The sequence below is a fragment of the Engystomops pustulosus genome, chromosome 1 (assembly GCF_040894005.1).
Source record: "Engystomops pustulosus chromosome 1, aEngPut4.maternal, whole genome shotgun sequence".
NCBI lineage: Eukaryota > Metazoa > Chordata > Amphibia > Anura > Leptodactylidae > Engystomops > Engystomops pustulosus.
The window spans coordinates 82,018,092-82,162,270 of NC_092411.1; the positions used below are offsets into that span (position 1 = coordinate 82,018,092).

Sequence of the window (144,179 nt, forward strand, 5' to 3'; positions counted from 1 at the left end):
AACGGTTATTAGAATTGGATGTAAATTATATAAACTATATAGACCATGTTAGAAGGGACAGTTTTTAAATTCATGTTACAATTTCTTAATAATATAGCTAGTCTCTCTACAGGCCAATGCATCCACATTCAACAGTTAATACAAATTTAAAGGAAACCTACCATTTCAAATGGTAGGTGTAAGCTGTAAGTACCGAGCACCAGCTCAGGGTGAGCTGGTGCCGGTGCTTACTTTCGTTAGTGTTATAAACCGCTGCATCGTGGTTTTAACTTTTTTTAAAGTTTATAGCCGGAGCTGCTGAAGCTTTAAAAAGTGTTAAAACCACGATGCAGCGGTTTATAACACTAACGAAAGTAAGCACCGGCACCGGCTCACCCTAAGCTGGTGCTCGGTACTTACAGCTTACACCGAACATTTGAACTGGTAGGTTTCCGTTAACAGTAAATTGGCCAGCGTTCCTGGATCTATGAGTAAGTGCCCCTGGTTTATCATGCTTGATTTTGATGGTAGATATCTTTTATAGGTATACTGTCATTTCACTGCTGACATGCTGACTTATCATACTGCATTGCTAGGTTAATATTATCAGTTTGTTACTGTGCCAAATGGTCAAAATGTGTTACACATTTAGAAGTAACCACTAAATAATGATGTTTGACCTAATCTATAAAGGTTAAAGAGTTCACAATGTGCAAGTTGGCTAAACATAAATGTGACTTCGTAGAATGTCTCTGCTGTACTATGGACCAGTAATATTAAACCTTGCTTTATGTGTTCACTGGAAACATGTACTAATGTTTATTTCCTGGAAGGCTGTCCTATAAAGTCATAAACCATTAAAGTCAGTGAAAATCATGGTAAAAGCAGCATTATCATTCATTGGATGTCTGTGATTTTCAGAGACACAACACATAAGGTATACAGTACAAAATGAGAATAATATGGGGATTGCCAAGTTATCATAATAATAATACTGTATTCATCCCAAACAGAATATAGATATTACACATACAACTCCAGATTAATACAACAATAAATTAACAATTAGAGATGAGCGAACATACTCGTCCGAGCTTGATGCTCGTTCGAGCATTAGCGTACTCGAAACTGCTCGTTGCTCGGACGAATACTTCGCCCGCTCGAGAAAATGGCATCTCCCGCCGTTTTGCTTTTTGGCGGCCAGAAACAGAGCCAATCACAAGCCAGGAGACTCTGCACTCCACCCAGCATGACGTGGTACCGTTACACGTCGATAGCAGTGGTTGGCTGCCCAGATCAGGTGACCCTGGGATAGACTAGCCGCTGCCCGCGCTGCTCGGATCATTCTCTGTCTGGATGCCGCTAGGGAGAGAGCTGCTGCTGGTCAGGGAAAGCGTTAGGCTGTTCAATTAGAATAGTGTTAGGCAGGAGTGATTCTACAAGAACCCAACAGCCCTTCTTAGGGCTACAACAACGTTATACTTTTTTTTTTTTTATTTGCTTGTGGCTGGGCTTGCTGGCACTAGTAGTGCAGCTAGTACCATATTGTGAGGAATTTGCAGGGGGACTTGCTACCGTTGTGTTTAGCTCTTAGTGACACACATATCCACCTCAAACACCAAAGTGGGACAATTTATTAGGGGTTTGAGTAGAATTAGGCAGAGTCTGCTGATTTATTTTTTTTTTACCTTTATTTCATTTTATAGCTCAAACTCATCTTGCAAAGCAGTGTGCTCTCATTGTAGGCTACAAAATAGCCATAGGAGAACCCCAACGGCTTACTTAGGCCTACAATAGCGTTATATTTTCCTTTTTTTTGTTTGCTTGTGGCTGGGCTTGCTGGCACTAGTAGTGCAGCTAGTACCATACTGTGAGGAATTTGCTGGGAGACCTGCGACCGTTGTGTTTAGCTCTTAGTGACACGCATATCCACCTCAAACACCGAAGTGGGACAATTTATTAGGGGTTTGATTAGAATTAGGCAGAGTCTGCTGATTTTTTTTTTTTTTTACCTTTATTTCATTTTATAGCTCAAACTCATCTTTGCAAAATCCAGTTGTGTGCTGTCAGTGTAGGTTAGAAACTAGCCATAGCAATAGGATAGCATCGTTTTGTTAAAAAAAATAAAAAACAAAAAAAAAATAAACACAAAATTTTTTTTTTTTCAAGTTTACACTTTAATTTGGAAAATGTTTAACCCGAGGGCTAGGGGTAGAGGACGAGGGCGTGGACGTGGGCGTCCAACTACTGCAGGGGTCAAAGGCCGTGGTCCTGGGCGGGGTGAGACACCACCTGCTGATAGGGGAGCAGGGGAACGCCGCAGAGGTACACTCCCTAGGTTCATCATGTCTCAAGTTACTGGGACTCGTGGTAGAGCACTGTTGAGGCCAGAACAGTGCGAAGAGGTGATGTCGTGGATTGCGGACAATGCTTCTAGCCATTTGTCCACCAGTCAGTCTTCCACGCAGTCCACCCATGTCACCGAAATCGGCACTCCTCCAGCTCCTCCACCTCAGCCTCCTTCCCCCCAGTCTGCCCCCTCCCACCAAAATTTGGCATTTGAACCGGCATACTCTGAGGAACTGTTTTCTGGACCCTTCCCACAGTCACAAACCACTTGTCCTGCTGCTGCTGCTGCTGAGCTATTTTCCGATGCCCAGGTTTTACACCAGTCGCAGTCTGTGGGTGATGATGACATTATTCACGTAGTGGAAGAAGTGTGTAAAGAGGTGTTGGACGATGAGGAGACACAGTTGTCAGACAGTGGTGAAGTTGTTGTCAGGGCAGGAAGTCCGAGGGGGGAGCAGACTGAGGGATCGGAGAATGATGAGGTGACAGACCCAAGCTGGGTTGATAGGCCGGGTGAACACAGTGCTTCTGAGACGGAGGAGAGTCCTATAGCAGAACAGGTTGGAAGAGGCAGTGGTGGGGCCAGACGGAGAGGCAGGGCCAGAGCTGGTGCATCAGCGCCAAATGTTGCCCGTAGTCAAGCTCCCGTGGCGAGGGCTAGATTTTCAGAAGTCTGGAGGTTCTTTAAAGAAACACCGGATGACCGACGGACTGTGGTGTGCAACCTTTGCCAAACCAGGATCAGCAGGGGTTCCACCACTACTAGCTTAACTACCACCAGTATGCGCAGGCATCTGAATGCTAAACACCCCACTCAATGGCACCAAGCCCGTTCACCTCCGGCCGGGCACACCACTGCTCCTTCCCCTGTGTCATCTGCTAGTCAGCCCCCTGCCCAGGACCCCGGCCCAAACACCTCCCGTGTGAAAACCCCATCTTCGCCTCCACGATCCTCCACAGCATCCACCAGCGTTCAGCTCTCCATACCCCAGACGCTGGAGCGCAAAAGGAGGTATAGCGCAACCCACCCACACGCCCAAGCCCTCAACGTCCACATCTCCAAGTTGCTTAGCCTGGAGATGCTGCCCTATAGGCTGGTAGAGACCGAGGCCTTTCGAAACCTCATGGCGGCGGCCGCCCCTCGGTATTCGGTCCCCAGCCGCCACTACTATTCCCGATGTGCCGTCCCAGCCCTGCACAAGCACGTGTCAGAGAACATCCTCCGTGCCCTGACCAACGCCGTTTCTGACAAGGTCCACCTGACCACGGACACGTGGACGAGTGCTGCCGGGCAGGGCCACTATATATCGCTGACGGCACATTGGGTTAACTTGGTGGAGGCTGGGACCGAGTCTGACCCTGGGGCTGGTCATATACTGCCGACGCCGAGGATTGCGGGGCCTACCTCGGTCCAGGTCTCAAAGGCCTACTATGCCTCCTCCTCCTCTGAATTACCATCCGTGGGCATGGCGCCATCAGTCGGTAGCTCTAGGCACAGCAGCAGTGCCATCGCTAAGCGACAGCAGGCGGTGCTCAAACTGCTGAGCCTAGGCGATAAAAGGCACACCGCCCAAGAGTTATTACAGGGCATCACGGCGCAGACTGATCTGTGGCTGGCACCGCTGAACCTGAAGCCAGGCATGGTTGTGTGTGACAACGGCCGTAACCTGGTGGCAGCTCTGCAACTCGGCAGACTGACACATGTGCCATGCCTGGCCCATGTGTTAAATCTCATAGTTCAGCGTTTCCTCAAGACATACCCCAATCTGTCTGATTTGCTCACGAAGGTGCGCCGCATCTGTGCGCATTTCAGGAAGTCCAGCACAGATGCTGCCACTCTCAGGGCAGCGCAGCGCCGCGTCCAACTGCCCGCTCACCGACTGTTGTGCGATTTGCCCACGAGGTGGAATTCAACACTAACCATGTTATCCAGAGTTTACCAGCAGCGCAGAGCGATTGTAGACTGCCAGATGTCAACTTCCACCAGAACTGGTAGTCAGGTCAGTCAGCTTCCTCAAGTCTACAATGAGGAGTGGACGTGGATGTCTGATATCTGTCAGGTGCTGAGTAACTTTGAGGAGTCAACACAGATGGTCAGTGGTGATGCCGCCATCATCAGCCTCACCATCCCGCTGCTTGGCCTGTTGAAAAACTCTCTGGTCAGCATGAAGTCGGAAGCTTTGCGCTCGTCACAAGAGACGGGGGAAGAAGATTCCCTTGTTGATAGCCAAAGCACCCTTAGGTCTGTTTCTCAGCGCATATCGGAGGAGGTGGAGGAGGATGAGGAGGAAGAGGAGGAGAATGTTGGCGAGACAGAAGAGGGGACCATTGTTCAGTCCTGCACTGTTCAGCGTGTATGGGCAGAAGAAGAGGAGTTGGAGGAGGAGGAAATGGACAGTCAGGCCAGTGAGGGGAGTGAATTCTTGCGCGTTGGGACTCTGGCGCATATGGCAGATTTCATGCTAAGCTGCCTATCCCGTGACCCTCACGTTCAAAGAATTTATTCCAGCACCGATTACTGGGTATTCACTCTCCTGGACCCACGGTACAAGCAAAATCTTTCCACTCTCATCCCTGGAGAAGAAAAGAATGTGTGAAAATGCATGAATACCAGCAGGCCCTGGTGCACAAGCTGAAACAGTATTTCCCTTCTGACAGCGCTAGCGGCAGAGGGTGTACTTCTGCGGGACAAGTAGCGAGGGAGAGTAGGCGACCAGGCAGCTTGTCCAGCACTGGCAGGGGTACGCTTTACAAGGCCTTTGCCAGTTTTATGTCACCCCAGCAAGACACTGTCACCTGTCCCCAGTCTCGGCAGAGTAGGGCTGATCTTTACAGAAAGATGGTGAGGGAGTACGTAGCTGACCATACCATCGTCCTAAATGATCACACAGCTCCCTACAACTACTGGGTTTCAAAGCTGTACATGTGGCACGAACTGGCGCTGTACGCCTTGGAGGTTCTTGCCTGCCCTGCCGCTAGCGTCTTGTCCGAGCGGGTTTTCAGTGCAGCTGGTGGCATCATAACCGATAAGCGTACACGCCTGTCGACTGACAGCGCTGACAGGCTGACGCTTATCAAGATGAATAAAGCCTGGATTTCTCTGCATTTCCATTCTCCACCAGGTGAAAGAAGCTGAACCTGAATAATGTATGCACTCCTCCTCCTCATTGTCCTCCTTCTCCTCCTCTTTGTACACTAAAGCAGAGGAAACTGGCTATTTTTTTTGCCAGGGCCAACTGGCTCTGGCTATAGTACTCTATGTATTTAATTTTTCTGGAGGGCCAACTACCCTGTCCTCTGTTTTAAACAATTTTTGGGAGTGCCACATACAGGCACTAAATCTATTTAATTTTTCTGGAGGACCAGCTACCTGCTCCTCTGGTTTGAAAACTTTTTTGGACTGCCACATACAGGCACTCAATCTATGTAATTTTTCTGGAGGACCAGCTACCTGCTCCTCTGGTTTGAAAACTTTTTGGGACTGCCACATACAGGCACTCAATTTATTTAATCTTTTTGGAGGACCAGCTACCTGCTCCTCTGGTTTGAAAACTTTTTTGGACTGCCACTTACAGGCACTCAATCTATGTAATTTTTCTGGAGGACCAGCTACCTGCTCCTCTGGTTTGAAAACTTTTTTGGACTGCCACATACAGGCACTATCCAAATTAAATTGTCTCCATAGCAGCCTCCACACGTCGTCTTTTTAGCTGCCTTCACACGTTGTCTCCATTACTACCTCCACACGTCATCGCCATAGCTGCCTCCAAAAGTAGTCCATATAGCTGCCTCCATACATGGTACCCTTATCAAACGAGCTGTGTCAGGCAGAATTTTGGATTGTTTTCATGGCTTCCATGTTAACTTTGTCGCCACCCTGCTGTGTAATCCACAAAATATACTGGCAAACTTTTATCATTTACCGATATTATTTCAGCGCTTCTTGCGCATCTGTTTACATTCCCCTCACCCGCCAGAACCCAAACTTATAAGAACGCTACTACACTTGATCTTATACAAAATGTTCTTAGAAGTGCTGTTTGGGGAGTAGCCTAGAGACAGGGGCTTGGATTGGCGAAAGCTCGCCTGGCAGCGGAGCGCCAGCTCCATCCCAAGATCCAACTAACATAGTTTTAACTGCAGCACCTTTAATCTACTACTAGTTCACTGCCTCCATACATGGTCCCCTTATCAAACGAGCTGTGTCAGGCAGAATTTTGGGTTGTTTTCATGGCTTACACATCAAACTTGTTAACTTTGTCGCCACCCTGCTGTGTAATCCACAAAATATACTGGCAAACTTTTATCATTTACCAATATTATTTCAGCGCTTCTTGCGCATCTGTTTACATTCCCCTCACCCGCCATATCCTAAACTTATAAGAACGCTACTACACTTGATCTTATACAAAAGGTTCTTAGAAGTGCTGTTTGGGGAGTAGCCTAGAGACAGGGGCTTGGATTGGCGAAAGCTCGCCTGGCAGCGGAGCGCCAGCTCCATCCCAAGATCCAACTAACATAGTTTTAACTGCAGCACCTTTAATCTACTACTAGTTCACTGCCTCCATACATGGTCCCCTTATCAAACGAGCTGTGTCAGGCAGAATTTTGGGTTGTTTTCATGGCTTCCTCATCAAACTTGTTAACTTTGTCGCCACCCTGCTGTGTAATCCACAAAATATACTGGCAAACTTTTATCATTTACCGATATTATTTGAGCGCTTCTTGCTCACTTCCTTTGGTTCCTCTCTGCCACCCATTGGTTTTAAGCCTGAGTCCATTTGGGGTATGTTGCCAAGACACTCTCTAGCCTGCCGCTGCTGCCTCTGCATAGTCCCCTATAGTGTCAGGGTCAATTATTGGATGTTTTAGATGCTATCTAGCCTCATTTGGTCACTTTGTCATTGCCATGCTGTTGCCCATACTTTTGGCATAATGGTGCTTTTAAGCAGCCTCAGAGGCATCCATGCATGCTGCCCCTGCTGTTTCCTGTCCATTTCCGTGGTGTTTCCATCCTTTTCTGAGGTTCCCAGGTGCTTGGCCAAGCTTCCCTGTGCAGATCCTTGGTCCCCTTGAAAAATGCTCGAGTCTCCCATTGACTTCAATGGGGCTCGTTATTCAAGACGAGCACTCGAGCATCGGGAAAAGTTCATCTCGAATAACGAGTACCCGAGCATTTTAGAGCTCGCTCATGTCTATTAACAATAAATTATTAATTACAAACAAAACGGCATTTATATATCACTTAAAATTCAAAAAACATTTATCTTCTAAAAAGTATTGCACATATACCTAATTGTAATAATAATGTCTAAAGGGAATAATAGAGTTGCCAAGTGCTGGCTGTTTAACACTGTGATCAGCCCCTGCAGAGTCATGTGTCAAGGTCTGACCACACTGCCGGGGCTCCTTGCATCATATTGATCTAAACAGCAGCACCAATACTGTAATTGATTACACTACCATGCTACCATTCATAGAAGGGATTCCTTGCATCATAGATTGATATGATGCAATAAATCCCATTCCTGCAGATTGGTCAGCCTGTGACACATGACTCGTGACTGTGATAACGGGCTGATCATGCTATTTGTGAAACAGCCCTAAATATGATATTTATTTTTAAAGAGTTGCAGCTACTGGATATCTAATGCTTGCATGTTTAAAGGACATCTATCACCAGATCAAGGATTGTAAATCAAGCACACTGACATACTGCTGTGCGTCCCCTCTGGCAGGATCTGCTGTTCTTTTAGCTTCTTATGCCCTTGTTTTTAAGAAAAAAAGGCTTTAAAAATTATACAAAAGAGCCTAAAGGGGCTTAGGGCTCCATTAACTCCTATGGAGCCTGGAGCCCTCAGGCTCATTTGCATAATTTTAAAAACCTTTTTTGTAAAAACCTGGGCATACGAAGTTAAAAGAAGAGCAGATCCTGCCAGAGGGGACGCACAGCAGTATGTCAGTGTGCTTGGTTTACAATCCTTGATCTGGTGATAGATATCCTTTAAGGTTAGATATACAAATTGTTGGGATGCCTCAAGCTTTGTCCCTACTTGGTTTGATGACAATGAAGAACTCTTAATTCATGTATAATGTAAATCCCTATATTGAAGTACAAATAATTATTTGTGGTGTACGCTAAAGTCACCTTTTAGTCCTAACATAACAAGATGAATTCATCACTTGATTTATAGAAGAAAAACCTCAATTCCTCTTCAGTTTACTCTACATGTTTGGTGCAGATTGAAGAGTTAAACATGAAAAGCTCATTATACACCTACTGTGATTAGGAAAGAATTTTAACTTAATGAACAGACCGATTTGGCACTGCAAGTGTGATTTGGCAGGAAGTGTCCTCACCTTTGAGCCTATTAGCAGTGAGGCATGAAGAGAACTGGACTTTAATCATAGAAGATAATACACTAGTTGCTATGGTCACAGCTCTCCTGCAGTTAATCCTGATCATACACTTCTCACCTCTTACCCTCCTGAAAGACAGAAGTCACACAAACCCCACCAAGCAGGCTCTGGTGAAACAGCAGGATTAGGTACACAAGCTATGCCAATGTAAGGTTAAATTGAGACAAACATGTCCCCGCCATAACATAGCACGGCGGTGCCCCAGATAGGGCTCACCCCGCCCCTCTCCATAGCGATGTATGGTGCACGGCGACGTTTTCCGGGGAACGATAGGACATGTCGTATATTTCTCCCGGGTATGGTACTGTATGGTGCCGCACGTGTCCATACGGCGCCGTGCGCCCATTGCCGGCCTTTGGGGGACATATATCCAACGTATATACGTCCCCCAGCGGCTGTCTGAATGCAGCCTAACAATGTTAATGCTGTCTTTAGTAACTTCTTCTCTTTGTAGGTCCAGATCTTCCACCACGGTCGCTGAGATGGATGGAGTCATTCTTTGGAGATCTTCCTCTTTGGCTTCTATCTCCCTTGCAATCTGAATGCATCTATCTCAGTGGAGAAGGTGGATTTGGCTATTAACTCTCTGAGTAAGAGGCCAGGTCTTGATGGATAATGGGGCAAGTGATATAAAGATAACAGTACCCTCTTAATACCTCACCTACCTGATCTCTTCTCTATATACCACCCTATTTTAAATTCTGATGTCAAAATCCTTGCCACAAGGTTAAACAAGGTAATATTATCCCTGACACACCCGAACTACTTTAAACCCCTTCAGGTTATTTTCGTTCATTTTCCACTCACCACCTTCAAAAATTATATCGTTTTTTCATTTTTTCATGTCAGAGCTTATATTCTGCCTAACAAATTTTACTTCTCAGTGACATTGTGTATTATTCCAAGCCATGTACTAGGAAGCTGGAAAAAAATTCCAAATGTGGTGAAATAGGTGAAAAATGCATCGGCATCATTTTCTTGTGGGCTCAGGTTTTACTACTTTAACTGTGCGCTTCAAATAACACCTCTGCTTTATTCTTTGGTTCGGTATGATCACGGTGATACCAAATTTATATAGATTTTATTGTGTTTTAATTCACTTTCAAAAATGAAAGTAATTTGCCATTTGATTTGATGCATTATGAAGCAAACATACCTTGAGAATGCTGTAGCAACACAGTTGCAGAAAGATATTTTGTTCAATGCCTGAGCCAAGCTGAGAACTATTATAAAATTATGATAATGAGGCTCTGTCACGCCTGTGGCTGCCGTGGTGCTCTCCTCCTACCCTTATTATGCACCATTACAGCCTTGTCCTGCCCAGCATAAGCTGAGAAGTCATCGATGTGTTGTCACTGACAGTCAGAAGTAATCAATTGCTGCACCATCCCCCAACTGCTGTATATGAGTCATCCAGCTCAGGTTGATTAGTCCTGTCTGGACAGTTCAGGAAGCTCCTTGTATAATGAGTTTATCTAGGCTCTCAGCTTTCCTGAATTTTATAAAAAAAAATTTCAGCAAAACCACTCGGCTCAGGGATTAAACAAGATATGTTTCTGCATCAGTGTAGCTACAGCATTCACAAGGTATGTTTGCTTCATAATGCATAAAAACAAATTCTAGATTTCCTTTAAAACAATGTGTATGGCAAAAAAGAATTTGTTTTGCCAATCTTCTGATGCTAATAACTTTTTCATACTTCGGTGTACAGAGCTGTGTGTGGTGTCATTTTTTGCAAGATGAGCAAACGTTTTCAATGCTACCAATTAGAGGACTGCGACTTTTTGATCACTTTTTAGATTTTTTTATGTGATTTAAAATGGTGTAAAGTGGCGTTTTAGACATCTGGGCCCGTGAGCCCTTTGCATACACCCTTAGTAGCTCTGCGCCATACAAGAACAGCGCAGAGCGTGAAGAGGTTAACATACAGAAATTGTGTCTTAACAATCCAGCGGATGATGGCGTTTCTGACCCTGGCTTTGTCCTATTTCTGGATACTGACTCTGTTGAATCGTCTTACTTTTGAATCTGGGGTTTGCCCCAAGATTTATTGCTTAATATAAACTCCACTTTCACAAACGTAGAGCCAGGGTCAGAACTAACCTTGTCGTCTCTGATCCCCGCCTCTCACAAGGCTAAGGCTGCCCGCTATCACTCAATTTTGCTATTGCCATAGAGACCCTCTCCCAGCTATCTGCCATTTATCAGACATACATGGCCCCTTTGTCAAGAAAGTTTTCTTATTCATGGACAATACTCTAGTATATCTGCAGGATGCTGGTCACTCCCTTTTGTTCCTCTCTCTAAATTATCTCTCATTCTACCTATGCCCTTGTTTTTAAGAATAAAAAAGGCTTTAAACCCTTACCGACATTTGACGGGAGGTGCGTTCCTGCATCATACAGTACTATTACATCACGCTTCTGGCATCGGCTCCTGAACAAAGCCGGTAGCAGAAGCTGCAGGTGTAAGCTGTATGTTACAGCTGTTAGTTTCCTCCGATCACGGGCTTTAACCCCTTACATGTCGCGGGCATGTAAAGGTTCTTCGAAACTATATTGGATCCCATGCAGCGCTTACCGGGGGGTACCAGTGGCTCCGATGGCAGCCTCTGGTTCTGTCACTGGCCTGCCTCCTGTATTACACTGTTATATGTATAAGAGCTTGAACATGTTCAAGCCAACATGTAAAAGATTTTTTTTAAAGTTTAAAAAAAGTTTTAATAAAAAGAATTAAATAAAGTTAAAGTCCCCTAAACAAAAACATTCCCTATAATTGCATGATTTTAAAAATTTGGGGGGCATAAACAGCTAAAAGAGCATATCCTGTCAGAGATGGCACACACCAGTATGTGAGAGTACTTGGTTTACAACCCTTGATCCTGGTGGTAGATGTCCTTTAAGTGCATTGATAGGAGATCATTTTATAGGAAAGGCATTTTGCCTCAATTTAACCTCTCTCTCTACAAGTTCCCAAGGCTGGAGGGGGAATGGCGGCCGCAGTTATGTGCAAGTATGACTTGACTTCTTTATTGGTATAAACCCCATTCTTTGGCGAACATCCCTCTACACACTTTTGTGGTTCAAAGCGCCAGGCCCAGTACTCGGTCTAGGTAGCTACTCCTGATTCCCCTCTCTCCTAGGACTTCCCTATTGTTAAATCCCTCCAGGATGGACAGTATGGGGGCTAAATTTCTTGGCCAGCTTCCATCTCCAGACTCTGAGCTGACAAAGGTTTAGTTTACCTGCAATTGCTTCCTTCCACTACACAGTTACCCCATGCATTCTGGGCTCAGTTTGCCTCCTTCAGTCTGGCAGCAGAATTTACATCACTAAAAAAGCTACTTGTTACTCCATATCTCCCCAGACCTTTCACCCAGTCTTATACCATTGACAAGGCCTTCTAACGGTGAAAAGAGGACATTTTTAGACCTGTCAAATGAGGATTGAAAAGAAGTTGAATTATCCTTCTTTGACTGTGCAGTTTGCGCAAAGGATTTCCTAATTCAGACAATTTCTTCATCGGATTTACTGTATTTTTTAAAAACTGTACATGTTAAACCTGACCGAAGACCTAGAATTAAGGCCATCAGGCAATTAATCTTATTTTGGAGAAAAATCCAAAATGGTGATCATCTGAAGCAAAGTTTGTGAAAAAGTGTTTTAGGTATTAGAAATGGAGATTTATCAATTCGTCCATGCCAAAATACTGAAGTAATGTCCACCTGAAATGCTGTGGACTACATATATTAAGTGCTTTAAACCATTTTAAGGGTGCTGGCACACGTGGTGCTTTGAACGCGTTTTTGTACTGTTTTTAAGCAGTCGTCAAAAAACGTGCGCTTTTTTGACCAGTTTCAATTAAGATAATTGGTCAAACCTGTCAAAAACTGATGCATTTTTTTAAAAAACGCATGCGTTTGACAGACTGCTTAAAAACGGGTCAAAAACACATTTAAAACGCCACGTGTGCCATCACCCTTAGGCAGTCTTCTGAAAAGATGCATGCTCCCTCACCAGTCGTATATTGCACCAGATTAATCACCCAGCAATGGACACCCTTATTAATCTTAACCATTTTTAGTTATCAAAATTTGGGTTTTTGCAACAGCTATTTCAGTTTGATACATCTAATAACTGATGGACACAGTAATAGTTCAGGATTGAAATGAGGTTTATTGTACTTACAGAAAGTGTGCAATATGCATTAAAACAAAATTTGACAGGTGCAAAAGTTTGGGCACCCTTATTTGCTTGATATGAATACTGCTAACTACTTTTACTGATGCACTAAATTGGTTTGGTGACCTCATTGAGCTTTGAACTTCATAGCCAGGTGGAATCCAATCATGAGAAAAGGCATTTAAGGTGGCCACTTGCAAGTTGTTCTAGTTGAATGTCCTCTTAGGAGTGGCATCATGGGCTCCTCAAAACAACTCTCAAATGATCTGAAAACAAAGATTGTTCAACATACCGTATTTTTCGGACTATAAGGCGCACTAAAAATCCTTTGATTTTCTCAGAAATCAAAAGGTGCGCCGTATAGTCCAGTGCGCCTTACATATGAACCATACTTACAGACAACAGCTGCCTTAAATTGTGCACAGGTCTGCCACCTGCTGGTATTCACCCTTATAATCAGGTGTGCCTTATATATGAACCTAGACGTTTTAGCAGGCATTTATTGATGGTGCGCCTTATAGTCCGAAAAATACTGTAGTTGTTCAGGGGAAAGATACAAAAAGTTGTCTCAGATTTAATCTGTCAGTTTCCACTGTGAGAAAAATAGTAAGGAAATTGAAGAACACAGCAGTCCAAGAAAAACACTTGCTTCCCACTGTAAAATTAGGTGGAGGTTCCATCATACTTTGGGGCTGTGTAGCCAATGCCAGCACCAGGGAACTTGTTAAAGTTGAGGGTCGCATGGATTCCTCTCAGAATCCAGAGACTCTTGAGTATAATGTTAAGAATAAGTGATGAAGTTACGCCAGGGATGGATATTACAGCAAGACAATGATCCAAAACACTGCTCCAAATCTACCCAAGCATTCATGCAGAGAAACAATTACAATGTTCTGGAATGGCCATCCCAGTCCCCAGACGTGAATATCATTGAACATCTGTGGGATGATTTGAAGCAGGATGTCCATGTTCGGAGACCAAACTTAACTGGTATTGTTTTGTAAAGAGGAATGGTCAAAGATACCTTCATCCAGGAACTGGAGCTACAGGAAGCGACTAGAGGCAAAAGGAGGATCTACTAAATATTAATGTCACTTTTCTGTTGAGGTGCCCATACTTTTGCACCTGACAATTTTTTTTTTTAATGCACATTTTGTTAGTCAAATAAACCTCATTTCAATTCTGAAATATTACTGTGTCCATCAGTTATTACATACATGAAACTGAAATAGCTGTTGCAAAAACCCAAATTTTGATAACTAAAAATTAAGATTTAGAATCCTACCGGTAAATCAGTTTCCACTAGTCCACCATGACGGCCACCTGGAGGATGCCCTTTGACCTCTGTGGGAACAGGAAGGAGAGAGGTTAAAAGTCCCCTCCCAGCATCCTCCCACCAGTGTCTACCAAATAACCACACCTAGAATGGATGCCACTGTATTTATTAGTATGTTAAGTCACGCACCTGAATACAACAAAACAATAATATTAGGGAGGGAATAAATAGGCCGTCATGGTGGACTAGTGGAAACTGATTTACCGGTAGGATTCTAAATCTTAATTTCCACCACGTCCCCCATGACGGCCACCTGGAGACTTATCAAATGAGATGATAAGCTAGGGTGGGATAACTGATTGAAGCACCTTCCTTCCGAAGGCCAAATCTTTATTTTTAGGAATGTCCAATCTGTAATGTTTAATGAATGTATTTTGGGAAGCCCAAGTTGCTGCCCTGCAGATTTGGTCTAGCGTAGCGTAGAGTGGAGTGGGCCTTTATGTTCGATGGAACTGGCTTGTTCTGTAGGCTATAGCACTTTGAGATTGCCATCTTGAGCCATCTAGCAATCGTGACCTTAGATGCCTTTTTTCCCTTGTTGGGCCCCTGGAATTGAATGAAGAGGTTATTATCTACTCGCCATTCCTCGGTGGATTGAAGGTATTTTAGTACCATGCACCTTACATCAAGAGTATGCCATTCAGCCTCCCTGGAGGATGTCGGATTATTGCAAAAGGATGGTAGGATAATTTCCTGGTTTCTGTGGAAATCCGAGACCACCTTTGGAAGAAAAGCAGAGTCAAGAGTTATTATAATTCTGTCATCTAAAATCTTTAAGTAAGGCTCTTGTATAGAGATGGCTTGGAGCTCTCCTAGTCTTCGGGCTGAGGTTATAGCTATCAGAAAAACTGTTTTTAAAGTCAGGTTTCTGATATCAATATTTTCTATTGGTTCGAATGGACCTTTAGTTAAGGCATTGAGAACCAAAGTAAGACCTGAGGACGGATCCTAGAAGAGGCGGTTATAAATCTTTTTACCCACCTATTGTCCATAAGGCAGCAGTCATGAAAGGCACCAAGGGCAGACACCTGCACTTTTAAAGTGCTTGTGGAGAGACCCTTTTCTAATCCAGCTTGCAGGAACTCCAACACCTGAAAGATATTAGGGTTATCTTGTGATGGAGGTTTATCCCCACAAAAAGATACACATTTTTTCCATATTTTATGATATATGGCAAATGTCACTGGTTTTCTACTCGCCTGTAAAGTGTTCACCACCTTTGATGAAAGACCCTTCCTTAACAGGAGTTCCCTTTCAGGATCCATGCCGATAGGTCGAAGTAGCTCGGCCTTGGATGAAGAACTGGGCCTTGGAATAGGAGATCGTTCTCCGGAGGAAGTAGGATGGGTTCCTGAAGAGCCATGGATCTCAGAAGAGGGTACCAACTCTTCTTCCTCCAGTTCGGGCAGATTAGTATTACCCTGGCCTTGTCCAGGTAGATCTTGCGTAGTACCCTTGAAATCAGGGGAATTGGGGGAAAGGCATATGCTAGTGGCTGGTCCCAAGTATGGCTGAATGCGTCCAGAGTCGAGAATGGTTCTCTTGTGTCTAGAGAATAAAAAAGGTTGCACTTTGTATTCTCTCTTGAGGCAAACAGATCTATGAGTGGATGCCCCCATAAGGTGATCAGATGGTCGTAAATCTCCTGCTTTAGGCACCATTCGTTCGGTAAGAGTGTTTTTCTGCTCAGGAAGTCGGCTGTTAGATTCTCTCTTCCACGAAGATGGGTCGCAGAGAGAGATTGGCAATTGTCCTATGCCCATTTGAAGATTTTCTGTGATAGGGCCAGTAACTCCGGAGACCTGGTTCCCCCTTGTCTCCTCAGATATGATACAGTGGTGGTGTTGTCGGATAATATCAGGAGGTGTGAATTCTTTAGATGAGACCTGTGGGATCTCAGAGTTTCCCAAACCGCACGTAATTCTCTGAAGTTGGAGGATTTGGCACGGATTTCCTGAGTCCATTGACCCTGTACCAGTTGATCTTGAAAACAAGCGCCCCAACCTGACTTGCTTGCATCCGTCTGGATGGTAATCAAGGGTTGTTGGATCCATGGGACGCCCCTTCCTAAGTTCCTTGTATCTAGCCACCACAGAAGATCTCGTCTGACGCTCAGCGGGATCTGGTCCCTTTTTTCTAAGCCTCTTGGTGATCTGTCCCAGGATGAAAGGATCCAGCTTTGGAGAGATCTGGAATGGTTTTGGCACCATGATACTGCTGGGATACTGGCTGTCATTTGTCCTAAAAGCTTCATCGCTGTCCATATTGAAACGTATGTTTTTTTCCTGAATGATAATACGAGGTGTCTGATGTTGTCCTTCTTGTCCTGCGGAAGAGAAGAGATTTGACGACATGAGTCTAAGATTACTCCCAAGAATTTTATCTGGGTAAGGGGGGAAAGACTTGACTTCTGAAAGTTGCCGATCCACCCCAGACTTGTGAGTGTAGAAATCGTGAAATCCCGAGACCTGACTAGGTCTAAGCTGGTATTGGCTATAATCAGGAAGTCGTCTAGGTAGGGAACGACAGACACATCCTGATTTCTTAAGAAAGCCACCACCTCTATCATCAGTTTGGAAAATACCCTGGGAGCGGAAGATATTCCGAAGGGTAGTGCACAAAACTGAAAGTGGTGAGTTACCCCTTCCAAGGAAAGAACAGAGAATCTTAAATATTTCTGAGAGGAAGGGTGGATAGGAACGTGATAATAGGCGTCCTTTAAGTCTATGGTGCACATACAGGAGTTTTGGTGGATGAGGGGTATAGCAGATCTTACCGACTCCATCTTGAAGCGTCTGTATATTATGAAGCGATTTAATCCTCTCAAGTTTATTATGAGACGGTTCGATCCGTTGGGCTTTTTCACTGTGAACAGAGGGGAGTAGAAACCTTGTTCCTCTTGATTGAGCGGAACTCTCAGGATGGCCCCCAGTTGTAGCAGGTTCTGGACCTCCTGCCAGATGGTGACCTGTGTAGAAGGAGATGATGAAGATGGACAGAAGTATCTTTGTGGGGGAAGACAGGAGAATTCTATTCTGTAACCATTTTTTACAATGTCTCTTGCCCAGAGATTTGGTGTTATCTTCTCCCACTGAGAAGTATAAAACTTGAGTCTTCCCCCAACCCTGGCGTCACTGCTTCTTACTTTTGGATGGGTTACTATTTGAGGAGAACAAGAAACCACGACCTCTGCCTCCCTTGGGATAGCTCCAACGGCCTTGTTTGCCCTTCCCTCTGTAGCTCTCCCTTTGGTCCTTGGGGCCACGAAACAATTTTCTTTTGGTGTCGGGACGATTTTCCGGAAACCCCATCTTCTTGTCGGCAGCTTTCTCGAGAATGGCATCGAGGTCCGGGCCGAAGACGAACTCGCCTGAAAAGGGGATTCCACACAATTTTGTTTTAGAACGCATGTCTCCTCCCCATTGCTTTAGCCAAAGCACTCTCCTTGATGCGTTGGATAGGGCCCCTTCTTTAGCTGAAAATCGGATGGACTCCGCCGAGGCATCAGCTAGAAAGGCTGTTGCTAATTTAAGGAGAGGAATATTCTCTAGGATAACTTCTCTGGGAGTATGGTCTTTAACGTGGTTTTCCAGCTCCTTCAGCCAGAAGAGTAATGTTCTGGCTACCGAGGTAGCCGTCAGGTTAGTCTTCAGATTTAGCATAGATGTATCCCATGCTTTCCTGAGTAGTGCCTCGGATTTACGATCCATAGGGTCCTGTAGTTGCCCCGCATCTTCAAATGGTAAATCCATCTTCTTGGATACCTTGGAGACTTGTACGTCCACTTTAGGACATGCGTCCCAGATCTTCGAATCATTAGGTTCGAACAGAAGTCGTTTCTTGAAGTTTTTGGAGACCGTTATTTTCTTTTCAGGTTCTTGCCATTCTGCCGTAATCAGATCTTTCAATGTATCATTGACAGGAAAGACCCTTCGCTTCTTAGTCTTCCAAAGAGATCCTCTTCGACTGATCTAGGAGGGACTATATCTTCAATATTTAGAGTATCCCTTACTGCTTTGAGTAGTCTTCCCATTTCTTCAATAGGAAACAGATACCTGGCTTCCGATTCTTGTAAATCAGAATGCGTTACTTCTGAATCTCTATAAGAACATGACGGAGATTCAGAAACATCTGAATCCGATGCCGGAGTGGCTAAATCTGGATCCATACGGGCTCTTTTAGGGGAGGGACCCTGAGGAGCCTGAGAGGTTGAGGCGAGAGATACAAATTTTTCTTCAATAAACTCCTTAATCTCATCCATAAAGGAAGTTTTTTCGTTTCTCAATAATTTATCTATGCAAGATTTACATATCAGTTTCTTATGCGTATCTGGTAACTTGCTAATGCACATATTACATCTTCTGCTCTGAACATCAGACGATTTTGATCTCGCCACTTTGCCCCCTTTCTCCTGCTTCTCCTCCTTGCCTTTCCCCTTTCCAGCAGATTCCTCCTGGAAGGGAAGGAGGAGAATTTGTTGCAGGAGACCATAAAAGACACAAATATATACACATGTAACATGTGGAGGACACCTCCAGCGCACTTACAAGTACCAGCGGGTGGAGAGAGCCTGCATCTGCCTCTTCAGACATGGCTGTGACGACAGGGAGAAAAAACACACGGCTGCACGAGAGTCCAGAACAAACCTTGATCTTAGACCTCAGATCAACGTGTACCCGCAAAAACCTGACTTAAATACCTTCTAGGGGAGCCCATCCCCCTGTTGAAGGCTGCAGCCGGCGCTCATGCTCCGGGACCCGGCATCGGAGCGTCACTTCCGGTCGCGCCGGAAGTCGTCATTTGCCTCCGCGCGACACACCGGGATTTCTGATTTAAGGCGCACGGAGCGCCACTGCTCTCCTTTAGGCGCCGCTGCCAGCGGGACGAGCGGTGCTTACCAGGCCGGACGGGGATGACCAGGGAGGGCCGGAGCCGCCCGTGGACCCGACCTGCGTGGCTTGGTCGAGGACCGCACGACGGTTAGCGTTTGCGTCCCCCCTTACACCTGGATGATGCAAGGAGAGATCTTCTCTCCATCCTGACCCTGTGGGAACAGGAAGAACACTGGTGGGAGGATGCTGGGAGGGGACTTTTAACCTCTCTCCTTTCATGTTCCCGCAGAGGTCAAAGGGCATCCTCCAGGTGGCCGTCATGGGGGACGTGGTGGAAATTAAGATTAAAAGGGGTGCCCAAACTTTTTCATATGACTGTATCTCCCCACAACTTCCACATAGCTGTACAGGTACAAGATTCTCCCACTAGGTACAGAGTTTCAGAAGCCAGGTACTCTAGACCACCTTACAGTGGACACTGGTTTCCCTAGATGACCTGTAATCCTACAAATGAAGATATAATATGATACATGTGATGGGGGAAGAGGAACCCTTGGTTTGTATGTTATTTTGGTTATTGTACATTTTCTCTTTATTATGTGCAGCAACTATTCCGCCATGTTAGATAATGGGATAGTACAATATGTGCCTTTACTACCTGTAGACATGATTTGCATTTGAGACACTTTATCCATGCAATGCCATTTTTGTTCTTTATTTTAAAGTATGTTTTTGTAAGTGCAACTTCAATAAATCTTGAATTGTTTTGGTTATAAATTGGGTCACATTATAGTGTAGCCTAGATAAGCATTATAAAAGGCTGCTGTTGTGATAGGGAAATCAAAGGAAGAACTGTTGATGGTAACCAAGGTAGTAGACCAAGTTGTCCAGTATGACATCAATGAATATGTTCTACAGAGGCATGTTAACATTACAAAGTTTTATTAGTCAAAGTTCAAAAACAAGCACTTTAGCAGGTACATAAGAGGGGGAAAAAAAAAAATAGAAAAAAAATATAGTAAAAACATCTGGTTATCGTCGTTTTTGGAAAATGTTTCCTCGTCCCATTCCACGTCCTCTGCCTCTTGCTGCCACTGAAATATTCAAGATATGCAAATTAATATGAGAAGCATCAAAAATGCAGTACCATTTGTGCTGTAAGTACAATATAAGTAGAAGATGAAAATCCCATAAAAATTATTCAAAAGGTACAAATTAGTTAAAGTTTCATTCTTCTGCTTCACAACTGGTACAGGTGACCATTTTCCCAGACAACCTAAATGCATAACAGCAGTGGGAAGATTTTTGAAAAAAGATTTTACTTTTTTCTTTACTGTATGCATCCCAATTTGTGGGTAAAACATTAGCAAAAATGAAATTGTAGGTCTCAACATGGATCACCGTGTTCACATTATTCCAACAACCGTATAACTGACCTTGGGCTTTAAGAATGGCCGCTTTCCCTCGTCCAGCTCCCGAGCCTTGATTTTTATTCTTCATGCTCTTTAACATTGGAGCATTTTTTAACATGTCGGGAAGGATGAGAAAACGGATTTTGCTTCCTCTAATGTAGACTTGCTCAAGCTGTGCTACTCTGCCATCTCTGTAAGTCACAGTAATGTTTGACATCTGAAAAAAAGAACATGGATGACGTCAATTATAAATAACCACATTTACTCAAATTCACATTGTAAAAATGCAATTTGAACACACCATGCGGAGACCAGAGTAGAACAAGAGCAGCCTTCACAGATTTGAATGTAACCCGACAGAAACATGTGTATTTTAGAGTATACTGATAGAATGCACCAAAAGCCATCAGTGCCTAAAAATCTGTTACCTTTGGTCTCAAAGCTTTTAGGAAACAATATAATTTAGTTTACTGCTATTATGGATTCCAGCATTTACTTGATTACTTTGTGTTCCATGTACTTGATGAGCAAGAAAGGTTTGAGTTTAACATTAAGAAACGGTTAAGATTTTTTGCTCATAGAAGTCTATGGAGAATAAATAAAGATTCTTATTATGGAGAGCAAAAGCAGACATGGTACTGCAGCTTTTCCTAAAGAAGACAGACAAACATTCCAATTTGCTTTAGCCCTCTTGCACATGAATCTGAGTTTTGGAAGTGTGCCATCAGATGTTTCAATGGGCAACATATCGCCATTCACTTCTACAGGTTCATTTACAACGTCTTTAAATTCCATTGCCACATGAGCCGACTACTCAAGGTGCAAAACAGTAGAGCAGGTACCCGTGTCTTAGGCAGTCTTTAAGTTGTCACGTTGGACCATTGTTTGCGTCCTGTGAAACTGCGCTCATATGTGGATAGGGTTACATATAGTATACACAAACAACTAGAAATCATAAGATTTAGAATACAGACTAACAAAATAATGGTGCTTTTCACAGATTTAATTCCAACCACTCAGGCACCATGACCACATTATGTTAAGCAGGTATCACAGTCTACTTACATATTAGCATCGAAATATGTGGTGTGTGTATGGCCTTATAAATGAACCATTCGAATCCAAAAAAAAAAAAAACAACACATGGGTGTAACAGCACCCTATGGTTTGGTTCCTGAGGCTTGCAGAACAGCTGTGGAATTACTGCCAGGTAAATTCTGCAGCCAGTGCACGGTGAGTGCAGATAACTTTAGATAAGCACTTGCAAACAAAAACCAGAATGCAGCAAAAGTTTTTTTTTCCCCTTTAGCATGCAAATCATATGTACTTTACTCCATCTAGTGGTGAAGAGCAATACTAAAGCAGATATCTAAGCAGCCAAGATAAACCCCTTAAAGAGGTACAAGTTCAATGGTCTGCCTTAAAGGGGTATTACAGCAATCAACATAATTTATAAATGGGTCCTTAAAATATAAGCTAATATGTAATGAGTTGTTATTTAGAATTTTGTTCCTGTTAGCAGAAAAATGCTGATGACAGACTAATGAAGAATTAAAATGCTTCTGGCCCTTTAATTTCCTCCACGCGGTCCGTTGCTGAGCATACACAGGACAGAAGATGGCATTGTGTCCCAGTCTTCATGACCTTTGAACCAACTGGAATGACTAAACAGATACAAACCTCTTAATTCCGACGCAGAATATATGATCGGTCTGACGAGTATCCTGGCAGAAGTTAAAGAGAACCCGTCAGGCAAAATAACCCCCCTAAACTAAATATATTTTCATAAACTGCCATTAGAGAGCATTGCCTCTATCCTTTCATTGTCCCTCTACATGCCTGTAAACCTAAGCAATGAGGTCCTGTAAACCATTAGCATATTCAAGCTGTCCAGCTTATTCATGAGTGGGAGGCACAGCCACACCCCCAGTGCTTGACTGACAGCTGCTCCATGTGCTTGCTGATGGCTACACCCCCTGCAGCCTGTATGTGAAAGATACAACAGCTCCAGGCTGCAGCCATGTTATAACAGAACATGTCAGGTACATGTGTAGCTGATGTCTGTGTCTGTGTATTAGGAGGATGCAGCCTGTCAGCAGATGCAGCACACACACTAGCAATGCTTTACTATACATTACACACAGACATGAGCAGGGGGAGGAGTAACAGGGGTGACATCACTGCCTCTGACCATGTGACCAGCCTCATTTACATAATAAAGAATAGATGATTTTATAATGATTTATGTATGAATTGAATAGATAAAGGCTGGGATGGATCCTTGTGAGATGCTCCAACAGGTAGAGGTGACAGAAATAGTGACAGACCTGATGACAGGTGTCCTTTAAAGAAGGGGTGCATTAACATGGACAGGTGCACATGCATGGCATACAGCTAAGCCTCCCCCTCTGCATAGATCACACCGCACAGTCATTCTTACAGCAAAAGATGGAGAAAGCTCTTTGTGCAGGCACGAAGCGGCAAGCAGAACTCAAAGGGCCACATTTATAATGGCAAAATGCGACTTCCCTGCCTAACCGACAAATTGGGCAGAGAAGCGGCGGTGCTGTTCCATGCAGTGTGTAGGAGCATGGCGTTGCTGCCCTGCACCTGCCCATTCCTTGTAACTTGCGCCCATTCAAGCTCAGGCTATGGCGTAGAAGCCCCAGCAGCGCAGCACATCACTGTGCATGCAAGGTGCAAAAACATATACTGCCGCAGTTAGTGCCAGAGTATGATAAAAGTGCCCCAAAGTCTTACAATATGTGGTGTGCACAATGATTTGCTAATTTTTCATGCTTTGAATGCAAGTTTTCTAGCATGATATAATTGCCCCACTATATCTTTGTAAATTATGAGGTTGTTTCAATCACAGCACTTGTACTCAAATGATCCTCTGAACACAAATCGAAGATGCACCATAAAGTGACAAGATTCACAGGTATTAAAAAGAATCTGTCTCCAGATTTTCACTTATAAACCTAATAGCAGGTTCCCATACCACTGACCTGTGTTCACACTGTTTTCAGCTTAAAAAAAAATGGTTTTTATCCACAAAAAATAATGTATGCAAGCCTACATGCCTGAAGGAACAGAGTCTCAAGGGCGCTCTCTATTCACACCCGGTGGCGTTTCTCTCACCTCATGTCTGTTCTTCAACCCTTCCTCCTGCAGAGCTGAGGACGACTTGTCAGCCCAAGGGAGTAGGGAATAGCCAGCAGACGTGAGCTGAGAGACACTGCCTTACATGAATAATACACACCTTAGGGATTTGCTGCCCCTTATGGCAGTATGCCATGTAGGCTTACAAACTTCATTTTAGGGAAAGGAACTATACATTTTTTTTAGCTTTAAACTGTGTGGGCACATGTTAGTATAGTGCTGTGGGAAAGTGTTACTAGGCATATTAGTGAATCTCTTGACAGGTTCACTTTAATATGCCACTATTGGGAGTCTGGCTGCTAGGACTCCAGTTACAGTGAATTTGAGAGACATAGAAATCAATGAAGTGCATTGACCTCAACTATCACACTTATTCCTTCTCATGCGGAAAGGGAATGAATGTCTTAAGGATTATGTCCTTTCAATAGAAACACATGTAATAAATCACTACTATACATACAATAGCAGATTAACCCGTTCACGACACGCAGGTGCATGGAAAGGGGTCAAGCGCTGAGCCCTCTCCATAGCCGGTAAGTCTTTGCTGCATATTGCAGCAAAAGCTTACCGGTAACACCTGCAATCGGTGCCAGCACCGATCGTGGGCGTTTTCTCGCTGATCGCCGCTGGCAAAGCTGCCGCCGGCTTCAAAAAGCTGGCGGCGCATAGGCACCGCCATCTTTTCGAGTATCGCTGCTCCCCATGACTTCATCGGGGAGCGGCGATCCGTCACCATGGTAGCCTCGGGTCTTCGTGCGTTAACCCATGCATCAGCACATTGTAATATATGAGGAGTAAAATCCCCATATACTGCCATACTGTAGTATGGCAGTATATGATAGGATCGTACAGACAACCTAGGGTTAGAGTACCCTAGGGAGTCTGAAAAACAGTAAAAATAAAAAAAGTTTAAAAAAAATTATAATAAAAAAACCTAAAAACTGAAATCACCCCCTTTCCCTAGAACTGATATAAACATAAATAAACAGTAAAAATCCTAAACACATTAGGTATCGCCGCGTCCGAAAATGCACGATCAAAATATGATAACGTTTTATCCCGGAAAATTGCGCCCAAAGTAAAAAATGGCACTTTTTTGTCATTTAAAAAAAATAAATAAAAATTCGATGAAAAGCGATCACAAGGTCGAACAGTCCTAAAATTGATAACATTGTAAACGTCATCAAAATCCGCAAAAGTGTCACCACCCACAGCTCTGTATACCAAAGTATAAAAAAGTTATTAGTGCCAGAAGATGGCAAAATCCCCCCAAAAATTTTTGTACAGGAGGTTTCAATTTTTTTTAAATGTATGAAAACATTATAAAACCTATATAAATTTGGTATCCCCGTAATCGCACCGACCCAAAGAATAAAGTAGACATGTCATTTGGGGCGCACAGTGAAATCCGTAAGATCCAAGCCCACAAGAAACTGCGTTTTTTTAACCAATTTCACTGCATTTGGAATTTTTTTTCCCGCTTCCCAGTACACTGCATGGAATAATAAATACCATCTCTATGAAGTGTAATTTGTTACACAGAAAACAAGTTATCACACAGCTCTGGACATGGAAAAATAAAAAAAAGTTATGGGTTTTTGATCATGGGGAGTGAAAAACGAAAATACAAAAAAGGGCCAGGTCCTGAAAGGGTTAAAGGGGTGATCCAAGATGAGTAATATTAACACCATAGGCTAGTACCAGCACATATGTTTTAAATCAGATTGTACAAATCTTTCAAAGAACACACGTCGCGTTTACCACATGCATTTAAAAATGCATTGGAATAGCTAAAGAGTGATTTGCCTAATTGAACAGCTGTTAACACATGTGTTTACAAAACACAGCCATTAACGCATGTGTTAACATCATGGTTAATGCAAGTGTTAACATTTGCGTTTTCTAAACGCAAGTGTTAACAGCTGTTTAATTAGGCAAATCTCCCTTCAGCTGTTGCATGCGACGTTTGACTGCACCCACAAGCTAACCCAGCATGTTCATCTCCTACCAATAAGAACTATGATCTAGCTGACATTTTCAAACTGAACCCCATCTGTACGACAATGGTGAGAACAAAGGAGCAGAAGCACCATGTTTAGGATCTATTTATACCCATGGTCAGCAAAATTACATTAATCCTAAACCTATATTCACATGGTGCAGACATTTCACAGCAAAAGTTATCAGTCTAAGGTTTCTGGAAAGTGTATGGTACATTGTGCAGACATGACCACACTGTAAATATGCCTGAGTAAGCAAAGCTCCTTATGTGGAGCAAACGCCAGTCCCTGGAGACATGCATCATAACTACCAGCTGGGCAGCCTGCAATATCTACATAGAGGCTCTCTTTGCTGAAGAAAAAAAATAATAATCTACCCCCAAAAATCAATTACATTTAAATTAGACATTTTTTTCCTTCAGTTGTATTGATTTAGGCAGTACACACAAGAACCTTGTAAGATTTCACTGTGGATTTGAAGATGGTGCCAAGAGAAGCAGCGTGTACATAGCCACTGGGCATGGCCATTAATAACATTGCCTGCTCCATGATGGAGGGCACATGCCTCACCTGGCAGTTCATGTTGTCCTCCGCCTCGATCAGCTTCCCTCTGTACACCTCGCCGGTATTGGTCTCACAGGTGACGATATGGCCCTCGGCCTCGTGCAGGACTTTGATGGGTACACCGATAGACATGGTCGGTTATCAAGGGATCTGACCTGGAATAAAGCACATTCATTCATTCATACGCAGGACCATCTCCTCCCCTCCCCACCCTACCCTACCCTACACCTGCCACATTACATTACACAGGGAACAAGCCACAGGCCGCCCGCTGCTACTCACTGCTTCCAGCTCTGGGGTGCTGCACACAATACACGCTCCGCAACTCGTGCAGAATCTCTTCTACGATCTAATGGCGTCCCGCCTGCCCCACAATGCACAGCGAACAGGAAGAAGAGCAACGCCGGCACTGCTTACTTCCGCAGTAACAAAGAAAACGCCGCGAGAAACAAGAGCACGACTCAAAGGTTCCAGCTTATTAACCTGCCCGGCCGCCCGGCCCTTCTGCGCATGCTCGAGGTAGCCCCCATAACACTGCAATAATTTTGCTTTCAGTTTATTTGCCATCACAAAGCAGTAGATAAGAGACGTGTATGTATTTTTATACCATATCACATTTTTATATCTGATGAATATAAACTAGAATTTTTTTTAAAACTAACAATAAAAAATATTAGCACAATTATTATTGTCTATTTAGTGTTAAATTGGGGTGATTTTAGCTTTCAAGTGCAGTCATGTTATTATAATGTATGTATGATGTCGTGCATGCGCAATATCACAGTGTATGACTACAGCTAAGTACCTGGCATACAAGCCATGATTTAGTTGAACTATGACTGTTGCACCCTTTATGCCACTGTGGCGTACTATGCTCCTGGCAAGTGACAGGATAATAAAGAGACAGTACCTTTTGAACTTTCAATTGATACACGGGAGTAGAGGTAAATTCCTATTAGGAGTTCAGTTTCCTCGCGGTCAGTAGATGGTCTCGCGGTTTACAGATGGTTCCGGCATCGGGAGTCGCGGGGTGTTAGCGGTAATCTACAGCTGACATCCCGAAGTTACACCTGCGGTCAGAGTGTGCCTCGATCGCATGTGTTTAACCCGTTAAAAGCTGCAGCGCGACCCTGAGCATTTAACTTACCTGCAATCGGCCCCCCTTGCTGTCTTCGGGGGGCACCGATTGTTCCTATGGCATCCCTGGGGTCCGATCAGTACTCCAGGGCTGCCTGTAGGCAGTGCCAGAAAGATGGCGTCTATGACGTCATATTAAAGGCAGCGCTCACCTCTCAGTAGCAGCGCTCTCCTCTCCAGTGCACCGGACATGTGCCAGGTGGGTACATGTTTGTGTAAATGCAGCCTAATGTTTAACTAATTACATATCTAGATCATACTTCTACTGTAAGAAGTTATGTTTAGTAAAGTGCTGTCAGTGAGGAACCTAGAATTTGATTCAACAGATGGACAGATACTTCTCTATGGGCTCATTCACATGATCATGTCGCAAATTATAGTTCAGGTGTGCTTAAAAGAAACTGTATGGGATTATTAAAGGCGATATCTCAACAGGATCTAATCTTATACTAAATGCAGACATATTTGTATGTTTACAGGTAGTAAACATCTTGAGGGATTTGGAGAACCCTCTGCACTAAAATAAGGCATGGCCAGCATTAAAGAGTGGCTATGTAGCTGAGACACAAAAAGTAAACGGATTGTATTTGGCATTGGAGGACTGCACCAGCCACGGGGCAAATTTAGCCTCTTGCCTCAGGCAGCACCAACTGCTGCAAAATTGGGGGCAGCATCAAGGGCACAGTCACCTACAACAAAGCAGGACCTGACTCCTAAAAATAGTGCCTCTCTTAACATCTGATGCATGGATGTGAGACACTGCACGGAGAACCAACTTATTAAAAAATAACCTTATATATATACACTCACCGGCCACTTTATTAGGTACACCTGTCCAACTGCTCGTTAACACTTAATTTCTAATCAGCCAATCACATGGCGGCAACTCAGTGCATTTAGGCATGTAGACATGGTCAAGACAATCTCATGCAGTTCAAACCGAGCATCAGTATGGGGAAGAAAGGTGATTTGAGTGCCTTTGAACGTGGCATGGTTGTTGGTGCCAGAAGGGCTGGTCTGAGTATTTCAGAAACTGCTGATCTACTGGGATTTTCACACACAACCATGTCTAGGGTTTACAGAGAATGGTCCGAAAAAGAAAAAACATCCAGTGAGCGGCAGTTCTGTGGGTGGAAATGCCTTGTTGATGCCAGAGGTCAGATGAGAATGGGCAGACTGGTTCGAGCTGATAGAAAGGCAACAGTGACTCAAATCGCCACCCGTTACAACCAAGGTAGGCAGAAGAGCATCTCTGAACACACAGTACGTCAAAATTTGAGGCAGATGGGCTACAGCAGCAGAAGACCACACTGGGTGCTACTCCTTTCAGCTAAGAACAGGAAACTGAGGCTACAATTTGCACAAGCTCATCGAAATTGGACAGTAGAAGATTGGAAAAACGTTGCCTGGTCTGATGAGTCTCGATTTCTGCTGCGACATTCGGATGGTGGGGTCAGAATTTGGCGTCAACAACATGAAAGCATGGATCCATCCTGCCTTGTATCAACGGTTCAGGCTGGTGGTGGTGGTGTCATGGTGTGGGGAATATTTTCTTGGCACTCTTTGGGCCCCTTGGTACCAATTGAGCATCGTTGCAACGCCACAGCCTACCTGAGTATTGTTGCTGACCACAGGCCCGGCGTCAGCACCCGGCTGACCCGGGCAAGTGCCGGGGCCCCACAGCTCCAAAGGGGCCCACCACGACGATGTGGCACCGTATTACGGGGCCCAGGTTCGCCGCTGATTGCAGGCCGCATAGGAGGTGGGCGGAGAGGTAGTGGGATCGGCCCGGGAGCAAAGTATAATTCGGCATCCCACTCCCGTAGCAGCCCCGCCCTGCCCTACCCACCTCACATGTTGCTGTCCAGCCCTCCGCTCCCCGGCACACCCATCACTCCTGGCCCGCCCACTTCACCTGCGGATCGGCCCGCGCGCCTTCCGGCCGAGCGGCTCGCGCCAGGCCTGCGCGCCGGATGTCCAGCCTGGCCTGCGCGCCGGATGTCCAGCCTGGCCTGCGCGCCGGATGTCCAGCCCGGCCTGCGCGCCGGATGTCCAGCCCGGCCTGCGCGCCGGATGTCCAGCCCGGCCTGCGCGCCGGATGTCCAGCCCGGCCTGCGCGCCGAATGTCCAGCCCGGCCTCAGCGCCGGATGTCCAGCCAGGCCTCAGCGCCGAATGTCCAGCCAGGCCTCAGCGCCGAATGTCCAGCCCGGCCGCCCTCTCCTATGCGGTCCACCTGCCACCCTGTCCTGACCGAGTGACATCCAGCTGGGGTGAGTATGATTGAACATATGTAAATACATGTATATTTGTGTGTATGTATACTGTTGTATATACTGGATGTGTGTATGTATGCTGTGTATAGTGTATATATGCTGTATATCTGTGCGTATGTGTTGTATATATGTTGTATATCTGTGCGTACGTGTTGTATATACTGGATGCGTGTGTATATATGCTGTATATCTGTGCATACGTGTTGTATATACTGGATGCGTGTGTATATATGCTGTATATCTGTGTGTATGATGTATTTACTGGATGGGTGTGTATATATGCTGTATATCTGTGTGTATGATGTATATACTGGATGGGTGTGTATATATGCTGTATATCTGTGTGTATGTGTTGTATATACTGGATGCGTGTGTATATATGCTGTATATCTGTGCGTATGTGCTGTATATACTGGATGTGTGTGTATATATGCTGTATATCTGCGTACGTGTTGTATATACTGGATGTGTGTGTATATATGCTGTATATCTGTGCGTACGTGTTGTATATACTGGATGTGTGTGTATATATGCTGTATATCTGTGCATATGTGCTGTATATACTGGATGTGTGTGTATATATGCTGTATATCTGTGCGTATGTGTTGTATATACTGGATGCGTGTGTGTATATGCTGTATAACTGTGCGTATGTGCTGTATATACTGGATGTGTGTGTATATATGCTGTATATGTGTGTGTGTATGCTGTATATACTGGATGCGTGTGTGTATATGCTGTATATCTGTGCGTATGTGTTTTGGTATTTTAAATGTCTGTTTTTTAATGTCGCTACATAAGTTCACTGTTAAGGGGCCCACTGAGGCTCTATCGCCCAGGGGCCCACTGAAACCTGGAGCCGGCCCTGGCTGACCATGTCCATCCCTTTATGACCACAATGTACCCAACATCTGATGGCTACTTTCAGCAGGATAATGCGCCATGTCATAAAGCTGGAATCATCTCAGACTGGTTTCTTGAACATGACAATGAGGTCACTGTACTCAAATGGCCTCCACAGTCACCAGATCTCAATCCAATAGAGCATCTTTGGGATGTGGTGGAACGGGACATTCGCATCATGGATGTGGAGCCGACAAATCTGCGGCAACTGTGTGATGCCATCATGTCAATATGGACCAAAATCTCTGAGGAATGCTTCCAGCACCTTGTTGAATCTATGCCACGAAGAATTGAGGCAGTTCTGAAGGCAAAAGGGGGTCCAACCCGTTACTAGCATGGTGTACCTAATAAAGTGGCCAGTGGGTGTATATATATATATATATATATATTACTACTGGATGGGGCAGCAGGTGCGCCATTGTAAAGCTCGCCTCAGGCAGCAGATAGTTCAGTAGAAAAAAATCACTTTGTAAGGATCCTTCACAGTTGCATTATACATTGATTCTCGTCGGAGTTTGGAGTCATGGCTGACTGGACCGCTGCCAAAAAAACAGGCAAATTGAAAAAGGATCTGTCCCAACTCCATAAAATAGTAACTTATACATAAAAAAAATACAGCGGCAAACTTTCCATACTAAACAGCTGACGCGTTTCAGGCAAAATAATTTGGGCAAGTGACTTTTTTTTTTTCGTATCAGCTTTTTAGTATTGATAGTTTGTCGCTGTATTTTAACATGCCATTATAAAGGAAGTTACTATTTTATGGAGATGGGACCGACCCTTTTTCAATTTTACTGTCAAACAAATAGTTTAGATGCTTTCTAGCTCCCTGCACATGGATAAACCATCAATTTTATTTCATGAATGGACCAACCACATTCCCTTTGCCATTTTAATCAATAAATTCAAAACCTAATATTCTTCCTTACTGCTAAGACATTATAAATATATGAATCTAGTGGGACCCCAAGAGACAGACACAGTCCTCAAACTACCGCGACACCACTGCTGCGGCCATTTAATGCGCCAGGCCCCGCCCCACTCGGTGTCACAGTAGATCAGGCCCGGGGTTCCCCCTCCGTGGTCCCGCCCCGGATACGCGAGGACGGAGGCTGTGTACTCCGGTATGAGGGAACTTCTAGCTTCCGGGATTCATCGTCATGAAGAGCCCCGCAACCAATGATACTGAAGCCGACAAGGCCGCGCTTCACTCCCAGGACACCCGGCACACAGACAACCGTCAGTAATGAACCCTGCACAGGCTCTTATGTCTCTAGTAGCGGTAGTGAATGTGGTTATAAAGTAGGAGCCGCCCTCTACTGCTCCATGTCACCTATAGACCTGTCCCCTATAATACCTGTACATGAACCCCGTATCCTCCTCTACTGCTCCATGTCACCTATAGAACTGTCCCCTATAATACCTGTACATGAACCCCGTATCCTCCTCTACTGCTCCATGTCACCTATAGACCTGTCCCCTATAATACTTGTATATATCATGTACCCCCTATCCTCCTCTACTGCTCCATGTCACTTTTAGACCTGTCCCCTATAATACCTGTACATATATCCATGTACCACCTATCCTCCTCTACTGCTCCATGTCACCTATAGACCTGTCCCCTATAATACTTGTATATATCATGTACCCCCTATCCTCCTCCACTGCTCCATGTTACCTATAGACCTGTCCCCTATAATACCTGTACATATATCCATGAACCCCGTATCCTCCTCTACTGCTCCATGTCACCTATAGACCTGTCCCCTATAATACTTGTATATATCCATGTACCCGCTATCCTCCTCTACTGCTCCATCTCACTTATAGACCTGTCCCCTATAATACTTGTATATATCATGTAACCCCTGTCCTCCTCTACTGCTCCATCTCACTTATAGACCTGTCCCCTATAATACTTGTATATATCATGTAACCCCTATCCTCCTCTACTGCTCCATCTCACCTATAGACCTGTCCCCTATAATACTTGTATATATCATGTAACCCCTATCCTCCTCTACTGCTCCATCTCACCTATAGACCTGTCCCCTATAATACTTGTATATATCATGTAACCCCTATCCTCCTCTACTGCTCCATCTCACTTATAGACCTGTCCCCTATAATACTTGTATATATCATGTACCCCCTATCCTCCTCTACTACTCCATGTCACCTATAGACCTGTCCCCTATAATACTTGTATATATCATGTACCCCCTATCCTCCTCTACTGCTCCATCTCACCCATAGACCTGTCCCCTATAATACTTGTATATATCCATGTACCCCCTATCCTCCTCTACTGCACCAACCCGTCTAACCTCTTATACTGCAGCAGCACCCCCCTCCCCCTCCCCCTCCCCCTCCAACAACTACTTCTTCTGCAGCAGCATACCTCTCCCCCACCATCCTCTGCTGCACCTCTACCCGGGAAACTGTACTTTTGTTTTCTCTTTTAAATTGGTGCGAGTGTGTATAGAATATGGGAGCTGGCATGTATAGAGTTCTACGGGTCTGATGCAAATATGAATTTTTGTAAAATTGCTTTAAATAAGATCCCTTAATATCCCATTGTGTTTTAGGTGATCATGTCCAGTTGAAAGTACCACTTATCCAGCAGTCTTACCATTGGGATTGTGGATTGGCATGTGCTCGCATGGTTTTGCAGTAAGTAGATCCCTGAAGAAAGTTGATCGTGGCATGATGTTCTTTGTTCAGTCTTTGATTTTTTTTTAAATATTTTCATATACGTATTGGTAACTTAAGTTGGCCATATTCAAGGCTATTGTAGGCTTAAGGAGAGGTCCCATTTAAGCGTTATAGACACGGTTTTACTCTTCAAAATAAAAAGTGTCACTTGTATTTGTACACATTATACTTTTTGGTTCAGTAGGATGGCAGCGAGTGCTGGCACCAAACAGAAGAACTGATGAAATGCTGACACAGCCAGTAACAAAGCTCCTTAATAGTGTAGATGTGACATTTTTTATTGGTTGAGGTTACACTTGCTTCATTAGTTTGTGGCTGCTAGATGTACAAATCCTCAGACTCCGCTGTGGAAAGGGTCAGCTGAATCACTAAAAGGGCCTGGGCCCCTCTTCCTAGTGTCTCTCTAAAGCAGTGGTGGCGAACCTTTTAGAGACCAAGTGCCCAAACTGCAAACCAAAGTTCTTGTAATAATCCTAGAGTGCCAACATGGCTATTTAGCCTAAAATTACCGACAATAGCGCTCTATAAGGGACATACAATACTGCCACATGATGAACATTACCAGTACAACAAGATAAATATCACCATACTGATAATAAACAGACCACTAAAGAAAGACCAACATCACCAATTATATCACAAAGCAGGAAAAAATACAGTGAGGAATACTACCCCCATGCACTGAGGAACACTACCCCCATACAGTGAGGGACACTACAGCCATACAGTGAGGAACACTACCCGCCATACAGTGAGGGACACTACCGCCATACAGTGACGGACACTACCGCCATACAGTGACGGACACTACCGCCATACAGTGACGGACACTACCGCCATACAGTGACGGACACTACCGCCATACAGTGACGGACACTACCGCCATACAGTGACGGACACTACCGCCATACAGTGACGGACACTACCGCCATACAGTGACGGACACTACCGCCATACAGTGACGGACACTACCGCCATACAGTGACGGACACTACCGCCATACAGTGACGGACACTACCGCCATACAGTGACGGACACTACCGCCATACAGTGACGGACACTACCGCCATACAGTGACGGAACACTACCGCCATACAGTGAGGAACACTACCCCCATACAGTGAGGAACACTACCCCCATACAGTGACGGACACTACAGCCATACATTGACGGACACTACAGCCATACATTGACGGACACTACCGCCATACAGTGACGGACACTACCGCCATACAGTGACGGACACTACCGCCATACAGTGACGGACACTACCGCCATACAGTGACGGACACTACCGCCATACAGTGACGGACACTACAGCCATACAGTGACGGACACTACCCCCATAAAGGGGCAATATGAAAGATTGTTGAATCCAATTTGGGTTCGTAGGGCACAGTGTGTGTTGTGGGGTGGAGTGGGGGTTGAGGGAATAGCAAAGTTACAGGGAATCAGGCAGGTGAATTTGCCATCAAATCACCACATATGACAGGTCTGTGGCCACATATATATAAAGCTCTGGGCACCTGTGCCATGCTGTCAGTGAGGGTAGTGTGGTGCACCCCAGGGTCACTGGCAGCATGGCACAGCAACAAGAGATCTGGGCCAAGGGCAGTATATATATGGCCATGAATAGCTGTCATACAGGGCAGTTTGGGACACTAAACAGTAAGGACCTATAGTTGTTTAGTGTCCCAAATCTGCCTGCCTGCTGCCTGTGACATACACACAGAGCAGCCCCAGCCCTCCTCTCTCCTCCTGCTGCACTTATCTTTACTCGGAGCTGGCTGATGCAGTGTACTCCGGCAGTCCTGTCTCTCTCCTTGTGTTCCCGGGCTGAAGGGGGAGTGGAGGAGGGGGAGGGGCGGGCACTGACGCAGCCTTCAGTGAGAGAGAGAGCGATCAGCAGCTTTTCCTGCCTGCCGGGAGTTGTAAGGATTTATGTATAAACGGCAGGGGAGATGGTGCGCGTGCCCACAGAAAGGGCTCTGCGTGCCCTCTGTGGCACGCGTGCCATAGGTTCGCCACCACTGCTCTAAAGGAAGCAGAGTAGAAGCCCCCTGTGACGCAGAAACCTTTATCCTGGCAGCATCCGGAGGCAGTGCCATTCTCGGCTGGTAAGCCACTGTTTGTGCGATACTTTAAGCAGGAGAGCTGACACTGTCTGCTTTCTGCTCTGGCTTAACTACTGCACAGCATCAACAACCTGAGGCGGGGTAACTTTCCTGCTGAGAGAATGGTGTGAATCCCCCGTTAGTGAAGGCTGTGAGGCAATGAATCCAGAACTCCCACTTCCACTAAATCTATTCCCACACAGCCGTGTCCCACAGTTGCCCTGTCAGCGCCTGGCAGCTGAACCAAGGTCCATTCCGGCAACTACAGGGGCATAAGAGAGTCATTTAAAGCGTGTCTGCTTGTTACACCCCGCCCACTATTTCAAATCGGCTACCAAAATCTCATCCGTCTGCTAGCGTACCTTCCACAGTTGTTGCTCATCAATACTGGGGGAAGAGAAATCTTTTACTTTAGGATCTACAAATATCACAACCTTTTCTAACAGTGACATATCACCTGAGTTATGCTGTGTGTAGCCAACAGTAAATCCGTCTCTACTTGCCCATCCCTCCCAAATAGTGCGAGGGGTTTTCAGAGAAAATATGTCTCTCTGCTGTGTGCCTGTTAAAGAAGTCTCCAATATCCTGTGGAAGAGGATGGTGGGATATTTCTAATTACACTTTAAATGAACTTCCAAGATTTATAATAGAGGGAACATAAGATGCTGCTAAGAGCACGTCCCAAAAAATAACCATCCACCATATTATACTGGCATATCGGTTGACAATTAAATATGCCTAGTAAGTACTACTCAAAAATGCCCGGAGAAGTATTTTTACTCTCCTCTAAAGTGTAGTATGACCTCTGGGCTTGACCCCAATCTCAACAGGTATGGGGTTGGGGCCTGCTTACTTTCCCACAATAGCAGGATAGATAGGGATTCGGAAGTTGGATATCAAGTTTTGATTACTTTATTCAGGTGTGGATAAGATCATTCCAAAGAAGCAGCAGCTTCAATCTGTCTTATTTTAAACATATTTAAACTTTTGGAAAAGATGGCTCATTCCATAAGCAGCTTTGTTATGCAAGATTAGGTTACAATTCACAGAGAAGTGGATACAGAATAGAGGTGTATCTCCCTTTTTCTATGTACATTTTTTTCTTTAGATCGCTAAACATGCATGTGTATATGATACATGGCTCCACCCCCAGGCAATAGTCATTTAACAGCGTGGGCAGTCTCCTATGTGGTGCTGTCAACATACAACCTGGCACTCGTACATCTGCATCCATCACAGACAACTCCTTCCACAATATAAAGTGTTTGTGGATACAGTATCGTTGACATTTCTGACCACCAATTCCCATCTTGCAGGTACCTCAATCTCTTGAATGAAGATGAGTTCCAGAATGCAATGCAGGAGCTCCAACTCACAAAAAGTATTTGGACTATTGACCTGGCATACCTGATGCATCACTTTGCGGTACAGCACCAGTTCTGCACACAGACTTTAGGAGTAGACAAAGGATACAAGAACCAAGTAGGACATCTATGTTGTGCCTATTACTGTCATGAAATGATTAGTTACTATATAATGTCTTTTTTTTAAACACATTACTGACATTGTATTTACACACAACACTGCACATCACTATATGTGTCCAATTTTCCTTGCATAAATATGTATAACATATGGATCACATTCTACATAAATCTTCTCTGATAATAATAAATTCTTAGGCTAAACTCACCACTGTGTTCGCACTGTATTGATGGGTTTTTTTCCTCCATAGTCATTCTACAGGAAACATTTTGATGCAGAGGAAAACAGGGTGAACCAATTATTCGCTCAAGCCAAAGCCCACGGTGTCAATGTGGAAAAAAGGTACAAGATGTAGTTTCTTCTCAATGTCATGAACTCTGCATAAAGGAAACCTAGCATTAGGTATCAGGTATCAGAAGTAGATCTGATGATAGATTCTTCCTGCATGTCTCTGCGCTAATCTTATTATTTTAATCATCCCGAAACCTAACTTGTTAACAAACAAAAACCCTTTATTTTAGTAATATGCAAATTAACTGCAGATACTACTAGGGCGTGTACTAGCCTGGCCAGAACTAGGGCTAGTCCACACCCCAGTAGCCTCTGCAACCTACTGGGCAATCTATGGCTACCACAAACCTGGAAAATCCTTTAAGGCTAGCCATACGATGTTTGTTCTTTTACTTTGAGATCAATTATAAACCCACTAGGTTAAAAGAGGTTAATCTAAGAAGTGCAAATAGTTTAGTACCAGAGTCGACCTGTTGTCAAGTGAATTTTAACTTCCTAGCTAGTTGTGGCACGCAGGTCAATTTATATTTAATAACGAGAGATGATGGACTGGCCCGGCAATTGTACAGAGGGGGACATGACTAAGTTCTATCGGGTGAACCGTGTAGGTCTACATGCTGTTTTCATTTGCGTATCAAATTATATACCTGTTAGGGATTTTAAAGAAGATAATAAATGATTCACTTTAGAGTTTTTGAACAGGTGAGCCACTATTGAAACTGGTCCAAAAATTATAATTCCAACAGCAGCATGTTCGGTTTGGACCTTTCTGCAATAATCCCATTAATGAAAACAATGGGATTTTGTCATCTTATCTATTTGGTCAGAGTTTAAAAGTTATCCTTTTTCCACAATATGATTGACTTCTAAGCGTCCGACTGCTGAGATCCCTATCCCTCACAAGAACGAGGGCTAGATCTTTATATGGTGACGCTGGGCATTGCCAAAGAAAATGGATAATAATGTTTGGTTGTCTTTGCCAATACAGATGAGAAATCCCACTATAATTTTTTTGTCTTGTCACTATAACAGTAGAAGGGTTTATTTTTATGTTCAATGGCACTATTCAATGTAACATACAATGTCCTTGGCATTTTTTAATAAATTATTTGTGTGGTGCAATGGGTATATGGCCTGGGCAAAGTGTTCTCAAACCCTCCCACACCGACCTGTGACCTACATGTACGTCACCTGAGATCCATGTACATACTATGCAGTATAGTTCTGATAGTTATCTTTTGTTTGCAGAAGTGTAACAATACAAGAGTTGCAGGATCATCTTTCCAAGGGACATGTTGCCATCGTTCTAGTAAATGCTGTTCTGCTCCTGTGTGACCTGTGTCCTAGCCGTGTCAAATATTGTTGTTTCCTTCCCATTGGGCAAAAGTGCTTCTGCAAAAGTATTGAATATCAGGGCCATTTTATTGTGCTTTGTGGCTACAACAAATCCTCTGAAAGTCTTTTCTACAATAATCCGGGATATGCAGACAGTGAGTACATTTACTTTAATTAAAGGGAGTGTCCAGGATTAGAAAAACATTAATGATCCCACTAAAGACAATGTCGCACCGTTTCATGGTTCTTGTCTGGTATGGCAGATCAGCCCTAGTCACTTAAATGGAGCTGAATTGCAATACCAGACCAATGAACAGCCACAATTCTGTCATTGTGTTTTTGTTTTTTCTAATCTTTGACGACCCCTCCCCAAGTTGCACAAGTTCAGCCTTTTACCCTCTTTACATTATACAGCATTTAATACTATCTTCATACCTAGGGTTGTGCCGGACAAGCATCACCAACTTTGAAGAAGCTCGCAGTAGTTATGGTACAGATGAGGATATCCTCTTTATCTATGTGGACAGTTGACCTCCGAACGGAACTTGTCAAGAAGCAGATCCTTGTTTGCAGAACAATTTCTGCAGTCTGTGCACTACAGAGACATTTCTATGTATAGGGTTTGCAGGAAAAAGGAAAAACCAAGGGTGATGGGTGGATTCACTATCCATCTAAAGAGGATGCTACGTCTATCCACTACTAGAGGGAGTTATTTATTGTGAATGGCGTAATACAGGGAATATGGTAATTGAGATGCTGGCCATTTTACAGAGAAGGATATGTTGGACCTGGACACAGGAATGTAAACATCCAGACATTTTATTTTAACAACATGGGCTTTAATAGGTTGTGGGTATACTTCTCATGCTGCTATAACGACCTCCACTCTTCTGGGAATGCTTTTCACTAGATTTTGAAATGTATAAGGGCGGGTTGGGGGTTCAATTTGGCGTTCTGCTTCCCCTCAGTCACAAGAGCATTAGTAAAGTCAGAATCTGGTGTGGGGACATGCACATTTTGCAGATTTTTAACATCCCTGTAATGCATTAGTGGATTTCATGTACTTGCTAAGAGCAAGGAAGGGTGGCTTCACACCTTGCAGGTTCATGCTTCCCTGATCTGAAGTGGAGCCGATACATACAGATTTCAATGACTGCGCTGCTGCTAATCTGGGAAGCTGTGAACTCTGCCTCATATATCAATATTGAGATCGGAGTCCCATGCCCAGGTGTAGGTATGGTCAAGTGTGAAGTTGCCTGAAATCTGTGGAATAAATCTGCAGAATTGGTTGCCAAAAAGTAGCACTAAACAATCATAAGTGTGCATGTAGCCTAAGGGTATACTCACATACTGTATTTGGCTGCAATTTCTGCAACGGAAGTTTTTTTCATACTGCTTAGTGGATTATTTCTACTATTTTGTTTTATACAAGCACTATTTAGATGTAATGGACCAGTTGCAGAAAACTCAACAAGTGTGCCATGTGTGAGCATACACTTCTTGGGTATTCATCCCTGATATGTACAGCCAGGTTAAGCTCAGCTTCTCTTTAGTTTGACCAAGATCTTCCACACCAGGCTTTGAAAACTGGACTGATTTTGGGTGGTACTACTCTTCCACTAAATTTAAATTCATCTGAAAGTTTCTTGTCATTGCACATGGTGGTTTCAGATTTGTGCATTGCTTCATAACCTTGGAAACCCAATATAAGAAGCTTTTCACTACCCATTATTCACACTATAGTCCATGTGTATTCATGTATTTGCGTTTTTTAGACCAGTGTCAACTGGATTGTATAAATATGAATGGCTTACATGTCTGGACCTTACCGATCGGGTATTGTATGAAGTAATGGTATTTTACTTTCGGTCTTGATTTTGTTTTAAGTCACAACATGAAGGGCATCACAAGTGCTAGAGCTTTTATACACAGGAGCGTGGTTTCTGTTCTATACAGCAGGGTGCAAAAGTATTCCTATCTCTTGAACCTTGCCTCATTTTTAAATGTTACAGCCAAACTCAAATTTATTTTATTAACACTTTTTGCTGATCTACCACAAAGCATCAAGTATATGTGTATAGAAAATTACATAGTTATTGCAAATTTAAAAAAAACTGGAAAGTGTGATGCTATATTTATACAGTTTACCTAAGTCAATACTTGGTAAGACCACCTTTAGCTGCATTGGCAACTACAAGTCTGTTGGGTTATGTCAGACTGTACAGCAAGCACACAATGTGAGTTTTATGCTGGTTTCACACATCAGACACTCTCGTGGGCAATAGGCCCAACTCTAAATACATTAGAATATCCACCAAATATAGAAAAATTATTATCTAAATTTCACCGATTGTGGACAAATGTTGTAAAACTGTTTATTACCCTTTAAAATATGAATGAATTTGTAAAAAAATAGGAATGACTGTGTAAAAAAAAAATCACCAAATATATCAATGGTTACTTGTTTGATATTAATGGGCTGTCAGTTTGGGTATATAGCTATGTTTTGGTAGGTTAGCTGTTGTGCCTTACTCCATCCATTTACGGATTGACTGAATACCACGAAGTCAAATGTTCAGAGCATGTATCATTTTTCTGTTTTAAAACTTCACAAATACCTGATATTTTATGTGATTGAGCAACATTAACATTTAAGTGTGTCTAACATTTAAAAATGAGGACAAGATCAAGGGATATGAATAGTTTTGCAACAAGTTGTATTTTTCACCAACTGGTTTGGCATTTACTTATATAAGCATTAACCTTGATTTCTAGCTACTATTGGCCATGTACACCATTTACATTCTGTGACAAACATTTTCATACTTAATGAACATTGTCGCTTTTTTTGATTTTTACAAATGTAGTGCCTGCTGTCACTTATTTATTTGAATTATTCATACATTCATCTGCAAATAAATCTAATTTTAAAGATTTTAGGTATTCCACCTTATTTCTACACAGTCATCTGAGGATATTAAAGGGAACCTGTCACCACATTTTACAAAAACAGTTTCTCGTACATCCCCATATATTACCTGGAATCAGAGGGGGCTTGTCCTGCTCAGCCAGCCTTTCCATCTACATCTCCACGTCCCATGCCTCTTCTCATGTGACTAGGGTGATGTCATCTAAGGTATTTTGCCCAGTTTGCAACATCTACCCCATGCATGTATCTGATCACATGAAATAACAGCATACCTTCATGGACTTCTACTCCATCCCATCCTCCATGGAGGCTGCTGTGATTTCATGTGTTGTACTGAAAATATAGTAACATCTGACAGAACTTTTATTCTATCATTTGAATTCAAATTGCAGTTACCCACTGCAAATATATAAATATCCTGGTAAACAGGCAAAGCCTCTCAATCAGGCACACTGCTCATTCCAAATTTATGCCCACAGGACAAATGCAATTACAGGTTATCGGATACATAGGTAGACATTGCAAATGTATCAGGACCTCAGGTGACATCACCCTGGTCACATGATACAAAGTGCCCAATTTTGTAACAGAGCTTTCTTTTAATGTTCCACACAGCAGCATGTCCTAGCTGTGAGACCTGTCAACAAAGACTAGGGAGGCAAGGCAGTGCTGTAAGCACTGCATATACCAGACCCCATTCATTTCATTGGACTCTCATCAGGTGACTTGCATATAAGTTTACAAACTGATTTATTTATTTTTTTTAAGATGGTAGCCATGGAAATGAACCATTTATGGGTAAGGCCAACACTTTTTAATCATAGTTTTTAAGGAAGTATTTATTTTGGATGGGTTAACTTGCCTGGCAGGTTTTTCTTAGGCCTTAATGATTTCTTCACTGTGATGCTATGTGAATACCGTACTCTTGTGTCTACATTTCAGTGCAATTTTGGTTGGTTTCTCTGTACTAAGAACTAAAGTTCTTTTATTGGTGGTTTGTTTTTTACCTACGTCATGCAAAACTGAAGCGGCAAATGCAATGAGCACATTTTTGGTAAAGAGTAGTTGGCATTATTCAAGACAATTTTAGTACTTTTACCCAGTGGTAAAAATAAATGTATACTCTCCTACCAGACTCACTGTTGTCCTTCATTATAGAAGAGGGGTAAAGGACTGCATGGGTTTACGGCGGAGAGCAAGAAATAAGCTGCTCTCAGGCACTCCTGGCAGCTGTTTTTATACCCAGTGACTAAAGTATCTAAAACTTTTACCTTAAATTTTCCATTGAAGTGAAGTTGGGAAACTTTCTTGGTTAGGCCGTTAATACTCTAAATGGTTGATCAATCCTTAGTTTTTTGTCATTTGTCTTCTCTTCATATTTGCACGTGAGTAGTGAAGTGCACAGCTTCTCACGCTGTTAACTTACAGGATTGTTAATATCTAACCTTTATATGAAGTATTCTCTTGGGTGGCTTACTTATTTGTCCTTGCCATATCAAAATGAGACACTCTGGAGACTTTACAAGCCTTGTAAAGTAAGAGACTTGCTGTTTATACATTCTGTAGCCACCAATTGGAAGAAGCAACTGTGTAACAAAGAAGCTAGAGAAAAATGGCAAATTCAAAATGCTGTGGGGAATGCTATTTCATACATTGTCTTGTAACACTCAAGGAAAGCAGCAACTACTCTGCATTTATATTGCATTAAGAAGTCTCATCAAGCACAGAAAAAGAATGCAGTCAAAGGATGCATGAGTTGCATTCAGACTGTGAAATGGGACTATCATAATCCATAATTCATGGGTATCCTATTGTTTGTTCCTACACCAATTTGTAAATTCCACCCTAAAGGAAATAACCTTCATACCCAATACTGCTACTTTGAAAACTATTGAATTAATATCTGAAATATTCCACACAAGAATAACCTATTTGATCCAAAAATGTATGGATTCCAGTGATATTACAGTGACATCCTTTCGTGCTTGAATAAGGACCATTGTTTATTTACTCCCGCACAATATTAGGCTGGAAATCTGGTGCCACAGCTCTGTCTAATTCAGCAGCATACATTTCATAGCGTCCAGTCATCTGCATGAAAGAAGAAATAAAGTATTATTTTACATCAACGTGCAGTAAAATTCCTTTCAATCAGCAGCCAATGGGCCAGAAATACTACTAATCCCACATGCAGTGAAAAAAAATGGTAGTAAACAATATGAAGGAAAAGCTGACAGTCACATGCACCAATGGCAGGAGAATAGACTGCTTGCACCTGCAAACTTGGGCTGGACTAGGACTATAATTTACGGGCTGGGCCGTGGGCTACACACTAGTGTGCAAACCATAGCCGTGTGCTAGAGAATGTATATGGGTATGTGCGCTTGCTGCTGAATTAATGGGTAGCACATATGATATACTTGTGTGAAACCCTCCTGAGGCCTCTTGCACACAACTGTTCAATCTCATGGTCATATATGATGCAATTAATTTATATACTCTGAGTATAAGCTGAGATTTTTCAGCAAAAACAAAAAATGCTGAAAAAACCTTACTCTGCTTTTTAAGTCTGTTAAAAAAACCTCTGTTCTACCCAACCTACCACCCACACACCCTCCCAAGCAGGTTCTCTTCTGTCTTCAGTTCCAGATCCGCATCATAGTGAGTGCGCACCATCGGTGTGTGCGCTGTCATGAGTTGAAGACAGAAGAGGACCTGTGGGGGGGCCTTAGAAAGGTGAGTACAGAGTTTTTTTTTTTTTTGGGGTGGGGGGGGGATGTGCTTGCTGGCTATATACTGGTGAGGCTGTACCCTAGGCTTATACTCAAGTGTATATATACGGAATGTTTTCATCACAATTTTTGACATCTTCCACAGACAACTTTGATTGATAATTTCAAAAAATTCTCAAGATCCCTTTTTAATGTCTAGCCTTTCTTAATCATTCCCACTATCAATGCATAAGAAAATCCTAAGGTAAGGTTGGCATTGTTTCAAACACCTGCCACAAATGACATGTTTGAAGTAGCTCAGATCACTTCATTTTTCATTCTAATGCAGATTCACAGAAAATCTTCCTTGACTTTATGCCACATCCTGGGCCATTCCATTTATGTAATGAAGGAACAAGAGAGGAGTGTAACACATTTGTAGGAATGAAAGATATGTATTATTTGCTGCTTGGACCAACCTTAAAGTTCCACTTATCATTAGTCTGACGACAAAGATTAAGGTCCAGCTCAGAAATCAGAAGACCATCACACACTCTGCTCAGCCCAGGGGTACGACTGCCATCAGGAGCTGCAACGTAACTGGATCCATAAAAATGACCAAAGTCGTGATGGGCTGACGAGAGGAAAAATCTCCATTAACATGGGTATCATGGTAAATGGCATACAGATAAATACATACAGAGATTTATTTATGGTTTAGGACTGAGGCGATCCCTCCCCTTCAGGCTGCATTCACATGTTACGGCACCACATCTGTCCACAGGTTGTGTGGGGTATTGTAGTTCAGCTCGGCTCCTTACAAGTGAATAGAACAGAAGTACCACGCACAATCTTTGGAAAGGAGTGGCAATGTTTCCTGAGACAATCCTTTCGAGGTGGAAATACCCCTCCAAGTTTGAGAAAATAAATGCTTTTCAGGTCACATTAACTCATATGCAGAAAACAATCTTATTTTAAATCACCTTTCTTGCCATCCCCAGAAGTAAACTCATTATCAAAGTGTTCCTGAAAAAGAAAATGCAAAATAATTTTATCAGAAATTGTACGTTCTGGTTGTAATACAAACATTTTGTTTTGATGAAAGAATCTGCCCGGCAGGACAAGCTCTTACTCACTGTTCCCACACGGTTGATGGCACAGGTAAAACAGTGATTGGCAATGGCAGCGTTTCTTGCTTCTATGGGCCACAGAGACTCACTGCAAACAGATGGAGAGGAGGTTAATGCTACATCCGAAGTCTGAGGCCACGTTCACACGATGCGCTGTCACGTTTTTTCCTTTGTCTTTGAAGCATTACAAAGGCCTCAGCCTTGATCACATACTTAGGTTATATTGCGTTTGTAAATGATTAACTTAAAAGTTTAATTATTCCATACTGCAAACTATCAGTCTTAGAATGCGGCTTTCTTTTTTACACATTTGGGAAGGACTCTTTGCCCACCCATTGTACCCTGGACCAATTTCATGTTTTTTTTTGTAGTGATGCTTAAGGTGTGTTCACACATTGCGTTTACATTGTGTTTATTAATTTACATTCTGTCTTGTATGTTCTAGTCCTACTTACAAACTCCTGAAGAATCCTTCTTCTCTGAACATCTTTTATTATAACCTTGTATGCCGCAATTTCGGCAATATAGAATTCTAAAAATTGCTAATCACTCCCCCATTATTAATGCATAATGCCACCCATTCAGAGAGCAGGAGGGACTGGAAGAGTAGTTGGGGAGAGAATAAAATCTAAGCCAAGGTGCTCAGAGGCGCTCTGTGACTTAAAGGAAACCTACAACTTGAAGTGGTAGGTGTAAGATGGAAATACCGAGCACCAGCTCATGGTGAAGGAAGGGAAGGAGAGCCTGTGAGCAGCGGGTTTGTTCATCAAAATGTGTTTAAACCGCGATATAGTGGTTTAAAACACTAGCAAAGGTAAGCTCCGGCACCAGCTCACCCTACCATTACCAGTGGTAGGTTTCCTTTAAGAACGCCCAACTTACAGACAACCCTTGGTTACATATGGACCACTGTGACCTCTGATTAAGCTCTCTGGATGCTTATAATTTACTGTACTTTAGTTCAAGGCTGCAATGATCAACTGCAATGAAGCTTTGTTGTTAATCCTTGTTCCCTTGTCAACCCAAATTTAAAAAAAAAAAAAAAAAAAACAATTGTCACAGACACTACCTGGCTGTATTTACACTTTCTAAAATATACCTGTTCCGACTTGCATACAAATTCAACTTAAGAACATGCCTACAGAACGTATGTAACCCGTGGATTGCCTATAATGCTACAAAAAAGCTAATTATCTAAACATAAATTGAAGCAAATAATCTCTTTAGATGCAACTGCATCCTAAGCTTTACGTTAAATATGAAGTGCCGTTTCCCTTTCACTAAATACCATTTTTAAATCTAAATGTAATTTTACACCATATTTATTACCTGAGCTCTCCTACAGTGGCTGAAGGGTTAAATATAATTTCAGCTCCATTTAAGCTGTACATTAACCAGTTCAGAGGGTGGTGTCTTCCGTAGCAGATGTTCACAGCAATTCTGCCAAAAGCAGTCTGAAATACTGTGTGTCCCGTGTTCCCTTCCATATAATAAGTGGACTACAATACAAAGAACATAAAACTTGAAATATATGTAAAGAAATAAACTTTGGTATTAATGTAATTCAGAAGGAACCTTCTTCCAGTGGCTAAGAATCTATCCTGACCATGTCATGAAGACCTGGGTCAGTCATTTTTAGGAAAAACCATATACTTGAACACTGCATTTAAAATGAAAAAGTGTTCTACAAAGTTTACTATAATCATCTGCACTACTGTTTTAGGTAATTTGACTTCAAAGTTTAGTTAAGCTTGAAGTATCCACATGTTTTCCCAACTGAATATCAATTCTGCAGTTTATTTTCATGAACCTTTGTGTTGTGCTGTTCCTCTGCTATACTAGACAGCTGGGAGTTACCATTTGCCTTGTGGTATCTCTCGTGCATGATATTTTGTATATACTTAGTAGGAATAACACAAGACTTGAGTCTAAACAGGCTATGAATATCTTTATTTTGCAGGGCTATTCTTGTCTCCATACTCATAATACTTCTCATGCCATAATAAAAACAAAATTTAAAGATATAATATACAAATGGTCCATGTTGTACATAAGTCCATCAAAAAGCCATTTCTAAACATTTTATTAATGTTGGCAAATCTCCGCCCATCATCTACTGTGTATTGGGAAATATTTCCCAATATAAAATGGGAGTTTGCTGAAGAAGGTGTTTTCTCCATCCCTGGTTTGGTTTAGATGTAAGTAACCTATGACTGACACCTCATGGAAGTTACCTAGGATATATTTATTCACACCCTCCGGCTCTTAACCCATACAAAAGAAATGGGGCCATGAGCCCATACAAAAGAAATGGGGCCATGTGCTAGAAAAATTGGATAGCACATTGCTCTAAAACACATTTGTGACCATGAGACCTTATGGATTCAGATGATGGCATATAATTAATCAACCATTCCATAGTTTACTATGTACTGTGTTCTAATCCTACCTCATTAAAATCTCCTATTCTTGGGATGTGATTTTTACGGCTCTTGCCAAGAACAGCTCCTGTATTAGATATGACCACAGCTGTGTTCCATAGTGTTTCTCCATGCAACTCATCCCTCTCCAAGATTGGAGACACAATAACCATGTTATATTTCTTTGCAATCTGAAAGGATGAAAGGGGATTAATGGATACAAAAAGTTATAAAATAACATGGCACCACAGTATAATGTCCCTATTTTTATTATATAACTTCACTTCCTTAGCTTTTCATTTGAAGCATTTGCCTTATGGCATCTCCCTTGCATGACTTTTTATATATCCCCCCAGGTAGGAATACAGTAATACAAACATCGGAAATAACCTGGTTGATTTCTGTACCAAGATCCACCGTATTAAGTGATATGTTACTTCTTTGATGAGGATGATTTTTATTTACTGCAATGTGTGTATGGGATTGTCATAACACCAGTATTACAATGCAGATTTAACACACAGAAATTCTTGGCAACCAATTGCCATGTTAGACGTAATGTGTGCAGGTACCCTTAGGTACTAACGGATCACACTTCAGTCAATATGTCAGATTCCAACTGTGCCAGAGCCCTCTACTGCCATGGTGTGATCTGGGGAGCAATCCCCTCAGACATGGTCTGATCTGGGGGAGGGGGGGGGGGGCTCAGACATGGTGTCATCTGGGGGACCAGTCATGGTCTGACCGGGGGGGGGGGGGATGCACTCCTTGTTTGTTTATGCATGATTACTAGCATTAACTTAACTTGGCTATATAACTACAGAAAAGATTGGCTGTAATGATTTTCTTGCATAAATAGCCATGTATTAACACTATATATGCATATAAGTTAGCTTGTATTACTTAACTAATATGTTTACTTGTATTACTAAAAATGTCATACTTCATATTTCCTTGGCTAAGAATACTCCTCAAAAATGGCAATTGGAGTATTTTTACTCCTTTGGAAAAATGTTAGTGCAACCTCTCATAACCCTGATGTGCAGTATATGTATTGCTGCTATTTCTATGTGGTATATTGTCTACTGGTATATATGTATATATATTTATATGTGCAGTATAGTCATTGTTGGTGTTTAGTGATATCTGCAGTTTATTTACAGCAGTTACACATTTGCATGGGAGCTATATTTACTGCTGTTATATATTTATTGTACATAGGATTAAATGAAATCTACCATCACAATTAAAAATGATAAACCAGGGAGACTTGCGCATAGATCCAGGCACTGTGATTGTGGTTATCTTATATTTGTTATCTTTGGTCTCCTTCCTTCTAAAATCAACGTTTAAATCATGCTAATGAGCCTAAGGGGCTTTATAGACTGTTAAACAGTGTCCCCCTGCTCACTCATCACTTGTGCACTGAGCACATAAATAAACTATAAAAAAATAACTAACACCATGTAATATAACTATATAAAATGTTAAAATGACTGTTATTAATTTACCTCCTGGCAAAACTTAGTAGTGATTCCATTTTCAGCCGACTCTGCAAATTCTGTCCACGGCAGTCGCTCTCTTGTGCAGAAAGCAAAAGGCATTGCTGAGAAAAATATTATAGGAAATTTAGGACAAACCAAATTAGCAAGACTGAAAACAGTGGCTGCTTTCACACGTTGTGTTTTGTTTGCGTTAATGCATGCCTGCGATCAGGGACGAGCCGCTGGTGTTGGTGCGGTTTTGTCTGCGTTTGCAAACGCAGCCAAAACGTAACTTGGGACAGCGCCCTTAACGGATGCGTTAAAAAGCGCACAGCTGATAAAAGATTTACCTAATTAAACAGCTGTTAACAATTGTATTTACAAAAAGCAAATGTTAACAACTGACTTAACACATGCGTTAAAGCGATGTTAACAATGTTTGGAACCCGTTTTTGGTCAATTTTTAAGCAGTCCATCCAAAAACGCATGCGTTCTGCATGGCTCCTGCAGCTTAGACATAGCAAGTTTCAATGTTTTCTTGTACCAAGTCAGGGAAAAAAAAAAAAACTATAAGCAAAGCAAAAAAAAAGGGTTAGGGTTTTTTTTCATTTAACTTTATTAGATTTTAAATATGTGAGCTTATATGTGAATTCAGAGGCAAAGAAAAGGGCTACATACGATCTCATCAGATGTCATAGAAATAAATTATGGAATGTTTCAAATGCCTCTGTTTGTTCTTTTGTATAATGTAGCTTGAGTGTGCCGTCACAGGATAGCGTACAAATGCGGAATCAAAGCACACAGGTGCATGCTATGGCCAATCGCATGTGTTTGCATATAAACGCACTGGCAACCTGCCCCTGGTGACTTGTATTGTCTATAGAAAAGCTTATGCAATCGGCCAGGGCAGGCCTCGCCCCAATAGTGTTTAAATGAAAACGGTGATCTCTTTACTTCTTACCAAGCATACTCCTGTGGCTGTTCTAATGCAGCTAAATCCAGTTTATTTAAAAAGTCATAAGACCAATGGACTTGATGTTACTGGTAAGCGGAAGAAGCAATCTCTGGGGGGTTTGTTGTGGTGCTCAGACATCTACCAATCTTAAAATAATAAGCTATCTGAAGATTGTTTTCATGAGCTGCATTTGAATTGGATTTGAAACACAATTCAAAGGCTACACAGAGGGACCTGGACTGATCACACATGTGTCGCCATCTTGGCAGTGATTGTCGCTCTCCATGACATCATTGGGGAGACAGACGGTGAGTTTTAATGATAGTCTTGGGTCTTTATAAGCCTGGTGGGGCTGATCAGAGTTGTACTGGGTCTAATTAGACCCTGCAGCTCTGATGGACCCCTTTTGTATACTGAAGAATGAAAAAGTTATTAGCGCCAGAAGACACGGAAAAATAAAAAAATTATGGATTTTTGATGGTTGGGAGTGAAAAATGAACACGCAAAAATGAAAAAGGGCCTGGTCGTTAAGGAGCGCCAGGATTGTTTTATTCAGCAGTAGTCTCTCCTGACATAAAGAGGAAGGAGCTATCTAGAATATGTGGCTATCCTTGACCCCTTGCAGGGTAAACAGTAAGTTACAAAATAATGGCATGTTACACATTCACTTGACAGACACCTCTAACCTGCATAGCACAGATTGCTGACTAGAACAGTTATCTGTCACTGGGTGTATTCAGGACACAAAATGAAATGTTTCTTGGATATCTCAGTGAATGAGATTTTATTCATATGAACTTATGTCTATTGTATGATACTTACTCCATGCCTCCTGGAAACATACAATATTTACATCACACATAGCTGCTACTTCCACAATCTCTGCAATCCGCTTGTGTATGGCATTTACCTGGGGAAGGAAAAACAATCCACCTTATATAACAATGAAACTACATGTCAAGTTCTGGCAACAATGTAACGAAAAGAAAGCTTGCTTCATAAAGATTGCATTGCGATCGAAACGTTGCATCCGTTTAGAAATAAACCTCTCCTTGTGCGTTTAACTGCTCCAGTGCCGCAATATATTGGATACATGGTGAGCCCCGGACCAGGGCTGATGAATTGCGAGCACCCTCCACACTTTTCGGTCTCAAGGTTGTTGTCTTTATTTTCTATAGTAAGTTATGGCATCAGTTATCTAATATGTATGGGAAGTTGTCCATCATAAGACGTGCATGGCTTTTTTTTATTGATGTTCCACATCTCACAGTTAATGTATAAATATTTATGATATGCCAGGAAAGCTCCCTGTGTATACACTGAGCATATACTGTACATAGACATATACTGGCAAATAGAGGCATCCATTTTGCTTCCTTCTGCATATTATACCTCACATACTGTAGAAAATACAGAATGAAAAGACAGTTGATTCCTCCTTCGGAGCTATATATATGCATAGTGGAGGCTAAAATACTCTATGGGGGGCAGATACAATTTTATGGCATCCATCCTCAGCCTACACTGAGTGTACGTTCAGGGAGGTCCCCAATGAGTTCACTATCCATATAAGGACAGTTACATTATTGTGTAAACACCCTGATCATGATGAATGAGAATAAAGTGTCTCTAGTGGGACAACTCCAAGAGGTTGTTGTAGTAGATATTGCTCACTATGATCTCCCTTCTGCTGTCTGATGCCATTTACACAGCACAGGTTATATATGCACTCTCAACTCGTATATGAACTATATTTCTAAGTAAAAATAAATTTTACTGCTATAAGAGCAAAATAATAAACAAGATGATGCTATGGTTTCATTTACAGATTTACTAAGAATTATCAGTCTAAAAAATATTTGCTACAAAGATCAGAGGTGGCTTTATATGTAGTGATTTAGCATAGCTTTCTAGGACCTTCAGCAAATCATACAGAGGCATTGGTGAAGATCAGTGTAACACAATCCATAGTGTCCTCATGACCTGCACAAAGTGATAGAAGCCTCCTGCTCTATAAATATCTAACAGGACAGAGGTTCCTGCTAACACAGCTGTGCACTCTGAAGATGGCCGTATTTCTTGGATTGAACTTGGGCTCCCCTTTAACATGTATGGGACCTCATGACTCCACCCAAGTGGCACATATTCGGAGAGCTTGATTTTGGATAGGATTTTGACACACCAAATATTTTTGATCTCAAGGGAGATAAGCTTTCAGGGGAGCTGCCAATGACTTTCATCTCACGCCTTCAGGCAGAGAAAACTTCCCTAATATTCACAACAAACTGCAGTTTTTGCACACAGCTTTTAATTCCAAAATAGTGGTCACGGGATAAGCCTTTGACAAAGCATGAACACACATGACTAGGCCGCCGGCTGTACTTTTTATCTTCATCCTGTGACCACAATTTTGGAATAAAGAAGAAGTTGTGTGCAATTCTGGCAAGTAATGTCAAGTTTATCTGGGTTCTGGAAGTAAATGTTTGCAGATGTTTTTGTGCCCCCTTATGATGAGATCAAACTCTAGCACTGAAAATGGGATTCATCACTGAAGCCAGGAAGAGAAAACAAATCTGTATGTGTCCATAAGCCAAAATGGGTTCATTGGAAAATCAGTGATGTGGAAAAAAAAATGCAGGTGTGGAAGAGCCCTGAAAGTCACTTGCGTTTACATTGCTTTAAAAATTAGGGAGATGTAAAAAAAGTACAACAACAGAACCAAATCAACCCCTACACTCCTTCACAGATCATATATGCCTCTCCAACTGTATACTCAGGAATACCAAAAAGAACCAGAGCGTCAAAAAACACTAATTTGTTTAAAATAATGCTCTTTATTGAAAGTAAATACACAAATTTGACATATATATACCTCAAGTGGGAAGGTATAAATGCAGTATATTGGGGACACAAGTAGCCCCAGATAAAAAATAGGGCAGCACAGGAGACCAATGGCTACCCCGTTAGCCCAGGGTCCTAATAGTGTACCCTTTGGCTTTCCCTTGATCTGCTCAGTGTCAGTTTACCATGTTTGCGGGTAAGTGTGCAATAGCAATATGAATTTTTGAATACTGGATGGTTCCTCCAGTTTTGTGTATGGTTTACCTTTACTGCACTACTGCCACTTTATCCCCTTCTAACATTTGACTGCATTGCTAATACTGTTAACAATACTATTAGGACCCTGGGCTGCCCTATTTTTCATCTGGGGCTACTTGTGTCCCCCATATACTGCATTTATACCTTCCCATTTGAGGGATATACATGTCAAATTTATGTATTTACTTTCAATAAAGAGCATTATTTTAAACAAATTAGATGTATAAAAAATACAGTAAACGGGCCACCTTAGAGTCAGGTCTTAGGCCCTATGCACACAGCTGTATGCTCTCCTGGGCGTAGCATATGGCAAGGATGTGGGGGGTTAGTGATCATTCCTCACCCCTCTACACAGAAAGTCAGCTGGTTGTGCCACAAATACAGCAAAAAATAGGATATATCTTATGCCACCGGAGCGGTCGCATGTCTCTGGCATCATGCGGTGGGCAATATGGCCATTTGAATGGATGACAGTATAGGCGGTCCCCTACTTAAGAACACCCAACTTACAGACGACCCCTAGTTACAAACGGACCACTGGATATTAGTAATTTACTGTACTTTAGCCCTAGGCAACAATAAACAGCTATGACAGTTATCAGAGGTGTCTGCAGTAAAGCTTTATTGTTAATCCTGATTCTTATGACAACCCAACATTTTTAAAATCCAATTGTCACAGAGACCAAAAAAATTTTGGCTGCGGCTACAATTTTAAAATATACAGTTCCTACTTACATACAAATTCAACTTAAGAACACACCTACAGACCCTATCTTGTACGTAACCCGGGGACTGCCTGTATTGGCCATTGAAGTGATTGTGGCCTTCCCATATTAAAACAGTACAGTACAGGTAGCACACAGCCTAAAAAAAAACATTTGTGTGCAAGGGACCTTATTCTGCGCTAGATAAATCATGTTGGATGACTTATCTAGAGTAGTTTAGAACTGGGGGGGGGTACTTTAATTTGCACCTTAAATAGCTTGCGCCACATTTATTGAAGGTTTTAGACCATTTTTAGCAGTTTTCCAACTTGTCCGAAAAAGGGGTGTATCCTTTATCAAAAGAGGGTGTAGCCTCACATAAAAAAACAGTGCGCTAGAAAATACAATATAGACAAACTACAAACTAGACCTCACTAGGCCTAGACTAATAGCTAGTAACCCTTTTACGAGGCAACACCCCTTTTTCATACAAGTCAGAAAAGTGTCTAAAAATTGTCTAAAACCCTTAGTTTGCGTTCACAACTTTACAAATGCAGTGCAAATGCCCACAGACAGGGCTCCATGCAATCGCATCTGTGTTTCCAGAGAAACTCTTGCAATCAGTAATCTGAGTGTTTTGCACGTGCACAATGCAAAATCCTGGGTGCTTGTTGCCGATCGCGCATGTTTCACTGGACCCTCAGGGTGAAGACACACATGGCGTTTTTGGGCCGTTTTTACTAAGTGCGTTTTCAGATCTTTAAAAACGCAAAAATGCATGCGTTTTTAAAAACCGGATGCGTTTTTAACGATCTGAAAACGCACTTAGTAAAAACGGCCCAAAAACGCCATGTGTGTCTTCACCCTCAGGCCGTGTTCACATGGTGCATTTTTATTGCGTTTGAAGCTATCCCTCTAACTGTGATTACATGCTGAGGTAACACATTTGATTTGGTTTGAAAGTGGTTCCCTTTATTGCTGGAAGTGTAAGCAGATGGCTCCCAATGTTAACACAGCCTATTGCACTTCCAGCAACAACCAAGCCAACATGTAAAACACATGCATTTCAGATAAAAGCCATGCATGAATGCACCCTCAGCATGTGATCATAGGGAAAGCCTTTAGAACGTGACTCAAAACAGCTTCAGGGCTCCTTCCCACAGGCTGGTGCCACACGTAGCGCTTTGTCTGCGTTTGCAAACGCAAACAAAGCCGCGCCCACCGGGCCGGGCCTCGGCCCGATCGCATCAGCTTTTCTATGGAAACGCCTGCGATCGGGAACGAGCCCCCATAGATGGTGTTTTGCGTTAATTTAGCCTCATGCATATGCGTTTTTAAACGCATCCAAAAATGGAAGTCTGAGGTGGTTTGACCAAAACGCATATGCGTTTCAATGAAACGCATACATCTCATTGCGTTTCATTGGAAACGCATATGCGTTTTGGCCCAAACCCCTACCACTTGCGTTTTGGATGCGTTTAAAGACACCAAAAAACAGCACGTGGGATGGCGCCCTCGGACAGGTTTTGACACCAGAGATCTGGTGCAGACAGCTTGATGCATCTTTCCTGTTAAATTCCTGTTAGCTTGAGGGCGCTGTCCCACGTTGCGTTTTGGCTGCGTTTGCAAACACAAACAAAACCGCACCCAACGGGGCGGGCCATGGCCCGTTTCCATAGAGACGCCTGCGATCGGGAACGAGCCGCTGGTGTTTTGCAGGCGTTTCCATAGAAACGCCGATGCGATCGGGCCACGGCCCGCCCGGGGGTGCGATTTTGTCTGCGTTTGCCTGTGCACATGTGTAACTGTAGGCTGCAAACAACATACAGATGGTCCGTTGTTTGCAGTCCGTGTGTCATCGGAATGTGAAGCCCACTGACGCGCCAATAATAACAGAAAAGACTTTCTGCAAACATGTCCAGAAATAGGGCCTGCTATATAATTTGCGGTTAGATATTTTATACCGATAATGAGTATCAAACCTGCTCAGCCACTGGACTTGAAGTTGGGAGCTGGATTTTATTCTGTATTAATCCCACTCGGATTACCCGAGGCCTTCTGAGTTGTTCTGCAGCAGCATCAAACACATATCCCTTCAATTCAAATCCTTTTTGTGAAGCAGATTCCACGGCACAACCAGGGAGCTCTAAGCTTCTGGAAAAATCAGATATATACATATTTCACCAAATTGTCAGAATAGTGTGGTCTGGAACCTAAATGAGTATAGTGTTCCCTATCATGAGGAGAAATTCTCAGTCAAAAGTAGCGCTTGCGTTGCGTATAGAAGCACAATGAGGCCAGGCCTAGGCCCGACATAAATGCACTTCCATTGCATTACCAACTGGATGCGCTTCCATGTAAATGCATGTGAGATCGGCCCGAGGTTTGCCCCGCCGGGCACCTGCATTGTGTTTCTAAACACATGTCACATGTATGTGACTACACCCTGAGGGCGCGTTCACACGTTTCGTTTTGACCTGCGTTTTCATTGCGTTTTAAAAGCATATACAACAGCTGAGGAGAGGTGATTTGCCTAATTACATCACTGTAAACGTTTCCGTTTACAAACCGCATCGTAAACGCGATGTTAACACATGCGTTAACAAAGCGTTAACACGTGTTTTGTTAACGCATGTGTTAACATTGCGTTTACAAACGTAAACGGTAATGTAATTAGGCAAATTACATCACATGAGCTGTTGTATATGCGTTTCAAACGCAATGAAAATGCAACCAAAACGCAACGTGTGAACGCGCCCTGAGGGTGATGCCACACATGGCGTTTTGAACACGTTTTTGGTCTGTTTTTAAGTAGCATGCATGCGTTAAAAATTGGCCAGTTTTAATTAAGATAATTGGAAAAACCTGCCAAAAACTCATGACTGCTTAAAAACGGACCAGAAACAGGTTCAAAACACCATGTGTGGCATCACCCTGAGGGCGCGTTCACACGTTGCGCTTTGGTTGCGTTTTCATTGTGTTTTAAAAATGCATTACAACAGCTGAGATGAGGTGATTTGCCGAATTACATTACTGTTAACATTTGCGTTTACAAAACGCATTGTAAACGCAACATTAACGCATGTGTTTTGTTAACACATGCGTTAACAAATGTAAATAGTGATGTAATTAGGCAAATCACCTCTTCTCAGCTGTTGTAATGAGTTTGAAAACGCAATGAAAACGCAACCAAAGCGCAACGTGTGAACGCGCCCTCAGGGTACGGTCACATGTACTGCTAGTGCTGTGTTTACAAGTGCATCTTTAGCGCAATGGGCGTGTGCCGTGGCCCAAATGAATGTGTGTTTGCACTAAAATACATACGATCGGTAAGCACTCACATGCGTATCACTGGAAGCACAAATGATATTGGGCCCAGGCACAGCCCCTTGTTGTGCTTGTAAACGCAGCACTAATGGTATGTGAGAGCGTACCCTGAGACTGGTTAACTTCTAGATAGATAGGTGAATGCTTATTAGATAGCTAGAAACATACATAGATAATGTGACAGATATATAAATAGATACATATGTAGATATGACGAATAATAGTTATATAGATAGAACAAATAAATAAATAATAGCAGATAGATAATAGATATGTAGAAAGATACACAACAGATATGCATCTAATATATGACACATAGATAGATATGTATATGAAGATAGATATAGACTAGAAGTTTCAGGTTTGGAGTGTGTCCTCTGACCTCAGCTCCCTCCCATACAGCAGCCTCCATACTTCCCGTCTCTCCTCCTCGGGAATGTATTTCTCCAGGACTTGCTCCACAGACCGCAGCTCTCCTGACATGGTGCCTAGTGTAGTATCCAGAGCCGGCCCGGAGGAGTATGTGCTGAGGGCGGGACTGAGGGCACAGCCCACTCCCTGCATGTAGGGTCATTGCCCGGGAGTGTGGGGATGAGAGATCACATAACCCTCCACTACTCTATATAGAGATGTGTCCTCCTGCACAGCACAGAACCTATAACCTGGGGGCAGCCCTGACCCTTCCTCTGAGGCAGCAATCACTGCAATTTACCACAGACACACTGCATCTTCTGTGGGGGCACATTCCCACTTAGCGTTGTTGAGGCGTTTTAACCCCTTAAGGACGCAACCATTTTACAGCTTAAGGGTAATGGCACATGTGGCGTTTTAAAAAATGTGTCCAAAACAGAAGTGTTTCAAAACTCAATGCAACAGCTGGAGAGAGATTGGCCTAATGTTAACATTTGAGGTTTTTAAAACACCAGTTATCACAGACGTTTCTTAGCCCCCTCCCCAGGTGCTTGCATTGCATTTGTAAACACAATGGGGCACATTTATGCAGTTTGCCATGTAGGGGGCACCAGATTTCTGTTGCCCGTTCTTCATGAAACTGGCGCTCCTTGTGCTTCTCCGACAGAGTCGTGCTACAGCAACTAATTTCATCAGCAGGTTTTAAATCCACAACGCAATTCAAGTTTTTTGGGGAGTAGTTTCTCACAAACCCATATATGTTTACACTGAAACAGTTGCAATAGGGAATGAGCACCACAAGCAGGGGCATCGCTAGGTCAAATGATCCGGAGCCCGTGCTCCTGAATCTTTTGTCCTTAGCCCCAAATGTCTTGACAGAGAGACACTCGTCCTGCCGCTCGGCATCATTCTAATGATTACTGTAGTGCAGCATGGAGCCGAAAGCTCTATACTGCACTACAGAGCTCACACAGCTGTATACAGCATGGCCGTGCTAAATCCTGTAATTTCTACTTTTCTTATTTTCCTACGGTAAAATGTACTGTAATAGAAACAATGAACTCAAGATGGCGCCGAGACAGAAAAGTTTTGAAGCTAAGGAATGTCAATAAGACTTCAACGTGCGACAGCAGGGAAGTTCTCCAATCAAGAGACTATACGAGCTGGGCTTCTCCGCCCCCTTCTGCTACCTTCCTAATTTCTATAAAGTTTTGTGAAACCTAATAAAGTTTGTGCAGTGCAGATTTTTGCCCTGGGTAACAGCATACCTCCCAACATTTGTGAAAGGGAAAGAGGGACAAAATGGCAGCACGCTACGCATGCCGCGGTGATCCCCCTAAGCCACACCCCCAATCACTCCCTGGCCACGGCCCAAATTTTAGCCATATTATAATAATAAAAATCATCTAAATTAAAAAAAAAAAAATTATCCTCCTTGGGATTTGAACCTAGAACCTGCAGTGTCCATGAACAATAATGACACAGCACCCCAACCAACTGAGCTATGACCTCTGTGATTATCAAGGATTAGAATTTTGGTAACTAAGAACTGTGACTGCTACTGTTACACTGTGACACAGATTTAATGCCTTGATATATAGGGAGGGATCTTCTCAGAGATTATTGTAATTATTGTGACTATTATTATTATTATGGAGATTATTATTATTTTTACTATTTTTAATAATCGTCTCCATAATAATAAAAATAATGAAATTTATAATAATAATAATAATAGTCTCAATAATTACAATAATAATCTCTGAGAAGATCCCTCTCTATCAGTGCATTAAGTCTGTGTCACAGTGTAACAGTGGCAGATAACAGTTCTTAGTTGCCAAAAATTTTATTTAATTAAATAAAGAGCTTGTGTCTGGAGAAGCCCTGGAGACCATATATGGACAGATGCTGATCTGAGCCTGATGACGTGGTCCCTGCTCTCCGCTAACCCGACACTTCTCTCAAAAGGATTCCCTGCCTGATGTCTGTAGAAGCCATTCTGTACTATGAAATCTGGCTTTCAAAGTATTTACTATGGGGACACAGCGGCGGGACCTGGGGGGAAAATCCGTGACAATCTGACAGCTGCCCGTTACGCGGGGCAGAGGTAAGAAAAACGGGACTTTCCCGGCAAAATCGGGACGGTTGGGAGCTATGGGTAACAGCATTAGCAAATCAGAAATTTGTCATTCTTTGCATGCTTATTGATTAGAAGCATGCAGCCAATGCACACTAAAAGAGGATAATCTTAAATCCTACCCCAACAGCCGTGAGGTCTGCCGGAGACAATGACATTATAACATTGCTTCTCCTGCACTCTGGAGCAGGAGGCCCAATGTTGTGATGTCACTGCACCACGTCCTGCAGGCAGAAAGAAGAGGATGATCGGGAGTGAAGAAAGGTGAGTATTAGAAAGTTTGTGTATGGAGTCTGGGGCATTCCTAAGGCTGTTAATGAATAGGAGCTATACCTTAATGTGTGTGTGTGTGTGTGTGTGTGTGTGTGTGGGGGGGGGGGGGGTATTGGAAACTATGTGGGGCTACAACTATAAATTAGTGGGGGTTATTACTACAAATATGTGGGGCCTACTACCATAAGTGTGCCTGGGCTACTTCTATAAGTTTTTGGCGGCTACTACTATAAGTGCGTGGGGTTTATTACTGAAAGTATGTGGGGGGCAAAGTGTGTGGCGGCTATCATAAGTCTTTGGAGGGCTACTGCTAAAAGCGTGTGGGGGCTACTACTATCAGTGTGTGGGGGCTACTAATAAAATATATATGCGGGAGCTACTATGTGTTGGGGGGGCTTCTACTATAAGTGTGTGGGGACTACTACCGTAAGTGTTTGGGGGCTGCTACTACCCTGTTTCCCCTAAAATAGGACATCCCCAAAAATAAGACCTAGTATAATTTTGTTTAATTAGAAATATAAGGCCTCCCCTGAAAATAAGACCTGGTGTCTGTCATTGCTACATCTCCCCCCAAGGCATATATTAGTATTAGTAGACTTTTTAAGTTGGGATATGGGCGAAAAATTTGTGGAATAAAATCACTGACTGTTGTAGGACTAATGCACTACAAGCAGCAACATGGACATGAAGTGTTCATTTAAGGAAAGTGCTATTGCTAAACATGAGAGATTGGGGTCAAATATTCCAATTATTCAGTGTTTGGAGAGTTATAACAATATTTGAGAAGTTGATTTTTTGTTCACCAATAAATATAAATTCTTGTTCATGGAAAAATAAGACGTACCCTGAAAATAAGACTTAGTGCCTCTTTAGGAGCAAAAATTAATATAAAACGCTGTCTTATTTTCAGGGAAACAGGGTATTAGTGTGTGGGGGCTACTACTATAAATGTATGTGGGATACTACGATTAGTGTGTGGGGGCTGCTACTATAAGTGTGTGTGAGTATTTGGGGCTATTACAACTACAATCTCAGGACAGGTCACTTGCAGTGAATAGGTAGGCATTTACCTGTGTTTCCTGTTGCTTTGTATGATAAGTACTGTTTTATTGCAGCAAGTATATGAGGGTGTGGGGCGGGTACTGAAGTAGACAATACTGAGAAATCCGGACATACGTATATGGGCCCATGTCCTGGACATTTTATGACCCTAGCAACGCCCCCGACCACAAGTTCTGCATGTAAAAAACATGTGGTTCTTGTTTGGATCACATTTCCGTGGAAAAGCGTACGTGATTGGGATTTTTACATGAAATTCAAACAGAGCGTATGAAAGTGGCCCTATATTTCAGTTATTTCATCTGTTCATGTTATTACACTGTAATGTATTATTTTGCACTCCCTTCCTGTCACTTGTCTCATTAACAGTGGCGGACTGGCCATTGTATCCACCGGAAATTCTCCCGGTGGGCCAGTTGGTCTTAGGTCGGGGCCAGTCTCGGGCTGGTCTCCCCTTCCCCTCTACCCCCTCCCCGGACTTTCTACAACTGTCCTTAAGTAAGGAGGACAGGAGAGAGGAACAAAATGGAGACTGGAGCCACCGAGACACGGAGACTAGAGCCACAGAGATAGGAGCCGAAGAGACGGGAGCTGCAGGGTAAGGGTGATGCCATACATGGCGTTTTGAACTTGTTTTTGGTCCGTTTTTTAGCAGTCCGTTAAAAACCGCATGCATTTTTTGACAGGATTTACCAATTATCTTAATTAAAACTGGTCAAAAACTGATGCGTTTTTGAAAGGACTGCTTAAAAACGGGCTAAAAACGGGCTCAAAACGCATGCTGCAGCAGTGATCTGTCTCTGAGAAACTTTTGTTGTATGTGGGGGATGGGCACTGCTGGGGCAGGTGAGGGACTCACCATTTATAATTAAAACTACATTAGATTATAATTAGTAGGGCTGGGGGACTAATTATTCAAATACTAATTAAAGTATTGTTATTGTGGGATACTATCTTATTATTAGGTTTGCACTAGATATATTGTTATTAACACCTTAATGCCCAGGCCCTTTTTAGTTTTTGCATTTCCATCGTTCACTCCCCACCTTCAAAAATTCATAACTTTTTCATTTTTCTGTGTACAGAGCTGTGTGACAGCTTGTTTTCTGCGTAACAAATTGCACTTTATCATGACGGTATTTAATATTCCATGTTGTGTACTGGGAAGCAAGTAAAAAATTACATGACATGTTGAATTTATTCTTTGGGTCAGTACGATCACAGGGATATTACAGGGGGCAGTATTATAGTAGTTATATTCTTGTACATAGGGGGCAGTATTATAGTAGTTATATTCTTGTACATAGGGGGTAGTATTATAGTAGTTATATTCTTGTACATAGGGGGTAGTATTATAGTAGTTATATTCTTGTACATAGGTGGCAGTATTATAGTAGTTATATTCTTGTACATAGGGGGTAGTATTATAGTAGTTATATTCTTGTACATAGGGGGTAGTATTATAGTAGTTATATTCTTGTACATAGGGGGCAGTATTATAGTAGTTATATTCTTGTACATAGGGACAGTATTATAGTAGTCATATTCCTGTACATAGGGGACAGTATTATAGTAGTTATATTCCTGTACATAGGGGGCAGTATTATAGTAGTTATATTCCTGTACATAGGGGGCAGTATTATAGTAGCTATATTCCTCTACATAGGGGGCAGTATTGGAGATCATGGAGGAGATGTAATGGTGGCTGGTGAGTCAAGTGAAGTTTATGGGCGCGTTCACACGTTGCGTTTTGACTTGCGTTTTCATTGCGTTTGAAACGCATATACAACAGCTGAGGAGGGGTGATTTGCCTAATTACATCACTGTTAACATTTCAGTTTACAAAACGCATCGTAAACACGATGTTAACGCATGCGCTAACAACGTTTAACGCATGCGTTTTGTTAACAGTAATGTAATTAGGCAAATCACCTCTCATCAGCTGTTGTATATGCGTTTCAAACACAATGAAAACGCTACCAAAACGCAACATGTGAACGTGCCCTGTGGTGTTTCTGGACTGAGCTGAAGTGTTTCTAAGAAGGTTGTAATTAACCTCTTAACGCTCAGCGTCCGATATATCGGACGCTGAGCGCAGTGACTTAGCGCTCAGCGTCCGATATATCGGACGCTGAGCTGATGCCGGTTCAGCTCAAGATCTGAGCCGAACCGGCATCGGGAAAGACGGGGTGCCGGCTGTGACTGATAGCCGGCACCCCAGTGTAACACCCGCGATCGGAGTTGTCTCCGATCGCGGGTGCTTAACCCGTTAAATGCCGCGGTCAGCGCGACCGCGGCATCTAACATGTATCTGGGGGATCTTTCCCCCACGATCGGCCCCCCCGAACCGTTTTCGGGGTGCGCCGATCGTTGCTATAGTAACTCTGGGGTCCGATCTGGACCCCAGAGTTACCTGCAAGAATTGCCAGTAAGATGGCGTCTGTGACGTCATCTTACTGGCACAGTGCCAGCCTATGCAAGTGTATAGGCTGACACTGATAATACTCTGCAATACATGAGTATTGCAGAATATTATCATGAAGAAGCAATCAGATGATTGCTTCTTCATGTCCAATGGTATAAAAGTGAAAAAGTAAAAAAAAAAGTTATTCAATAAAAAAATAAAGTCATAAATCACTAAAAATGCCCAAAACCCCCAAAACATATAAAGAGACATATAACTCAAAAAAAGTCTAAATCATAACACAAACCCCACATATATAGTATCACCGCGTCTGTAACAACCCGTAGAATAAAAGTAAATCATTATTGAACCCGCACGATAAACGCCGTAAAAAAAAACTGTTATAAACCCTCCAAAAATTATGATTTTTACCTTTTCAATCCCACAAAAAATGCTATAAAATGTGATCAAAAAAACATATGTACTGCGACATGATACTGGTGCAATGTACAACATGTCCCGCAAAAAACAAGCCATCAACCAGCTCCGTAGCCAAAAAAGTAACAAAGTTATGCCACTTGGAAGACGGCAATACATAAATGATAGATTTTTCCCCACATTAGGGTTTTGTTTGACAAATTTAGTAAAACGTAAGAAAATATATTCATGTCTGGTATCCCCGTAATCGTATCAACCCATAGAATAAAGATAACATGATTATTAGTCTATACGGTGAACACCAAAAAAAAAAGAAGTAAAAAATCCAGTACAGAATTGATGCTTTTCTACTCCTGTCCTCAAAAAACGTTCCTAAATTTTCAACAATAGGTGATACAAACCCCAAAATGGTAACAATGGAAAAAGCATCTCATCCCGCAAAAAAAATGGCATCACATGGCCCCAATAACGAAAAAGCGAAAATTTTATAGCCTTCAAAAGGGGCCAATGAGGAAACTAAAATCCTGGCAGCTGCAGCGCCCTCCTTCCCTTCTGCACCTCGCTGTGCCCCCATAACACAAGTCACAGCCACATGTGGGGGGTCTTTGTACTCAGGAGAAATTGCAGAACAAATTGTATGGTGGGTTTTCTCTTTTTATCTTTTGGAAATGTGTAAATTTTAGGGCTAAATGAACGTATAAGGGAACAATATGACCATTCTAAATTTCACCTCCATTTTGATTCAATTACTATGAAGATCTCAAGGGGTTAACAATCTTCGTAAAAGCTGTTTCTGATAGCTTGAGGGGTGCAGATTTGAAAATGGGTTGGTTATATAGGGGGTTTTGATGCTAAATATGTAAAATTTCATTCCAAACTGTATTTATCCCCAAAATAGTCAATTCTGAAAATCCGGAAAAGCGATAGTCTATTTGCAAGCCGCGTGACATCAAAATAAATTATCCAGACATTTCAGAAATTATGAAAATGTAAAGTAGACAAATGGGAAATGTTATTCAGCAACTTATTTAGGTGGTAAATCGATCTGCCTGAAAACGCAATGATTTTGAATTTCGAAAATGGCAAATTTTTCCAAAAATTTATCATATTTTCTTTTTTTTTGTAAATAAATGCAAAACTTATCTGCCAAAATTTACCACTAAAATGAAGTACAACATGTGGGGAAAAAACAATCTCAGAATCGCTTTGATAAGTAACAGTGTTCAAAAGTTATAACCGTATAAAGAGACGCAAGTCAGAATCCAAAAAATCGGACTGAGCCTTAAGCTACAAAATGGCTGCGTCCTTAAGGGGTTAATATCGAGCTGCTAATAACCAGATTAACCCCTTAAAGACTTGGCCTTTTTTAGTTTTTTCACTTCCATTTTTCACTCCCCACCTTCAAAAATCTATAACTTTTTTATTTTTCCACATAAAGAGCTCTGTTATGGCTTATTTTCTGCGTAACAAATTGCACTTCGTAGTGACGGTATTCAATATTCCATGGCGCGTACTGGGAAGCGGGAAAAAAATTCCAAATGCAGTGAAAATGGTGAAAAAACACATTTGTGACACTTTCTTGTGGGCTTGGATTTTACAGCTTTCACTGTGTGCCACAACTGACATGTCTAATTTATTCTTTGGGTCGGTATGATCACGTGGATACCAAATTTGTATAGGTTTTATAATGTTTTCATACATTTAAAAAAATTAAAACCTCCTGTACAAATTTTTTTTTTTGATTTTGCCATCTTCTGGCGGCAATAACTTTTTCATACTTTGGTGTAGGGAGCTGTGGGTGGTGTCATTTTTTGCAACTTTTGATGGCGTTTTCATTGCTATCATTTTTAGGACTGTGCGACCTTTTGACCACTTTTTATTAATTTTTTTATATTTTCCAAAATGGCAAAAAAATGTCATTTTTGACTTTGGACGCTATTTTGCGTTACGAGGTTAAACGCAGTGAAAAACCGTAAATATATTTTGATAGATCGGACATTTTCAGACGCGGCGATACCTAATGTGTTTATGATTTTTACTGTTTATTAATATTGATATCAGTTCTAGGGAAAGGAGGGTGATTTGAATTTTTAGGTTTTTTTATTATTATTTTTTTTTTTAAACTTTTTTTTACTTTTACTTTTTTTCAGACTCCCTAGGGTACTTTAACCCTAGGTTGTCTGATCGATCCTACCATATACTGCCATACTGCAATATGGCAGTATATGGGGATTTTACTCCTCATTCATTACAATGTGCTGATAGCGCGTCGGGAAGGGGTTAAGGGTGAAGACACACGTGGCGTTTTTGGGCCGTTTTTAGTTAGTGCGTTTTCAGATCGTAAAAAACACTTGTGTTAAAAAACGCATGCGTTTTTTGAGAACGCATGCGTTTTTTGACAGGTTTGACCAATTATCTTAATTCAAACTGGTCAAAAACGCATGCGTTTTCAAAAACCGAATGTGTTTTTCTAAAAACGGCCCAAAAACGGCCTAAAAACGCCACATGTGTCTTCACCCTAATGGCACGTTCACACGTTGCGTTTTGGTCAAATCACCCCTCCTCAGCTGTTGTATATGCGTTCCCAACAAATTGAAAACGCAGGTCAAAACGCAACGTGTGAACGCGCCCTAAGAGTGTGAGCAGTTGGATAACCTGACAAGTGAATTGACTTTATTAAATGCGAGATTGCCCAACTTTCTACTTTAGGTACAGGCTTTGTATCTGGAAACAATGGAGAAGCAGAGAGCGGACTGTACAGAGGAAGGACATTATTGGGGAGAAGGACATTGATTATGACACTGTGTACAGGTGTAGAGCAGGGAAACCATGTACGTGTTTCATGTAGGCTGAAGGAGTCGCTAAAGATGGACACTGCATGTGATCCTGGTAATACAGGGTTAACTCCAGCAGACTCTGTGTGCACTATGGCTGTGGGGAATGGCTCTCCTATGTGTGACCCTGAGGGCGCGTTCACACGTTGCGTTTTGGTCGCGTTTTCATTGCATTTGAAACGCATATACAACAGCTGATGAGAGGTGATTTGCCTAATTACATTACCATTTACGTTTGTAAACGCAATGTTAACACATGCATGAGCAAACCGCGTGTGTTAACACATTGTTAACACATGTGTTAATATCGTGTTTACGATGCGTTTGGAAACTGAAATGTTAACAGTGATGTAATTAGGCAAATCACTCCTCCTCAGCTGTTGTATATGCGTTTCAAACGCAATGAAAACGAAGGTCAAAACGCAACGTGTGAACGCGACCTCAGGGTGCGTTCACACGTTCCGCAAGCATTGCGTTCATGACGCGACACTAGCGCACAGGGGGCGGGGCTCTGGCCAATCAGATATGTGTTTCCTTGAAAACGCATGCGATTGATAAACTGATCGCATACTTTTCTCTGGAAACGCATATGCGATCGCTAGCGGAACATGTGAACACCTGTGCGTTTGGGCCGAGGACCTCCCCCTGTGCACTAGCGTCGCGTTATGACGGACGCCTAGCGGTACGTGTGACCACGGCCTGAGAGTTCCCATTGTTCAGACTTTGTTTGTTATCACAGCAGCCATCTTCACAGACTGCAGCAAACACTGTACCAGCTCCACAGCTCCAGTGAGTGGGGAGCAGGCTGCACAGCAGTCAGAAGCAGACACTGTACAGAACCCTCAGCTGTGCACAGCGTCAGTGAGTGGGGAGCAGGCTGCACAGCAGTCAGGACCTGCTATAGGTGCATCTGCAGTGCAATCATCTGAGGATAGGCCCAGCACTGAATCATCAGCTGAGTAGCCCCAGCAGAGGAAACTCTTCTCCAATGTCACCAGAGGAAGAACGCTGTGAGGATTAGATACACCGGCCCAGAACAGGACATCCCCTCCAGACTCTACACTGGAAGAGATCTACTGAAGGACTTTATGGGGTTTGATGCGTCTGAGATCTATGCCCTGATCCATGTTCCCTCCAGAAGGATATTTGATATCAGCTTCAAACTTCAGTACAATCTGGACTTGTTCTCGGGCGTTTATAACAACACCAAAAATAATGAGATCTGGGAACATCTGCAGGTGATCCCATTGTCCAAACCAGAGGTGATAACGGCCACCATTTTACTCCAGTCTGAGGTGGTGGCTCTGGCGGATCTGGAGCTCTGGCTGAATAGACAGTGTATGGTGAGGAGTAACCCAGTCAAGATCTATGATAAGGAAGATCTCTGGAATGGAGGCTACACTGTAAGGATCACTCTGCTGCGCCACAATGGTGTTACTAGACATCTGCCTCATTCTTTCTATCTGGGATCAGAGAGGGGGATATGCTTCTACCATGGGCAGCCACCTCGCTGTAAACTGTTCCCATATGAAGTGCTCCTTATGTGGACAACTGGGACATGTGAAGGAATAATATATTACATAATAGATTATGTGAACAAAAAAAATATTTTGTGTTTAAAGGATCATATTTTGTGGCACAGAATTAACTTTTGTGGGCACAGAACTTGTGCTGTGACACAGAATTATATTTTGTATAAGAGTTTTTTCAAAAATAAATTTCTGTACTACAAAATGTCATTATGTGTGACAAAACTCTTATTCTGTGTGACAGAATTCTACTTCTGTACCACAAAATACCGTTCTGTTTGACAAAATACTATTCTGTGTCACAGAATTCTACTTCCAGGCCATAACTTCTCTATTTTTCTGTTGTCAGATCTGGTTGAGGGCTTATTTTTTGTGAAAAGAGTTGTTCTATTCAGTCATATCATTTTAGGGTACGTAGCTTTTTTTGATCACTTTTAGAACATTTTTTTCTGACAGTGTTTGATGAAAAATTGTATATTGCGGGAAGTTTTTCATGTTTTTTGCGTCGTTCACCGTGCGGGTTCAATATTGATTTAGATTTATTGTACAGATTAATACGGATAAGGGGATATGCAATATGTAAATTTTTTTTGTGTTTTATATACTTTATTTGCATTTTCCATGCTTTGGCTTGAATAAGCGTTCGCTTGTTCAAGCCTTTACACTGAAATACACATGTATTGCAGTGTACTATACATTGTAAGTAAATGAACATGCTGCGCTTGTTCATTTACGGAACCGGCGGTGGAACCTGGCGTGAAGGAGAGCTGGCAGCCTCGGGGTACTCCGCGGACCCTGGAGCTGCGACAGGAGGGATTAGATCCCCTGGTAAGCACACTGTGTGTGTGTGTGTGGGGGGGGGGGTCTGATCCACAAAGAAGATCGGAGGAGGATTATATTTTTTTTAATTTTACTTTTCAGTTATCTTATTAGTTTGATTTTATTTTTGCTTTGTAGTAACTTGGACCTGATGAAGACGCTGGTTTGATATTCACGTTGTCATTCACATTATATAAATAAATACTTGATGCCAAAACATCCAAACTCGTATATCTGCATCACCTGGAAGCGCCCCCCACCCTGCACCTTTATTCTACCACTTACTATAAGATTTTTGTGCTGTCACCTGAATTCAGGGCGGTGACTGCACCCACTAGGTGGACCTACTATAATGGTGAGTAACAACTACTACGCTCCTGTCTTCTTCTCTATTCAACTATTAATATTTCGGAACCAAGTGGCGCTCGCTCCGTTTTTTTGTCTTATATTTTTACAGTAACTGGTATATATAATGTTTTACTTTATTACTGCTCAATTCTTCAGCCCTTTATGTCATGTCCCTTTAAGTACAGATGGGGGGATATAAGTGACAGAAACTGATGACTGACAAAACGCACTGAGGAGACACAATAATGTTCTCCCTAGTGTGAGGATAGCATGTTGCTAACTTTATTGTTGAGTAAATTTAAAGGTGTAATTACAAAGTTCGGCCATCAGGAGGCGCATGCGGGTGCAGAAGCTGCAGAGCAGCAGTGACAGTAAGTATAATTGTACATGTTACTATAAATGTTTTTTTTTCTAGGTCCCTGGACCCATTGGAGTTTTTATTTTTAATAAAATGGTTAAACAGGAGTCTGGGGGAGTTTTTATTGCAATACAATCTGTGCGTTATTTCTTTTACCACTTTGTAGCCTTTATAATCTATTATCCTTAATAATCTCTATCTTGTAGGTAAAAATAGAACTCCCTCTGCTCCTTTGCCACGTCTCCCAGCTGTATACTGTGTACTGGACAGGTGGGGGGAAGGCTGTATACAGGGTAGAGCCTGCAGCGTGTGACATCCCTGTTGTGGGCGGCCAGAGGGCATCCCTGGGCACTGGTGACACCCCCTAGACCAGTGATGGCGAACCTTTTAGAGACTGAGTGCCCAAACCAGGGCCTGATTATAGGTGGGGCTCGTGGGGCTAGAGCCCCGGGGCCCCCACCATCTTGCCCCCCCTAGGGGCCCCTACCAGACCGCACCCCCGCTCCTCCCGCGCACACTCTCCTGAGCCGCCCGCCGCCCCTAGACATAGGTGACCGCCTCCCCGCCCATCTTTCTGCATAGGTGACCGCCTCCCAGCTCCCCATCCCCCTGCATGGCCTCCCCGCCCGTCCATAACGCTTCATGGCGGAGCCGCCCGCTGCCCGCCCATCGCCGCCCACCCCGCACGGCACAGGTGACTCCGCCTCCGCAAGCGCGCTCCCCTCGCCACAGGTAACTGTTTCCCAGCTCGCCCATCCCCCTGCATGGCCTCCCCGGCATTACAAACCACAGCATGGCGGAGCCGCCCGCCCCGCACGGCACAGGTGACTCCACCTCCCCCCCCCCCCGACACAGGTAACCGGCTCCTGGCCCCCCATCCCCCGCTATGGTCGAGTCATCCAACAATGCCCTATCCCCCCCCCCCGCCGCCGGCTCACCCCGCGCAAGCAACCCCGCTCGAACCGCCCCGCCCCCCGCTCCCGCCCGGCCCCCGCCCCCTGCTCCCGCCCCGCCCGAACGCCAGCCTGACGCCACGGCCGGTTACCGGGGGTAAGTATATACATGTATTTGTCTGTGTGTGTATATATGTGTATATATATGTATATGAGTGTATATGTGTATATACAGTGTATATAGGCATCTACTGTGTATATGTGTGTATATGTATATACTGTGTATATAGGCATCGACTGTGTATATGTGTATATATGTATATACTGTGTATATAGGCATCTACTGTGTATATGTGTATATATGTATATACTGTGTATATAGGCATCTACTGTGTATATGTGTATATATGTATATACTGTGTATATAGGCATTTACTGTGTATATGTGTATATATGTATATACTTTGTATATAGGCATCTACTGTGTATATGTGTATATACTGTGTATATAGGCATCCACTGTGTATATGTGTATATACTGTGTATATAGGCATCTACTGTGTATATGTGTATATATGTATATACTGTGTATATAGGCATATACTGTGTATATGTGTATATATGTATATACTGTGTATATAGGCATCCACTGTGTATATACTGTGTATATAGGCATCTACTGTGTATATGTGTATATACTGTGTATATAGGCATCCACTGTGTATATGTGTATATATGTATATACTGTGTATATATGTATATACTGTGTATATAGGCATCTACTGTGTATATGTGTATATACTGTGTATATAGGCGTCCACTGTGTATATGTGTATATATGTATATACTGTGTATATGGGCATCTACTGTGTATATGTGTATATATGTATCTATTGTGTATATATGTATCTACTGTGTATATGAGTATATATGCATCTACTGTGTATAGGTGTATATACTGTGTATAGGTGTAAATACTGTGTGTATATGCATCTACTGTATTTATACACGTATATATTTACATAAGCATATATATGTGCACATTTATATATATGAATGATGTGGCTTTTGTATATGCTGTGTATATGGTATGTATTTATAAGCTCTATATACTGAATGTGTGTAAGTGTATACTTGTGTGTATATATGGGTGCAAGTATACGTGTGTAGAACTTTATTTGTGTGTATCTAAGTATATAATGGTGTGTATATATCAGTGTGTAATTGTATAAACATGTCTGTATAGGGGTACATTCACAAGAACTTATGGGGGGCGTATATCCGGCTGCAAATTTGGTACCGGATATACTTCCCTCATCTATAGCGCATGGGCTCGGTACGGTGAGCACAACGAGTACTCACTGTTTCGTGCTGTGGCCGCAAAAGAGAAAGAGCGTGCTCTATCTATGGCCGTAAGAACGACCATGCGGCTCTATTCTCTATTGAGAGGGGAGGGGTGAGCCGCGATCACCTCTCCTCCTCTCCACAATGCCCAACATGTGCCTGCCAGGCGATAGTCTGGCCACCACACATTTATGTGAATGCAGCCGACATATGTTTATATTTTTTTAAGGGGAAGGGGGGCCCCATGCAGAAATCTGCTATGGGGCCCAATCTCTCCTATTTACACCACTGCTTGGGACTGCATGGCTGTGTGGGCTGAGGTGTATGTTATGTGGGACTGTATATCTGGTACGGGTGAAGGATGTAAAGATGTTTGACTGGGGGTGAGGCAGCTGTATGTAGCTGTGTTACTGGGGGTGAGGCGGCTGTATGTAGCTGTGTTACTGGGGGCGAGACGGCTGTATGTAGCTGTGTTACTGGGGGCGAGGGGGTTGTATGTAGCTGTGTTACTGGGGGCGAGGCGGCTGTATGTAGCTGTATTACTGGGGGCGAGACGGCTGTATGTAGCTGTGTTACTGGGGGCAAGGCAGCTGTATGTAGCTGTGTTACTGGGGGCGAGGCGGCTGTATGTAGCTGTGTTACTGGGGATGAGGCGGCTGTATGTAGCTGTGCTACTGGGGATGAGGCGGCTGTATGTAGCTGTATTACTGGGGATGAGGCGGCTGTATGTAGCTGTGTTACTGGGGGCGAGGAGGCTGTATGTAGCTGTGTTACTGGGGGCGAGGGGGCTATATGTAGCTGTGTTACTGGGGGCGAGGCGGCTGTATGTAGCTGTGTTACTGGGGGCGAGGCGGCTGTATGTAGCTGTGTTACTGGGGGCGAGGGGGCTGTATGTAGCTGTGTTACTGGGGGCGAGGCGGCTGTATGTAGCTGTGTTACTGGGGCGAGGGGGCTGTATGTAGCTGTGTTACTGGGGGCGAGGGGGCTGTATGTAGCTGTGTTACTGGGGGCGAGGGGGCTGTATGTAGCTGTGTTACTGGGGGCGAGGGGGCTGTATGTAGCTGTGTTACTGGGGATGAGATGGCTGTATGTAGCTGTGTTACTGGGGGTGAGGCGGCTGTATGTAGCTGTGTTACTGGGGGCGAGGTGGCTGTATGTAGCTGTGTTACTGGGGGCGAGGCGGCTGTATGTAGTGGTGTTACTCTTTGGATAGTGGAAAGGAAGCAGGAGGACGTATGTGTACGCTACACTCAGTGGGGGCCTCCACCAAATTTTGCGCCCAGGGGCCCCCACCAACCTTAATCCGGCCCTGGCCCAAAATACAACCCAAACCCAATTATTTATCACAAAGTGCCATTTAATCAACGTATTGTTCCCTGCTCTGTTGTAGCTGAGGACGCCAATATACAATACAGTAGATAGAAGGACAAATTCAAGGTCCCCTGAACAAGAAGAATTTTTTCAACTGGAGAAGGATACAATGATAATTCAGATCTGTCCACACATTCTCACTCCTACTGTAGTCCCATTGCATGTAGATACCTTGAGTCTTCTTTGGCGATCGCCTGGGTGCCACCAGAGAGGGTTTTGAGTGCCACCTCTGGCCTAGACTGTATGCTGTATACTGTATACTGGACAGGGGGGCCCCCATATACTGTGTAGAGCCTGCAGCCTGTGACATCCCTGTCTTGGGGGACTGTAGGCATCCCAGGGCACTGGTGTCACTCCCAGACTGTATACTGTGTAGTTGCCTGGCCAGTATACAGTGTACAATCGGCATCAGGTGGCACCGGCTTTCCTGCTAGGACAGTTCCCAGCTCTGTCCTTTATACTGTGCAGTCACAATATATAGTGCAAGGTCCATCCTAACTACAGGCAATTCCTTCTTTATTGTAACATCCATAGCGACAATCATGTCCAATTCTTTTTATACGGGAAAACTGTTCTTAATATTGGCCATGATTGTCCCTGATTGTTACTTATTACCCACCATCATCCGGGGTTCGGAAAGAGCTGGGTATCATTTGTACCCAACTATCTGAGGTGGTGAGTGGGCACCGGGGGGCAGGTTCCTGCAGGATTAGGCGCCATGTCGTGTCATATGGGGAGCTCAGTGTATACAGCTGCCATGTAGTATGATTGTAGCTGTATAAATCCATATGTACATAGTGCCCCCTAGTGGTGGCTACCAGCTGTATATTGGGAATTATTACCCTTCTGAGTTCTGCTATAGGTTACTGTATATTAGTGATAAATATGGAGAATGCAGGAATAATGGGAAACAGAATGTCACCCTATTCTATATTGTATTATTGGTTTCCCTATGGTTACCTTTGTTAGGCTTATCAGCTGTATCATTACTGTAAAATCTTTTTCATCTTGTACATTATATGGTTTTCCAGGAAGAGTTGGCATAGTGTAGATGGGAACATTATAATGTGCATTATACCTGTGCGGCTTCTGTAGGGGGTCAGGCGGGAGGAGGCCCCATGGTTACATGTTATATTCTAGAGTCTCATAGGTGATGCCAATGTCTATAGGATTCCCAGAAGTTCCTATAATCTTATAGATTTCCCAGAAGATCCCATAATCCTATAGATTTCCCAGAAGTTCCCATAACCTAGAGACATATGATGCAATTTTACGAATAAGCTATAGATGAGGCTTCTGGTCTGGATGCGACTGGGCCTTGTATAACAGGATAGTTCTGGGGGGCACTTACGTGTGGGGTTATTGGTGCCAGTGAGTTAATACTGAGGGTCTTGGGTTCTGTGGTGGTCCATAGAGATTGTTATAGATTGGGATCTAGTACAGGTGTAGGAGGGGTAGTGAGAGAAGTATTGAAGAGGGAATCTTGAGGTCTTCAGGTCCGAGGATGAGATCTGGTTATAAAGGTTTAGTAAATGAGACTTTTCTTCTCTTGTCCACTAATGTCTGATGTCTATCATGTCTCCACCTGTAGAAATCATAGAGAATGTTCTGACACTCACTGTCTTATTCACTTATAGGATGGAGGACGAGTAAGAGATGGAGGTGAAGGAGGAGGTAATGGTGGAGGAGGTTGTGAACATCTGGGTGGAAGGTTTTATGGAAAATAACATCGAGGAAGAGATTGAGGAAGTGATGGAGGTGGAAGAGGAGGAGGAGGATGATAAGACCGAGGATGATGAAGGAGAGGAGAATGTAGAGATGAGGTAAGTTATCAGTGCACAGGTTAAAGTATATGATGAGACAAGTCATTGGGGGGGATTTATCATACAATCAATTTGGGTAAATAAACTTGAGTAATTGAGAGGGGGAAAAACTCATAACTACTGGTGGTTTGCTAATAATTGTGATTATTTCAGGGCTTGTAAGCAAGAAAACTGCCCATAGGCCCTGATAAATCCCCCCATTTATTTTACTGATTTACCTAGACTGGAACAAATAAAGAAATGAAGCTGTTGCCCGTAGCAACCAATCAGATCACATTTTACATTGTCCAATCAGCTTTAGACTAATGGTGGACTCCACCTTCACCTTCCTGTAGCTTTGATCAATCTTCTCATTGTGTAGAGAAATAGGTAGGTGGAGGACATGGAGGACCAGGGCTCTTATACATAAGTAATATGATTGGCTGCCTCTGTGGTCATGTATAATGATATCACATTGTATCATGTCTATAAAAATCCTGACCTGTATATATCACGTGTCCCATCGTACTCTCCTAACAGACGGTGGTGGCGGAGTTTCAGGGCATCAGGCATCCCAATACGGTAATTATACAATACTATTATTCTATATAATGCTATGACCTTATAGCCAGGGGGATAATGTAGAGGGGTAAGTACAAGGGGGACATCAGAGATACATAGAGGGGTATATGGTGGCTGTAAGGGGTATATGTGGGGAATGTAGGGTATATGTGGGAAATGTAGGGTATATGGGAGAAGTAGGGGGTATATGGGAGACGTGGGGGGTATATGGGAGACGTGGGGGGTATATGGAAGACATGAGTAGCATATGGTTGGCATAAGGTGTATATGGGGGCATAACAGGTATATGGGATACAAGAGAGGTATAAAGAAGACATCAGGGGTATATAGGGTACATATGGGGTATATGGAGAACATGAGGGGTATATGGAGAACATGAGGGGTATATGGAGAACATGAGGGGTATATGGAGAACATAAGGGGTGTATGATGGACATAAGGGGTATATGATGAACATAAGGGGTATATGGGGGAATGTATAGGGCAGTTTCTGTTACCAGCGCTGTGTTTCTCTTTAAGAAAATTAAGATTCTTTGACCTATTTGATAACATGTGAGTATAGAAACTGTTTTGAACATTTCCTTTATCCCATTAAGTTATAGAATATTCTAGAACAAGTGTCCTACAAACCCTTCCCACCAGTTTTCATATTATCTGCTCCCAGAATATAACACTGATTTATAATAGAGATTTCATTCCTATTCTGTCTCATATAGCGAGGAGGGAGATGAAGCTGAAGAAGAGGAGGACGAGGAATGGGAAGAGCTGAAGGTGGAGGAGGAGGAGGAATGGAAAGACCTTGAAGTGGAGGAGGAGGTAGAACAACAGAGAGCAGAGGACGGTGTGGATGGTAAAGATCTGGAAGTGGATGAAGAGAAGGGTGTGGAGGGAAAGGAGCTGGAAGTGGAGGATGTGAAGGATGAGGAGGAACATCTGGAAAATCGGGAGGAGAGGATAGAAGATGAGGATGTGGAGGAGATATAAGTGGATGAGAACATCATAGAGAGTCCTAGAAGGTAAATGTAGAGTCCAAATACAATCAGCTGATTCCACACAGACATTATGAATATATACAGTCATCATCATAGATTTTTAGTTTTTACATTTATCTTAGTGGTTTCTTTTGTAGATCTTCAGGACTGGGAGTGATTGAGGCCTGGGCGAACGAAGAGCCTCTACAGTAAGTATGAACCGATTTTACAAATTTACCTAATTTACATTACTGGCATTGAAGACCACCTGCCCTCTCTTACTAGAGAGGTGAAGAAAACATCTCCTGTTTTGCAGGACTGCAAGCGATAGCCTTCGGAAAGTCTTTTGCAATTTCCTTTGGAGCCGGAGGGGGAGGAGGAAGGTGGATTTATTGTCATGTTTGTTGTGGGAAGCAAAAAAGTTTGTAAAAAGTTTTCAACAAAAATGTTATTGATTCAAAATAAAAAAATAAAATAAAATAATTATGATTCGGGTTTTATTCTTTGCTTACCAGTTTTGCCCCCGATCAGACCATCCCTGTCTGCCATCCCCTCTGCCATCCCCTCTGCCAGAGGTTAAGTATAGATATGAGGCTCCAGAAGTGTCTACAAGAAATGTAACCCTCAGTGCTATTAACCAAAGAAATAAACAAAAAAACTAATAGAGGGAATATTTTACTTTTTTTTATGTAACAATCATTTTTATTGAAATATTTTATATTACATACATACACTCACCGGCCACTTTATTAGGTACACCATGCTAGTAACGGGTTGGACCCCCTTTTGCCTTCAGAACTGCCTCAATTCTTTGTGCCATAGATTCAACAAGGTGCTGGAAGCATTCCTCAGAGATTTTGGTCCATATTGACATGATGGCATCACACAGTTGCCGCAGATTTGTCGGCTGCACATCCATGATGTGAATCTCCCATTCCACCACATCCCAAAGATGCTCTATTGGATTGAAATCTGGTGACAGTAGAGGCCATTTGAGTACAGTGAACTCATTGTCATGTTCAAGAAACCAGTCTGAGATGATTCCAGCTTTATGACATGGCGCATTATCCTGCTGAAAGTAGCCATCAGATGTTGGGTACATTGTGGTCATAAAGGGATGGACATGGTCAGCAACAATACTCAGGTAGGCTGTGGCGTTGCAACGATGCTCAATTGGTACCAAGGGGCCCAAAGAGTGCCAAGAAAATATTCCCCACACCATGACACCACCACCACCAGCCTGAACCGTTGATACAAGACAGGATGGATCTATGCTTTCATGTTGTTGATGCCAAATTCTGACCCTACCATCCGAATGTCGCAGCAGAAATTGAGACTCGTCAGACCAGGCAACGTTTTTCCAATCTTCTACTGTCCAATTCTGATGAGCTTGTGCAAATTGTAGCCTCAGTTTCCTGTTCTTAGCTGAAAGGAGTGGCACCCGGTGTGGTCTTCTGCTGCGGTAGCCCATCTGCCTCAAAGTTCGACGTACTGTGCGTTCAGAGATGCTCTTCTGCCTACCTTGGTTGTAACGGGTGGCGATTTGAGTCACTGTTGCCTTTCTATCAGCTCGAACCAGTCTGCCCATTCTCCGCTGACCTCTGGCATCAACAAGGCATTTCCGCCCACAGAACTGCCGCTCACTGGATGTTTTTTCTTTTTCGGACCATTCTCTGTAAACCCTAGAGATGGTTGTGCGTGAAAATCCCAGTAGATCAGCAGTTTCTGAAATACTCAGACCAGCCCTTCTGGCACCAACAACCATGCCACGTTGAAAGGCACTCAAATCACCTTTCTTCCCCATACTGATGCTCAGTTTGAACTGCAGGAGATTGTCTTGACCATGTCTACATGCCTAAATGCACTGAGTTGCCGCCATGTGATTGGCTGATTAAAAATTAAGTGTTAACAAGCAGTTGGACAGGTGTACCTAATAAAGTGGCCAGTGAGTGTATAATAACTAGTATAATAAGTAGAGAAAATGTGGACTCGGTCGCCATTGGATACATTCGTTATCGTAACGCTATCACGCTGCAGTGTGAGGCTCCTCACAGAACAGTAATACGGTTTCTATGCTATATATTTATAGATTCATTCAGGTCAGTAACTCCCTGCTGCGCCCTAAGGCTTATGTGCCTGACCGCCCAACCCGAGCATGACACTCCATCCCTGCCCGTCCTAACACCGATCCACCGTCTGATGGCTCGCCCCAACACCCACCTGCACACCCACATAGCCGCCATGCTGGACACCAAAAAAGCAATTACCATTATTTACATGCATATGTGTATTTATATATATATGCTTATATATATGTGTCTGTGTGTGTGTGTATATATATATATATATATATATATATATATTTTTTTTTTTTTATATATATATAATGCTGTATGTGTGTTTTTATATATGGTGTGTATGTATAAGCTGCATATACTGTATGTATGTGTGTACATGCTCTATGTACTGAATGTATGTGTGTATATGGTGTGCTTGTACTGCATGCATGTGTATATATGGTGAGTGTATACTGTATGTATAAGTATATGATATATATACTATATGTATATAATGTGTATGCAATATACAGTATGCTGGGGCATAACAACAGCTGTAGCGGCTGTAGCAACGCTGCACAGGGCCCAAATTTTGTGCCGTTATCTTGGCCCCATTTCTCCGTGCTGACAAATGCTCCGGGGCGTAGAAACAGCACAGCAGCTCACCAGCACAGCCACCTGTCCTGCCCGCCTGCCGTATGCAACGGGCAGCTACCCACTCACCACTACAAACACCTGTCCTGCCTTCCTGACTCCAAGGCAAGCCATCTGTCATGTACGCCCGATGCCCTGGCCTCTGTACTTCCCACCCGTCCTGCTGGCCGGCCACCCGCTTACACGGACGCCGCTCCCCGATGCCATGACCAGCTTCCAGCTCACCGCTGCAGATACCGGTCCTGCCCGACTGTTTCCACAGTCAGCCGTATGTATGTATGTATAGTATTGTATTGTATATACATATATATATATATGCATATGGTGTAAGAAGGGTCTTCGCCAGTGGGGCATGAAGGACATGAAGGGCTGTGAAAGAAGGGTGCGGCCAGCCGGGAGTTGGCCGACGCAGGGCGTTGCTGTCCCCGCGCTGGCGCCCTTGCTGTTGCTGGTGACTTTTCACAAGGGAAAAGTCGCTGAATGCTATTGGCATAGCATAAACGCTGCGCAGCTGCCTGTCTGATACATCAAGAGGCTGCAGTGCTTTGAACGAGCGCACCAGCAGCGGCATGTGATAATTATTCCCCATAGTATACACCCACTGGGGGTTATTTATCATTGGTTTTCTTGGGCATCTCACTTTTGCAATAAAAAATTGAGGATTTTTAAAACTTTGTACAGCAAATAGTTGCACAGGACTATATACACCTCCTCATTATTCCGGCCTAAACATAGAACTACTGCGAGTGCAACACCGAGCAAAGCCAAAGCCAGAGTCATGACTTTTGGAAAAAGTCTCAGACTTACTCCTGTCCCTGCTGGTCTGAGCTGAGACTTTTTATGCATTTTGAGAGGTTTTTTTTTACTTTTTGAAAAAAGAATCCCAAACAGAAAACAGACCATGAGAACATTTATTAAAGGGCCAAAGCCACTATGATGAATTTCATGGGCAGCGGAGCTCGAAAAATAGACACAGAACTGTAACAAGTAGCCACCTAATGATAAATAACATCTATGGGGGCACTCTGCTGGATGGTACAACTATGAAGGCACTCTGATAATTGGTACATCTATGGGGGCACTCTGCTGGATGGTACATCTACGGGGGCACTCTGCTGTATGGTACAACTATGGGGGCACTCTGCTGTATGGTACATTTATGGGGGCACTCTGCTGGATGGTACATCTATGGGGACACTCTGCAGGATGGTACATTTATGGGGGCACTCTACTGAACGGTACATCAATAGGGGCACTCTACGGAACGGTACAACAGTGGGGTTTTGTTTTAGGGACTCCAAACGCTTATGAATTTTTGCAATTTTAGGGAGTTTAGTGAACGAAAAATCAATCTTATCATCATTGATCAAATCAATGGACTGAGTTCGTTTTAGGATTTCAAAGGGCTCCCCCATAAAGATTGTCAAGAGGTAAGTAAATAGTTTGCTGAAGCTGGTCTTGTCTGACAAGATCCCTTCACATAGGATTCTATATTTTACAAATGTCAGGATGAACACATTCCTCCCTATGTCTAAAAAAGATTTGTCCTCTTTGAGAACCCTAAGTGCTTTACATTCTAATTGAGTAAGATTCTAAGATTCTTCTTTCCAGATCTTCTAAGTCACCCAGAACCAATTTGTTAAAGGAAACCTACCACTTGAAGTGGCAGGTATAAGAGGGAACTACCGAGCACCAGCTCAGGGTGAGCTGGTGCCGGAGCTTATTTTTGTTAGTGTTTTAAAACGCAGTATCGCGGTTTAAAACACTTTTTAAACTTTATGGCCGGAGCTGCTTCGGCGCAGGGAGGTAAACGCTCGGTGCTTACCATGCGCGCAACCGTGCACGCGGCTACATAGGAAGTGAAGGAGAGCCATGCACACGGTCGCGCGCCGAGCGCGTACCTCCCTGCGCCGAAGCAATACTGCGGTTTAAAACACTAACAAAAATAAGCACCGGCAGTTCCCTCTTATACCTGCCACTTCAAGTGGTAGGTTTCCTTTAAAGGAAATCAATTTTACACCATTGCTTTGTAGAGTGCTTTGACAGTCTTCATACCATTATAAAAGATAATCGCCAGCTGAATTTTGGAAAAAAGACTTTATGGGGGACATTAATCATAGTCTGTTAGACTGTTTTGAGCGTTTTATTGCGCAAAAATCTTGCGCATCTTGTTAATTTGGCGCATTTTTGCACCATTTTCTGGCGCACAGCAAAGTTCGCCACTTAGGGGGTTTGAGTCCCTGCGCCTTATCTGACATAGTGAGTGCCTCCTATACAGATGTTTGCACGGCATCTATCACAAATTTGCGCCTAAAAGGGCACAAAAATGCACCTACTCTGAGCAGGTGCACTTCCAAAAAAATTCACTTTTCATTACTAAAAACATAGATATTCGTTTGCCAAATAAAGAATAATCTCTATGCAACATGGAAAATACTTCTGCTCAGTTTTTAAATGTAAAATTTCTCAAGTAACAACTTCTTCATTTTCTATAGGATCATCTCTGTGAGTGATTATTGTCTTATTGTACAGACCTGAGAATATTATCAGACTCCATTTTCTGTACATTATAACAAAAAAGGCAAAAACTCATTTCAGCAAGAATTTTATATTTTTTTTTTACATATCTGTAACTTTTAGTCCCTGCAGTTACATCACAATGATAGTTTTTTTTGTGCAGAGATGAAGCCCTGAACGTTTTGTCACTTTTTCTCATTCTCCTTTCATTATTGGTCACAAATGAGATCTAATAATTTGAGACAAATTTGGCGCAAATGAATCAGATATGCGACAATTCCAAAGTGCATTTACTAAGGCAGAACTAGATCAATTCTAACAAAAATTAGATCAACTCTGATACTATGGTTGGTAAACACTGCTTACCTGTCCCCACTCCGGATTCCTGTCCTTGGCCTGTGCACGCGCATCCCCATCTCCTAGGTCACACACGCCGGATTCAGGAAATGTAATGGGCCAGCGCACCACTAATTGGCGCTGGCCATTTCCCAGAAGGCTATTTAAATCTGCCTCTCCCATCACACACTGCCGAATCTTTATGCCATGTGCCTTAGAGAAAGCTTTGTCTGATGCCCTGCGCTATTCTTGTGATTTCCCCTTGTGACCCCGGTTCCGTTCTTGACTACGCTCCTCCTCTGCCTGCCTTGACCTCCTGTCTGTCCCCGGCTATGAGATTGCCTGCCTTTCCTGTACCTCGACCTTGGCTGCCACCACTGACAAGTCACGCCTGTGGAACGACCTGGTGGTAACACGCCGCAGCAAGACCATCCTGCTTTGGGGCAGGCTCTGGTGAAGACAGGGTGCCACTTAGGCCCCTTCTACACTGGCCTTTTTCACGCGCGAGTTCTGCGCGTGCATATATGTGTGTAAAGAACACATTGCAGATGTTTCCATACATCTGCAATGTCTTCTTCACACATATATATTGTTCTTCACATGCTATTTTGTTCGCACCGCTCCGCGCGTATCTCCCGACAAGTAAGCAGATGTGCCGAACATCTGTAATCTATTCTGCACTGTGTTCTGCACTGTGTTTTTCTCTTAAATGATCCTGTGGTCACTGTTTTCACTGTGTTCACTGGTTTTATTCTATTCTTCAATGTTCTTCACATCTGCTAACTTGTCGGGAGATAATATATGCGCGCGGAACAGTGAAGAATAGATCGCAGATGTTTGCAACTTATCAGAAGACATTACTTTTCAATTAAATAAAATATTTTATTCCCGAACCTTGGTCCCTTTGAAAAAGTCCCATTGACTTAAAAAAACGCGCGTGAAAAACGCACCGAAAACGCAAAAAAACGCGAACAAAAATGAAACAAAAACGCAGCAAAAACGTCAGTTTTTCACGCATTGCACCCTGACGTGAAACGCAACGCTAGTGTGCAAGAGGCCTTAGACTCCGGTCCCAGGTCTTGGCTTGAGTCATCGTCCGCGGTGGTTCAGAGGATCTTCTTACTATATTTCTCCTGTACGGTACTTTATTGCTACTTTCATCCTGTATATATGGGCACAGCACATTATTAATACTCATAATATTAGCAGAACACAATACTACCCTCATCTTGCAAATATGGCTTCAGAACAGTACTTCTACATCTGTGTAGAATAAGTGGTCATTGTATGGTGGTAATATTGTTAAACCTGGGTTGTAGCCCCATATCTTCTATATTTGAATATTATGGAATGTGAAAGGGAAGGTGAATTTCCATGGATACAAAAGTTTGGAGAATGAGGAGTTTCACCCTATGACACTGGCAGCATGTCCTGTAGGTTGTAGTACCAGACATCCTCTGTGATGAGCATGGGTCCTCTAGGGATTTTGACTTACATTTTGCATCTGTTTTCATATCCTGGAAGATGTTTTGTTCTGCCAGGTTAAACAGGCATAGCTTATTTAGATAAACTGTAAAGGCCATCTTATAATATGATAATAATAATCTTTATTTATATAGCGCCATGAAATTCCGCAGCACTTTACAAATCATAGGGGACATACACTACCGCTCGAAAGTTATATCCTGGCCATTAAGCCACTGATTCTAATCCCTTAGAATGGTCATTTCATTGAAATGGGCTTATTATCTTTCAATCTGCCATTGCCATGTTACCTGCTACAAAGTCCTATTTAGTATTCAAAATTTAACTGAATTTTTCTGTAAAACACTATAAATGTTCCTTGTAAGTTATTAACAAACCAGTAGCAGGAACTACAAGTATTATCATAATCCCACTGCAAAACTAAATTTAGCCCAAAGCTTTGGTAACATGGGCTTCCTCTGCAAAACAATCTCCAGATGTGCAATCGTCATGTAAAAAGTCAATGCAGAAGACATTGCACTGCATAAAGTTAAAATAGAAACAGAGTGGGTTTATAGTTTTTCCATAATCCTCTTGTAATATTATATCTTTTGCTAGGATTTGTAGATTTGATTCATACAGACTACTGTCCACTATTTCTTAGATTTCTTTGGTTGGGTCCATTATTTAGTGTTGAAATCCTTGGGTCTGTTCTAGGCTGAGTTATATATGTCTGTTTCTCAGCATTGTTATAGGTATTGATTTAAGGAAACCTACCACCACGGATCTACCGATTAAGGTAGATCGGGTGGTAGGTGCCTCTATTGTACATGAGGATAGCCTTTTTAAGGGCTAATCCTCACGTCCTCTGTATCTTTCTCTAACTTTTATTGCCCTAATATGCTAATTAAAGAGGCTACTGGGGCGTGGAGTAGCCGAAGCTGAGGCTACACAGAGCGGCTACTTCAGGCCCCAGTAGCCTCATTGATCTTTCTACCGGCATATCTTCGGCACGCAGCTATGAGGAGCTGTGCTCTCGTCCGTGAGGCAGAACGCAGGCCCACGGCTGCGCAGTCACTGCTCGAAAGCCGGAGCTACTGCACATGTGCAGAACTCTGGCTTCGGAGACGAGGGTGTGCAGCTCCTCGTAGTTGAGCGCCGAAGATATGCCAGTAGGAGGATCAAAGAGGCTACTGGAGCGCTGTGTAGCCTCAGCTTCGGCTACTCCACGCCCCAGTGGCTTCTTTAGAAAATTAGCATATTAGGGCAATAAAAGTTCGAAAAAGATACAGGGAACGAGAGGATTAGCCCTTTAAAGAAGCTTGTATATAAAAACTGGGTTCTTTTACAACAATTTTCTCCAATTACAGGTATTTAGTTTATAACTGTTTGATATCATAAACTGTTCAGCAAACCCTACAGATTTGAGTTGCATTGCACAGTTTAGAGTGTTTTGGTGCCATGTACAGCCCATTATCCAGTGTTTCCTCAGAACACCAGTTCCTCTTTGTCCAGGAACCATTGGCATTGACAAGCATATGCAACACCCTCGCCGATGCAATGGCGAAGGAGTGTTTGCGAATAAGCCCCACAGCATGTCATCACATCACACAGGGGACATTGCAGTGGTAGCTCATGCCTGGCAGGGCAGGAGTTAAGTGTTTTGTATGATGCTAGATCTGTCATCCAATGATCTGTGTTACATCCTGTCCTCTGTAAGCTGAGAGGTGATTGGAGGAGCAGCCACCACCTGACCAGAGGAGTTACAAAACCCCTGGCCAGGAATGTTCTAGAGAACACTCAGAGAGGAGTCTCTCTCAGGAGAGAGAGGAGAGCAGTCTCTCCCAGGAGGGAGAAGAGACCAGTCCTGGTCAGACCTGAGGGTCTGCAGGACACCAGCTAGAGATTAGTTTAGCCTAGCTTAGATGAGAAGAGAAGCAGACTGGGAACCCCAGTCCAGAATCTATTCAGCCAGCATACCAGATAAGAGCAGGACGAGCCTAGCCCCTGCCTCTGAAGAGTGGAGCTAATAGATTAGCTAGTATGGTGAGGAAAGGGGTATCATCCTACCTTCAAGGGTGATACCTGAAGCACTCCAGGACGAGCTGAAGCTTCCTATTAGGACACAGCTACCTCCCAGCCTGCCCTCTGCATCCAGGCTGGCGACCTATCTCCTGTGGCTTCCTCCAAAAGCATCTCAGCGCTCCATCACTCTGTTAAAGGCACGTTGCTGAAGTTCCTGTCGGTTCCAATAAAGAACTGTAAGTTGTTTTTGTTCAACCTCTGCCTCCGTCTGGTCCCTGCTACTACAACTACCATCATCATAGGCACCCTGTCCACCACACAGAGACTCATCCTCTAGAGACCAAAGGGTTGCCCCAGGGAGATCCGCTATAGCAGCCTCTCCCTCATCATTTCTTGCCAACACCACCCTGCTGGAGACCTGCCAGGCTGTAGGACAGCCCTCCGGTTCCCCATACTAAGCACCGTGACACTAGCGTGCCTAGGCCGCAACCGCCAGCCACTCAGGTACTGCGGGCCCCGGCTGACTCCAGGCCCCGAGAAAAGGCTAGGCCCCGGTGGGGGATGTTGCAAGTGGCGTCACGAACAGGATATATACTTCTGTGCCTTATTCCGGCATTAAAGACTATCCTTTATTGAAAAAGACTGTGCTGCCTAACCCTGCTGCCATCCGGGTTTAGGCCCAAGTGATTGTGTGTTTCTGCATTGAACTGTATTACTGCTGCCACATGCTGTCGAGCTCCGCTCCAGCACTCAAGAGGTTAATCCCTGCAAAGAACTTTGTCAGCTCTGCTACATCCGGCGCTGCCGGGCCTGAAGCATTTACCTCACGAAACTGTGGCGCAGCAAGTAATTCCAGCCCGCCAAAACTTTCACTGGCGGGAAACCCAGAGACATCGCTAAGCTCCGCCCCCTGCGCGTATGGCGCGAATCCTGCCTAAGCGCGCTGTGGCGCAGCAGAAAATTCAGCCCGCCACAGCTCCTGGCGGGAAGGACTTAAGCTCCGCCCTCTGGCGCGAAACTCTCCCGTGCTGCAACGCCAGTGAGAGCCCACGAGGTACCTCAGAGTCAGCGCAGCCGCCATCCAGCATCAGAGAGGTTAATCGGCCATCTTGGATTTCTCCACGTGCTGTCTCCTGTCCTGCCGATATGCTGTACAGCCGCCGAAATGAGGAACCAAGTGTCACATGGTCTGTCCCCGAGCCTCGGGCACCTTCCTCTGCTGCACCGCTTACTGCTGTCTCCCGTACGCAGTCTTCAATGGCGGATTCTCCACAGCGGCTGCCTCCTCCGATTCCGGACCTCCTGAGGACCACCGCGGATGTGAGTACCATGGCCCCCAGGGTCTATATCACAGTGACTGTCACTATATCTCCCTTATCCCCGGCTGGGGTACAGTCCGGCCTCCCTGCAGAGGGCCAACATCTCCCCATAGAAGGCCCGGCTACAAAAGGGACTATTTTAAAGGGGCCTGACCCCTTATTTAATGCTGCTGACCATCCTGCGGAGTATCCAGGACCACCTGCTAAGAGGCCCAGGCTGACCGGTGAGAACGCCCTGCCAGCTACAGAGGTTACCACCGCCAGCGCAACAGCGCCCCCAAGAGCTACAGGTCAGTCCAGGAACAACAATCTTTCAGCTGTCAGCAATGAAGAAGTTACAGCTCCTGCGGTCATCATCATGCGCTCCACAGCGCCCCCAGCTACAGAAGGTCATCCAGAGAAGTGCCTGTCTCCTTCCTTTGCTGAGATGCCTGCCGCCGCAGATGACCTCCCTGCTGTTCCAGCTCCAGCTTCTGGGTGTTCCATGTCAGCAGTTCCATTGTCTACCACCAGATGTCTTCAGGTGACAGATCTCAACACTGCTTTCTTCACCCAGGCTGATGATGTCCCTGCTGCAGTTCCTGCTCCCATGCCTGCAGCCATTGCTCTTGAGCAGCAAGATTAACCCCTGAAGGGCTGTAGCCCACTTCAGGTACTGTGAATACTGTGTACATATGTAAATATTATTTCCGCTAACCCTATAGAGCCAGAGACTTTCCTGAGACTCTCACCCTTATTTATCTCAGTCAAGAGACTCTCCTTGAACTGCCTACTGTCATGTGCTATGATAGCACCCCTTCCTCTGCCACAGCAGAAGATTCCTACAAAGGACTCTGTCCCTCTACACAAAGAGGAGACCCTTTGCATCTTTATTGCACTTTTCCCCACCTCAAGGGCTGTACCCAGAAGATGGACTTTGCTATTAAAGACCTTCTGTGAGACTTTTGCCAACGCCAAGGAAAAGCTGCCATGTAATTTATTATTATTTTGCACTTAATGCCTTCCTTTTTAGGTATGGACATTCTGCTTGCACTCTTTATGCTTTTCTTTTTCAGGTAAAGAGACATTCTATACTGCTACCCTGAGTAGCCTAACTACCTCTGTAACGTTTGTAACGTTTTAAGATGTGTACCCATTGGGCTCCTAAGCCAATGTGAGTTAACCTGTTTGCACACTGTCAGAATATATGCCAGTAGTCTGCATTAACCCTTTCATAGGCTTTACAGGTTGTAGTGTGGCTGTGTCGGACCGTCTTTTTGTAAAACACTGACTACCTTATCCCTCAAACCGAAGTTTGCACGTGGGGGTAGTCCGTAAACTGCGGGTCTTTAGGGGACCGGGGGTGTTACAAAGATAGCACCTGGATGCCGCTCATACTATGGGTAAGGATGTCAGTCAGGAGGTACTCGTGTCGCATATGCTAACGCAATGCAGATATACACACTATATAATTGCCGCCAGGGAAGAAGTGTTGATATAACAAATATACAGGCCTTGGTGCAAGGAGTGGATTACAGGACATGACACCACACCTTTCGTACTGTACAGTTCGGTTTAATGGCGTCAGCGACCAACTGTCAAGCACTTACATGTTTTTGTCTTAGTCCGACACCAACCCAGGTGCCTGTCTCCAGGACCATGGGCGGTTTGTCCCTACACCTCACATAGCCTGCACTTCCCAGAAGTGCCCTTATCTACCTCTGCGCCCCAACCATCTGTAGTCGAGCCGAGGACGGCTCTTTCAATTGCCCCGGGGGTATGCAACACCCTCGCCGATGCAATGGCGAAGGAGTGTTTGCGAATAAGCCCCACAGCATGTCATCACATCACACAGGGGACATTGCAGTGGTAGCTCATGCCTGGCAGGGCAGGAGTTAAGTGTTTTGTATGATGCTAGATCTGTCATCCAATGATCTGTGTTACATCCTGTCCTCTGTAAGCTGAGAGGTGATTGGAGGAGCAGCCACCACCTGACCAGAGGAGTTACAAAACCCCTGGCCAGGAATGCTCTAGAGAACACTCAGAGAGGAGTCTCTCTCAGGAGAGAGAGGAGAGCAGTCTCTCCCAGGAGGGAGAAGAGACCAGTCCTGGTCAGACCTGAGGGTCTGCAGGACACCAGCTAGAGATTAGTTTAGCCTAGCTTAGATGAGAAGAGAAGCAGACTGGGAACCCCAGTCCAGAATCTATTCAGCCAGCATACCAGATAAGAGCAGGAAGAGCCTAGCCCCTGCCTCTGAAGAGTGGAGCTAATAGATTAGCTAGTATAGTGAGGAAAGGGGTATCATCCTACCTTCAAGGGTGATACCTGAAGCACTCCAGGACGAGCTGAAGCTTCCTATTAGGACACAGCTACCTCCCAGCCTGCCCTCTGCATCCAGGCTGGCGACCTATCTCCTGTGGCTTCCTCCAAAAGCATCTCAGCGCTCCATCACTCTGTTAAAGGCACGTTGCTGAAGTTCCTGTCGGTTCCAATAAAGAACTGTAAGTTGTTTTTGTTCAACCTCTGCCTCCGTCTGGTCCCTGCTACTACAACTACCATCATCACAGGCACCCTGTCCACCACACAGAGACTCATCCTCTAGAGACCAAAGGGTTGCCCCAGGGAGATCCGCTATAGCAGCCTCTCCCTCATCATTTCTTGCCAACACCACCCTGCTGGAGACCTGCCAGGCTGTAGGACAGCCCTCCGGTTCCCCATACCAAGCACCGTGACACTAGCGTGCCTAGGCCGCAACCGCCAGCCACTCAGGTACTGCGGGCCCCGGCTGACTCCAGGCCCCGAGAAAAGGCTAGGCCCCGATGGGGGATGTTGCACATGTGACAGGGATTTGGAATTTTAGGGAGGTCAGTAGGCTTTCACTTCTTGAAGCGGTCAGGTTGAGATTTTTCAGATACTAGCCAAAGTTGGGACAGGCAGAAAGTAGCCCACAGTAGGTCAGGACAGAAAGCACAGATTGGAAGTTAGAGGCAAATCATAGTAAATGTGAAAGATCAGCAGTCAAGAATAGGGTTGCACCAATAGCAGAATTTTGAGTGCAATACGATATCAAGAAAAGAAAAAAGTATTATCCCACTCCACATTAGCTGCATCCATCCTCTGGACATCCACGCCCACCCCACTTTTACGCCCCGTAAGTGCTAGCTATATGATAGCATTTGCGATTATTTCAGCGCTTTTATGCTACTGACGTGCTTCAGAAGCCCTGATAAATATCCCCATTTTAGTTTATAATTACTTTATATAAAACACTGGAAAGCAAAGCCTACTGATTGCTTAATGTGCAGCAATGGACCTAATTAGATGTCAAGGATTTCGATAACTGGTCACTTAGTTAATCCAGTAATGTTATTTAATGTCAACGTGTTTATTGGACTTTGCAATGTGAGTGTTCTTTGGTTCCCATGCTCATCTTATGTTAGAAAAAAAATGTGGGATTATGAGGAGTCTTGATCACACTAGCAGTGGAAAAGGTATTTTGTCTGCATATTGTTATATGTTGAAGCTATTTTAGGAAAGATTTTGTAAAACAGGCATTTCTCTGGTATGATGGAGCTTATTTATGTATCATGAGAGCAGAGGGTTTTGTCCTGAATGTTAAGTATTTATTTTAATTTGGGGGGTAGGGAGCAAAATTCTTGATGTCGTTTGTGGTTTCTGAAGCCTGAAATCTATTACAGCTGCAGTATTTTCACTCCAAATAAGCTCAAACAATTGATCTCAAAAGGACTTTCCATAAAGTATTTTCTCATTGTTTTAAAATGGCTTTCATTAGTGCATTTAGTTTGTCAAAGGTCATTCCCACCAAAAATCTAAAAGAGAAAATAAGTCCCCCAGATTGTTTTTCAACTCTAAAAGTTCTGTTTGCAGATTTCTATTCACTTTTTCTACCTCAACATAAGACACAGCAGTCTATTTAGCTTCTACAGGGTCGACACCTATTTTTCCAAATATTTGGAAAAATATATTTGTTTTGTTTTGCACTGACATTTTATCTGCAACTAGTTTGGCATATTAGCCATAAATGTATTTATGCCCAAAGTACACATGTAATTACTGGCACATGCGCTATTCAAAGGAAGCGGCAGCAGAGAGTGGAGAAGGATACATGTTTAGGGGAAAGCTGCAAGGTACGTACTACTTTTTTAGAATGTGACTAGCATATGAAGAAACCTGGTGTGGTGGTGGTGGTGGGGGACTTACTATATAGGGTGGTCACTGGATTTACGTTAACACATTATCCTATGTGGGTAGATCATAGGGGACGGGTTATTATACTATGTAGGGGTATTAAGCCAACAGGGGTTGGGGGATAAATGGGCTAATCTACTATATAGAAACCGCATGAGTGGGATTATACTGCATGGGAACTTATATATTGTATGGTGTACTCTGTGGGCAATATACAGTTTGGGGGACATATGGGGAGCTTTATACTTGGTTGTGCACAAAGGGAACATTTCTTGTATGCTTGGGCATAAAGAAATGTCATCTCTGTGTGTACTCTGGGTTGAAAATTAACTGGGTCAGATGGGTGAGGTGAATGTTTGTCCCTTTTGGAAATTATGGAGATTCAATCAAATGTTTTGGCATTGTAGAGCAATAAAAGAGCTTCTACACAATCCTTTTTTTTTAGTTTTTTTTAGTTTGGCCCCTTAACATATAGGATAATGATACATTAAAACAACGATGTGCCTGCTGTATCGTAGCACGGTGGGCACACATCGGCGCCCGGGAGGGGAGCAGTGCAGATCACCCTCGCCCCTCTCCATAGCAATACATGGTGGACGGCGCCATATTCCGGGGAAAGATAGAACATGTCCTATCTTTCTCCTGGCTACGGAACAGTATGGTGTCGCACATGTGCTGCACCGTACCGCTCCCGTACAGCGTTGTGCGTATATAAGACGGCCGTATATATATCCCCTATACAGCAGTGTGAATGTAAATGTGTATAATTTACTGCAGCAGTTGCCTAATTTGACCAGTGATGGGCTAAGGTTCTGGGTACTTCCTTTGTGCCAAACATCACACAGGAAGTAGACAGCAGCAGGGAGGGGGTATTTCTGGAAATCAATGTAAGGGCTCATTCATACACCCGTATGTGGGGATGTATATGAGGCTGCATGTTTGGTACCATTCAGCGCAGTACACGGGGGGAAAATTAGAGCATGCTCTATCTTTCCCCGTGTCTGCGGCTGTGCGCCGGTATTTTCCATGGAGGGGGGAGGGGTCACCTCCTCTTCCTCCTCTCCATTGCATGGGCATACCGCCGTGTGCATGTACCGTAAGGGTGGCTTCCCACTTGCCGTTTTCGTTGCATCCAAAACGAAAGTGGGAGGGAGGTCTGCCTGAAATGCATGCGTTTCCAATAAGCCGTATGCGTTTCATTGCAGACACATATGCATTTTGGCCAAACCCCTTCGCACTTTAGTTTTGGATGCATTTAAAAACACTATGAAAACGGCACGTGGGAAGGTGCCCTAAGGGAGCAAAATAATTATTTTCTTCCTATGTCCTACTAATTAGTATTCAGTATAATACAAAAATAAACTTTAATTTGGTCGAGAAAAGAGACACATTATAGTATGATAGGGACCTGTAGCTGAGAACTAAAGTGAAGACAGAACAGATTGACACCTCTGAAAGAATAAGTTTAGTTTTAGCTGACAAACAATGAGCCTCTGTGTGAGTAAAGTACCTATGCCAGGTCACTGGCAGCTGTAGATTTGCGCAAAAAATGTGTGACTTTTTAAAAGAGTCACAACTTTCACATCTGGATCATGGCGAACATCATGGCGAACTTTGAAAGGAGACAGTTTTAGGTGCAAAAAAAATCGCAAATGAGCACAAGAACCATGAAAAGTCTCAAAGACTTAAGAAAAACGCAAACAAAAGTTTGATACATGTACCCCATTGTGCCTGTAGCATAGGGGTATGTGACTGACTTTGGTTCTTGATTTCTCATTAGGCTGATTTTATTACGACCTGAACCAGTTATATCCCAATGTTAGTTGCAAAAGTGGACAATTAATAAACTTTAACTGCAAGCTAACATATATATTTTATGTAAAATGGTCCAGAATGGGTTCAGGTTACAGACACATGTTGTCATCATTGGCCCAAAAATATGATAATTGGTGCACACAATTGTGTGCAGTAATAAATGTGATACAAAACTCAGACCACGCCCCTTTAGGTGCACAGTTATCTAAGGGTGCAGTCACACATCGCGTTTAAGGCATGTGTTTAAAAACGCATTGCAACAGCTGAAGAGAGATTTGCCAAAACTGTTGCGTTTTGTAAACCCCCCTCCCCCAAGCCAGCTTGTTAAATCTGCCCCATTGAATATAATGAGGGTCATTTACTAAGGGCCCGATTCGCTTTTTCCCGATGTGTTACCCGAATATTTCCGATTTGCGCCGATTTTCCATGAATTTCCCCAGGACTTTGGCGCACAGGATCGGATTGTGGCGCATCGGCGCTGGCATGCACACGATGGAAATCGGGGGGCGTGGCTGAACGAAAACCCAATGGATTCGGAAAAACCGCCGCATTTAAAAAAAAAATGTGTTGCGGGACTTGCGCTTACCTTCACTTGGTCCGGCTTGGTGAAGATCAGTGCATTCCGGGAACTTCAGCGCAGCAGCGCCACCTGGTGGACGTCGGAGGAACTACCTTAGTGAATCCTGTCCGGACCCGAATCCACCGCAGGGAACGCGCCGCTGGATCGCGAATGGACCGGGTAAGTAAATCTGCCCCAATCTATTTGTCAAGCAGTCAAGCATTTACAAAAAACAACACTGTATTAACATGAAGCATGTGATCCAACTTTTTCATTTGTAAGGCTACATTCACATTGACCTGTGCCCGCCGTACCATAGCACTCATCCCGCCCCTCTCCATAGAGGAACATTGCGCACGGCGCCATATTCCGGGGAGAGATATATTTTCACGGGGTATGGAAGGGTATGGTGCATCACCGTACCACTCCGGTAGGGCGCCGTGCGCCCATTGCTCCCCCATACAGCTGTGCAAATGCAGTCTAAGTCAGATTTTCTTTACACACATTGTCCCAGATATATTATTTTGTAAAAAAATGTGTCTTTGGAGCTTGCACATGTATTTATTATGTGTTTGCGCCACAATTGTGTTGCAGTTGGATTTTGACTGACACTTTTGAAAACTGTGCACCTGTGCACAGGGGTGTGGTAGTGCTAATTTGTTTGAGACACATTTATGTATAGAATCTGTCACAATTGTGTCACACGGTGAAAGTGAAACAACAAAAAAGATGCTTCTATGGGCACAGACCAGATTAACTAAGAGCAACACTATTAACTCTATTTGGACCGCCCACTGACTTTAGACGTCAGGTTCGGAATCTAGCCTCTGACACCCAGAGATCCTAGGGCAGTGATGGTGAACCTTTTAGAGACCGAGTGTCCAAACTACAACCAAAACACACTTATTTACCCTGATGTGCCAATGTGCCATTTTAAGCAGTAACTTATTGCTACCTGTTCTTCCACTTCTTTAATTGTGTCGGCCACCTGAGGCCACCAATACAGTTGAAAGAAGGAGGGCAAATTCAGACTATTATTGTCTCCGGGGTCTTTCTGTTTAGGAAGAATGGTGGGTCCAGCAGGAGGACCTCCAAAGATAATGCACTTCTTTTAACACCTTCTCACTTTTCAAGCAGTTCCAAACAGTCAATGAAGTGTCACTGTAAAATAGCGCTGAGCGCAGCATCTCATAAGTTGCCTAGGACTGCATGAAGATTTAATGGATTTGGTAATGTTTGGTGAACTCTGTCCTAGGCTGATGGCCTGAGTGCCCACAGAAAGGGCTCTGAGTGCCACCTCTGGCACCAGTGCCATAGGTTCGCCATGACTGTCCTAGGGAGAAAGTAGATGCGGTTTGTTCTCCGGGCCAATGAGCGCAATGCATAGAGGAGCAGAGCCAGTGTGGCCGCCGGCTCCATAGATTCGGCAGCCATGTGACCGCCGGATCTAAAGGGGTTAATCAGAGCTGCTGGGTACAGAGGGTACAGAGCTGCTGGGACCCAGTACAGCTCTGTTTAGAGTCCCCATTGACAGGTTGTCATTTCCCCTACAACTGAGGCTCTTATTGATGCCTCAGTGACAGGGGAAATCTTGTAAAAGAAAAAATAATAAAGTTAAAAAGTGAAAATGTCCCCCATGGGTCTTTTATGACCTCATGGGTAACATATAAAGTAAAAAAAACACACACAAAAAATATGAATACATGTTCATAAAATTACATTGACATTTCCCCATATCATAAATAAAAAATCCCCCGCTACACTACAAAAGGCATCACCATAGTCGCCCTGTTTGCCCAAGACTATACATATTATATATCAAAAAGGGAATTCATTAATAATATTCATTTTGAGTTACCGGTAATTTGAAATTTAAAAATACTATAAATTTAAAAAAAAAAATTTTTTTAGACTTTTTACCCGAAATAAAAATGTAAATTAAAAACAATATTTAAACTTTAATTAACTTTTTTAACTAGCTGTATGTGTCCTGCAAGAAAACACCACCAAAAAGTTTAAGGTAGCATGCAAAAAAAAAAAAATGATGGCTCTTATACCGGTGCAAACGAAAATTCTCTAAAAATGCCCAGTCATTAGAGCCTTTTCAGGCTGCATCACTAAGAAGTTAAATATTGGGGCAAATTTACTTACCCGGTCCATTCGCGATCCAGCGGCGCGTTCTCTGCAGTGGTTTTGGCGCTGAAGACCATCGGAATGCACTGAAGTTCACCAAGCTATCCTGGGTGAAGGTAAGCGCATGTCGAGCGACACTTTTTTAAAAAAATACGGCGGGTTTTCCGAATCCGTAGGGTTTTTGTTCGGCCACGCCCCCCGATTTCCGTTGCGTGCATGCTGGCGCCGATGCGCCACAATCCGTTCGCATGTGCCAAAATCCTGGGGCAATTCAGGAAAAATCAATGCAAATTGGAAATATTCGGGTATCACGTCGGGAAAACACGAATCGGCACCTTAGTAAATGACCCCTAATGTGGCTCTAAGTGCACATGAGTAAGGGTGCTGTCACATGGTGCATTCTTGGACAGTTCTTGGACTTTAAATGGACTGAAAACGCATGCACTTATGTATGTCTAGGGCGGCATGGTGGCTGAGTGAGTAGCACTTCTGCCTTGCAGCGCTGGGGTCCTGGGTTTGAATCCCACCCAGGTCAACATCTGCAAAGAGTTTGTATGTTCTCTCTGTGTTTGCGTGGGTTTCCTCCGGTTTCCTCCCACACTCCAAAAACATACTGTTAGGTTGTTTAGATTGTGAGCCCCATTGGGGACAGGGACCAATTTGTCATGCTTTGTGCGTCACTGCGTAATCTGTGTGCGCTATGTAAATAAAGAATTATTATTATGTCTGCATGCATTTGGCTGATGTGAATCAGTTTTCTTCATTTATAGAAGCGTAAGCAGCTGTGAAACAAACAGGCCAAACGCTTGGTAAACATACAAAAAACAGCTGGATTTCAGTCCATTTAAAAATGGTCCAAGAATGCACCGTGTGACAGAACCTTATAGCAAACTGCACTAAGGCAGATTGCTCCTGTTTTCTTATTTTGGTGCCAAGTCCTATTTCTGGACATAGAAGCTGTGCAGGACAATGTGCGAAAGTACAAAATCAATATATACAGATTTATGTCCTAAATGAATATTGAGTGATAATGGAGCTTTACCTTACATTATGTGTGATTGTGGAAGGTTTAGTGCAGCCCATTAAAAGTATGGGATGAGTTATGATTGTCCTAAATACTCAGCCAGGATAAGCTTTTTGCCTATTGCTAATAGCTTTCTTTTTAAATAAATTATTGCATCTTAAGATTCTGGTCTGCTAAATAAACATTTAGGCTTAGTTCTCATGTTACTCATCCTTTGGAGTTAAGATGTGTTTTGAAATCAACATATCTAAGAAAGCCATAAAATTTTAAAGGCGTGGCCCTACTCTCAACCATCAGTGGATTACAAAAACTGTATGGGACTCAATGTTTTGGGTATTATTGACCACCAGCCTCCTTTAGGAGGTCAATTTCTAACACCATGCACAATCACCAATATTACATATATATTCTTCATGCACACCTGTGCAACACACACACAGAAAAAAGGTGAATACTCAATCATAATAAATGGGGGGAGACCCAGGGTGCTGTCAAAATTACTGGTGAGTAATTACCGGTTTCCCTCTACCACCGTGACAGCACCCAACAGGAGAGAATAGCACAGAAGTTAGGGAGGGATCACCGAAGATAACACTCTTCTCCCAAAGAATAATTCATGTGCATCCTCCACATCCAACTTATAGGGGCGCATTTACTTACCCGTTCCGTCGCATCAGGCTCTGGTGAAAACTGGGTATCACTAAGACTCCAGATGTGCAGGGAGAGGCTGGATTATAAGGGATTCTGGGAATGGCCTTCACCAATCAATGGTGCACAGGCCCTTTAAATCTTTGTGAGCCGGCATGTGTGCACAGCCGCCGGAGCCAGAACAGGAATGGGGGCAGGTAAGTGCAGCCAAGGCCGTGCTGGAGCATTGAGAGGGGCACGGGTGAGCCGACAACCCGGGTCATGGGTCACAGGAGCACCTGTGACAGGCTACTGCCGTCACATTGTCTGATAGAACCTTCATGTCTGTTCCCCGAACATCTGGTAAGGATGCCTTGATGGCTTCTAGGATGACCCTTGGTTCTCAGTAATTTGAGAACCTTTCATGAGTATCCTTGTTCCATGACCCCTGGTACAGATGCTCCAGTACCAGAGCTCCCCATCCCCAGGCACTTGAGTACATCACTAGGTACAGAGGTCTTTCCTCCTTCCATGATCTTCCCTTCTGGAGGTTCTTCTCCTTTAACCACGGCCCCAGGGAATCCCGTATGTCTTGAGGAAGCCAGATTCTTTGGTCTTGACTGGAACGATTTCCATCCCAGCTCTTTAACATGTTGCAGGAGTCTTGCATGGAACATTGCCCAGGGTAACGCTGGGATGGCAGCCGTGAGTAAGCCTAGAGTTTATTACTGTTCTTATCATAGGAGACTCTGGCAGTTTAAATCTAGCCGGACCCCCAGGAAAGTCTTCATTGAAGTAACAAAATGGGAAAAAGGAGGGCCAAATGGAATGGCGCTAATGTCTAACACTATATAGGAGTATCAACATCAAGCTGACTCAACTCCAATATACAGAAATATAGAATTTTTTTGAAATGGTATACATATAAAATTTACATAAAAGATACTAGATAAAATATAAAATAATATAATAATATAATAAAAAGGCTATTACTGTCCTAGTTGACACATTTCAGGGTTACACCCCTTTCTCAAAACTAGCCCTCCGGGCTGAGTAAGACAAAGCAGACAACCTGGCTGATAACCTAAGCATATCTACTGATGCGCCTACCAAAAAGGTCGAAGCCTCTTGTGCTGTGGTAACATCCGCAATTAACTGGGATCTTGGAGTGCTCTTCTTAATACTTTCCTCTAATTCCATGAGCCACATCAGGAGAGACCTAGACACGGATGTAGCAGCAATATTTGGCTTAAATGTTCCTGCTGATGCCTTCCAAGAATGATGTAAAAAGCTATCTGTACATTGGGTCCTTGAGTTCCTATCTTCTACCGGAAGAGCTGCCGTGGTCCTTGAGTTCCTATCTTCTAGGTGCCTTATCCCAGGACTCTGTCTCCTTTTCCGCAAAAGGCTATTTCCTCTTCATAGCTGTGGGGATAAAGATCTTTTTCTCTGTCTTCCTCCATTCTACATTAATTAAAGAGGAGATATTTACACAGATGGGGAATACCCACTTTTTTGCGTTCCCCCAAGCCCTTGAAACATGACATCAGTCACCAAGCTCATCTTCCACCCATTAAATGGTCTGTATCCTCAGCTGGAAACAGGGGCCTGCCTGACTTATCCTCCTCCTCTGAGTTAGATGTTAACTCCCTTGAATCTGAGTTAGAGTAGTGAAAAATTTCTTTGCCACCTGAACTGAACTACGAACTTCTTGTTAGATGAAGGAGCACATTGATTCAAACAGGGCCGACTGATCCTGGGCCATCATACGTTGAATGCATGCATAACAAGTCGGCTTTGTATATGAGCTAGGAAGACTATTCCTACATTCCCGATTTTTTTGTCTTAGCAGTAGATTTCACTATAAGTGTCTGTTCCCTCTATAATAAAAATCACATAAGAGACCATCTCAGAACCAGTTTAATGGCTTGGTAAGGACACACTCACCATCATGTCTGAAATTGCTGTAGTGGTGTCCACTGAATCTACCTACGTCTGAACTTATCTCGAAAATGGTGGATAAGAAACTGTACAACAGGGTCCTCTGACCAAACACAGCAGGAAACTGGACTAGATCCTGTGGCTGGCTGCAGGTGTAAAATACACACAGAGATTGCTGTGTGGGATCTCCAATTCAAACTTTCCGTCCTCTGGTGTCCTGGTGTCCTGGGGAAGTGAAGGACAAACACATGCAAGGCACTTAAAAAACTATAGAGCTTTCTATGGCTGCTGGAAGTGTAAAGAGGGGCTAAAAAGGCTAGAAACTGTTTCAGTATGATATCCATGATTTCCAAGGACAGCATGCTGAATGTTTTTATAGTATCTGAAACAAAAACTGAGAAAAAAGCTGAAATGTGAAAAAGCTTATAAAATAAAAAGGGTAAAATAAAGGTTCAGTACACAGTCCTTGAAAATCACGGAAAGCTTTCCAGGACAAAAGGGATATATCAATAAGCCCTAAAGATAAGATAAAGTAGCAATGTCTAGAGGGCATATACAAGAGGGTTTTTGTTTCTTATGTAGAAAACTTCTAATCAAAGGATCTACAGTAAGTTAAATGGGATTATGAGCTCTATTTTGGTAACATCTGCCATTAATGTAATATCTAGGGTGACCCTGTGTCATGTCTGGCTTTAAATAGATAAACCTAGTTAAATCTTTCCACCTGATCCCACCAATATTCCCCTGAGATGCCGTAGATTGTGGTTTCTATAGACATCAATATGTAAGCATGTAGGCCGATGGTCTAAGCATTAGGAGCTGTATTCACTAGCCTTAAGATGCAAAGGTGCTATTTAGGCCACTGTAAGGACATGTTATTAAGGAATCTTACAGCAATTAAATGTTTATTTGTATATTGTAGAATTGTATTATAGAGGTGTATCATAGTGCACCATTCAAACCTATACCAACCTTATCAATAACCACTTTTCTTACATTTTCAGGTTATCAAAATGAAAAAAAACTTTTTAAACTGCTACATGTTCATCCAGTTCTGTTATTTCATGATAATATCCTATTACCGACTAACTTTATTTGCTGAAATATTTCTAGTTGGTTAAATACCAACAGGGGGCGACCAACTCCATAGTGTGAACTTTGACAATGTCTGAGTGATATATTTGTCATTTTGTTACAGTTTCTAATAGTGTTTCTATTATTATATTATTATATTATCTAATATTATTTCTATGGGACACTTTTTCATACATTCGTCTTATAACTTAAAGTTTACATTAAATAATGGACCATGAACACCCATCAGTCCCCATTAAAAACAAAAGTAAAACAGTTTTATTACATATTTTACAATGTCATTTTAAGAACAATTCCACTTTTTTATTCATGGTTGTCAAAAGTAATATTGATTTTAAATAAAGTCACCTAATTTAATGAGAAAATGTCGCCTCAGCTTCTCAGCTTATTAGTAATCTTCTTACACCTGTCTATACACTGATGTCAATTCAATTTCACTGTGAGGTATATTAGATATATCTCTGTATTGTTTTGTGTTAAGAAATTTGACACCTGTTGCTCATACAGAAGATACTGGAGCCAATTGGTGGTATATGCAATAAATCTAAAGATCTCAAGATGTTGTATAGCCATATCACCTTTTCACATTACAGGCAGTCCATAGTTTACGTACAAGATAGGTTCTGCAGGTTTGTTCTTAAGTCGAATTTGTATGTAAGTCAGAACTGTATATTTCATCATTGCAGACCCAGCCAAAAATGTTTTGGTCTCTGTGACAATTGGTTTTTAAAACTTTTGGATTGTCATAAGAACCAGGATTAACAATAAATCTTAATTGTAGAGACCTTTGATTTTTGTCTGTAAGTCAGGTATTCTTAAGTAGGGGACCGCCTGTATAATGAAAATATCAATGATTTACTTTATATAAGCCATTTTAAAGAGAAAAACTTACTGATTTACTGGATATTGAAAGTAATAATTATCTCATCACATTCGAGACATCTTTCTAGTATTTAAAGGAAATCTACCATCAAAATCATGATAAACCAGGGACACATACTCAGTAATCCAAGCACTGCATATTCTTATATCCAAGGTCTCCTTCCTTCTACAATCAACTTTTAAAATTATGCTCATGATCCACAAGCATCTCTGGGGAAGTTACCAGAGCCCTCAGCACTTACCCCTCCCTCTGCCTGATGTGTTCCTATTGCAGTCCACTTCCTTTTTCTCACGACAACCAGAAGAAGTGAAGAACTTCCTGCGCTGCAGTTAGAATACATCAGGCAGAGGGAGGGGGGAAGTATTCTACTAACAACACTACATAATATATACTCCGCAGACCATGCATTTTTGTGCCCCCTATACTTATCAACAAAAGCACTGCCACCTGTGTATATAAAAAGTACAAGAGCTACACTCTAAACTCTCAATATATTGTAATATATACTATGTAAATTATTACATGGTGACCCCATACTATATCATTACCATCAAAATTCAAGTGGATAAAACACACTACTGGCTGATCCAGCTTTGATGTAATGTCCATAAAACAAGACAAAATGAGGCTCGGTATTGTATTGATGTGCTCATCTAGGATGATGTGAGCTATGGCAGGAAGGTTTGCTGTAGTGTCCAGAGGCTGGGGCTCTACCAGGAGACAGGGCAGTACACGTGGAGACGTGTAGAGGGCTGTAGGAGGTCAACAACCCAGCAGCAGGACCGCTACCTCTGCCTTTGTGCAAGGAGGAACAGGAGGAGCTGTGCCGCAGCCGCAAAATGACAAAAACGGTTAGACTTCATGAGAATGGTATGGGGGTTCAACGTCCACAGATGGGGGTTCTGCTCACGGCCCAACACCGTGCAGGTTCCTTAGGAATTTGCCAGAGACCACCATGGAGAGCGATCCCATGGAGAGAGCGACACCATGGAGAGCGATCTGCTCCATGCAAAATCCTTCAGCATGACCAGTTTGGCAGTGGGTCAGTAATGGTGTGGGATAGCATTTCTTTGGCGGGCCGCACAGCCCTCCATATGCTTGCCAGAGGTAGCCTGACTGACATTAGGTACCAAGATGAGATCATCGGGCCTCTTGTGAAACCATGTGCAGGTGCGGTTGGCCCTAGGCTCCTCCTAATGCAGGACAAAGCTATACCCATGAGGATGGTATGAGGGCCTGAAGTCCACAGATTGGGGTTTTTCCCCACAGGCCAACACCGTGCAGGATGCTTGGCATTTGACAGAGAACACGAGGATTGGCTAATTAGCCACTAGCGCCCTGCGCTCTTCACAGATATAAGCAGGTTAACACTGAGAACATATCACAGACGTGAAGCCTGGAGAAGCCGTGGAGAGCGGTCTGCGGGGTTCCTCCTAATGCAGGACAATGCTAGACCTCATAAGGCTGGTGTGTCTCAGCAGTTCCTGCATGATGAAGGAGTTGAATCTATGGACTGGCCTGCTCATTCCCCATACCTGAATACGATTGAGCACAACTGGGACATTGGGGGTCATTTACTAAGGGCCCGATTCGCGTTTTCCCGACGTGTTACCCGAATATTTCTGATTTGCGCCGATTTCCCCTGTATTGCCCCAGGATTCTGGCGCACACGATCGGATTGTGGCGCATCGGCGCTGGCATGCACGCGACAGAAATCGGGGGACGTGGCCGAGCAAAAACCCGACGGATTCGGAAAAACCGCCGCATTTAAAACAATAAAAGTGTCGCTTGGGACGCGCTTACCTTCACTTGGTCCGGCCCGGTGAACTTGAGTGCGTTCAGATGCTTTTCAGCGCAGCAGCGACACCTGGTGATCGGAGGAACTACCTTGATGAATCCCGGCCGGACCCGAATCCACCGCAGAGAATGCGCCCCTGGATCGCGAACGGACCGGGTAAGTAAATGTGACCCATTGTGTTTCGCTCCATCCACCAATGTCAAGTTGCACCACAGAATGGAGTTGGCAGATGCTTTAGTCAAGATCTGGGAGGAAATCCCTTAGGAGAAAATCCTAAACCGCATCAGGAGCATGCCAAGATGTTTTAGGGAGGTCATAAAAGCATGTGGAGACCACACGTAATACTGAGCCTCATTTTGTCTTGTTTTATGGACATTACATCAAATTCGGATTATCCTGTAGCGCATTTTTCCACTTTAATAAATTTGATTTCCATTGATGATTTTTTTGTGATTTTGTTGTTAGCACATTTGACTTTGTACAGAACAAAGTATTCAATGAGAATATTTCATTCAGATCTAGCATGAGAATATTTCATTCAGATCTAGAATGTGCAATTCCCCTAACACATTGGGGCTTATTTACCAAGGGTCCTTGGAACGCACTTTCGGCGGATTTTGGAAATTTTCGGGATTTGCACCACTGTCGGACGATCCGAGTGATTCGGACTGAGCGCAGGATTAAATATTCAAATTGTGCCACAACCAATGTACTTACATACACCGGGAAGAAGAAGGTGAAGTCCATCGGACCTGAGCGGGGAAGCGACGGATGCAGGAAGTTGGTCACACAATCTTTGTGAATTGCGGCACAGAGCATTGTCGTTGGACAATGCACTTTGGGTGAACTCCGGCGGCCGGGTAAGTAAATGTGGCCAATTATATACAACCCATCTTTGTTTCATTGCAGCCAATTGGTAAAATCACAAAAGTTCTTTGTTTTTGCTCCTGTACACTCTGCACCCCATTTTGACAGAAAAAAAACTGAAATGTAGATAATTTTGCTTATTTATTACACAAGAAACCTTGAAATACCACATGGTCATAAGCAGGACCGATTCTAGCCTTTTTGCTGCCTGAGGTGAAAATTGAAATAACGCCCCCTCCCCAGCAGCCTATCCCTGATACCATGCTATATTCAGTTTACCAAAATTGAAGGCATATCTATAAAAACCATCTACAACAGAATAAGAAGATGCTGACAACATCACTATCAATTGAGAACATTCCCACACAGTGCCACCAGATCACTGAAACTCTGTGACTGACACTACACATGCTGACACTGTCTCACACAACAGGTCTCCCATAGGCGGTATACACAGGCAAGACCCCCCTATAGTATATGTGGCCAGGACCCCTATAAATAGTCTGTATATATAGGCAGGATTCCCATAGGTGGAATATACAGCCAGGACCCCATAAATAGTGTACACATAGACAAGAACTCCATAGGTGGGATATACAGGCAGGACCCCCCATAATATATACAGCCAGGACCCCAATAGGTGGTATACAAGCAGGACTCCCCTATAGTATATTCACCCTTAACCCCATAGATAGTGTGTGTATATATAGGCAGGACCCCTCATAGTAAATATACCCAGGACCCCCATAGTATATGCAGCCTGAAACCCTAAAGATTGTATACATTGGCAGGTTCTCCCCCTACCTCATAGACAACACACGCTGTCCTCCTGTAAAAAAATAAAACCAATACTCACCCTTCTATGGTTTCTCCTCCTCTTTTCTTGGCAGTACATCTTGTCTGCAGTAACACAGGCCGGCACAACATGATAACGTTACGCCGGCCTGTGTCATCATGCAGAGCAGTGTAGACGGACGGGTGCTTCATGACTCTGCCTGTCAATTACATCAGTGTCTATAAGACTATAATTGAGTTTTCTATATTTTGGACGATATTATGGCCAGTGTTTGGCAAGTCCATACTACCAACAATCTGCCACCCCTCTAAGGGGCCCGCCTTCTGCCGCCTGAGGTGGAAACTTCATCCCACCTCATGGCAGATGCAACCCTTGTCACATGTATTCAGACCCTTTGCTCAATATTGAGTAGAAGCACCTTTTATGCCATTAAGGCCATGAGTCTTCTTGGGAACAATGCAACACGTTTTTCACACATGGATTTGGGGAACCTCTGCCATTCTTCCTTGCAGATCCTCTCCAGTTCCCTCAGGTTGGATGGTGAACATTGGTGGACAGCCATTTTCAAGTCTCTCCAAAGATGCTCAATTGGGTTCAGATCAGGACTCTGGCTGGGCAAGTCAAGAATGGTCAAGAGTTGTTCAGAAGCCAGTGCTTTGTTATTTTAGCTGTGTGCTTAGGGTCATTGTCTTTTTTCATCCAGGATATCTCTGCACTTGCCGCCACGATGTGTCACTGTAGGGATATTATTTGGCAGGTGATGAGCAATGGCTGTTTTTTTCCACACATACTGCTTAGAATTAACACCAAAAAATCTTCGTCTCATCAGACCAGAGAACCTTATTTCTCATAGTCTGTGAGTACTTCATGTTTATTTTTTTCAAACTGTATGTGGCTTTCATATGTCTTGCACTGTGGAGAGGCTTCTGTCGGCAGAGTCTGCCATAAAGCTGGAGCTAAATCACAGTGATACTGCGGTTCTTCTTTACCTCTCTCCCCAAAGCTTTTCTCACATGGTTTCTTCGTTTGGGTGGTAAGCCAGGTCGAGGAAGAGTAGTGGTCATCCCAAACTTCTTACATTTAAGGATTATGGAGGGCACTGTGCTCTTATGAACCTTGAGTGCTTCATATATTCTTCTGTAACCTTATCCAGATCTATGTCTTGCCACAATTCTTCCCCTGAACTCTTTGGGTAGTTCCTTAGAACTCATGTTTCTCATGTGCTCTGCTATGCACTGTGAAGTAAGAGAGCTTATATAAACAGGTGTGTGCCTTTCCTAATCAAGCCCTATCAGTTTAATTGAACACAGCTGGACTCCAATGAAGGAGCAGAATCAATGAGCATCAGAAGGAAATTGATGGAATGTGAGTTAAATGAGTGTCACAACAAAGGGTCTAAATACTTATGATACCTGTGATATTTCAGTTTTTCTTGTTTAATAAACTAGCAAAAATATCTACATTTCTGATGGCATGTAGAGTGTACATTAATGAGCAAAAAAAATATTTTTTTTGATCTTACCAATTGGCTGCAATGAAACAAAGTGTGAAAAATTAAAAGAGGTCTGAATACTTTACGTACCCACTGTACAGTGCTCCACTAAGTAAATTATATACAGTACCCCCTAATGATATACAGACCTTCAGTAAATTACATAAAGTCCCCACTAGCTGATTATGTACAGTGCCCTGTAAAGGGACAGTGTCACCAGATTAGGTAGGGTATGGTATATCCGTTCTTGAATTTCCTCTTTATCCTCTTTATGTAAAATTACCTATAAAAAATCTCCTCCAAAGGCATGTGAATAGGGGCCAAGAAGAGTCATATTTTGCTTGAGATGATAAGCTGCAGTAGGAGTCACCAAGCAAGATATGTTTTGTACAGTTATCTGAACTAAAGTAAAGCTGTAATAAAAAGAAAACTGCTTGTAGTACAGTAAGTCATTTCTTCCCATCTGGCTTTCAGTAATTCACACAAATATAAATGTATAATTCAGAACAAAACTATTTAATATAAAATACAACATATAAAATGTTTGCAGGCTTATACTTTCACATTTTCTTCAGTTAATCACAGGTTGGTTGCATTTTGAAGCCCACTGCTAACCCACTTCCTTCCTATGCCAGCAACAATCTATACTGTTTATTAGCATCTAGCTATTAACTGAAATAATAGTCACTGTGTTCAAAAGGAAGTTTAGAAATAGACAAAAAAGTTCTGGGCCTATTTAGACTATGCTCCTAACCATGCAACCAGAGGCTGCAATGAGCTTCATGGAATAGGGTAAAAAACTGATTCTACCCTGCAGCATACAAGGGATTAAAGCTGTAGATGGTGTTGATGCAGCCAATTGCCTCTCCTGGTGGAAAATAGTGAAAATACCACAGTCCCTTTCATTTAGTGTCCCCTTTAAAACAGACATGACTTGAAATCAATTTACTCTGTTCAAAACTCATCATAAATGTCTACAACTGCAACACTGCCAAACTTGTCCCCACAGACACAGCAAATGCCAACTCCTCGATTTACCGACCCCAAAGAAACTAGATACCAGACTTCCACAGAGCACTCTTTATCAAGTCAACTCTCTTACCGACTCTTTACCAAGTCACTACTCTCTCACCGACTCTTTACCAAGTCACCACTCTCTCACCTACTCTTTACCAAGTCAACTCTCTCACTGACTCTTTACAAAGTAACTACTATTTCTTACAGTCCCACAAGGCCATTCAAACTCCCCGAAGAGAGTGGAATGCACACCTGCCCAGGGCAGGTCTCCGCTGCACGTGCACCAATTGAGCTCTTTACCTCTATTGGCAACCCTGTTGGCACCAGTCAAACAGTATTATAGACACTATGATAATCTGACAATCACAACAGAAAACCTCCCACTCTAGCATTGTGGACATCTAAGGGTTACTCCTTCCTGTCTCACAACTTCAGCTAACATCACAGACTGTCATACTATCTGTCACTGTCCATTCACTGTCAATCACTTTACAAGTGGTTCTTTGCCACAATTATACTGAGCATTCTGTTATAAATGGACATTTAAAGGCAAAGTACATAATATAACACAGGGAGAAGACCTTACCAAGTCCTTCCAGCCAGTGAAACAGAAGTGACGGTAGTCAAGGTAGACAATAAAGTAGACTTACCCCGAGCGCTCTTTGTAGATTCTGGTCACTGGCCGTCTGGACTCTTGCGGAGGTCACCTCGATGGTCAAATGACCATTTTAATATGCCCACCCAGGGACGCCAATTGATAGAGATCTTTAACTGGGGCTCAAACACCCTCATTGCAAGGTGACATTCATATTAACCCTTTATGGCCAAAAATGTCTCCCCGGCACCGGGACGAGAGCACAAACTAAGACACACCAGTCTCTTAGCAGATGCAGAAAAAAACTCTCCTCTTTATTAGAACACAGCTACATATATCAAACACAGAAAAATCTGCATGGGGGGGGGGGTGACAAGAGGATAAGGTGCTTATATGCTATTGGCATATTGTGCACTGTTTTCTCAGAGGCCTTGTTCACAGATACGTTTATATTATCCCTACTACAAAATGTACAGAATGGCTCCAAAAGCTTATTGCTAACCAAAACAAGATAAGGGGAAGAAAACAGGCCGAAGGGCAACTATTTCTAATAAAATGTCAAGGAGAAGCAGGCAGACAAGCAAGCAGGTTACATAAAAATGAAGTTTGAATCATGGCATTTGGCTGAACAATGCTCAGCATGACCCCCAGCTAATACTAAAATGGCCGCTTGATCCAAAATGGCGTCTTGTAGAGGAATATATTGCTAAAAATCATGCTTTATTTTGATTTTAGATTTACTTTAACAACTTCTATATATTGTTCATTTGTAGCCCAGTGGGGTTTCATCATCTAGAAAATGAGCATTAATGTGTCATGTAAGTTAGTTGTATTAAGTCACAGAGAGCTTACAGCCTTTGTCAATGGACGTCACTACTCCTGCTCTCTCATTTTTGCATGTCACTTTAAAGTATTTTTTTTATGCCATCAAGCTGGGCCGTGTTTCAACTCTTTAACTCCAGATATTTCTACTGTTCCAGAATTGCGTAGTGGCACCACTCCATCTTAAGCTTTGCATTCTGCATATTGATGTACTGCACTGGTCTTTAGCCACCAGAGTATTGTTAACTTTTATGCACTAATGTGCTACAGCTCTCGACGACCCTGCTTTATAAATTTACATTGTCTATCATTTTGTGCCTGAGTTGCTGTGGTTTCTTTTCAATAATACTCCTTATATTTAATCATTAGAAACTTGATTAACTGAGTACATCACTCTCAGTGAGCAGTATTATTTATTTCTCCTATTAATCTTCTTAAATAAACTATTAGCTGTTCACAAGTAACTAAATTAAGAATTCAGGAGTCTTTATGTTTTCTTCATATTTTGCTTCACTAAAGTTGCCACAATTCTTGCACTTTAATGATTGTCCCTAATGTTTAATAACATTTCCAGTGATTTCTGCTTGTCATGATATGAATAGAGGTTGGTTTATTCATACATTGCTACAAAGTGGGTGGTCCCAGCCAAGACTGGAGTGCAGTTGAAGTTGTCCTGAATCGTGGATTCTTTTAGAGATGAAAAGATATGGTAAAACTTAAGTAATGTAAGTGCTCATTGATGTAGGAGCAGTTGTAGTTGAGTACCTTACATTGCATCATCACCTTATAGCGTCAAGAGCAGAAGAGAACAGAGAAAGGAGAGGTGAGAATATATATTTTGTCTACACTGGGCTCTGCATAGTATATTGTATGGTCTCGGGATTGCACTGCATGACCAATTAATACTTGTATATTACTGTGAGTTGCTGTTTTGAGTTGTGCAAAAGCGGTTCATACTTAACTGCATACTGTTTTTTCTCAAAGCACATTAACTGGACACCTGGCACAACATGTATAACTAGACTATGGATTGTTTAAGAGCCTGTTATTTCCAAAACTGCGCCATTCTCCAGTGTCACAAGTAACTTGTCACTTAAAGAAAATCTACCATCTATAACACAGAGACACTTACTCATAGATCCAGGCACCATGACTGTGGTAATCTTTTTATATTTGTTATCCATGGCATCATTCCTTCTAAAATCAACGTTTCCAGAGCCACTCCATGTTGTAGATTCACAGGTTGCTACAGTGTGCAACAAGCACTTCCCCCTCCCACTGTGTGCTGGAACTTCCTGTGCTGCTGATAGATTACAGCCTGTGAATCTGCAATATGGAGGGGCTCTGGTAACTACCCCAGAGCACCTATGGCTCATGAGCTTCATTTTTAGAATGAAGGAGGACATGGATAACCAATCAAGAAGATTACTACACTCAGGGTGCCTGGATCTATGAGTTTATCAAGCTTGATTTTGATGGTAGATCCCTTGCTTTTCAATACTTATAACAGCATGGCAAAGCCAAGTACATCTTTAACAAGACAGGGCAACAGGGATTGTGACAGAAATGCATGTTATATATTCCATGTATTTTTCTTCATTTATTTTACTATCAAACATGTGCCATTAAAAAGAAATACCCAGATGTAGCATTCAGGATGGACTGGAGTGCAGCCAATTTGCCAACTGAACATCAATTGTTCAGTGAACCCACTGGCACGCTATAATCCTGTGCAGTTAAATGTGAAATGGGCCTTGATACATCGTAAATGATGATGAACCTTACTCTCTGACCTTCGAACACATATGTTTCCTAAGAATTCATTATGAACTTGTTCACTGCACGCTAGCATCCCTTTGTTGAAGGTGGCAAATGTATGGATTTGTTTAACCAAAGATCTGGAATTTCTGAAAAGATCACCCACCTTCTTAACCTCTGTCTAAGATTCCTGCTTGGTGTTAGGCAGATGTGCCAGTTATTTCCTCTAGTGTTTTCCTCTGGCATATAGAGGGAATGTTATAGAAATAGTTATTCATTCCTATGAATCTGGCTCAAGTGTACTTGTATGTACAGATAGTCCAGGGTTAAGTACAAGATAAATTCTGTAGGTTTATTCACAAATTGAATTTGTATGTAAGTAGGCACTGCTATATTTTGTAACTCCAGACAAAGTCTTATTTTCATTCCTGAGATAATAGGATTTTCATCATATTGAACGGTCAATCAATGTTAACAATAAAGCTTCATCGCAGACTCTTACAGTTCACCTGGGACTGAAGATCAGCAAATTACCAGGATCCAGAGAGCCTCACCAGAGGTCACAGAGAGCGGTCCATCTGTAACTAGGGGTCGTCTGTAAGTCAGAGAAGGCCTGTGCACAATGTAAGTAGCAAATGGAGGACGTGTATTATCGTATCTGCGCCAAAAAAATGGCAGGATTTTACTGGGTTTTTTTTGGCGCAGAATTGTTGCGGATCATTTATAATGATTTTGCACCAGAAAGAACAGATGTTCCTAACTTTTCCACATTATCTGTCACATTTGTGTGTATTTTGTCGCCATTTTTAGGTGCACATTTTGGCGCACAATAGACCAGGAAAAATTTGGTCCGAAAGCAAAATTAATGCATAGTCCATGTCAGATTTTGGTAAACATCTCATTGATGTCGGCATTTTTATGGCACACGACTGATTAGTTCTTTCTACCCATTAATTACTTACAGCCGTTCACTTCAATACATCGGGCTGTGCTTTCAGGAGACTGATCTCCGATGCCGACAGTCGTGCTTGCGCCCAGAATTAGTAAATCCCCCCCGGTGTTTCAATACAATTGTTGGTATCTGTCAGTTTCAGTAATAGAATATTAAAAGCTCTTTATAAATGCTTTTTATACAGAATCCATCCATCATATGCCCAATTATTTCAGATTGAAGCATCATTTTTTTTTCTAACAATGGTGCATCAATTTCACTACATCCAACGTGCAGCATACACTAGTTAGACAATTGCAATAATCTTGTAACATGTAAAACAGCTCAAGTTTTCAGTTTCATGCTCCCTATTTTGTGTGCTAAATGTGTAAATAATTAGTTATTGTATAATTCACTGCAGTCACGTGAACAGTACATAAAACACAATGAGGGACACAATAATAATAATAATTGTCTCATTCATTACAATAATAATCTCTGAGAAGATCCCTCTTTATATACCAGGACATTAAGTCACTGTGTCATAGTGTTACAGTAACAGGTAACAGCTCTTAGTTACCAAAAATCCACCTAAATTCATAGCATAGTGGTTAGAGGCTCTTTCTCTATGACAGGTGAAGCTGTGAGGTCTAGGTTTGATTCTCGACTGGGTGGAATATTACTTAATATTATTTTTATTATTGAGATGTTGATTTTTATTGTGATATTATGGTAAAAATTTGGGGCGTGACCAGCGTGTGATTGGGGGTGTGGCTTAGGTGTAATCGCCATGCAATTCACGTGCCGCCATTTTATCCCCCTTTCCCTTCCAGAAAAGTTCCATATAAATGTTCCATATATATGGTCTCAGTAAATATAAGCCATGTATGAGCTCCTAGAAATACAAACAACTTACATGTACATGAGGCCATATATAAATGTGATATGTTAGGTTGAAGATATTATTTATATAATGTTCATGGGAGCTGGGTATGGTGGCATTGTCCTGGTGCAAAGATTTATTGGCGGGAGGAGCTATGGTAGTGCCCGCCAAGGACACCAAAATGCCTTGTCCCAGCTCATTTTGCAGGGAAAGGTTACGATTCGACAGTCGGTATTGACTATGTTGTTAATACAGCCATATACCACTGAGTTGTCTTGCTTAATGAAAGTCCCGAACTCAGTGTGAATATCGCCTTACACCTGACTGCTTTCATACTTTGTGTCAGGTTGTCTATATACAGCATGTATTACTCCTGCTGTAACCTAGGTGAACTCCTCTGCAGAGTCTGTGATTTACCGGGAAATCAAACTGTTGGTGAGATTAATGATGGGAGACTTGGAACATTGTGTGTTTGTGTCTGTGGAGGGCAATGAGGCAGAACGATCACATGTACATACAAGGACTGCACAGAGGTCATCTATGCACACACCTATTCAGCACAGAGACAAATGCTTTATGAAAGAAGCTGGAACTGCCTCCTTGTTTTATAAAATGGAAGTGAAATGAAGTATGGTGGTTTCATTGGAGAATATTAGAATGAAGGGTTTACCAGTATCATTGTATCATATTCCTGTCTGACTAATTTCCAGTGTGTCACCTTGCCATATTTTAATATATTACATATGCATGGCCATATTATGGCTCTGCTTTATTTTCTAGACAAAACAGATCTTCCATGGAGCCCTGTCCTGTACCGGTTATCCATCCGATTTCATACTGAGACATAATAGAATATTTTTCTCTCAGATTCCTTACGAACATACATGTTTCCAAGAGAGAATATCTGTATACATAAAGCACATATAAAATTTGTGGGGGGGGGGGGGCGTTTATCAAGGGTTGTACACAAGTTTTAGAGGGTCATAGCCCAATTCTCTAGCATTGTCTGGCATCGCAGCCAGAGCCTCGTGATATATCCAGCTTGGTGGGGTTTACTGCTGGGGCATATGCTGGGGCAACTTAGCAACTCAGCCCTATTCACCTCAATTAAGATGATGGGCCACATTTATCAAAATGAGTGCAGTCTGTATTATGTGCATTTTGCCTGTGGAGTGTGCAGAGTGCGGCAGATTAATCAAAACTGGTGCACGGTCTTCATTAATCTGGCGTCCCCTGCACTGCTCTGGAAGTTTCCACTTGGAATTGGTACACTTTGTACATGATGCAAAAATTTGGCGCATGTCAGTAATAAATGTGGCGCAAACTACAAATAAGCACTAATACGCCCCTTTAGTGCCACCACGATACAAAACTGACGCAAATGCTTTAATAAATGTGGGCCTCTCTGTTAAGTTTTATGCAGGGCCTGTAGGGTCATGGATCCACATTTATTAATGTCCGCACCACATTTGTGTCGCACATGACCGTTTTGTGCCAAGGCTGCACTCTACTGCGTGCAACACAAATTTTTGCACTGGAATGGGTGTTTCCATGTCCCACAGAATTGTGTTGCACACACCATGTTAAAGGTGCACCAAAAAAAGTTGGTTCACTCTATCGGAGCAGTGCAGGGGGTGCCAAATTCATTAAGAACAGGGGTCAGAAATTCTGAATCTGGTGCCCTCTGCACACTGTACTGTTATAATAATGTGGGCCATTGTCTTACACAGTGATCAAAAGAGTGCCATGGATTCAGGAACCAAGTATGGAAATAGGGGTGCATGTACAATAGCTTCTGACAATAGGTGAAATGGCGTAGAGGAAAAGAGAGGAGGACTCAGCGCTTCGAATGGTGGTTCACATTCTGTTTCAGAGGTAGGTACAGGCGGTCCCCCACTTAAGAACACTCGACTTACATACGACCCCTAGTTACAAACGGACCTCTGGATATTGGTAATTTATTGTACTTTAGTCCTAGGCTACAATGATCAGCTATAACAGTTATCACAGGTGTCTGTAATGAAGCTTTAGTGTTAAGATTGGTTCTTATGACAACCCAACATTTTTAAAATCCAATTGTCAAAGAGACCAAAAAAGTTCTGGCTGGGATTACAATGATAAAATATACAGTTCCGACTTACATACAAATTCAACTTAAGAACAAACCTACAGACCCTATCCTGTATGTAACCCGGGGACTGCCTGTATCTCTGTTTTTATTACTTCCTCTAAGCTTCTGACAATAAATGGAGGTCCTGGTGTGAGCAACAGGTTGAGATCTCTGAGTCTTTTATGACAATGTCATTTGTACATTATCACTGTATTATATGGTACTTTATGAGGAAGAGGATGGTACATAGAACATTAACCAACTTAAGGCAGGCCCTGGCAGTGGTATATATCTATTATTTCCATTACTGGGGTACCGGTACCGTTGGGAAATATGGTACAATTACAATAAATTACTTGTGGAGCATGTAGCAGTACCAGTAGTGATATTACTCATATATATCCAATTGTTCACTGGGTATGCTCATCCTGTGGAGAACCACATAGATAGGCCAAATGGAGACTGCACGTCTCTTTACTCCCCCATGTTATAATACTAGGGGTATAGGACAATCCTTACACTGTGAAGCTGCCTTGTCACTTTGTGGCTTGGAGGAGAAGTAGTAACAGTCGTTTGTACAGCCCTAAATTAAAATCAATTCTACAATCCTCCCTTTTTTGAGGTTTTTACTAAAAAAATCATATTTATTAAAATTTTAGACAGGCGTGTCTGAATGCAGACGTGTATATATCCCATCTGTATACAATAGGGGACCCCCTTTCCCACCAGCTGCTTCCTAAACTTCCTTCCCACTGCCTAGAGCATGAATAGAGGAGAAGGGACTGGATAGGTCTTCCCAGCCCCCACTACACTTAAGAGGATATACTGACATACACACACGTACACAAACTCTAACAATGACTGATATTTATGAGAGCAGACCATACATAATAGCCCAGAGATTTTAAAGCTGACGTGTGCATAAAGAGACAAGTCTAAGTGATGTATACTGCTAGTTATGTGCAAAAGCAGGCCTGTCAAAAAAAACAAAAAACCTATTAAAACTGTTGTCAGGAGCTATCTATTCAGCAGGCTGAACTCTCATCACAAGTTTATTAGTCTTCGGTATATTCAATAGTGTATGCGTTACATCTTCTCTTGCAGTTCTTTAGCACATCAGCAGAGCAAATAAAACTGCTCAGGAAGTAAATCTTTTCTACAACTTTAAAATGCATTATATGCTCAGATGTACTTTGCCTCAGTCCTAAAATATTGTAGACCATTTTCAGCTAAGGTTTCCTTTTTTGGACCCGATCTCTCAGCAGCAGAGTAGACTATACGTTAAAGGAAACCTACCACTTGAAGTGGCAGGTATAAGAGGGAACTACCGAGCACCAGCTCAGGGTGAGCTGGTGGTGGAGCTTATTTTTGTTAGTGTTTTAAACCGCAGTATCGCGGTTTAAAACACTTTTTAAACTTTACGGCCGGAGCTGCTTCGTCGCATGGAGGTACGCCCTCGGCGTATGGTGCACCGAGCGCGTACCTCCCTGCCCCGAAGCAGCTTCCGCAATAAAGTTTAAAAAGTGTTTTAAACCCCCGATACTGCGGTTTAAAACACTAACAAAAATAAGCTCCGGCACCAGCTCACCCTGAGCTGGTGCTCGGTATTTCCCTCTTATACCTGCCACTTCAAGTGGTAGGTTTCCTTTAAAGTCTGGTAAAATGATAGAACTGTACCCTTGTTTAATTAGTTTTTTTAATTTCATTTCGAAATACATCATCAACCCAACTCTTTTTTTCCTTGCTCCAACCAGGTTCTGTCCCTTGAAATCCAGCTCCAGCTTGCATAAGGCTGGCAATGCCTGTAATGATCAAAGATCCAACACACATCCACAATGTGAAAGCTCACCTCTCTACTTTCAGAACTGAATATCTGGAAGAAGCAGATGCTCTGCCTTACTCAGAACATGATCTGTTCCTTCTATATAATGTGCTTCCTGAGGAGACACTGCCAGATATGTCACCTGGAGGCCACTGTCAGTTCTTTTAGGGAACCTCAATAAATACCTGACACTCCACAAATGTTTACTTTAAACTCTTCTTGTTCTTCATACCCATAATTCATTAAGATCTGGACTACAGTAATCATACATCTTAATGGCCCATACACTGCATAATGCCCCCAATTACTGACTTACACTTAGAGGAGCATTTATTATTTTTTTGCGCCACAAATTTTGTCAAAAAACATAACAAAAAAATAAAAAACGCCAGAAAACTGGTGGATTCACAAGCGGCACCAACATTTTGCACCCAAAAATAGAAGTCAAGATTGTTAGAAAACACCAATATTGTGGCGCCAACACTTCACAAATTAAAGTGCAAAGGGTGCAGAAGGGGGAAAAAAACGCTGAAAGTTTTCAGTTTCAAAGGCTATAATAAATGACCCCCTTAGTATTTTGACCCCTTCCTGTTTCACACTAGAACATAATATACATGTAATTGCTGGATCTGGTCATTAGCTTTATATAGTGGGTCTTGGAAAGCATTAGGTGAAACATGTGTTGGAGTTTTCTCTGAATTCCCTGGTCTTTACACACCTTATCTTATGTGATTATGTTTATTTTTATGGGGTTTGTAACTCTGTTATTCATGTATGGGAGAGCTCTAGATTTTTTTGTGAATATTTTTGAACCAATATTTGGGTGCTAAAGGGGTGTACCCATTGCACAAAATACATATAATTGTTTGTGTAATGAAAAGTTATATAATTTTCCAATATACTTTCTGTATCAACTCCTCATTGTTTTCTATATCTTTGCTTGTTGTCATTCTATGCAAAGCTTTAATGTTTACTTCCAGAGGATAGAAATCTGTTGTATTGTCAAACGGGAGAGTAATCAGCGCTGTGGGTTATAACGAGTCGTGCACCTGTGTGACCACGGTCAGATTCCTATTCACTGGAGATAAACATAGAAGTTTCCTATAGATAGACAGCAAGCAGAGATCTAGAAAATAATGGGCAATTGATTAAGAAAGTTTATTGCAAAAAATGTATAACTTTTTGAGGGACATGTATTATTGTATCTCTGCTAAAAAATTGTTGGGAACTCACATTTTTTTGGGCGCTAAAGTGTTGCGGATCATTTATAATGAGTTTTCGCCAGATGTTTCCGACTATCCCAACTCCTCCGTCTTTTTTTGCCACTAGTGGGTGTGGCCTAACTTTTCCACATTATCCGTTACATTTTTAGGCGCAAATTTTGGCGCACCATAGACCAGAACAAAATTGGTCAGAAAGCGCAGTCCATGTAAGATTTTGACGCACATCTCATTGATGTCGGCACAATGATTGATGTCGCCACTTTAATACATTGGGCTGTGCGTTCAGGAGACATATCTCCGATACCGACAGTCGTGCTTGTGCCAGAATTAGTAAATCCCCCATTTATCTTTTTTTCACTGAAAATACAGTAACTAACCAACTATAAAGTTAAAGGTTAAAGTTATATTATATTATAGGTATAATTTTATTGGTATATAAATTATAAACTCACATGGTAATTGTAGCAGAAAACCCAGAGGGTAATGGAAGAGCTAATCCACATTACTCTTGTAAATATTCAACTGCCTGTAGTCAGGATAAATCCACTTACCTTTGAATCCCAGATTAATTTGCTTTAAAGCGGTTGGACAAGAACTAACAAAGACTGCAGATCAATGACTGTCGTCAGGTGGACCGCAAGTACTTAACAAGGACCATTCACCTCTTCTTACATGTCTGTTTTAGTAAATACTTGTTCTCTTAGACGTCTGATGTTCCTGCTTGAAATGTATGCATAAAATGACAGCTATTCCAAAATATCCCATATTACGCTTGTACTGTCTGCATACATAGGGGACAATTTATTAATATGTAGAGCACCTCCTTAATGTATTTGGCGCTAAGTAAGAACAAATGAGTGTCAGAAATGACAACCCGCATTCATGAAGGGGTTTAGAAGTTGGTAGACTTGCTTTTTGTTGGTCTTATTATGTGCCATAAAGTGTTGGGAAACTAAATGTGCAGGAAAAGTGTTGTAATTCAAAAGCTGCACACAATTGAGCTACCCCCCCAAAAAAGGTGCGAGTTGGAAAACCAAGGTTTTTGTGCCATCAATACTCTGTAAATCTGTCGGAACAGGTGCACAAGAACAACAAAAAGGCACACCAGCCCCTTTATATATATGTAAATTTTTTTTAAAAATTTGTTGGGAAAGTTGGCTGTAACAGATCTGTCCTCTTATAAAATAAGAGGTCGTATCCTTGTATCCCCTGCTCTGGAATTCGGCTTTATTCATCTGACCAACACTCACCCACCACGCCTCTGTCAGTGTGGACCTGTAAAAGTAGCTGGCAGCATCGCATATATTGCGTAATTGCTGCCAGCTCTCCGCAATGACAGCGGCTGCGGCCGTGGCATGCTTATTCACATCAACAAATAATGTTTGGCGCTGTGAATAAGCACTTTGCGGCTGCAGCCGCTGTCAGTGCGGCGTGGCCGCATCAAGGAGAGCCCACAGCGATTACGGAATATATGCAATGCTGTTGGCTACTCTTACATTCAGTGGCGTAACTTGAAGCTGATGGGCCCCAGTGCAAAGTCTATGCCAGGCCCCCGACTATAATGTCTGGTTTATAGTACTTGTCTTCTCATATAGGAAAGTAACACCATAAGGGCCCCCTAAACCTCTTGGGCGATCCCAACCTCTGCACCCCCTAAAGTTACGCCCCTGCTTACAGGTCCCCGCTGACATGGGCGTGGTGGGGGAGTATCGGCCGCCCCCCTTATGAGTAAAGCCGACTTCCAGAGTAGGAGATACGAGGATACCTTATTTGGTAAGAGGTCGGATCTGTTACAACCAACTTTCCCAACATAAATTTAAAAAAAATTGACTTATATAGAAAGGGGCTGGGGAGAGGATTATGGGGGGCATATTTGGTGGGGGTCTTTTTTGGGGGTAATAGGTCCTATTTAACTAACTCCAAGCCCGCAGATCCATATTATATATCCACCAAAGGTAATGTCGCCCAGATTGTTTCCTCAGTCACATTGTGCCCTTAGCCAGGGGGTAGTGATTGTTTTGTCAGACTCAACAATAACTGAGAACCTGGATAGATGACAAGTCCTTGTTTTTACTATCCTGATAGATCTGAGTCGACATTCGGATCTCCACAAGATGGGTGTCCAGACTTGTCCACAAACTATGGGGAACAACGCAAAAAGTCATAATAAAGAAAAACTAATACTTAGCATTTTGAAGACACTACGGCATCTATTTTGCTGCTATGCAAAGTGTTGAGTTAATAGAGTAATAGTAGCAGTACTGAGGAGAGTACCGTCAGTAGAGATGCATCCCTTTGTCAAGCCGAAAGTCCAGTTGTCAATTTAGGTCTTTTTTATGAAGTCCACAGAATTCTAAAAATCATCAGGTTCACACTTTATGCAAATTGTTGTATAAAAAAGTGTATGGCTATATGGGTTCCTCCCACATGCCATAAAAAATTCAAATTTTGGTGTTTCCGGAGATACTGTTTCAGTTTGGCAATGTAAAAGGAACTTCATATCACCTTATAAACAGTAATATGGGGAAATGCAAAGCTGTAGTTCTACTGCATTAAAGAAAATCAACCACTTTAAAAAAACAAAAAAAGGCTAAAAATACTCACCTCCGCTTGTCTTCATCTTGATAATGGCACTGTCTGTCGCTAGTTTTGATATGCCGGGATCCCCTAGAAAAGAAAGTTATAATTAGCAGCACAGAGCATGGGGACAAGATGTCCGGTGTTCCGGGCTGCTAATTATGCACGTTCCCGCACCTCCCTCTCCCAAGGAATCACGTGAATCATGCCTCTTGCTCAATGCCACCTCCCTCTCCCAGCATTGGAGAGGGCAGTACAGGGGTGTGAATAATTAGCAGCCCAGAGCCCGGATAGTTGCTAATTATAACTTTCTGTTCTAGGTGATTCCAGCTTGTCAAGAAGGAGGTGAGTATTTCTAGCCTTTTTTTGTTTTTTAAGTGGTTGATTTCGTTTAAGCAATATTTTGTAGGAAGATGCATATGCCTCTACTGCTATAAAGAGGCAGGCTATAACAAAAAATATACATGTCCATACAGAATACACTAACAAACATTACATAAAACCTACCTGTTCCAGTGTGCCCCAGCTATAACTGAGGCGCAGAACCACCAAGGCCACCTAATTTTTTCCAAACAATAAATTACCATGTCGGACACCCTTTAATCTATATAATGGTCAATTGAAGAACATTTTGAATCTGAATGTAAGTTTGTTTTAATAGCCTTAAGTCATATATAATTGGCTTAACGTGAAATAACTGAACACTATGGAACAGTATAGCTACAAAGCACCAAGACGTAGGAGTCACACCTTAAAGCCTGAAGGGGTGCAATGCCCCTAACCCACCCAAAATAAGACATCATTACTATGAATGTTAACAGATTTTGCATTTGGGCACAGAAGCTTCATGTTATTCCTCTACGGGTATTGATCCAATGTGACGCATCATACAAAAGGACTTTAAAGACCATTATTTAATAGAGACAATCTCATGCTCAATTTCACAGAAAGTCAATAAAAGCCTTCTGTTCTCTGTTGTTTCTAGCCCTTTAACAAAGAAGGGAAACAGTCATTTTGCATATCTGTCTATTCATGGGGACAGGTTTGTTTACAGAGAAAGAGTCTGAGATTCTACAGTCAGTATCAGTAGTGGTTACTGTGAACGTGAATGACTTTACAGTCATTCACGTTCATGACTTTTCTGTAAAGGAAGCCCCTGCTGCATTGTACAGTTAGTATGTTATAGTTTAGTGAGGAATAAATACGTGTTAGATAATGATGGGCTTAATGTGAGATGTAAATGTTAGAACATTAAATGCACACAACCCCTAGCATCTACAATCCAGCCAGGAGTCATGCCTGTCGCCAGCTGTCTCTTCTCTGGAAATACTCCCAGTGGGACTTGTGTTCTGCAGCTCTCACCCTCTGCCCTGTGACCGTAAAATTGTTATAATGTTCTCACAACAGTCTTGGGATGCATAATCTTTCTCACAGATGGGTTCTATCAAGTATTTAAGTGACGTGATAATCTAAAAATTGTCACGTTCAAGCTTCCTTGCACATTCTTTTTCCACTGACCACCTTCTGACTCATTTCAAGATCAATGCTATGCAAATGTCAAAATCATCTCATTAGTAGAAGGATTAATGTAAAAAATCCATCCATTCCAGAAAAATACATTTTTAGATCACCCCCTCTAATAGGGGACCAGTGTGAGAGACATTTTCAGAAATTCTATTAAAAAATACAGAAATTTTTTTCTACAGTCTCTACACTAAAGAACAGAAAATATGACATCTCAAGCTAGCCATACACCTTAGATACAGTTGATACCTCTGAATGCTCACTTAGTCGACATCTGTTACACCCGATCCTTCTACGTCATATACAGCCATGGTTGGCAACCATGGAATAAACCACTGCAAGGCATATGTAGCAATGGATTCCCTAATATCTTCTCTTGTGGGAAAGTCAAGATGGTTGGACAGTTATGCCATTGTAGTTGAATAAGCTTAAACTTTGTAACGGCACATATACATGAGGATTTTGAGATTTTTAGGCACTCTTTATTAAAAGATACAAAAGCCAAAAAAGTGTTTGAATTGCTGAATTGTCCACATTATCAAAGAATACTTATTTGTATTGAAGGTATTTCATCATTGAATTAATGAAATAAATAATCCATTGTCTTACTAGATATGAATGCTACACTAGGTTTTATCACTGAAGATATTGATTAACTTTTCTTAGACAATCTGGGGGTGTTGATCTGACATCAAGCACCCCCTCCATCTAGCTGCTTTTAGCTATTACACATTAAACAAAACCGGAAGTAGTCGCTGCTGTTCTCAGTGTAGCTCCAGGGTAATTGCAGCTCTGCTCCGATTCAAGTCAATTTTGCAGTAGTAAGGTCTGGCTACTACACTGGAAATAGTTTTATCCACTTCCTATTCTATTCCCTGGGGCAATTCAGGGCAAAACGGAAAAAAAAACGAAACCCTACGGAAATGCGGTGTTCAGACCCTTAGTAAATGTGCCCCATTGTGTACAGCAAGCACGCTGAGTTACTGTGCTTCCTTACCCCACTCACCAGCCCTAAATGTAAGCTTTTGGTTTCAAAATTACAAATTTTCGCTCAAAATTCAATGCTGATTGGGTTGCATTGGATATCATTGGCTGTTGATCATTGTAAATGTGAATACGTGGAGGGCTGTTGTATGAATACATTGTATTTGCCTTGCACAGCCCCACGTCCTGTCTATTCGTATGTCAGAGCCGAGGTATCTGCAGGAAGCTCTCACCGATAATGTAATAAAGTGCCCTGTAAAAGGGCTGGATATTGCATATGAGCTGTCTGTGATATGTCACTTTTGTGTCTAACTTGGATGGAACTGTTATACATCATCTGGAAGTCCCTGAGAAATTGTTCTGTCATGCATGTGATTGCTGGAACCTTCCCATATTATTAATGTGATTTCTGTTATAAAATATTGTATTTTATACAGAGCAGAGACAATTGCATGTGTACAAAGTGTCTGTCATTGCTGCTGCAAATCAGCCAGGTCTGTATCAAGATTGGAGATTTATCAAGTGCAGTGATCGACAGAGGTAAGGCTACAACCAGTGCTGAAGTAGGGTTCCTCAGGCTCATTACATAAAATGTATATTGGGGGCTAGGTCTTCTAGGATGTAGACCCTAGTAACCTCCAAAACAGGGTATCTTCAGAGTACTTTTGGAGTCCAGTATCAGTATTGGACTGATACTGATGGGTAAGTCCGACACTGGCTACAATCTATAAGAGAATATTAAACTTATTCAAGTATTTCGCATAGGTGGGAAACATTACTTTCGGGCACAATACCCAGGTACAGTAATGCCCATGAAGTCCAGCAGTGATTTTAGAGTGCTTTATTGCCAGCAGGTTTATTTGCTTTGGTTATTTTAAAGTTTGGGCATTGTGTGTTACATATAGGGAAGGGAAGTGGTCTGGACTTCTTCATCTACCTATAAACCTTTATAAGTCAGACATCATCACTGCAAAGGGGCCTACTGAGGCTCTGCCACTCAGGGGCCTTGTGAAACCTGGAGCCGACCCTATCTATCCATCTAGGGGATATTATCCATAGCACTGTTTAAATGTACACACTGAACATAGTCCTTGTCAGTGATATGATCAGATACATCACTTTTTAGCCATTTGGCTTATATTTGAAATAATTAAATCTGCTTTCCTTTTAAGCTACTTGTTCTCTATTACTGGAGAATGGGCCCCCAGAGTCATTCCTCTGGTAGCACCAAAATACCTAAACCGCACAAGGAGCTGAATGTTCAAGAGATATTCTTAATGCCTCCACCATCTGGATGCTAGTGAGGCTTTTCTATACATAAGCCCCCCTGAGGGAGATGTGTGATAAAGTCTATTTATGGAAGCACAGTACTACTGTTTTGCAGCTGTTTTACATGTGCATTTTACATTGTTGAGAGAGGTGATGACATAACTAACTTCAGAGCTTGATGAACACAAACATATTGCAAACTCACACAATGGTGACATTATAACACATTGTAAATCTAAGTAATCTAGAAATGCCATTTGCTTTAGAAAGACTGTATAAGTATCCCAAGTTTGTAGAAAAGATAAAATAACTTAGCCAGCAAAAGCTATTCTCAATACATGTTCATTAAATTGTATTATGCATTTACAGTCATTCCCAGGTTCTGATCTTTCAGAGCTTTAGACTCGGGTCAAAGACTCTATTGAAACGTAATACAGAATAACATAATCTTTAAACCTTCATGTTTTCTCTTAAGTGGAACCTGTCATCAGAAATTGGCTTAATAAACCACTACCAGTCTGTTGTCAAGCACTTGAGCAGCTTATAGATGATGTTTCTTTCATGGCCTGGTGTGATGGCATCATCCAGAAAATCATCTTTGAAGTGAGATGTAAATTGGCTTTATGAAGTCAAGAAGGCGGAGAGTTTAGCACTGAAGTCAAGCTTTCCCTGCCTTGGAACGCCCCCTTCACTATAATTACGGTCCTGCGTCGAGTGACATGCATGATGTCATTTACATGGGAGGAGATGTTCAGAGACAGGGACAGTTTAACTTCGCTGTTTATTGGTTTATTGGGCCAATTTCTGATGACAGGTTCCTTGTAAGAGCTAAGCATTTTATGTATAGTTTTGGACATAAAATTAGATTTTTGGTTTTATATTTTTCCCATTTGAAATGTTCATCTTATCTATGAATTTCAATATTTTTTTGTGTTGTAGATTTGCAAAATACTCACAAAATGTCTCATGCTGGGTGGACAAAGAAACAGTCTATGGTATTAAAAAAGGTTTAATTTAATTTGAGCAACAGCACCACTCTTGTCAGTAAGTAGTGAGGAGTGAGAAGGTGCTGACAGAGCTGAATTATCATCGGTGCTCTTTTCTCAGGGCCCCGCAATTGTTCCTGTTAAGAGGACCCAGGAGGGAAGCTACAAAGATAATCTGAATTTCTCCTCCTTCTTTTTACTGTATTGTTGTCCTCAGGATGATGATACGATAAAGAGCTGTGATAAAGCAGGGAGCAGTTAGTTAATGCTTTGATTGCCTTGTTGGCACTTTGCAATAAATAAGTGGGTTTTGGTTGTAGTTTAGGCACTCTCAAAGGTTCGCCATCACAGGTATACGCTTTGGGTAATTGCTTTACTGACATTGGGCGTCTTTAAGAGGGACACAGTTAAAATGAATTAATGTCTACCCAGAAGAAGCAGTACGAATTGGCAAGATTGCAGTTCACATGCACAACTGGAATTGGAACCTGTTGTCTAAGAAAGAACCACCCAGGGAGCCTTCTCTCCATGTTAGGTTATTCATAAATTTCATATAGAGAAGTCCCTCTAGAACCTACACAATATTCTGTTATCAGTAAGCACTGTAGAGGTATATTATCTGGTATATCTATAGAAGAATAGACCATAAATCTGTCCTTACTTCTAACAACATCATAATCTGAGGGGCAAAATTCACAATCACTTTGCAAATTAGTTTAATAAATAAATGAGTGTCAAAACATATCTTAGCAACAAAAAGTCAACATAATCTTCACTTTGAGAAGCCCACCATTGTCTCTGTTCACAAAATGTCAATGATCAAAGTAAACTTCAAGAATTTATCAGCTTTTCTTTCTGTTGGTTTTGCGATTCTTGAATTGTTGTCTGGTCAACTTTCTCCCCAGTAGGATAGCCATTAAGATGCCAGGTTTCTTTCAATTTACAGCTACTCCCATTGATGTCTGTGAAGCTATTGAAACTAGCCCCATTCGTTCCTGACACTGCATCAGCTCCATATGTTAAAGATTTGCCACTAGCACTACGTGTCTGAGAAGACTGTGCACCACCAAAAATGTGTTGTCGCAGGATCTTCCGAAATGTTTGGCGAAATTCACGTATGCGGTAGGCATAGATTAATGGATTCACAACGGAGTTGGCATGAGAAAACAGAATGGCAAAGTACATGAGTAAGGGTGGGGGCCGCATACAGGCCTTACAGAAGAGAGTAAAGCAGTTGATGATATGTAAGGGCAACCAGCAGATTGCAAACAAACCCACAATAATGGCTAAAGACTTGGCCGCATGGACTTCACGCTGTAGGGTTGACCGTGAGCGTTCACCACATGTCACTTTTAACTCAGTCTGCTTTAGCTGGCGCCGGGCTGCCATGAAGATTCTCAAATAAATGCCCAACATGAGCAATAATGGCACTAAAACGCATGCAAAAAAATTATAATATACCATATAATCCATAGTCACAACATTTTCAAATAGGCACTCTAACATGGGGAGGCTGCATCGAGATGAGTTTTCTGCTGCAAAATCCTTCCTGTTCCAGCCTAACATCGGTGTAAGGCCAATGACAAAGGACAGCAACCAACAAACAGCAATGATCACGTTGGCTCTTCGACTGGTTACGAGGCTGTTATATCTGAGAAGAAAAAGTAAAACATAGCTAAAGCAGATATGAAGAAATGAGTATTGGACAACACAGTATTACTTTAAAATAACCAAATTCATTCTAGTTACAACTACATAAAGCAGATGTGGGGAAAATATATAAAAAGATAATTTTGCAAGATAACATGGAAATTGGGTCATTGAGGGGAGACAACCTGGGATTTCTGACTGCCTTTTCAGAAATGGCAAAATCTTCCCATCCGTGGGATAACAGCTGGAATAATTCTGTTTCCATGCAGAGGTGACAGTGTCTAAGTATAAGAGTAGACAAAAACATGGAAACTAACATCTGGTATGTAATCACTAGGGACCTGCAAAAGCATAGATTTCTCCCCAGCCACAATTTCTCCATATCTTTTTTTTCTTCAAGTACGCTTTCTATAATGTGCATCAGGTAATGTAGAAGATCTAGACAATTTCAATGAGACTATGACAAGACACTGTCAAAAGCCTTGAAGTATTCAAATGAGATCTCCACCCGCAAAACATTTCTTATTAGTAAAACCAGATACCTGTTAGAATAATGTTTCCCATTGAGCATTTTTTCATAAATCACCTAGATCTAGTCAATGATAACCAGCATCACCCCCACCTCCCCAGAACCCCATTACAGCAGACATTTTCAATTTCTATTTTCCTCAATGGGAGACAGGAGAGACCACTTACACCTTACATATTCAGCCAAAATCATTAATTGGCCATCTAAATAGGTTGACAGTGCATCAAAAAGTGCCCTGACAAAGTACAAGGTACAACATTTTTATGTGTAGAGAGAAATGTTGCAGGGTTGGTTCCATAGAGCAACACAACGTCATAAAGTTTAAAAAAGCCTTTAAAAAAAAAAAAAAAAAGTGTTCTAACGGTAGAAAGACCTGTGTATGTATATGAAGCACACACAGCCAGGAGAATGATGTAGTCGTATGAACTATAGAGCAAGCTGTAAAGACAAATGAAGTGTATTATTCACAATTACGTGGTTGTAAAGAGCAATAGAGTGAGGTAAATGGAAAGGTTACACTTTATTGGACAATTCTACCAGTTACATTATCATAAAATTGGGATGGAATAGCTAAATATAGGACTTGTATGAATGATATATATAGCAATAGTAAAGTGTTTACAAGAAACTTTATATGTAGAGCATGATTGTATGAGCATATTTAATGTATAAAAAATGTAATGTACATGACCAGAAGATATGGGGTAAAAGTCAGAAAGTCACACTCTAAATAACACTCTAAACAATAAAAATGTTTTTAGTAGATATATATAAGTATATGTTATGATTATAGAGGTATGTTTTATACATGGGGATGTTACATGTGTATATCATACGCAAAAAAATAATATCAATTTTAAAAAAATTAAAAGTTACGTTATAGAAGATCTTTGTCTAGTATTTCAGACCTACACTGTCACCAGACCAGGCAATATAAAATTATACAGAGCGTAAAGTGGACAATAGTTAACACAAGGTAGATATAGATACAGACCAGACAATTACTAATAATACAAAGCGTAGACCAGACAAAACAAATGCATATTCCATAACAGACAACAAAGATTGATACAGACCCCAAACCATACAATATATAATTATACATACCTCCCAGACCAGACAATTAATAATGAGAAATAGATGATAATGAAGATCCCACACCAGACAATGGAGGACATTTATAATACACTGGCACACGGCGGGATCACCTGTGACCTTTTAGGCCTTTATTTTCACAGGCCTTAGTTAGTACACTGGGACAGGGCAGGAATGTCGTCCCACTCTGGAGCCAATCACATTCCCCTTTACATCCCTCCATGACCACTTGAAGTGGAGATGGCATGAAGGCATAAATAATCGCAATTACATGTGGCTCACTTGTAATTTGATATACAAAAAACTGGCATACAAGTCCTGATAGATATCCCCCAATATTTGTATCCCATAACAGACAACAAATAATGATACAGACCCCACACCAGACAATAAAAATTACTGTATAAGACCCAGTGTCTGGAGCAGGAGAGGTGCCCATGACTGTTTCAATCACTGATGAAAGAACTTATAGTTTACTATCAGCGATTCTCCCTGCCATAGGACGCTTGTACTGGAATAGATGTGGCTCACAGGCCACAGGTTGCCCACCCTTGGTATAGAGGTTTCTTAAATTTCTTATGGCATGTTGGAGAAAGAAGAATCTGGCCTGTTGAATGTCCCATTCTTTGCTATCTAAAGTATCTAACTAGTTTAAGTTGTTTATGGCACAGACAAAGTTTTAGTACACGTTGGATCCTATATTTAAGCTGGTTTGACACCATTATTTAATATGGCATTTGGCATTTACCCCATTAAACTTACAGCCCCCTCAAGTAGGGTATAAAATGTGCATTATGGAATTCCCTCTTTAATGTGCCCATTGCCCTTTTTTAAAAAAATCTCCTTCAAAGTCATCTGCAGATGAGTCTCTTTTAGAGGCCGAAGGGTGAGTGTTGCTTCAGACACCCCTAGACCCTTGGTTTTGATGTCATATTAAAGATAAGAATCTCATTTTTTGTAGTTCTGTGAGTTACATAACCAGTGATATGGGCAGTTAAATAGATATTTACAAGCAAGATTTATCAGAAGTGTCTGAGGTAAAACTGTTATAGTTGGAAACCCTGCTTTAATTTTATAAACATCTGTGGGAAAATGAAAGCTTATCTCTGATTGGTTGCCATGGGCAACTAGAACAGCTCTGCTCTCAGACACTTCTGATAAATCTCCCCAATAGTGTAAATGTTAGCTGCAGAGAAAGAACCAGTTAACTGCTTGCATCTCCAGTACCTCATAGAACCACAAGTCTATACGATCTAATGGATAATATTGATTTCTTTAATATGAAAGATGATTCTAGATACTTTAGAACTGAAAACCGTGTCTCAAATTATGCTCCCCTTTCGGCCACCAAAAATGAGTCATTTGAGGCAATATATGACTTTTCTCTGCTCATTTTCATTTAAGAATTTTTATTTGAACAATGTTTATCAATAAATTTCACATAGAGAAGGAATTCTAGAAAAGACATTTCATACCCGACCTGAGGGGGCTAGTAGTTTACAAGAAAGCTTTAACAGACATAAGTATATCCTTCTCAGTCAGATTTTAACATCTATTCAGGTTTTCCTTGGTAACAATTATTTCGGGTTGGTGACCAGTATGGTTGTCACCACAGCTCTTACAACTTTCCTATCAACAAGTCTTTCTTGAAATGCAGCACCCATAAATTAGGGGGTGGGGGTGACAGAACAAGGCAGATTTATGTTCAATGTTCTAGTATGCCTGAGAGACAACCCTCGTGGGATCTAGAACACCAGACATAGTAGTTGTCACCCAGAAAAAGATCTAGTTAATAAATAGCTCAGAACAACATATGTGAAAAAGATTTTGTCTCAGGAACTTATTTTTGGAGGGGACACTAGATTATTCAAAGAAAATCTACCATCAAAATCCATCATGATAAATCAGGGACACCTACACATATATCCAGGCACTGTTACCGTGATAATCTTCTTATATTTGTTATCCATGGACTTCTTCCTTCTAGAAGCAACTTTTAAAATTATGCTAATGAGTCAAAAAGGGTATGGGCTTGTTATGAGAGCCCCTCCATGCTGCAGACTTACAGACTGTTACATTCTGAAGGAGCTCTGTGATGTGGCTTTATGGACTGTTATACTGTTTCACCCCCCCCCCCCCTCCTTCTTACTCACATGCATTTGTGCAGTGAGCACTTCCTGCCAAGGGGCAGGATGAGACAGTGTAACAGTCTGGAAATAAAAGAATATTAGAGGTCACTGTCCCTGGTATATAGCAATGGAAGAAACCACAGGCGGGCACTACCGTCAATACACCGGGACCTGCGTGGCAAACTCTGCTGGGTAGTGGAATGGAGGTTATTTTTTCCGATCAGTAATGGAGATACATAAATCTGCGGTGGTGCCTAACCATTTACATCAGTCTGGATATCTATTGATAAGAAAGTGAGTAGTGGCGCTTACCGACAGGGATCAGAAACAAACATCTTTATTAGATCAGTGCAACAGTCCCTGCTTTATTATGCCCAATTTTGATGGTAGATTTCCTTTAACTAGACAGAAGAATTGTGATTGAAAACCTTTTATAAAGCTTGCTTACCTGAGTGGGATGCGAATAGCAATGTAGCGGTCTGCAGCAATCGCCAGAAGACTGAATATGGAACTCTGTGTCAGCACCAAAACAAAGCAGGCGATAAAGAGACAAGCATGGAAGGTAGCACAAAATCCAGTGCTGATTGCGATAGCAAAAGGGATGGCAAGTACCCCTACGGCAATATCTGCTGCAGCCAAGGAAACCACAAAATAATTTGTTGCGTTCTGTAAGTTGCTGTTAATACAGACAGCCCAGCATACTAACACATTGCCAAGAATGGCCAAAACGGCAATGACCACCTCTAGGACTATGTAAATCAGGTCCTCTGTTTCGAACCCCCCTTTTAACATGGTGATGTTGGCATGGAGTAAAGAAGTGCGGGAGCCTCATCAGTCATTTCTGCAGCAGCTCACTTTCTTTGTAGTACACTGGTTGTGCTCCAGGCATTGGTCAGCTTTTCCATTGTTTCAGAAGTTTAACATTGGGTGCTTCTATAGCCATCACTAATCAAAATCCACAGGGAGTCCATACTGGCGAGTACAAGTCAAATTCCTACCGGAAAAGAGATAAGTGTTAGTAACCTTAAAATACTCCATTTTATTGTAGAACATACAATATATGGAAACAGCAACATCATCTGCTAAGTACATTTGCTGCTATTTGGCAATGTAGAATGCATCACGAAACAATGCAAAGAGGAACTATTAATGATTTAGTAATATTACCCTATCAGAGTTGCAGCTGCCAGGTCTAGTGATTTGTTATAGGTAAGTAACAGACAGTCCAAAAAGCAGCAGCGTATCAGCTCTTGAATTATAGAAGTGTTAGTCTTATGCTATCACATTCACACTGCCTCTAGCTTTTAGTACATCCATTATCAGTATAAACCACTCATACACCCCCAGCCATGTGACAGGTGCACAACACAGATACACTATGAGTAAGCAATGGCCTACAAGTCACAAAAATATATATCTACACCCAGAGTTCAGTGCAGTCCACCATGACACACCCAACCCTCAATGCACACAAAACTTGTATACACTGCACAACAACATCAATGTATTTAGTTAAGAAGTGGAAAACAATGGAGTGGATTTGCGCATTTGTCCTCCCTGCAGAGATCTAAACAAATCTAATAGCAGTGTTTTCCTTTTGAGGCCAGTAGTCTGTCTACTTCCATGCATCCAGTGCCTGACACTAATAATTAGGTAGGATAGGGCTTTGCATACAGATGCCTTGTAGACAGGAGTCCCTAAGCAACAATAGCCTCACCCATGTTAACAGTATAATTTATTGATAACAACCAAACCCAATATGACCTCTGCTTGTTACGTGAGAAGTTTAGTCAACGTTACATATCACATATAAAGCATTTTACTATAGAGTGATGTGAGCAGGGTCATTTTGCTACTGTATTTAGTCTGTAGTGCCTTTGTATTTCTGTATTTATTATGCCCATCTACGTGTTACATATTATTTGGGAAAGCTTATAACACTAAATAAAGGAATAGAAAAAAATTATGGTAAAAAGTACAACTAAAACACTCAATTAGCAAAACTAACAATGTCTCTTTATCCCATTAACCAATGCACCAAGATTATTATCCGGTTTCCATTTTCATCAAACGTCTGACTCTTAATAAACATTTACACCACTGAATATCATTTATTACAATAAAGTTTTACTGAACCAATAAAACAATGAAAATCATCTGGACACCGATGGCATGAAAGATCAGGTCCCTTTCACCCTTTATGTATCATACCATAAACACTGTCTATTTCTATACTGTGGAGATTTTACAGATATTCTGTTATGTTTAATCCTTCTTGAAAGTACAGTAAAAGTATATGTACCAAATCAATGTCACCTGCACCTTGTAACAAGCAGCTTCTTACCTTGCCAAAGAAAAAGCTTGATTCCTCCTTCCAAAAATGAAGTCATATAATATCACTATAGTGGTCAGTCCCATGAATTCATCATCTTTGCTCTCTCCACTGCTGGCTTTCCCCAAAGTGCTCAGTGTCTCTCCACCTCCCTTGCTGTGACTCTCCATCCCCCTCCCAGCTCCTTCCCTCCCTCCCTTGTGACTTTGTCTCTCCTGCCAGTCATTCTCACACACACCTCTCCTCTCTCACACATATGCAAATTCCATTTCCTATGTGCAGATTTCAGTACTGTTTCTAAAAAGGAATGAATGCACTTTATAGACGCTCCACATTCTTTTGTCTCCTACAGGGATCATATAGGATGTTCTCTATTTTATTGGTCCAGTACTGGACTATGGGAAGAAATGTTCAGACATAAAGTTTTAACACACAACTAGTGAATGACTCTAAACTGAAGAAAACAAACCTGCTATATACAGCTTGGGTATATGTAGGAAATACTCAATTTTACTATCATTTGGGAAAATAATTTTTCCCTTTATTTCATAAGCAGCGTATTCCTCAGACTATGGATGTGTCCTTTTATGTAGAGGAACGTTAACTTTTGCACGGTTGTGTTGAGCTATGGTCAACAAGTCCACAATGTCGTTTCACCTAGTGATCCCTATGATCCCAGTGTTTGAACTGCAGCTCCTTGATCCCTCCAAATATAAGAAACCTGGGTCCCACCAACCAGGGGGGTAACTAGGAGAGGAAGGGCCCCATAGTAGGCTTCTGCATGGGTCCCCCCTTCCCACTTAAAAACATTCCATATTGGTATATGCACACATGCAAGTTACAATCACACATTGATACACTCATGTGCACACACAGCTTATACACACACATACAGTGTGCAACATAGAATATATATACTCACATACAGTATATACAGACACCATATACACATCACAGATACAGCATATATACATATAATGCTGGACAATGTGCAGCATAATATGTATAAAATGGTGCACATCCTCCATTCTTTATTGTGTCAGGTCAGATACCGGGGCCCCCTGACACTGCGGGCCCCATAGCGGCTGCTATGGCTCCTACCACTGTAGTTACACCGATGCCACCAACAACTCTGAGTGTTCATTCATAGGCTCATTAGAGTATTCTCTGATAAGTCTGACCCTATATTTCATCCAATTTGGAATTTAGATTCACATGAAGTAACCTATCACTGTATTTACCTTATTTCCAATCATCTTTGCATTCCAAATTGGGATGTGGATGGTAATGGTTAATAGACATTTAGATACACATTAATATTATGCCTTAACTTCTATATGTTAACAATCAACTGTTGGGCAAAACCTGCTGGATTCGGATGTCACCTTTAGCATTCTGACAATTGGTGGTGACAATGGTAATAAAATTTACTGTCATGATTTCCAGTAGCAATTGTCACTGATGCCCTAGATTCCATGTCACCTTCTATTACTCATTGTGCTTCTTCTCCTATGATATCTGCTCCTTTTTATACATTTTCTACTTTGCAATTTAATTTCATTTTCATTTTCCAACTTAAAAGTTCTACCAGTTTTGCTTCTCTGCATGACGCTCTGCCTTAAGGGAGTATTATCACAATAGCATTCCACTCCATTGTATTGAGAGCACACATGAAAGGGACAATACAAGTCTTTGCTTATGTATGTGATATAGAGGATTTATTATAAGGAGAAGTTTCTGTATCATTGTAATTAGCACCAATCCTATCAAATTTAAGTGATGTTTAATGCATTTGGTGTCCTGAACTGCTATTTCCCTTTCTACTCCTCCTACTAGATTGAGATTATTATACTTTTTCTTACTTACTTAAAAAGTCACAAAAGTGGAGTAAGAAAAAGTGTATGAATGCAAAATGTCACAAATAAGTAAAATAAAATTCACAGAACCTTATTTTGTGACTTTTTTTTGGAATTCTGGAGTGAAGGGCTTGATAAATTTCCCCAATAGACTTTAACACAGATTCCAAGGACTATTGTATGGTGGGAAGTATCCTGTCTTTCCTTACATACATTTTTCTCTGGTGATATTAAAGCTATAAATAGCATTTAGCACCAACAACTGAGGAAATTTTGAGGCTTGAATCATAAGTGTTTTTGTCCGGTGAAATAAATTCCCATAGGACAGAATGTGATCTTTTTTTTAGTAATATAGACAAAATGCTTATTGTTCAATCATAGACTCATGTAGATCATTAATGATAAACCTTACATCTATTGTTAGCTGCACTGCATCCTTAGGGTATGTTAACATGGGGCTAATTTGTTGCATAAATGTCTGTGATATAAATATCTGTTTTATACATTTACAAAACATGAAGTTGTGTTTGCAGCATGTGCTTTCATCTCTTTAAGCCTATTTTAGTTAAATGGATTGTATCAGAAATTTTTTCAACAAATGTTATCTGTGTGAACTCAAACAACTTCCTGCACAGGGTTTTTTTTAGACAACATCCTTGCCCCACTATGGCCGCAGTTTGACTGCCACATCAAGGCCTGGCTGAAAGATATCATGAAGGTCTTTTCAGGGGCAGATTTTTAGGGCAATTTAGTGTCCCCTTCTGTGATACGCTGCACCCTGCCCAACTCACTTCTTCCTCCTCTGTCTCGATATGTCTCCCTCCTGCTAATACTTTCAGCAAAAGTGGAAGAGAAGAACTGGGGACAAAGAGAGGAGAGTGGGTTCAGACTGTTCCATATAAAACTATGTGGTGGACTGAAAGATTGCAGCTCAACCTTGTTCCTTCAACCAGCTTAGTTCAACAGTGAACCTGCATTACACCACAGGGTTGGTCTCCATGGTCTCCAGGGCACCAGGCAGTTGTATGAGATTTGGTGTAGCCAAATTCAGCAAAAAGCTAGATCCATAACAATGTGCCTCAGTTTAACTGTCCTACTCATTATGAAACAGGAAGTTATGCCAAAACAGCTCCCAAGAGAGTATCGCACCTCCAGAAAACATGGCTCTGTTGGACAACTGTCACCTCCTAGGCACGCTATGTGTTATCTGGTGTTATCTCCTCCTCCATATAGCAGCAATCATCCATGCACAACTGATATGTGTGCACTGTCTACGATAGCTCTTGACCTACGTATAAGGACAACTTAGAATGAGATTGGTTATTTATTATTTTTATGAAAAACTCTAGTTATCCTTACTCTCTGCTTTCTTCCTCTATCAGGTGCATAGAGCAAATAATGCTCCAGCTCTTTAACCATATTAGAGTGTCCAAACCTGGCAGGTGTAACTAGCCTATCAGGATTATTGTCTCTATGAGTGGTATGTCACTGGGCATGTGAGAATGGCGCAGCTGCTCAGGCAAACACATTGGTCTAGCAAACCCATCTACCTAACTAGACTGACTGTTTATTCAGATATGTGCAGTTGGCTTTTAGAACAGTATTATAAAAGGCAACTTGCTTTGTGATTCCAAATACTCTCTCAAATCACTGACACACCTTTACCGAGGCATAGTCCTTGGCAGTAACACTCTACAATGGCATTCCACTTGAGAACAGAACAGAATAAACCTGCTAATACTTCCAGTGCTAGTTTAAGGGGAAAGAACAACAGAATTCGAAGAAGGAGAATGGTCCAGACTGCTCCACGTCAAACTAAAAAAAGAATGGAATCCCAACTTTAGGCAGCACTGTTTCAACCTGGTTGGGTCTCTTCAGTTCAGCATATGGGTTGTGTAAGTAAAGAGAAACCTATAGTCTGTCTCTGTAAACTGCAAGATGTATTAATATTTTGTGATAACAGAGAGATCACTGATACTTTGTAAGGGTACATTGGGGCAGAAGACGCATTATATTTTTTTTATGGGCACAGTGGGGAAGTATTACTGTATGGGCGTACTATTATTATTTGGCCAATAAGGAGGCACTAATGAAGGCTTTATTACTGTGTAGGGGCCTTGAAATGCAATTATCGGTAGCAGCAGAATGAATAATGTGGGCAGAGACACGTTGCCACTGGTTTGAGACCAGAAAGAGAGGAAAATAGATGACGACAGTTATAGAAGATGTCACATATGTGAATCCGGATGTATTGTAGTGTATTTTTCACTGTGTTGTACTTGTAGCAGCAATTATTTGGTGACTGGTTCAAGCTGGCTGTATACAATAAGTAAATGTTTCTGTCTTTTAATTCCCTAGCAATGCCCCTGGCTCCTACTGATGCAACGGGTCACTTAAACTAGCCAGCAATGCATCTAGATGTCAAGGTCGGCAAGTGCTAGGCAACAAATATTCAGTCTAAGCTGCCCAGATACTTAGAGTGCTCCTAAAATGCATTGCCAGATCATAGAGAGAATAGTGCAGCCCTGAATTTGCTACAAATATAAATGACATAACAATAGTATTAATAAATCCTTATATTGTGCCATCATATACCGCAGCGCATTACAGATCATGTACATATACAAATAAAATAAGACGTTACAGAGCAATAATATAGTCAGATGAAACAATAGGGAGGAGGGTACAACTCACAAGTGCTTTTTGTCTTTGAGGAGGAAGGGCAACGACACAATAGGTGAATTGTACAATGGTCGTGACAGAGATAAAATAGATTAATTAAATAAATAAATAAATAAATAGACAAAACCAAATGAACCAGTCACCAGCTGCTATGGATATTTACAGGAACCAGGGTGCATCGGTCTGCAGAGAAACCTGATCAATGTTATCAAGTGATGAGGGATTATATATAGTGGGAGGAGTTTAGAGAAAAGAAAGTGAAGGTGTGTTCATACCTTGCATTTAAACTGCAACTTAATCAGTTGTAATGTGATTTTAGGTGTAGTTTCTTATTTCACGGGTGAAAGTTATGAACTGAACAGGTGAATTTGTTGTAAAAGGGGAAAACTGTTCAATAAATGAGATTCATCTGTTCAATAAAGGTATTTCACCTTTTAAATTAAGAAACTGTACTTAAAACCACATCAAAATTGATTCAGTTGTGATTAGGTATTAAACCTCTTGCCCTCGAGAGAGTTTGATGCGTCAAGAGCTTGCTGGAACATCTGGCCCAATACTCAGAAACCGGAACGGAACTCAGCATGTCAGTTCAGTTCCGTTTTCTGAGCATCCAGCATTCCAGAAAGCTCAAAATTTGAGTTTGACATATCATACTCACTCATGGGCAAGAGGCCTTAGACTGATAGTTCGAGGTAGTGAATTCTAAAGCATAGGTGCAGCTCAAGAAAAGTTCTGTTTGCTTATGTGGGAGGTTCAAATTAAGGAATAAAGTAATCTTACATTACTAGAAGATCGAAGAGCATGGGCTGGGCGATAGACTGATATATAACGGCAGATAGATAGGCAGCGCTGTTCTTCCCTGTACAGAGATTTGTAGATGAGGGTGATAAATTTGAATTGAATATAGAAAGTGATTGGGGCCAGTGCAGTAACTGACACAAAGTGGTGATATCCATGTAGCCCAAACATATAATAATAGTCCAAGGATACTTAATGCAGTGGGGAACACTGACAGTCAGCTTCAGGTTTAAACCCATTTACAAACCATTCACCTTTGGTGTCACAATTATTTTCTCCTTGTGAAGTTTCAATTTCCCTTTTAGACTAGTTTTGATTGCCAAAAGGTTTGTATTACATCCTTTTATACTCAGCCGTTTTAAAGAAAGTCTCCGCCCCTGACAAGAAAGCTCATATGCTTGCTAGACTACTCCAAAACAATGAATGGATCTACTCAACTCAAAAGACCATCCTACAAAAAGGTCTGTATTTCATTTTTATGTGACCAGCCTATTTGAACTCCAAAGAAAATTGGAATACAGGCATTTCCCGGGTTACATACAAGATAGGGTCCATAGGTTTGTTCTTAAGTCGAATTTGTATGTAAGTAGAAACTGTATATTTTATCATTGTAGATCCAGACAAAATATTGTTTTGCGCCAGTGACAATTGGAGTTTAAACATTTTTTGCTGTAATTGGAGCAAAGATTATCACTAAAGCTTCATTACAGACACCTTACAGCTGATCATTGCAGTCTGGGACTATAGTAAAGCATCCAGAGAGCTTCAACAGAGGTCACAGTCACAGAGGGGTCCGTCGTTAACTAGGGGTTGTCTGTAAGTCGGGTGTCCTTAAGAAGAGGACCGCCTGTAATCACACTGGCATACCTCCATGTCCTGCATCTCCTATCCCAGTGATGGCGAACCTTTTAAAGACCGAGTGCCCAAACTGCAACCCAAAACCTAATTACTTATCGCAAAGTGCCAGTACGGAAATTTAACCAGAAAACTGAAGGTTTAGTTTAGAATCAATTTACACAGGACTGTCTGAGCTCAGATTCCAGCAGTCCTATACACACTGAAACGCCACTTTGACACCATTTTACATCACATAAAAGAGTAATAAAAAGTTATCAAAAGGTTACGCAGTCCTCAAAATGGTAGCAATGAAAACAACGGCTCATTAAGCAAAAAAAACACACCTCCCCAGCTCCGTGCAATAAAGTTATTGTCACAAGATGGCGAAACAATTTTCTTTTTTCGTACACTGTTTTAATTATTGAAAAAGTATTAAAACACAATAAAACCTACAAATCTGGTATTTTCTGTGATTTTACCGAACCAAAGAATAAAGGAGACAAATGATTTGGAGCGCACAGCGAAAGTATTAAAGTCCAGCCTCCCAGTACACGACATGGAAAAATAAATGAAAAGTAAAATATGTTACGCAAAAAATAAGCCCTCAAACAGGTATAAATATATAAATGCACATATAAATATATAATATAATATGTATATACATAAATACATACATAGAAATACATATGTTACTTACTCTTTGGTTGTCCAAGGTTGTGGCTATGATGGCGGGCAGAAGTTCAGGTGTCTGTTGTTCCAGGGGGGGGGGGGCAGTAGGGTAGATGGGCAGAGGGTGGGCGGCCAGAGTTAGGGCTGGGGGGGGGTAATGCAACATCTGGAGTTCGGGGCAATGGGGTTATGAGGCATGAGTTCCAGGGGAGGGGGTATGGGGGGCAGTGACCGGAGTTGAGGGGGGGTAGTGAGAGCGGCCGGAGTTCGGGCAGTAGTGGGCGGAGTGTGGGCGGAGTTTGGGCGGGGGTAGGGGAGCGATAGCGGGCTGGGGTTCGGGCGCGGGGGGGGGCTTGTGATAGCAGCGCAGTGAGTTTCGGGCCACTTGCTTAGGGGAGGGGCGAGGGCGGGCAGGAAATCAGCCTCCTGCTGATCTACTATGCCCCGTGGATGGGCTGAACAAAAAAAAAACTCACCTCTGACTCCGCGTTCCTCCGGCTGATCACTGCAGCGCACAAGGAGTAAGGTGTCCAGCGCTGGCAGTGTAATGACATCATTACGCTGCCAGCGCTGGGACTCTTACCGTCCTGTGCGCTGCTGTGATCGGAGTGACAGAGCAGGAAGTGTCAGCACCCTGCTCTGTCATGGCTGTTAACAGCCATGACAACCAGGTGTGGACAGTGGTTGTCCTCACCTGGCAGTGGTTGGGAGGATGGGACGCGTGCCATAAGTTCGCCACCGCTGTCCTATCCTATCAGATTTCTACATAGAAATACCTAACTACCAAGCTATTACCAAGCTTCCACTATAGCCACTTTATAGCTTACGTAGTGTACACTAACATTGACTTCCTACAGGTTTTCGAGAGCCACTTAAATTTTACCTGTTAGCCAATTCATCTTATTTGTTTAAATTGTAAATTATTACTATTTAAATTTGCCACTAGTTACTGATAAACCAAATTTTATACAGGTCAACCAATCTAAAACCCTACTAAAATTTAGCAAAAATGATGACCTGCAGATGGAAACCTTGACTCATCAATGTGTCCACTCTACAAAGGTTAACCGCTAGATTTACAAAGCAAGGGCTGTCCTATTGGCTCTACGTGTAACTGAAAGATTTGTACCCCTATAGGTTTCTTGCAATTAATTGTTCCAGTTCTTGGACAATTGCAGCAATAAATGTTATATTTTATAATAATATAATTTCAGTGTTAAGTAATATTTATTAGTGAAGTGCAAACTGTAACTAAAATGAGTGGTGATTTTCTGAGTACGTATTTACCGTATATAAGGTTCTTTATTCTGGAGTTGTAGCTATTTAGGGGTCTGTTTATTTAGAAATTTGGTCAATGGACAAAATTTCTATGGGGTATGTTTCCATTATAGGATCTGCCTCTAGTATGAGCTATGTACGTATTTAAATGTAATTATGGGTAGCAGCAGAATGAATAATGTGGGCTGAGACAAGTTGTCGCCGGTTTGAGACCAGAAAGAGAAGAAAAGAGATGACTACAATCATAGAAGTTACATATGTGAATCCGGATGTATTGTAACTATTTTCACTGTGTAGAACTTGTAGCTTCTATTATTTGGTGACTGGTTTAAGCTTGCTGTGTACGATAAGTAAATGTTTATTTATTTTTTTAATTCCCTAGCAATCCCCCCGGCTCCTACTGCGGCAACTGATGACTTAAAATAGCCAGCAATGCAGCTTAAAGATAAGCCTAGGCAAATGCTTGACAACTAGTATTCATTGTACGCTGCCCAGATAATCATGGGACTGCTCCTAAAATGCTTTGCCAGATCATAGAGAGAATTGTGCAGCCATATAGTAGCTACAAAGTCCTCTCTATCCCTCCCCGCACAAAAATCAATGATCAGAAAACAAATAAAACATAAAACAGTGTTGTTGCAGCCTGTGACAGAGGTGGGAGAAAGGAGCAATCTATGTGAGGGAGAGCATAAGAAAACAGGACATGGGGACAAAACGGGCAACAGAGCTGAGCATGAAGGAATAGTCTGTATGATAGGAGGGACAATGGGCAGCAGTGTGTGTAAGACAGGGTTGAGTGATCTGCTGCAAAATTTAGAATTGCCGAATTTAACCCTTCTTTGCCCTACCACCAAGCATGACAAGCAGTAATTCCTTATGAGTTTTTTTTTACAGAACAGTACCCAGTTCCCTAGTACCACTCCCTAGCTACAAAAGCTAAGAGGTATATGCATCTGTGTTAGCTATGGCAACACCTTTTTAAACTTTCTTATAAGCATATACACAATCAGGCTTGGCATCAGGTACCTTTCCTTGCAACATCAGTTTGATCCCTTCCCAGCCTGCAGGGTCTAGAATCTACATGGCCAGAGCTATTCCTTCAACCTGCTGGGACATGTCATTGTTCAACCTTTCATTAGGGCAAAAAGTCAAAGTTTATGACACTTGTAACCCTTTCTTAGCTGGAAATGCTCACCCTTGACAAAAACAATACAAAAGGAAACAAGTTCTGGCTTGTCATGAAAAGCTGAGAATTTATGAGGTCATAGGTGTTATTTCTTGGGTGGTGGGATACTGTGAGGTCATGTTGGTAATGTACAACAATCTATGTCACTGGTGAAAGATGCAGTTCAACCTATACATCAGTGTTCTGGAGGATGAAGTCATTTTTGCTGAGACGCGCTTGCATTCATAGGAACCTTTAAGATGACATTATGATGGATTGTTGTCTTGACCCTCTACCAATAACATGTTGAAATCTCACTATTTCTGTATCAGGAGGTGTAACAGAGGTGTAACATGTGAGTTTCTGGCCTCCATTGCAAAATATGTAACACAGCATCCTACTTAAAAGACAGCATTTATAAAATTGATGTATTCTTATATATCAGAGGGGTCTTTGATCCCCCATAGAGGCCACTACCCAGGTCCAACTGCTACCTCTACAGCCTCTAAAACCATAGGCTAGGATGTGCTTCCATAATGTCAATGCATAAAAACAACTAATTTTAGGGATAAATCATAACTGTATACTAACATATCCTGAAGTGTACTAAAGGTAATATTTGACTAGAAATCATTTTGCACCCTGGGTAATTTAAAGAATGTTTCATTAATAAACTAAAGTAGCACATCAAAAATATCTATAAAATAATAAAGATTTAGAATATGTTTATCAGCTATTTGAGGTTAACTTAATATTGCCTATAGCTTCATATTCATCTGCAGCTTCTATTGAGAGCATGTTCCCATAGAAAAGATACACAATAGCTAAAGGGGTTGGCCACTCTTTTACCCATTGCCCATGTACTGCCTTAATAATAATCCCTGAATGTTCATCAAGTGATTCTGCAGTTCTGCTACTTATGTTAGTGTTGTCTGCAAACTTTCCGTGGATGTTTTTTTTGATTGAAAGAGCCTTTATTCTCAGATACACAGTAAAACTTACAGACAGTGTGTGCCACGACGCAGCATGGGAAAGAGGCAATGTCCCATAACTCCCTAAGTAAAGTCCATGGTCAGGTAAAACAAGAAAAGCAAAGTCCACAAAAGAAAAATGAAGAAATGGCTTGTCAGTCCTCTTCTTTTAAGTCCACCCTGCTGTCAAGACTAGCCGTGACAGTCCTGGATGGACTAAGTTTCTCTGTGAAGGGTGAGGCGCCTCCTGGCGTACCACAAGACGTCTTTGAAGTAGTTCATAAGACGCCAGGCATCTTTACATGACTAAGCACTGATGAATAGGAGGGGCTGCAGCAGCAGATATATGACTCCTCCTGCTCTCCCCCTCCACTCTCCCTGTGTCTGTCAGGGAGGCTCACTGTGAGAGAAAACGGTACTGTGGGTCATACCATTAAAACAGACGGAAGGAGTGAGAAACAGGAAGTTGTGTATATATGCAGAGGGCAGTATGGTGAGAACAGGGAAAGGCTGAAGCTCTCAAAGAGAGCTAATGGAAGAGATTTATTGAAAAGTGGCCAACCCCTTTAAAAGTGTATTCCCAACTGGGCATTCACATTTTAGTTAATTCATCTGGACATTTAATTAATCTACCACATATAAACATTTCTTCTTTTGGATGGTATTAAAAAAAGTATCTGTGTGAAGATAATTTCCCTTAAATGTAGCCATGTTGTCCCTTAGATACAAGATAGGCCATCCTTGGATACGAGCACCACTGCACCCTGCCAAGCAGTGGTACGACATGTGCTATTGAGCCCTGCCTGACCACCTGGATTCAGTGTTCATTACCACAAGACGGCTGTAGGACATGCTGTTAAGCCCTTCCAGTTCATATGCAAAAACGATTTGTTTTTTGTGCAATCGCTCCAGCAGCTGTCTTTCATTTCTATGTAGTCTCCATATGACTACATTTATGGGAATTTATCGACACAAAGGTAATTTTTTAAATTTTATCCAAGTGAAGATATGCATTTATATGGCAAATGTATAAAGTTAAAGGTTGATGCCCAAAGGTGAATAGCCTTTTCAACTATGTCTAATGAATATGCATAAAACTATCAAAAACAGGTAAGCATATCTGTATATGTGTAATATTCTTTATTTGGAATTTAATGTTCTGAAATAATGACTATAAAAGAATCCTGGGTGCTGGGTAAGTTTCTATCTGTGAGTACTCTCTGCCTAAATTATTTTTATCCCCATTTTGACATAGTTCCTGACTTGTGTCTC

The 144,179-nt window shown here is 42.3% G+C and overlaps 4 protein-coding genes across 6 annotated transcripts; 1 reads left to right on the forward strand and 3 right to left on the reverse strand.

Moving 5' to 3' along the window:
• Nucleotides 1-20,022: 20,022 nt before the first annotated feature.
• Nucleotides 20,023-26,689, reverse strand: SNRPD3 (small nuclear ribonucleoprotein D3 polypeptide). The gene is made up of 4 exons (XM_072145457.1): nt 26,518-26,689; nt 26,242-26,390; nt 20,534-20,726; nt 20,023-20,191 (listed from the first exon to the last, which is right to left on the reverse strand). The coding sequence occupies exons 2-4, from the start codon at nt 26,365-26,367 to the stop codon at nt 20,130-20,132; spliced, it is 381 nt and encodes a 126-aa protein (XP_072001558.1). The 5' UTR covers nt 26,368-26,390; nt 26,518-26,689; the 3' UTR covers nt 20,023-20,129.
• Nucleotides 26,690-31,575: 4,886 nt separating this feature from the next.
• Nucleotides 31,576-41,428, forward strand: GUCD1 (guanylyl cyclase domain containing 1). Of its 2 annotated transcripts, none has more exons than XM_072145445.1 (6): nt 31,576-31,788; nt 33,141-33,225; nt 36,698-36,806; nt 37,117-37,208; nt 38,406-38,647; nt 38,932-41,428. In XM_072145445.1, the coding sequence occupies exons 1-6, from the start codon at nt 31,710-31,712 to the stop codon at nt 39,021-39,023; spliced, it is 699 nt and encodes a 232-aa protein (XP_072001546.1). In that variant the 5' UTR covers nt 31,576-31,709; the 3' UTR covers nt 39,024-41,428. The 2 variants fall into 2 exon arrangements, with proteins under 2 accessions (XP_072001546.1, XP_072001538.1); XM_072145437.1 differs by having other exon boundaries at nt 31,580-31,788; nt 36,698-36,863.
• Nucleotides 41,117-57,851, reverse strand: UPB1 (beta-ureidopropionase 1). The gene is made up of 10 exons (XM_072145423.1): nt 57,634-57,851; nt 55,907-56,078; nt 50,944-51,031; nt 49,194-49,288; nt 47,712-47,873; nt 46,592-46,761; nt 45,269-45,350; nt 45,116-45,158; nt 44,612-44,766; nt 41,117-43,512 (listed from the first exon to the last, which is right to left on the reverse strand). The coding sequence occupies exons 1-10, from the start codon at nt 57,813-57,815 to the stop codon at nt 43,429-43,431; spliced, it is 1,233 nt and encodes a 410-aa protein (XP_072001524.1). The 5' UTR covers nt 57,816-57,851; the 3' UTR covers nt 41,117-43,428.
• Nucleotides 57,852-124,985: 67,134 nt separating this feature from the next.
• ADORA2A (adenosine A2a receptor) lies at nt 124,986-132,817 on the reverse strand. 2 transcript variants are annotated; one of them, XM_072145470.1, is made up of 3 exons: nt 132,664-132,817; nt 130,768-131,313; nt 124,986-126,567 (listed from the first exon to the last, which is right to left on the reverse strand). In XM_072145470.1, exons 2-3 carry the CDS (start codon nt 131,109-131,111, stop codon nt 125,748-125,750), a joined length of 1,164 nt encoding a protein of 387 aa, XP_072001571.1. In that variant the 5' UTR covers nt 131,112-131,313; nt 132,664-132,817; the 3' UTR covers nt 124,986-125,747. The 2 variants fall into 2 exon arrangements, with proteins under 2 accessions (XP_072001571.1, XP_072001580.1); XM_072145479.1 differs by lacking the exon at nt 132,664-132,817 and adding an exon at nt 131,487-131,901.
• Nucleotides 132,818-144,179: the final 11,362 nt, after the last annotated feature.

Coding starts and splice junctions, on each gene's coding strand:
- SNRPD3 (XM_072145457.1), bottom strand. CDS start 26,367: ATGTCTATCGGTGTACCCATCAAAGTCCTGCACGAGGCCGAGGGCCAT. Junction 20,727..26,241: donor AGGACAACATGAACTGCCAG/GTGAGGCATGTG, acceptor TCTTTTTTTCAG/ATGTCAAACATTACTGTGAC. Junction 20,192..20,533: donor GGCCATTCTTAAAGCCCAAG/GTCAGTTATACG, acceptor TGAATATTTCAG/TGGCAGCAAGAGGCAGAGGA.
- GUCD1 (XM_072145437.1), top strand. CDS start 31,710: ATGAAGAGCCCCGCAACCAATGATACTGAAGCCGACAAGGCCGCGCTT. Junction 36,864..37,116: donor ACAAAGGATACAAGAACCAA/GTAGGACATCTA, acceptor TTTCCTCCATAG/TCATTCTACAGGAAACATTT. Junction 37,209..38,405: donor GGTGTCAATGTGGAAAAAAG/GTACAAGATGTA, acceptor TTTTGTTTGCAG/AAGTGTAACAATACAAGAGT.
- UPB1 (XM_072145423.1), bottom strand. CDS start 57,815: ATGCAGGGAGTGGGCTGTGCCCTCAGTCCCGCCCTCAGCACATACTCC. Junction 49,289..50,943: donor ATGTTTCCAGGAGGCATGGA/GTAAGTATCATA, acceptor TATTTTTCTCAG/CAATGCCTTTTGCTTTCTGC. Junction 43,513..44,611: donor ATGATAAGTGGAACTTTAAG/GTTGGTCCAAGC, acceptor TCTTTCATGCAG/ATGACTGGACGCTATGAAAT.
- ADORA2A (XM_072145470.1), bottom strand. CDS start 131,111: ATGTTAAAAGGGGGGTTCGAAACAGAGGACCTGATTTACATAGTCCTA. Junction 126,568..130,767: donor GCTATTCGCATCCCACTCAG/GTAAGCAAGCTT, acceptor TTTTCTTCTCAG/ATATAACAGCCTCGTAACCA.